Source organism: Lynx canadensis, chromosome D4 (genome assembly GCF_007474595.2).
Source record: "Lynx canadensis isolate LIC74 chromosome D4, mLynCan4.pri.v2, whole genome shotgun sequence".
Lineage (NCBI taxonomy): Eukaryota > Metazoa > Chordata > Mammalia > Carnivora > Felidae > Lynx > Lynx canadensis.
This window is the reverse complement of record NC_044315.2, coordinates 87,029,907-87,165,026: the sequence shown is the minus strand read 5'-3', so window position 1 is coordinate 87,165,026 and position 135,120 is coordinate 87,029,907. Positions and strand designations below refer to the sequence as shown.

General features: G+C 51.4%; 5 protein-coding genes across 28 annotated transcripts; 2 read left to right on the top strand and 3 right to left on the bottom strand.

Annotated features, from left to right (window-relative positions):
- The first annotated feature begins 2,496 nt into the window (after positions 1 to 2,496).
- Positions 2,497 to 5,831, top strand: ZDHHC12 (zinc finger DHHC-type palmitoyltransferase 12). 3 transcript variants are annotated; one of them, XM_030293487.1, is made up of 5 exons: positions 2,497 to 2,635; positions 4,099 to 4,235; positions 4,592 to 4,669; positions 4,831 to 4,997; positions 5,167 to 5,831. In XM_030293487.1, exons 1-5 carry the CDS (start codon positions 2,536 to 2,538, stop codon positions 5,495 to 5,497), a joined length of 813 nt encoding a protein of 270 aa, XP_030149347.1. In that variant the 5' UTR covers positions 2,497 to 2,535; the 3' UTR covers positions 5,498 to 5,831. The 3 variants fall into 3 exon arrangements, with proteins under 3 accessions (XP_030149347.1, XP_030149348.1, XP_030149349.1); XM_030293488.1 differs by having other exon boundaries at positions 5,118 to 5,831; XM_030293489.1 differs by having other exon boundaries at positions 5,189 to 5,482.
- Positions 5,769 to 16,489, bottom strand: PKN3 (protein kinase N3). 8 transcript variants are annotated; one of them, XM_030293482.1, is made up of 22 exons: positions 16,356 to 16,486; positions 13,514 to 13,748; positions 13,162 to 13,307; positions 12,558 to 12,669; positions 12,358 to 12,485; positions 11,964 to 12,147; positions 11,134 to 11,280; positions 10,941 to 11,050; positions 10,691 to 10,834; positions 10,196 to 10,271; positions 9,941 to 10,109; positions 9,655 to 9,805; positions 9,480 to 9,547; positions 9,102 to 9,165; positions 8,860 to 8,951; positions 8,349 to 8,525; positions 7,543 to 7,605; positions 7,360 to 7,436; positions 6,776 to 6,918; positions 6,580 to 6,687; positions 6,348 to 6,428; positions 5,769 to 6,252 (listed from the first exon to the last, which is right to left on the bottom strand). In XM_030293482.1, exons 1-22 carry the CDS (start codon positions 16,377 to 16,379, stop codon positions 6,040 to 6,042), a joined length of 2,712 nt encoding a protein of 903 aa, XP_030149342.1. In that variant the 5' UTR covers positions 16,380 to 16,486; the 3' UTR covers positions 5,769 to 6,039. The 8 variants fall into 8 exon arrangements, with proteins under 8 accessions (XP_030149342.1, XP_030149343.1, XP_030149346.1 ...); XM_030293483.1 differs by having other exon boundaries at positions 9,655 to 9,757; positions 16,356 to 16,485; XM_030293486.1 differs by having other exon boundaries at positions 6,392 to 6,428; positions 9,655 to 9,757; positions 16,356 to 16,479.
- Positions 16,490 to 20,101: 3,612 nt separating this feature from the next.
- SET (SET nuclear proto-oncogene) lies at positions 20,102 to 27,107 on the bottom strand. 2 transcript variants are annotated; one of them, XM_030293304.1, is made up of 8 exons: positions 26,663 to 27,107; positions 25,043 to 25,100; positions 24,229 to 24,371; positions 23,768 to 23,871; positions 23,550 to 23,663; positions 22,756 to 22,926; positions 22,504 to 22,650; positions 20,102 to 21,886 (listed from the first exon to the last, which is right to left on the bottom strand). In XM_030293304.1, the coding sequence occupies exons 1-8, from the start codon at positions 26,733 to 26,735 to the stop codon at positions 21,863 to 21,865; spliced, it is 834 nt and encodes a 277-aa protein (XP_030149164.1). In that variant the 5' UTR covers positions 26,736 to 27,107; the 3' UTR covers positions 20,102 to 21,862. The 2 variants fall into 2 exon arrangements, with proteins under 2 accessions (XP_030149164.1, XP_030149165.1); XM_030293305.1 differs by having other exon boundaries at positions 22,545 to 22,650.
- A 22,941-nt stretch (positions 27,108 to 50,048) lies between these two features.
- DYNC2I2 (dynein 2 intermediate chain 2) lies at positions 50,049 to 70,539 on the top strand. Of its 4 annotated transcripts, none has more exons than XM_030294179.1 (9): positions 50,049 to 50,234; positions 61,625 to 61,873; positions 66,957 to 67,066; positions 67,582 to 67,739; positions 68,327 to 68,436; positions 68,941 to 69,108; positions 69,311 to 69,543; positions 69,826 to 69,983; positions 70,184 to 70,539. In XM_030294179.1, exons 1-9 carry the CDS (start codon positions 50,049 to 50,051, stop codon positions 70,420 to 70,422), a joined length of 1,611 nt encoding a protein of 536 aa, XP_030150039.1. In that variant the 3' UTR covers positions 70,423 to 70,539. The 4 variants fall into 4 exon arrangements, with proteins under 4 accessions (XP_030150039.1, XP_032451538.1, XP_032451539.1 ...); XM_032595647.1 differs by having other exon boundaries at positions 69,884 to 69,983; positions 70,184 to 70,432; XM_032595646.1 differs by lacking the exon at positions 50,049 to 50,234 and adding an exon at positions 53,079 to 53,245.
- Positions 70,524 to 131,928, bottom strand: SPTAN1 (spectrin alpha, non-erythrocytic 1). Of its 11 annotated transcripts, none has more exons than XM_030294168.1 (58): positions 131,810 to 131,928; positions 120,211 to 120,450; positions 118,874 to 118,999; positions 114,997 to 115,137; positions 114,493 to 114,639; positions 112,925 to 113,058; positions 112,625 to 112,769; positions 112,393 to 112,547; positions 111,607 to 111,742; positions 110,687 to 110,788; positions 109,719 to 109,856; positions 109,161 to 109,271; positions 108,390 to 108,467; positions 108,120 to 108,275; positions 107,681 to 107,885; positions 106,803 to 106,984; positions 106,220 to 106,463; positions 105,904 to 106,026; positions 105,132 to 105,349; positions 104,206 to 104,298; positions 103,711 to 103,845; positions 102,500 to 102,648; positions 101,380 to 101,439; positions 100,078 to 100,276; positions 98,040 to 98,144; positions 97,596 to 97,619; positions 97,019 to 97,054; positions 95,056 to 95,103; positions 94,201 to 94,292; positions 93,771 to 93,915; positions 93,482 to 93,663; positions 91,481 to 91,580; positions 91,124 to 91,321; positions 90,880 to 91,026; positions 90,087 to 90,190; positions 89,839 to 90,001; positions 89,417 to 89,431; positions 87,458 to 87,589; positions 87,143 to 87,280; positions 86,022 to 86,126; positions 83,612 to 83,820; positions 82,806 to 82,926; positions 82,466 to 82,587; positions 81,970 to 82,102; positions 80,272 to 80,370; positions 78,173 to 78,332; positions 77,483 to 77,559; positions 76,717 to 76,926; positions 76,121 to 76,417; positions 75,578 to 75,690; positions 75,150 to 75,167; positions 73,868 to 73,930; positions 72,570 to 72,624; positions 71,971 to 72,167; positions 71,753 to 71,806; positions 71,526 to 71,672; positions 71,293 to 71,440; positions 70,524 to 70,986 (listed from the first exon to the last, which is right to left on the bottom strand). In XM_030294168.1, exons 2-58 carry the CDS (start codon positions 120,445 to 120,447, stop codon positions 70,861 to 70,863), a joined length of 7,497 nt encoding a protein of 2,498 aa, XP_030150028.1. In that variant the 5' UTR covers positions 120,448 to 120,450; positions 131,810 to 131,928; the 3' UTR covers positions 70,524 to 70,860. The 11 variants fall into 11 exon arrangements, with proteins under 11 accessions (XP_030150028.1, XP_032451535.1, XP_030150032.2 ...); XM_032595644.1 differs by lacking the exon at positions 131,810 to 131,928 and adding an exon at positions 129,080 to 129,127; XM_030294172.2 differs by lacking the exons at positions 73,868 to 73,930; positions 131,810 to 131,928 and adding an exon at positions 129,080 to 129,127.
- Positions 131,929 to 135,120: the final 3,192 nt, after the last annotated feature.

The following is a 135,120-nucleotide window of genomic DNA, read 5'->3' as shown; positions in this document are numbered from 1 at the left end:
CGACTGACACTGGGGTACAGCTGGCAACAGCCCAACAGGGCCCCTGCCCAGGGTGGTTGCGTCTGATTGTAGAGACAATGTTATGTGTGAGATTATGGCCCGGCTTACGGGGAGCAGGGAGCAGAGAGGGCGCCCCTTGTGGGCTGGTAGGAGTGGAGGGGGGCCCTGGGGAGACTGGAGTTAGCAGGACAACAGTGCTGCAGGGACAGAAGAGCTAACATAGTTTCTGATAGCTCAAGGCCGCAGCCCTAAGATGACCCCGGCCCCCCTTGTTTTAGCCCCCACACCCCCGTCTTAGAGCATTTACTAAAAAGGGCCTATGGTTGCGAATCCTTCTGTTCCTTTGAAATGTATTTGTATCATCTACAACTCAGGAGACCTGAAAGCCATTCCTTCAAAGGAATGTTTGGCCTTCAAAGTGTAATGCTCAGGAAGGATCAGGCCCCCGTTTCCTGGTCCGTGTGGGAGGACAGGCACCGAACTTCAATTATTGCCAGCTAGCACACACAGCTGGCCTAATCAGCATTTACACTGAGCAACCCTTTGTAATTTTTCACTTCCCCCAATCTGTTCAAGCCACTGCTGTTCCCTCTCTCCACTCCCTCGTGCTCCCTTTAAAACACCCAGTCACCTGGGCGTTCAGAGCCGCATTCAGTTCACACAGCAATAACATATTACTGATAAAATCTGTCCTTACCACTTTAGTGTCCGACTTTGTCTCTGACACCAGCACAGGGCCTGACTCCTGGAAGCTTCAGGATTATTTGTTTCCACTCAGCACACTAACTCACCCGTTGCAGTAACCAAGATTGACTTACACGTGAAAGTCACACGACTCAAATACCTACCCAGGCTAGTCAAAGGTGGGAGGGAATTCAGTGACTGATGCAACTGGGGACCTAGAGTTAATCTCAGCTTCAGGAACAGCTGGATCCAGTCAATGTTGCTAAGATGTCTCTCACTCCCTCTTTCGTTACTGCTTATCTCTATGTCTCTACAAGGTGGCTTCATTCTCCTGCCACAGTCTGTCTCCACATAGTGTAAAGACAGCTGCCAGTTGCCCTTATAGCCTATTCTTCAAGCCTGAGATCCAGAAGAATGCCCATTTCTCAGCATTTATACAGTCCTCTCATAGAATGATCCTGATTGGCCCTGCTGAGTCACATGTCTACCACCTAGAACCAATCACTGAGGACATTAAGATAGGGAACCAAGCTGGCCCTCTAGTCACATGCCCACGTCTCCTATCAACCTGTGGAGTGTGGGACACAGTTTCTCCAGAACCACGTGGAATGGGGAAGAGTCGGTGCCCCAACAGAGAAAGGGGTGCTGAGCTGACAAAACAGCAGATGTCAGAAGAGCATACTGTGTAGGATCTGTTGGAGAAAGAAGGTGGATGTTGGTATCCATGAGAGGTGTGGGTGGAAAAGGCAGGGCAGCACGTGGAATGCCCTGGGGACCCAGTTGAAGGCGTGTGAACAGTGAATGCTGATGAGGTTTCCTCTGAGAAGAGCCTGAAGCCTCCTGTTGGGCAAGTCCTTCTGGCAGGGCGAGGTGTTGGCTTATAGCAGGGGAGAGGTCAGTGCTAGACACTTTACTTGCATTATTTAATCCTCCCAACCACCTTAGCAGGGGGGTGCTACTATCAATCCCCACTATATAGACAGAAAACAGGGCTCAGAGTGGCTTGGTAACTTGCCCGAGTTCACACTACCTCTGTGCTGGTATTTCTGACTCCACTTCGCCCCTTCTACCCAGGATCTGCACCACGGATGACCGCTTTGCTCTCGTCCCATTTGCAATATCTTTTTTTTTTTTTTTTTTAAGGTTTATCTATTTATTCTTGAGAGACAGCGAGCACAAGCAGGGCAGGGGCAGAGAGAGAGAGACAGACAGAAGCCAAAGCAGGCTCCAGGCTCTGAGCTGTCAGCACACAGCCCCACGTGGGGCTGGAACCCACAACGTGATACCATGACCTGAGTGGAAGTCAGAGGCTTAACCCACTGAGCCAGCAGGCGCCCCCATTTGCAATATCTAAAAATGAATAGCAAGGAGGTAAGGGTGTCACCAGAGCAACCTAGGGCTAGTCCTGCCCCTCTAGAGAACTCAGTCATGTCTTCGAAACAGGCACAATCCTGCAACCTGGAGTCGCACCGAACACCTTGAGCAGAGCCACCCCGGGGGCTGCACGCATGCGCGAGGCCACGGGTTAGGGGCGGGCGGGGTGAGAGCCCGAGGGGGCGGGGTCAGGGCTCGCGCCTGCTCCTCCGCTTTCGAAAGTTACCTGGCTGGTGGGGGCTGGGGTTGGGGGAGTTACCAGCTGCGCGCGCGCCGGCCCCGCCCTCAACCTCTTCAGGCACCTGTTGGCTCGAGGGCCTCCTCGGCCGCAGCTTCTATCCAATAGGCAGCCTCCCCGACCCAAAAAGGCCCCGCCCACCTCCAGGACTCACCAATCCGCGAGTAGCCGCGGCCTCTCTCCCTCAAAGGGCCCGCCCCTCCCGGCGCTTCTTCCGGGTGGGGCCCCGGGCGGAGGAGATGGCTCCCTGGGCGCTCCTCAGCCCTGGGGTCCTGGTGCGGAGCGGGCATACTGTGCTGACCTGGGGGATCACGCTGGTGCTCTTCCTGCACGATACCGGTGAGCCGGACTCCGCGCGACCCCGACCCACCCTATCCCGCGTGATTCCCCAGACGTTTGGGTCTCACTGGGTTCCCTGCTGAAGCCCCAGAAATCCTGGGATTCACCCGACTTCCGCCAGCTCCTGAGCCTCTTCTCCATCTGTCATTCCAAGAGCCACCTGCTTTCTGCCTAATACCCAGTTGATCCCTAATTAATCCCAGCATCTTCCTGATCCCTGCCAGATGCCCTGTCTATCCCAGGACCCAACCGGTGCCCACCAGATCCCGCGACGGACTTGAGCCCCCATCTCCCCTGATCCCGAGACCCACCCGGTCTTTCCCAGGATAACGTCCCTCCGTAAGATTCCGAGGATCAAGCAGATCAAGAACTGGCATCCTGCCCATCCCCACGGCCACTAGCTGCCCAAGTCCAGGCTCCCCACCTTCCAGGACAAGAGAACACAGAAGGGGGCGGCCTGTCCCGCATTTCCCCACCCTCACTTCTTGCCCTGTAGTCCTCGTCCACCTCACTGACCCACCCCCACTAACATCCTTCCCCTCCTTACCTGGCAGGCTGCCTCCGGCCCAACTTCTCACCCTCACTGCCACTCTGGGAAGCCCCGCTCCTCCCTCCTTGCTCCAGCCTCAACCCCTGGGCTGTGGGTGTTGTCACTTTCCTCCCAAGACCTTCTTAAGTCTCCTCTACCGCTTTCACCCTTCAGCCTAAACACCTGCTCAGTCTCCTCATCAGAAAGGACCCGCCCCACCCCGCCCTGCAACCCTGCTTTCCTTCTCTGCTCCTTTTCACAACCAAGGGACACCAGAGCTGTCCACACTGTTATCTAAATGCCCCTCCCTCTTCACCTCCCCCTGCCTCCCACCCCTGAAATCTTCATTTACTTCCATGAGTTGGACCCTTCCTGGCCCTGCCCTCCTCTGTCTCTATCTCATGGGCATATCAAACCTAGCTGGTCTCTCCCTATCATGGAGCCAAAGTCAGGGATCCCTCTTCCCTCTCCCCTACATCCAGTCAAGTCTGGCCCCTTCACTCCCTTACCCCTTATCTATCCAGCCCTTTGTCTCCACTCCTCCTGCCAGTGCCCTTGTCTGGCTACCCTCCTCTCCCTCCTGGATAGGCTCTGCCCCCAGGCCTCCCCCTGCTCCCCTATCCATCTTTCCTCCAGCAGCAGGAGGGTTTTCAGAAACAGATCTGACCCTATAACCTTCCATGGTTCCCTACTGTCCTACAGATAGAATGCAAATGAACTTTTTTTTTTTGGTGGGGGTGGGGGGGAGGGAGTGCTGGGCCCAAACTTCTCCCTCCTGTACTCTATGCAGTGGCCACACTTGACCACTCATTACACCCCATCTCCAGGCCTTTGCTCAGCCAGGGACATACTCCCCACCTCCAGATACACCCCTACACATGGCCTCCTGTTCAGCTCCGGCCCCGGCCTCACTCTCCTTCTCCGGCCTCTCCAGCACTGCGGCAGTGGGAAGAGCAGGGGGAGCTACTCCTGCCCCTTACCTTCCTGCTCCTCGTGCTGGGTTCCCTGCTGCTCTACCTGGCCGTGTCGCTCATGGACCCGGGCTATGTGAATGTCCAGCCCCAGCCGCAGGTAACCAGGGGGGCCCCTGGGAGCCTGAACCCTTCCTCCCACCAATAGGATACCCAAGGCCCCTGTAACAGTCTCATGCCAGGATCTATGCAGAGGGCTTTCCTGGGGCATCTCCATGAATCCTCTTAGCAGCCCTGCAACCCCCATCCTCCAATGAGGAAACCGCCAAGGCCCAGCGAAACAACTGTGACAGAGGTCACAGCTTCACTCGGGCCAGGGCACTCTGTCCCACCCTACCACCTCCATTACACTGGGGATGGGCCCCGCGTGCATACCCAGGGCTAAGCTAGCCCCCCAGGGAAACGCCCACCAGTGCCCTCTCCCTCCCAACCTAATACCCTGTCCCCCATTTGCAGGAGGAGGTCAAGGAGGAGCAGACAGCCATGGTTCCTCAAGCCATCCCCCTTCGGCGCTGCAGATACTGCCTGGTGCTGGTGGGTGACCAGGGACCTCTACGGGAGGGCGCAGGGGCAAGGTTGAGACTCCTTGACCTCCTGCCTCTCTCCCCCCCACCCCCTCTGTGGCCTCATCACTCCCCTCAGTCGTGGGCCCGGAGGGGAGCTGGCACTGAGCCCGCCTCCCTTTGTGCCCACAGCAGCCCCTGCGGGCCCGGCACTGCCGTGAGTGCCGTCGCTGCGTCCGCCGCTACGACCACCACTGCCCCTGGATGGAGAACTGCGTGGGGGAGCGCAACCACCCGCTCTTCGTGGCCTACCTGTCGCTGCAGCTGGTGGTGCTTCTGTGGGGCCTGTACCTGGCATGGTGGGTTCCACGGCCGGCCTGGGCATGGGGGGAGGGCGGGCAGCATGCCCCTACAAGGTGCCCCTTCAGGGGCCTCGGACCTTCCCCCAAACGGCCTGCCCGGAGGGGCCCCCCGGGGCACCCCCGCCCTCCCCCGGCCTTGGTCTCCATCTCTGTTCCTGCCCTGCAGGTCTGGCCTCCATTTCTTCCAGCCCTGGGGGCTCTGGCTGCGGTCCAGCGGGCTGCTGTTGGCCACCTTCCTGCTGCTCTCCCTCTTCTCTTTGGTGGCGGGCCTGCTCCTCGCCTCGCACCTCTACCTGGTGGCCAGCAACACCACCACCTGGGAGTTCATCTCCTCGCACCGCATCGCCTACCTCCGCCAGCGCCCCGGCAACCCCTTCGACCGCGGCCTGACCCGCAACCTGGCCCACTTCTTCTGCGGATGGCCCTCAGGGTCCTGGGAGACCCTGTGGGCCGAGGGGGAGGAGGAGGGGGAGGAGGGCAGCAGCCAGGCGGTGTAGGGTTGCTGGAGGCAAGGCCACCATCTTGTGCCTGAAAACCAGAGGGGCTGCCCCCAGCTGGGGTCGGCGTTCGGAGGGCCTGGGGTTCTTCACTCCCCCCCGCTCCTCCCAGGCCTCAGAGCAGAGCTGAAATGACAGAGCTTCTGCCACAATAGACAGTCCTGCCCTCTGAAGGAAGGAGAGGAGGCAGAGGACCCGTGGGGGGCTCGGGCACAAGCGGCCTGGGCTTCCGAGACCCCCCACCCCGCCCCCCAAAGCCAGGATGCCTCCATTGCACAGTTTTATAAGTTTAATCATCCGTAAAGCAAATCAAATATTAAAAAACCAAACCAAACTCCTCCTTGCTGTGCCGCCCTTTCTGGTCCAGGCCTCCCAGGAGGCGAGGGCGGGAGGGGAGGGGACCCTGCTCAGTGACTGAGCGAAGCCCCCCACAGCAGCTCTGCAGCTGCCACTTCGAGGCCCAGTGCCCACCGATACCTGGCAAGGCCTGGGCCTCCGGGGCAGACGGCTGGGCAGACGGGGCAGACACACCAGAGAGGCCGTCAGGGCCCCAGGAATCCCTCTGACACAAAGTCGAAGTCCCGGAAGGCAGCCTGCTGGCGGGCCGTCAGGGGGCTACGGGGGTCAGGCGGGGTCAGGGCTGGCGGCAGCCCCGTAAACTCGCCCTCGAAGTAACGCAGGTCCGTAGGGCCACGGAGGGTGGGCAGGAAGGGGGGCTGGACGGTGCGGGCGAGCAGGGCCTGCCAGTCGGTGGTCTGGGGACGAGGGCAGAGCTGCCTGAGACAACGGAACAGCGGCCCGCGTGGCCAGGCGACACCTCCCACTGTGCCAGGCACCCGGGAACACTCACCCTGAAGAAAGGCTGGGTCTTGATCTCCTCAGCATCCCGCTCACCCGCCCCGAGGCGCTGCTCCGGGCACTTCTGGAGGAGCTGGGCAAGAGGACTGGGGTTCACGGAGGGCATCACGCCCAGGCACTGCCCGCCTGCCCAGGCATCCCAAGTGAGCTGGACCACAGAGGCCCCGAGAGAGTGGGTGGTGACGGGGCAGCCGTTCAGCCCAGCCCAGCCCTGCAGTGATTACCTTCTGAATGAGTTCAAGCCCTTGCACCGACAGAAAGCGGGGATACGGGGCGTCCGCATTGACGATGCAGTCAAATACCTCCTCCTCAGTGTCCCCGGGGAATGGACACTATGGGGAAGGGGGCTCAGCAGGCTGCATGAGCCACCTCCACCCTGCCCCAACCTAGAGGCCCCGGCAGCCGGGGTCCGGTGCTCACCTCGCCCACCAGCATCTCATAGAGCAGCACACCCAACCCCCACCAGTCCACAGCCCGTGTGTAGGCCTCCTGGGTCAGCACTTCTGGGGCGAGGAACTCCGGGGTGCCGCAGAAGGTGCTTGTCCGGTCCCCAAAGCCGATCCCTGCAAACCAGCATCCACACTGATGCCAGCCCGACGTGTCTCATCCATATAACTTCAGTTGTAAGAATCAACAGCCAACTCTTATGACCTCAGGCACCAAAGGTCAACCAAGCTCTGCCCCGAGCTCTTGGAGGTGAGGACAGTTTTGTTTTTTTTTTTTTTTTACGCCATCTCACGGGAGGAAGCAGAGCCTTTGCCAAGCTCACAAAGAAGGGAGAACCCGATGCCCTCTCCCATCCTGAGTACACGCTCTCCCCTGGCTAAGGGTGCGCTGGGGCTCTTTAAGAGTCTCTAGGGCTGGGAAGGAAGAACCAGTGTGTCCAGCCGGTCCCTGGAATGCAGGCTGGGGTGAGAGGCGAAGGCCACTTGCTCACTACCCTGCTGGCCTGAGCTGGGCAAGCAAGGCTGGAGGACATGGGATCCTGGACAGGAGGCACCCACCTTCCTTACACAGCCCGAAGTCCGCGATCTTCAGGAAACCCTGGGCGTCCAGCAGAAGGTTGTCCAACTTAAGGTCCCTGAGGGTGAGGGGGACAGATCAAAGGAGCCCGGGAGTATCACAGGAGGAGGGCAGCCTCTGCTCCTTCACCTACCCCCACCCCCAGCACCCCCGGGGCAAGTTACCTGTAAATGATTTTCTTCTCGTGTAAGAACTGTAACCCGAGGACCACACAGGCCAGGTAGAACCTATGGGTGGTGTAGGGGGTAGTTCAGGCCCAGGACGGGGCGGGGGGGGGGGGGGCGGGGAACAGGGCAGGGAGGTACCAGGATGGCCACGGCCTGGGCATCCCTGGATGTCCCAGCTCTAGTCAGCTCGGACTAGAGCCTGATGCCAGGGGTAGCGGGTAGGGAGAATGGGTGTTTCTCTGGACAGTGGCCCCAAGGTTGTTGCCCACTGACAGCCTACCCTTCCTGGGCTCTTCGATGGTGCCAGGAATGATGCCACGTGTTCTGATGCCTTACCCTCCTACATCCTCCCAGCCACCTGCTGTCGATAGTCATCATGTCTCTTTTTCAAATGAGGATCTGAGACTCCAGGTAAGTGATGCACCTGGGGGTCACACAGCTCGTGGCAGACTTAAGACTCCAGAGCCTGCGTTCTGGTGGGCAAGAAAGAACTCCAGCTGCCAGTCACTTACTCTTCACTGGTTGCTGTGCCCGACAATTTAATACACATTATGTCCATCCACTCCACAAGCCTATGGAAGAGTTATTATTAGCCCCATTCACAGCTACATAAACTGAGGCCCAAGGTCACAATGCTATGGGAGCTGATAAGACAGTTGATAACCAAGGATCTGAGCCAAGGCCTCCCTGACTCCACACTCTTCTGCTGATGGGTATCCTGGGGGAAGCAGGATGGAGGGAGAGGGCACAGGGAACCAGGGAAGGCTCAATGGAAGAGGCACACAAGAGGGATGGGAACCCACCGGGCCTGGGGCTCAGGGAAGACGTCCTCATGGATCTGCATCATGAGGTCACCACCGGGCGCAAACTCTGTCACGAAGCAGGCGTGGCTGGAGGTCTGGAAGCAGGCGAGGAGGGACAGCAGGAAGGGGTGCCCCGTGCGGCCCACAGCCTCCAGAATGCGTTTCTCGCAGTACAGGCTGCGGAGGGCCGGGGGTGGGCGTTAGAGGGAAGAGAAACCACTGCTGGCTGCGTCCGGCCACCCACACGACACCCTTGGCTTCTGTGGGTCTTCAGTGAAAATGCCAGGCAGGTAGAATGATGGTTTCTACGTATCGGGCAGAGAGAAGAGCGGACCTGCCCAAGAGCATACAGTTAACAACCGCAGGTGCTAAAAAGAGAACTCAGGACTGGCCCCAGCGGGTCACCTCTTCAAAGCCCCTGGAGCACTCAGCTGCCTTCTGGTGCCACTAGCCCAGGCCAGCCATCCGGGGTCCCCTGCAGGGCTAGGTGCCCACTGTCCCGACTACACACCTCTCCATCTCGTCCCGGCTCAGCACCTCCTGCTTCTTCAGCGCTTTGATGGCGTAGTATTTCCCCGTCCCCTTGAACTGGACCAGGAGGACCTGGGAACCAGAGACAGCTTGGGCTCCAGGTGGACAGCACAGGGGAGCCTTTGCTGCCCCCGCCCACTGCCCCATGGATCACAGCATCCCCCCAGCCAAGGTGCTGGGGCCTGCTCACCCCCTTCCATAGCACCCTCGTCAGCCCACTACCTTCCCGAAGTGTCCCCGGCCCAGCACGGCCAAGCAACGGAAGTCCTGAAGGCGGGGGGGTGTCCTGCAAGAGAGAGGGCACAGGATTCCCCCTGGGATAAGAGCTGGGCCTCCATGAAGAGGTGCTCCTAACCCTCCAGGGCCGGTCCTGGGCTGTCCCCACCAATAAGACTGGAAAGCCTAGGGGCTGGGGTGGGGGTGGGGGGATTCAGGGACAGTGGCTTCCTAGAGTTCCAGAATGCAGCTAGAGCTCAATAACACGGGTTTAGTGAGTATGAACAGAGAGCAAGGAGCATCGGGTGATGTGTGAATGGACACACGAACACCCAAGTGAGCAGACAAACGTCACAAGCCCATAAGTGAGCCTGACGGGGGTACCTGGTGGCTGAGGCTGGAAGCGGTGGCCCGAGTCGAGTCCTGGGCTCCATGTGGGGGCGTTTGGTGCGCTATGAGGGTAGAGGGGCTCAGAGCAGAGCAGGGCTTCCTTCCCTGTTTCCCTCCAGCCCTGCCATCCCCACCCCAGCAGCCCCCAGGACTGCCAGCATCCTCTCACCGGTATCTCCTCGGGGGTTGGCTCCCGGGGCAGGTAGAGACGTGGGGGCTTGGGCGGGGGCCTCACCTCTTCTTCCAAGGGGCTCTTCTTGGGTGGGAAATCACTATGTGGAGAAAGCAGACACCTGGCAGGGCACAGGCAGACGGAAGAGCTGTGGGGACGGACACACAGCAATGCCAAGAGACAGACAGACAGAGGGTCAGAGGGAACAGAAAGACACCAGCTGCACCTGAAGAGAGGCAGACGTGGCAGAGAAGCAGGCAGCCACGGTGACGGGGCTCCTCACCTGGGCGAGGCAGGGTTGGCAGCTCCCCGGGGCGTGGCTGGGGTCTGGGGGCACGCTCTGGGGGGGCTGATCGTGCTTGGGGAGCTGCAGGGGGGCAGCAAGTTCATGACCAAGCGCCCCCAGGCTGCCATGTTGAGATTCATCTGGGAAGCCCTCAAAAAGTCCTGACCTGGGACAAAAGGCGGGGCTCAGTCCCATGGCCCCCCGAGGGCCCCTGCCCTACCCCCTAATTGCACAGCCCTCTCCCGTCCACACCTCTGCGTTTAGAGAAAATGCGTTTCTGCCTCTGCAGCCGGGGCCTCCTCTCAATGACAGGGTCACAGAAGGTCACCTGCGTGGGCAGAGGGCAGGGCTGGAGACCAGTCCCCTCCCACCCCATCTGTCACCAGGGTACCTCCCCGGCCTCCAAGATCCCAGCCTAAGCCCTCAGCGTCAATGATGCAAGAGCCAGAGGGGCCCAGAGGGATGGATTCAATGTCCACATTGGTACCAGTGGGGAAACTGAGGCCCAGAGAAGAGAGACACTTGTCCAGGGCCATGCATGAGGCTAGGCAAGTCAGGACCAGGATGCAGCCTCTAGACTCCCACGCGCTCCTCGGAGAGGGGCTGGGAATCCTTAATTCTTGGAGACCTCCTCCCTCGAGGCCTCAATTTCTACTCCTATGTGTGGATGAATCAAATAGATTTGAAGGCCCTTCTAGCTCAGATGGAACCAGGGCCCGTGTCGTCAGGGGACAGGGTAGGGAGCACCTGGGCAAAGAGCCGCCCCTGGGGCACCAGACTGAGGGAGAGCTGGTGACAAGCGTTGTCCAGGAAGTCCTCCAGCCGCAGGAAGGCCACGCCACACAGCTGCCTCCAGTCCCGCCAGTGCACCCCAATCTCCAGCTCCCGGGCCTGCGTCGGGGAGGCCAGGTTGAGGAGTGGGGCACACGTCCCTACTCGGCCAGCCTTCCGCTCCGTGGCCTAAGGTCACCCCTGCCCGCACCAGGGCCAGCCTCACCCGCTCCAGGGGGACAATAAAGGTCTGGTCCCAGGACTGCTTGGTCACTGGCCCCCAGCCGGTCTGGCCCACGACACGATTGTCCACCTTCAGCACAGCCAGCACCTCACCTGCAGGGCCAGAGAGGGAGCTCAGGGCAGGCGAGGAGTAGAGGTACATCGCTGCCCCCAGCGCCCCGCGGCTCGCTACTCACTGGCCAGCTCTCCTCCGCCACGCTGCTGCTTGGCCCGGGCCCGAAGCCAGCCCTGCGAGGGGCTCCCGGCCAGCACAGCCGCCGGGGAGCGTCCGGGCACGGCTGTCAGCAGCTGCTCACAGCCCAGGAGACGGACCTCCAGCGTCCCTGCGGGGAGCGTGGGGGACACACTGTCAAACCCCTGCTACATCCGGGTCCCCTGGGGCCCCAAGAAAGCTACCTTCTCCCGAAGATGGCTGAACCCAGACCTTGCCCGCATTAGGCCGGGGTGTTTCGCCAGGAGCCTGAACCAGCTGAGCGGGAAGGTGCTGGCCTCTCTAGAAGCCACTGTACTGTGTCCCAGGTGGGAAGTTCAGGGTTTCCAAAGTCAACATGCTTAGATTGTTTGTTGATTACAATTCAGCCACCACTACTGGGAGACAGATCCAGCTCAGGGATACGAAAGAACGTTCTAGGAGTCCAAACTGCCCAGGACCGGGGCTGTGAGCGCCCCTAACCCTGGCCCTTGACACACTGTCACGGCTAGTCCCTTGAATAATGGCTTCGCCAATGGTGTGCCCACTAGGCCGGCCTCGCGCCTAGCGCCTCACGTGCAACAACTCACTGAATTTTCACAGCAACCCCATGAAGGAGGTGCCGTTATCACCCCCATGTTACAGAGGGATACACTAAGGGTCCAGGGAGGGGAAGTCAGCTGCCCAAGCTCACGTAGCTAGGGGGTGGTGGGACCAGGATCGAAACTCTTCTCCAAAGTCCTCCCATCTGTGGTTCAGGGTGCTCTTTGGAAGAAAGGCAGAGCCCTGAAGTGGGAGGGACTGACTCCCAGCTACCTGTCACGGCGGTGGGCTTCACGAGCACCCCTGAAGGCTGGGGTTTCCCAGACACAGCAGTCCGCAGCTCCCGGGCCACTCTGCCACGCAGAGGGTGGGCAGGAGGCAATCCCTCCAGCAGCTGCTCCAAGGCCAGCCGCAGGAGATCCAGTTTCTGGGAGGACTCCTGGAGCTGGGCCTGAGCCTACAGAGGAGATCAGGCAGGGGAGGACAGGCCCGTGACCACTGGCGACCCACACGCCCTCCCCGCAATGAGGTCTAGACAGAATGTGCCTCCTGTTTTCTCACCGCCACCCCGCACAGGCCGTCCGCGGGTGCCTCCCGCCCTGGTGGACCGTGGTGTGGAGACAGACAGTCAGAGAGGGGCAGCGATGGGAGGGGACCACGGCCTGACCTCAGCCAGCGCCTTCCGGTCTTGTGTCCGCCGGGTACCCAGCAGCTTCACCACGTTCTTGGCGCCCTCGGCCACAGCGGCCTCAATGCGTAGTCGATGCCTTAGCTCCTCTGCCAGCAGCTCAGGACCTGGGAGGAGGCGGTCAGCCCCCAGGCCCCGCCCTGCCCGGCCCTGCCCGGCCCCGCTTCTCAAAGCCTCACCTGGTTCAGGGGACCCACTGGCTTCCAGGCTGCTAATCTTCATTCGCAGCAGGGCCACCTTCAGCTGGCTGTCCCGCAGCATCTGCTGGGCAGCTGCCAGGAGCTTCCTCTCCTGTGGGGTCGCGCCACATGCCCATCGGACCGGGGCTAGCCCAGAGCCTCCCTGGTCAGACCAAGGTTGAAGCCAAGCCTCCCTTGGTAGGCCAGATGCTAGAGCCAAGGGCCCCTTGTTAGCTTAGATCTAGGGCAGGGCCTCCCCCTTCACACGAGACAAGGGCTGGGGTCAAGCTTCCCACACCATGTCAGAGCCGAGCTCCCCACATCGTCCTGGGAGCTGGGACTGGGGGGTGGGCCTTCCCTACTAGACTGGGCTAGGACTTCCCATTAGACCGAGTTGTGCCTTGTCTGTTAGATTAGGGGTTCGAGCCGTGCCTGCCCCACCAAGCTGGGATTTGGGGCTGTGCCTCCCCCGTCAGACTAAGGGTTAAGACCGTCTCTGCCTTATGGGGTCACTGGCTTGGTTGCATTCTCCATCAGGATGGGGGCTGGGAGCTGAGAGGGGCTGAGAGCCCAGCCTCTCCCCATCAGACCCCAGGAGCCTCACCTTGGGCGTGCCACTGGCGTATGTGTGCGTCATGTTCTCCGCCCCCTGCTTCACCTTCAACTCTACCTGCAGCTGCCTCTGTAGAGCCTCCAGGTGCCGAGCCCTTGGCTGCTCTGCAGGTGGCTGGGGTCCCGTGGTGGCGGGTTCTGTGCATAGCGTGGGACACACGAACCCCTTACCCAGAGCCGAGAGACCCCTACCCTATGACCTTGCTCCCTCCCCCGACCCCCAGCTCCCTTCTTGTCGCAGGGGACACCTGAGGAGGCTCTGAGAGCGGTCGGGGCCAAGGTGGAGAAGCTGGGTCAGCCCGGCACGTCCTGTCCCCCAGGGTCTGCTCAGACTCGTCACTCACCGGCCAGGCCGGGCCCGGGCAGCAGGATGCGCGCGTGCAGCGCCCTCAGCTCCCCGTGCAGCTGCTCCAGGCGGCGGTTGGAGGCCCGCAGCAGCTGCTGTACGTGGCCCAAGTGGCGGCGGTCCGTGGCCACCCTCCGCAGGTTCTCTACACCCTCCTTGATCTTCAGCTCCTTCTGGATGGCCCGGCGGATCACCTCTTTCTCATCCTCTGGGGGCTGCTGGTCGGCCCCAGACTGTGGAACGGCAGAGGAGTAATGCCCTCAGTCCCCGCCAGCGACCTCGGGTCTCCACAGTCTCGCCGAGAGGAAGGTGTGCTCGGCGCCCAGGGTGGCCCCCCGGGGCACCTCTGACCTTACAGCTAGTACTCCTGGGCCAGATGGAACCCCTAGGGCTACCCAGCCTGTCCCCGCTCCTGTCCCCTCCTATTAGGGAGAAGGGAGAGCGGAAAATTGTTCAATGTTTGCAGTGGACTCTTGAACAACACGGGTTTGAACTGCAAGGGTCCACTTATAAGCAAATCATTTCCTGTCCTTTTTTTTTTTTAAGTTTATTTATTTTGAGAGAGAATAGAGAGCATGAGAGGGGGAGGGGCAGAGAGAGAAGGGGGTGGGGTGGGGTGGGGTGAGAGAGAGAATCCCAAGCAGGCTTCTTGCTGTCAGCACGAAAAGCCCAGCACGGAAAGCCCGGGGCAGGGCTTGAACTCACGGAACCGTGAGATCATGACCTGGGCCAAAATCAAGACTCGGACACTTAACTGACCAGGTGATCCTATAAGCAAATTGTTTTCAACTGTAAAACCAACTTTGTTTACAGGACTATAAATGCACGTATCGTCTCTTCCTTACGATTTTCTTAGTAACGTTTCCTTTCCTCTAGCTTACTTTATCGTAAGAATACCATATAATGATACACATAACGTACAAAATATGCGTTAGTCAACTGCTGACGGTATCCGTAAGGCTATTATTAGTTAGGTTTGGGGGGAGTCAAAAGTTACATGCAAATTTTCAACTGCCTGGGCGGTCGGCACCCCCGACCCCCCCTGTGTTGTTCAAGAGGCGAAGGCACAGGGTGCTACTGGGTGCCAGGGTCTGTTCTCAGAGCTTTGCATACATGAATCCGTCAAATCTCATAACAATCCCACGAGGAAGATGCAGTTACTATCCCCATGTTACCAGCCCCAGATGAGGAAGCTGGGACACAGGTTAAGTAATCTGCCCAAGGTCACAACACCCAGAGGGAGATGCCAGCCTCTCCCCACCAGCCACGCTTAATCAGACTGCTCTGAGGTTGCGATCCCAGCTAAGATTTGGGGCCAGAGAAGAGGCTAGGGAATTACCCAAGGTCACATAGAGAGGGCAGCCAGAGGCCTGAGTAGGGGCCAGGGATGTTCCCTCAGGTAGCAAAGCGGAGGCACAGAGAGAGGCTGAGGAGGTCTCTGGGGGCCACTCCCAGCTCAGCTACTGCCAGGTTGGAGCAAGGAATAGGAAAATCTCCTTCTCAGAGGCCATTTCAAACCAACCAGTGCCAAAGCTGACCTCAGCCCAGGGTAACCCACGATGCCCTCCACCCCCCATGGACCTCCACCTTACCTCTCGGCTCTCCATCTCCTGAGGCCAGTGTGAGGGGTGCCACCCCAGCCTCAGGGAGCCCCCCCACCCCAGGTCTCTGCTGGCCCTCTGGCCTGGCTGTCAGAGGGCAGGGGCGGGGCTCAGGAAATCCTCTGAGGGCCCTAGGCCAGAGGGCCAGAGCCAAAGGCCTGAGCAAACAAAGATCCCATGGAGCGGGGGGCCCGGCCACCGGGGTCCTGAGTCACCCAGCTGCCGTTGCTGGGCGGAGGTTCACAGGAAATCGGAAAATGTGTACAAGTCACTGCTGGAACAGGAGAGGGGGGAACCTCCGGAGGAAGGGGGTGGGAGGGGGCAGACGCAGTGCCTAAGGTTGTTCCCGCCGTTGGGGTGGGGGCACTCCAGGAGTCTTGTGGAGGACATTTTGCCTTTGGGTGTACCCCCTGGTCCTGTCTGCTCTGGGCTGGAATCCTGCCATGTGCACACACGCCTCCCCCTTTCTGCTCTACAGCTGGGACCCTATCTTCTACACAGATGCAATGACCCCACCCCATTTGCTCTGGGTAGACCTGAACCCCTCCCTCCTCAATGACAGACAAGCACACAGCTTTGGCCGCTGTGTCCACCAGCACGTATCTCCAGCGCTGGCAGGAACCCAGCCCCCCTCGCCATTTGGTCTAGAACCCTCTGTGTACCCGGAGGTTCCCGCCCAGGTGCTGGGCCAGGTCCCCCATCTCCATGTGCCCAATCCCCACATGACTTTGTGATCTGGGAAGGACCCCCACAAGTGCGCAGAGATTGGCCCCTTCCCGGGCCTTCCTCTCCCTGCACGCACGTTCCTCCCCCCCCCCCCCCGGACCTGTCCCAAGCTGCCCCCCACGGTCCCCTTTGCTTTCTAGGCAGATTCCCACCGGTCTTAACAGTCCTGCCTGGAAGAACGGATTGGGGGAAACTTTAGGGCCCGTGCCGGTGGCCCTGACTGCGGATTCAGACGTGCTCATGCGCTGGCCTGACTAAAGGCTCTGAGTCACTTGGGGGTAATTTGGGGACGTTTCCAGGGGGCACGAACGACTCCCCCCGCCCCCCCCCCCATGTTCAGGTCTGCCCCGCGAGGTTAGCGAAGCCCGGGGCAGGGGCTGGGAAGGGACCCGGGAGGGGGTGAGGGTCGGATCTAGGGGACGCGACCGGAGCTCGCGGCGCCCGCGGCGTAAATGAGACTCCCCGACCCCCTTGGCCCGCGCCCGCAGCCCGGCCTCTCCGGGCGCCGTTCACCTGCCGCGGCGCCCCCTCCTCCATGGCTCCGCTCGGGCCGCTCCGCCCCTCTTCTCGACCACTGCGGTTCCGGAAGCCCCGGCCCCTCCGCCGGGACTTTCAAACTTGAAACTTCCCGGGAAGCGGAGCCGGAGCCGCGGGATCGGGCGCCCCCTCCCGAGGTCCGCTGGCCCTCGCGGGACCTGGGAGCAGCGCCGCCTCTCGGCCGCGAGGGGCCGGCGCCGGGGACCCCACTCAACCGCAGGCCCCCGCGCCTCGCCGGCTGCGGCGTTCCGCGGGCTCTGGGGCCCCGCGCCCCTTTTCTGAGGCCGCCGACCCCCGTCCCGCGGTAGAAGGGCAGGAGGGACATTTCTCGGGCCGGGGCTCTCTAGCTGCCCTAAGGGCCGGCCGGGGGACGATAGCGCCGCCTGCCGGCCGCGGGACGCCGCCAGGGCGTCCCGCCCGCTCCCGGCTGGGTCAGCCCCCTTCCTCGGAGCCCCGCCACCACCGGGTTCCCGCCCCCAACTTTCTCTTCGTCTTAGATCATTGGTGTAAAATGGGCTAGTCCCCAGCCTGTGGCCCCCACGGAGGCTTGGCCTTATCTAGAGTCACTATAAGAACGTAAAGCCTCATCCAAAGCTTGCCAAATTACAAATGACAGATGAATAAACCAAACATCTCTCAGGCCACCGCTGCTCAGCCAGAGTGGAGTTTTCTGTTTCAGCCAGGGCCACCGTTCTTCCCCTGTCCTACAGAACCCATCTAAACAGGAGACACAATGAAACCCCAGGAAATAGCCCTGACTTCAGGAAAGCCAACCAGTGGGCACTAACTGCCCTGGGAACGGCTTGCCATTCCTGTGTAAGGAACCCTAGTATCCTGTGCTAACTAGCACTGTGCCAAGACTTCACTGAAAGGAGCCCGGCCCAAGGGGCTGCAAGTGAGTAGGGGGCAAATATTGAAGGTGGGTGATTTGCCGACTTGGAATAGGTGCCTTCTAGTGCTTTCACTGAGAGAAACTATGCCCGGTCCACTTTGCTCTGACCACCTCCCTCACGATGGAGTGGAAAAAGTGATAATGGCAGGCTGCGGGCAATCCTGCAATGGGAAACCAAATGACACCAACATAAGCAAAGGCAACTCGGTTCGGTGGGGCACATGCCTACACTTCATAATCAGAGACAAGTCAAGCCACTTTTACACATATGCACATCAGAGTTGCCAAGGGCTTAGACAAGAATGGCACGCAGTAGGCTCTTCTAAATGAGGATTATTATCAAGGTGCGCTGAGCTGAATGTTAACCATAATTTAGAAGTCAGCTTCTGACTGCAGGTCACAGGTTTCGGGGAACGAAAACACAACTGGCAAAGCTTCCCTTTTCAGGAGAGTGTCTATCTCCCATCTTGAGAATCATTTGTCTACTCCTACAGCCCAGAAAGTGGAATTCTGTGGAAGAACTCAGAAATGATTCCCCAAGTTCGCTGTGTGTTTCACTGGCTCACTGGTCAAAAAGGGAAAGGAGTTCAGAGGTAGCAGGATCCAGGAACCCCAGGCTGGGCAAACCCACGAGGAACCTCCAGGCCGACGGAGGAATCTGACCAGAGAGCTGCATCCTGTGCCTGACGGTGATAGTGTAATTTATGAAACGGTAACCCCTTGGAAAACTGAGGTTCCCTTCACATTCAACATCCAGTGGATGGTGAATGGTGCAAACAACTCTCCAGCTAATTGGCTGTTAAAACTGTAAAAACATCAACCCGAAAGGAACGAAAACACTTCCTAGCAGGGCACATTAAATTTTTTTGTCCTTTCTACACATTTCTTTTTTCCTTCCCTGTACTGCAAACATCAATCCATCTACATTTTGGATTCGCCTTTCTTCGGTAGTATGAGTACACAACGTGACCAACTAATCAGCTTGGCACATACCCTCCACTATTCTAATCACAAAGCTGCAACCCTCTTCCCCTCCGACCTGTTAAAAACTCAACTTATAAGTCTTCATGAACACAGTCACACATTCAGGAGGAAATGGTCACTGCAGGGGTGGGGGATGGGGGAGGGAATAGACTTCTCAAAAATGATTAAGATGTCCTCTTTAAAGAATTGGAATGGGGGCGCCTGGGTGGCGCAGTCGGTTAAGCGTCCGACTTCAGCCAGGTCACGATCTCGCGGTGCGTGAGTTCGAGCCCCGCGTCGGGCTCTGGGCTGATGGCTCAGAGCCTGGAGCCTGTTTCCGGTTCTGTGTCTCCCTCTCTCTCTGCCCCTCCCCCATTCATGCTCTGTCTCTCTCTGTCCCAAAAATAAATAAACGTTTAAAAAAAAAAAAAAAAAAAAAGAATTGGAATGGCTATTCATTTGACTCCTGAGAACTTGTCCTGATCTTCAGGAAATCCTGAAAAGTCTTTACCCTTTGCAACAGGATTCCATTCTTGCATGAGCCAGAAAGAGTTCATAGTAAAACCTAACAGAAAAGGCAGAAAAACCAAACCTATGTTTCTGGGGCCAAGTGAAACCATGAAACCAACCATTATGAAACAGTAATGATAATAAAGATTACCAAAAATTAATCTAGAAACACCAGTGACTAAGAATCCTCTGAAGCCCAAAAGGCCCCCCAAATCCATCAAGTCAAAAATCTGCAACTTAAATTTAGCAGCCAGAGAGCTAACACAAGTGAAACAGGCTTTAGCAGATGTCAGCCCAACAAGACAGGCAGGCTTATGGATCATTTAAACCCTACATCCTAGAGCCTGAGCTGGGCGAAAATGTAGGGGCAGGTCACAGAGGTCAGAGAACAGTTAAGTCTTTTAGAAATCAGGACATCGAAGGAGAAACGATCTACCAACTGGAGGGGGGGTCTAAAATAGAAGATTCCGTTCGGTTTGAAATGAAATGTAAACATCTGTTACCAGCTACTGCCCTCCATGCCCCAGTTCATGTAGCTATTCCCTCATAAACAGAGTTTGGCACAGCTTTGAAGTTTGGAAGAGGGAGTCCCCTTCCCAGAGAAACTACCTCAACAGCCACCATTTATTTACCCCTTTCCTTTGAAATGTCCTTGTAGCAAAGGAGCTTTAAGCCATTCATCTGGCACTTTACAACACACACTTGCCTGAGGGCCAGCCCAGAGCTCCTTTTGCAGTCGGGCCCAAAGCACACCTGCTACACTGTAGCCACTTTCCAGGACATTAACGTTGCCACTTTCCTTTCTCCCAGCCTAGCATTCCCCTCACGCCCTTTGCAGGCACAGGGCAATCTAAAAGGTGATGGCAATAGTTGGGAGGACTTTTATCTTTTAAGGGCTGATTTTTTTTTTTAACCACATTCCCCAAAACAAAAGAACATTCTATAGTCCGACTAAAGGGACCTATAACCGGACAGCCCTACTCAACGGCCCGTAAGTCAGTTTTCCTAAAGATGTAACTCTGTGAAACAATAATTACGGGCCTACTGAATGAGCAATTCATTCAAGTGACTATATTTCCCCCTCAGCAAAGAGCCCTTTAAATGTTTTGACTTCAACATGAAAAATACTCAATCCCTTCACGAACTGACTACATCCCAAAGAAGTTATTTTCCCATGACCTTTATACATACCCTTTCGTATAGATGTCGCTTCGGCTATACTGCTGGAGGATATGAAGTTTACCCCCTTCCCCAGTCACTATGAACACAAACCACACAGAAAAACTAGCTTATCATCTGAATCCAAAAGCAAGTTAACATTTCTCTACAAAACAAGGAGAATGACCCCAGTCAAAAAAAATCTTTATGTTCCTTTATTGGAGCAAGATTCCTGACCGGTATACAGTGATGTAATTACTAAACATGACCTGTGCAGAAATTACATACTATCCATCTAGACAGGTTTTCATTACACTTTGCCTATCGATGGAATAGTTCCATTTATAAAGTTTTATACATCAAAAAGCTTTGAATTTGACCAGGCTGTCCATGAATTCATCTCTGAAAAAGTTAAGTGGCATTTAATTTTAGCTACTATAATTTACAGCATTAAAAAGCTTATGCATTAGGTAGCTTCCCAAAATGTTATTCTATGCACAACGGCATTTAGCAGAGCCGAGCCCGTCATTCTCACCCAGATTCACACGGACAGGTCTCGCTTGAGAGCTACGTGCTAAATAGCTAGTACTTTGAGACAAAAGTACTCCTGAGTTTACCACCAGTACGGACTTCTTGTCTGAGAGTCTGTCTTCTCAGCCACGTTTCATGGTGCCAATGAAGGCACGCCAGCAACTGCCCTGTGTGTAATTCGGCATTAGAGCACCAGGTCTGTCTGACAGTGGTAGCAGGCACTAGAATTATATCCAGGTAAATAAAGGCCCATTTTCGAAAATGCCAATTCGAGATACAAATCAAGGGCACAACACAATCATAACGGACTTCTGGGCAATCTGGTACCCCGACTGAGGTGGAGAATTTCAGAAACTGACGGCAAATCGTACCCATGATGGTTCCCGGATTTGGAGACATTAATACATTGATTCAAATCCCTTTCTCAGTCCACACAAGCCCTGAGGTCACCCTGCAAAGTGCGTATCAAAAAATACGGAGTCAGGGTGACAAAGTTTGACAATACGTTACACAAGTCAAACTTGGAAAATCATAATTAAATACACCTGTTCTGAGAGAAAAGCATCAAAATCCTTTGTGTACACATTTATTTTATTGTAACAAAGCAACTTGTACACTTTTAACGTTTAAAACTGAGCATCTTTCCTTTCCAGTGAAACAAAAAGAAAATTTAAAAATAAACAGGAACAAAATTACAAGAGAATGTCAATTCCAGATAAGATCCTACAGGTTCTGCTGATTCTCCCATCGAGTGGCAGGGCTCAAATCATCATTAGGAGAGAATTTTATTTTAAAAGTGTCATCTTCAACTGCCAGGATGTCCGTTAAACATCACAATTAAACATGCCAAAGGAGAAGCCATGTTGTCAAAATGCCCACTTAACCCACCCAAACATCTCAAACCCACCCTTTGCTGACCTTCTATAACCCCATTTTTTTAAGTTTTTTTTTCTTTTTTTTAAACAAGAGAAAGTAGACAGATACATGTTGGTAAATGCTAACTGTCCATATTCACATAGAGACACAGTGTAATCTCTGAGCCCAATATACAGAGAAAGGAGGAAAAAAGCTAGAATTCTATGCACTACTACACAGGGGCCTAGCACCCTCCAGCTTCCAGCAGAGCTAAGGGAGCAGAAGGTTTTTCTTTTTTCCCACAGAGCACGGTGGTGTTGATTCCATAAAGTTTTTGTTGAGACAGGAAGGGATAAAAATGAATTTGGAACAGAAAGGGGTAGAGATTCTTTTCCCACTGTATTCTGCTCAAGGTATTTCCCCCCAAAATAAGTTGAGAACCATGGTATAAAGGGAGAGAAAAGAGACTTCAAAAAACAGGGCGAATGAGCACAAGAGGAGGGGGAAAAAAAAAAAAAGACTGCAAGTTGCTCCCAGGGACTGGAGAAAATTAAAAAAGGAAGGTTGGAATCCATCAGTCGTCTTCTCCTTCATCCTCCTGTAAGAAAGAAAAGTGGGCAGTTAATCTCCAGGGTTAATTCTAAGGTCATTCCCCAACATTCGTACGGACACTCATGGACTTCCATAGGACATACTGATGCACTACGGGGACATGTCATTTTACGAACGAACCCACAAATCGGTCTGTATCAAATCTCAATTGAACCACCCAGTGATGCTGTTTCACATAAATTAGTTAACTTTTCAGCGCTAACCAAAATCTGACCTCTTTCACACCAAGTAAAACAAACCAAGAAACGATCTATTTCTATCTGACTAGAAGGATTTTACTGTTTGTCCAAAACATGCAAATCTGCTATTTAGATTTCTCAGAATCTGACCAGCTGCACTACCCATATCACTTTCATTAAGTACTAGTTAGGGGAAGGGCAGAACAGAGTACGAACCACCAAAGCAGAACTGGTTACAGTTAAAAATCACTGATATAAGGACTTGATTAAAACTTTCTTCCATCTCGAAAAACTAGCTCATCTCACCTACAAATCCTCCCACCGTTGGCCACACCTCTATTACACAATATATACAACCCACAAAATAACAGGGTAAGTTCTTTCAAGATTGGTCTTCTTTGGACTTAACCAAATTCTTTTTTACCTCTCCTTCCTCCCCCTCATCATCATCTTCATCTTCTTCACCTTCATCCTCATCTCCTTCTTCATCAATATCTTCCAATCCTTCTTCTTCTTCATCATCATCATCATCTTCTTCTCCTTCCCCCTCTTCATCATCCATATCAGGAACCTTCAAAAACAAAAACAAAAAACAAAAAACAAACTACCTTAGGAACTCATTTTCCAACAAATGAGACAGATACAACCTTGAATTAAAAAAACATTCTCAACTCACCAAGTAGTACTGTAAAGGATTGGGCCAAATATCGTCTTTGATGACCTCTCCTAACTCATCTGCACCCGCATCAGAATGGTCAGTAAACCAGGTGAAAAAGCTCTCTGGTTCCTCATGCTGTCTCTTCCTGCTGGCTTTATTCTGCGTTTGACTTGAACGTTTCGTCAAATCCTAAGTGAAGACAGAAGAACTTCTGACACAGCTTCTCCACAACACTTAAATTTCCCTATAACTTAAGATTTTAACACAAAAGCGGGGGGGGGGGGTGGGAATCACACTAGTATGTCATCTATACTTGTCATCTAAAAGAAATTATAAAACGTACAGCAGGTAAAAACAAAGTCCTAAAATTCTAGGTGTGCAAAGACGTCAAATTTTTACAAAAAGCTTCTCCTATAAAGGGGCCATCTAAATTTCACTACTTTACATACAAAATTAGTTCCACTTTGACAACCACTACCCATAACACAGTATAATTGAAAATGGGCTCACTGCATAAATGTAGATATAAATGCAATCCGGCAAGTACCAAGCCATTTGAAAAGCTCAGTAACCCATGTAGGAATCAAAGAAATTTAGCCCGTTTCTTGAAAAACTCAACACAATAATTTGACAGCTCCAAGCTATTGTATTTGGCTCTAACACAGTGGAGGGTTTTTTTTGTTTTTCTTTTTCTTTTTCTTACATCTTAAGGGTTTGCACTTAACACATTACCAAAGCACCAAGTATTGGTAAGAGGTTCAACTAAACCAAAATACGCAAAATGATACTTTTGCCCAACATTCCTCAAATACCTTTCCAGATTTCCATTTGATTTCAGTGGACTTTGAAGATGGATCACCACTCTCATTCAGATGAAATTCTTTGGAGAGAACTTTATTTTCGAAGTAAGGGTTTTCATCAAAATACTACAATAAAGAAATGAGAATTGGAAATCAATACAAACAGCTCTTCTAACCAAACCTTAAATTAATTTCCACAGTGGCAAACAAGATCACTTATTGATACTTACAAAATCTATTCTGTAACCTGATTTAATATCTTCAAATTCTGTCACTTCAACTCTTGTCAAATAATGCAGAGCCTCTTCATCCTCCTCCCCAAGCAGTGCAGACACTGGACCAGCAAATTACAGGTCAAATGGATATTAAACAGACAATATTAACAAACAATTCAAGTGATGCCTTTTAAAATTTTCCAAATTTAGTGAGCGTCTTTGATTTCATAAATCCATTAATTGCAAACCAGATGGCTCAGTGTCAGGGCTGTCACTATCTTTTACCAAATAATTAAAGGGAATCTCAAGTTAGAAGACAGTCTCTTCTAAATAGAGAAAGCATTAAATGCAAGCCTCCCGAGTGTTTTAATCTCTGCATGTAACGAACATGTCGGACTAAGTCCTCAAGCAAAGTCCCCCCACTCTTTAACGAATGGACACCCCATACCCTGCAATAGTGCTCTGCCACAACATACCTTGTGGATGGTTGACAAATGTTGTTACCCAAAAATTTGGGATTTTGGCGATCAATTCCGACCTCTTCTGAAAAAATGGTTGGCGGAGTTTGTTATATTTCTGTTCTACTTTCAAAATCTCCTCACTGGCTTGTTCATTAAGTCTGAAGCAAATGAAAAACCACGTTGACAATTACGATATTTGACAAATACAAAAACTGCCGAAACTACAGAATATTTACTTTTTAGCTTTAGAACAGTACAAAGTACTCACTCATAATAACCAGAACACCTAGATTTTTGGAGTGAAAGACGTCAAAACTAAGATGACAAATTGAGCTACTTCACCAACACACACTCAACAGTTGACAGTTCCTAAAGTAGCCCAACTGAGCATTCTGGTAACATTGTATATTTAAGTTGCCAACTCTATCACCACGCTAACTTCAATTGTTTCCCTCAGGCAGATTAAGTTAAAAAAAAAAAAAAAAAAAAAAAAGTTGCTGATCAAGTAACAAAGTTATAACCCAAGCAGGAGCAACACTGATGCCATAATGCCAAACTATCAGAAGCTCAGGCACCGCAATTCAGACAACTTGTAGCCTCTGAAAGCAAACCCAAAGGTCAATGAATATACTTTCTTCAAACTTTTTGATCAACATAGAAAGATTTCACAGAAAAATAACACTGACCTTTCAAAAATATTTCTCACTAAGTTGTAATCATCTCCACTTGGCCAGCGGATACAGATTTATTTGACCATAGTTTCAATGATCACCAGGCCGTAAGCTGCATCTCAAAAAACTTGTCCAAAGTAAACTAAGAAAAACTTTACCTGTCTATTTCATTTTGTACTTCATCAATATGTTCAATTGCTTCTTGCTGTTCTTTTTCTGCAAGAAAAAGGTGCATAGGACTCAATACTAATTAGAACACAAAATTAGTTTTCCTGATGTTAACACGACCGGTGACGTGAGTTATACCAATAAAGCAGTTTTTAAAAAAGAAACTGCCTACTACAAGGCATGCTCTCCACGTGTTCACGCCTCTAGTTAACAAATTATTTTTTAATTAAGACTATTCACAAATCATACAATCTGCTAAGCTACTCAAGTCTGCAGCACTTTTTCGAGAGTTCCCTTACAAAAAGGAGACCAATTATTAAAGTTTCTCTTACGAAAGGTAGTGAATAAGCCTTATTCAGAAATTCTTACTGTTTGCTATTCATCACATTATAGATACCTGCTACACAATAGTGCCAGCTGTTAAGGCCAATACGCAAACCGACCCACGACAATAAGGAAAAGGAGGACACCACCTATCTCAGCGGTAGGATCACTTCTCACACAAAGTTGAAAATACTGCTCAGCATCGATCACAATGAAGACATCAGACGTGCCTGACAGGTAAGGACCTCGGATCTGCCCCACCGTCGTAAACACTCGACTCTCCCTCCTTAGAACAGGAGCCCCAGGACTCGACCCTGACCTCTCTCTCCCCTCCAACCCAATTTCAGGCGGGCTTGGCTCCGAGGCGGCCCCACACGATTTTGGAGCACACTTACAGGAAGCCAGCGCGGAGTCAGGAAACTACGAGCCACACAAGGGAGAGGGGGAAAAGGGGGTGTGCTACGGGAAGGGTGCCCTTTTGTCCGGTGAGGACTGCAGCACCCACAAAGCTAAGTGGGCGTGAAGGGGCCTGATCGCGCGGTTCATTTCCGGTAACCATCCCGGCTCCGGCGGCCCCCCTGCCGAGAAAGCCTTCGCTGCCAGGGCTGGGAGGGTCGCCGCGAGCCATTGTAAAGCCCCTCCGACACGCCGGCCCGCCGGGCCAGGCTTCCCCGCGCCCTGCCGCGACGGGGTGGCCACCCCACGTGGGAAGCGCGCCCGGGGCCGGCCGGAGCATCCTCCCGGGCGGCCGGGGCCCAGTGCGCGGCCGGCCGCGTGCTTTTCCCCGCGCCCCCACCCCGCCCCAGCTCGGGGCGCAGGGCCGCGCCGGGGCCGGCCTCCGGGTGCGGGTGCGGGGGCGCCGCCCGCAGGCCGGGCGCGCAGGGGGGGAGCCGCGCGGAGGCCCGGCCGCGGGGCCGCGTCCGGCCGCACCATGTGGCGGCGGCGGCGGCGGCGGCTGATGGGAGCGAGGCATCATGGCGGAGCACAATAAGAGAGGCTTCTCGGGAGGGAGGGAGGGGGAGGAGAGCGAGGGAGGGGGGAGAGGAAGGGGGGGGGTCTCCTCCGCCCGCGCCGAGCAGGCCGCAGCGCCCCCGCCTCGCAGCGCCGTCCGCCGCCGCGGCGCCACCCCGGCCCCGGCCCCGCGCGCACAAAAAAGGGCGCCGAGGCGCGCGCCGGCCCGTCCGCCCGGCGCCCCCCGCGCGCCCCGGGCCCCGCCGGCGGCCTGCGGGCCGGGCGGGCGGCGAAGATGGCGGCGCGGGCCGGCCCCCGCCTCGCCTGCTCCTCACCTGAGGTCTCGTCGGCCCCGTCGTGGTTGGAGTTGAGCTCCTTTTTACTGACTTTGGCCGCCGGCGCCGACATGGTGCTGCTCCGCGGTCGGGGGGGGAGCGGGGAGGGGGAGAGAAGGGAAGGCGAAGGGGGCGGGCAGCGGCTTCCCCTCACGCCACACGCGCGGGCGCTCGCTCGGTCCGGCCGCCTCCTCCCGGCGCTCGCTAGCTCGCTCGCTCGCTCGCTCTCCCTCCCCCTGGCTCGCGCGCGCTGCCCTCGCGGCCTGACGACGAGGGAGGGGCTGGGGCGGCGTGCCGGGCCCCGGCCCGGGCTCCTGCTTACGGAGGGGAGGCGGCGGCGGGCGGGCGGGCAGGCGGCTCGGCTCCCTCACTCACGCTCCGCGGTCCAGCTCGCTGCTCGCTCTCCCCGAGCCGCCTCCTCCTCCTCCACCACCTCCTCCTCACGGGGGGGGGGGGGGGGGGGCGGCAGGGCGCAGGCGCGCCAGGCCCCGCGCGTACGCCCCGCCCCCGGCCGGAGAGGCTCGCGCCGCGTCGCCATTGGCTAGGGTGCCGGGACGAGGGGGCGGAGCCGCGGCGAGGAGACACAGGGCCTGGCCGAGAGGCGGGAGGAAGGAACGCCGCGACGTACGGGGCCGGCCCCCCGCGCCGCGCTCCCCTCCCCCGCTTTCCCCTTCTCCAGCCCGACCCGGGACATTTGCGCGCTACGGGCGCGCGGCGGCCCAAGGGGCGGGGCCTTGCCGGGCTGCGTGCAGGCCCCCCGGCAGGCGCGTCACGTGGTGGCGGAGCGGCTTCCCTTCTCCGTGGGGTGGCGCGGGGCGCAGGGGAGAGGGGTGTTACAGCCCCCCAGAAGTGCAGGCCTTGTAGTAGCCTAGCTTCACAGCGGGGCCCGAAAATACACCCACCCCGGGTTCGGCGCCCTGGGACGCTGCTGGGGCATCGTCCCTCTTCGTGGGTGAAGAAGGAAGGCGGCATCTCCATCCTATTTTCCAGTTGGGGAAGATGATGCCCTTCGGACTCACTCAGGCTTGTTTGTAAACCCCGGAGCTCTCCACTCCACTTAGAAGGCCTTTCCCTGGCTTCTAGTCCAAGCCTCTGCCAAGAAGGCTGTGTGCACTTGAGCAAGTCACTTTTCCCCCTCTCTGTACCCGTTTCTGTTATGAAGTTACATAATGCAAAAAAAAAAAAAAAAGGCTGAAAGGGGGAACATTGTATCAAGTGGTGACTTTTAGGCAGAGCCGCGCCAAACTGGAAGTCTGAAGGCAAGAAGTTGCCAGGTTCACCCGCGGGTCTTTTTTTTGCCCGAGTCGGTGTTTAAATGCTTGCAAGAAACAGCAGAGTGCTGATCGGCCAGTCCCAGCAACAGGAGTAAATCGCATTGAGGCGCACAACTGCCCGAAGGAAGGCCGTGGGCGTTTAGTTCGTTTCACACCTTCAGAGCTAGGACCTACAGCACCTTGCAGTAGAGTGCAAGCCTTTTGAGCCACTAAGTAAGGCCAAGGCATTTCTGGGTTTTTTTTTTTTTTTAACTTTTTTTAAATTTATTTTTGAGACAGGGAGAGACAGAGCATGAACAGGGAAGGGTCAGAGAGAGGGAGACACAGAATCTGAAACAGGCTCCAGGCTCCGAGCTGTCAGCACAGGGCCCCACGCGGGGCTCGAACTCACGGACCGCGAGATCATGACCTGGCGCCCCAAGGCATTTCTGTTTAAATAATGCTTTCCAGGGGCACCTGGGTGGCTCAGTCGGTTGGGCGTCCGTCTCTTGGTTTTGGCTCAAGTCATGATCTCTCAGTTTCTTGGGTTCAGCCCGCATTGGGCTCTTCCCTGACAGTGTGAAGCCTGCTTAGGCTTCTCTCTCTCTCTCTCTCTCTCTCTCTCTCTCTCTCTCTCTCTCTCTCTCTGCTTTTCCCCCACTTGTGCGGTCTCTGTCTCTCTCAAAATAAATAAACTTAAAAAAAAAAATGCTTTCCAGGTAATGCAAATGCACCTCTGCTTTACTCCCTCGTCCAGAGCCCCAAGGAGGTGGACCACAAAAAGCCTGAAATCTCTCCCTGGGCCTTTGTAAGCAGAACTTGGGGTTGGAGTATTTGCCTTTCAGCACTCACATTTTACTGTCAGCTCTTAAAGCTCAAGTAGTATCTTTAATGTTCAAGACGGTCCATTGGTGGGTGATCGATAATGATAAATGTTAAATAAATGGCATACACTCCATGGGTAGAGAATACAAATGTCTTCTTAGGATTTTCCCCCAAACCCAGAAATTCAACTAATCCTTTCCCTCCAAAACCATCCTTAACTGAGCCCAGCTCAGTCCCATACCTGTCTCAGTTGGACAGGCTTCTTAAAGGAAGAATTATGAGCACCGAAGAGAAGCTGGTAAATGTTTGACAACCAGCTCCCAGAAGAGGAAAAAACACACCAAAATGCCTGATTTGTAGCATTTGCTGTTTTCAGTGGTGTATAAATATTCTCACCATGGCCAATTTCCTGCCACCACTGTGATGTCACTGAACAGCACTGGAATAAAATACCAGGCTCTCGTGCACTGCTGAAACGTGTACCATGGGCCACAGGCTGTGATAAGTGCATGCGCTTTCTCCTTTAATCCTTGCAAAATACAAGGTAGGCATTATCTCACAGCTAAATTCAATTTTTTTTTTTAATGTAAGTGGCAGAACTACAATTCTAAACCATGCTAGTGGATAGCAAGGTCCCTTCCCTAAGACCGGTCTTCCATTCTTTGACATGACATCTGACATCGGGGTTCAGTGTGCACCTAGACACAAAATAATACTTACCCTTCCTAAGTGTGATGTGCCTCTTAATTTTCTACTCTATTTTATTTTCTTTAAATGCAGGTCAAACTCCACTAAATTGATTTTGTGACCCACTAATGGGATGAAACAGTCTGAAAAACACTGTGCTGAGGACTGCTGTTTTCAGACAAAGCCCGCTTACAGCCTTTGAGTACCAGTGACCCAGAGCACCTGTTTCCCACGCATCCGCAGGGACTCCGGGGAGCCTCGTAATGCCTTCTGCTTAGGCAGTGGGCTTCAGGTCTCCTTTCCAAACACCCCTAGCCCTTAGACCCATCCTGCTCCTCTTCCTGACCTCTCCTGCAACACTTCTCAAGACGAATGCAGGGAGCACGCACTAGGAAGTGGAAGAGAAAGAGAAAGCAAAAGGCAAAAGTCTCAGTAAACAAGGGAGTGGCATGGACACACCAAGAGATAATTCACCCATGGTGAATTAGTCACTGTGGTCTCCCCCTCTCCAACATGAAGAGCTCTGCATTTCTCCTTGGCCTCTCACCTCCCTCCAGACACTCCTCCCTCTCCTCTCCTCCCCAGCTTCCTTTGAAGAAGGAGAGCCCTGCAGCTTAAAGATTGGAGGAGAGATGCAGGCATTCTCAACCACACAGCAGTGTCCCGAGATGACTGGGAAATCTTCACTAGGATGATCTCCAAAACCTACCCCCTCCACCTCTCTGAGCCTCCTTTTTTTCTGATCTGTAAAATGGGATTATTCCCAGCTTCAGTTATGAGGGCTGATGGATAGAGAAGTGCTTAGCACCGTGCCTGGCTGGCTGGTGCCCAGTTGAGTGGCATGAGCTGTCATTTGGACTTAGATGAACCACCTTGGAGGAACTATGGTTGTACCTTCCGATCCTTTCTAGTCCTGTTGATTCTCCCAAGAAGCTAAACAGAAGGCGACCAGGAGGACTCATACACATGTTACTGCTCGCAAGTGGGAAGATATTTACTATCCATCAAGAGCACTGATTATGAGCCATCCGATGTGTTGAGTGTTCCCTATCTATTTAAGCTGCACAGCAAACCTAACAGATGGGTTCTGTTGAGCCCGTCTTACAGAAGAAGGAAGCACAGGTTATGTCACTTGCCCTCAAAAATCACACAGCCAGGCGAAGCCAGGTGTCCAACCCTAGCTGTCCAGCTTTACTGTGGGGGGGGTGGGTATCAGCTGGGCAGGTCTTTTGCATCTCATTTGGAAGGGGATGGCTGTGGAGACCCATTCAAAGTCAAACTTGCCGTGTCACCCAGCAGACCCACTGGAGCATCACGACAAGGACTCTGGGTCCAGGGCTCCTTTCCACAAGAGTGGCTGGATCTCAGCCACGTCGGCAAATTAGGGCTCCAAGCCCCTCCCCTCTGCACTTAGGTAGCCTGCTGTCACGTTTTCCTAGCACATGGCTTTCCTGGCTTCTACTTATCCAAACCAACCCCCTCGAGGTCCCCACCGTATCCCCACGCCATCGGAGAGGCCTAATCAGATGAACAAACCACACTGACTGGCTCCAAGCAGTGTGTCTGGAAAACACACCCTCACCTCCAAGTTAACAAACAGTTAATGGGGAGAAAGGGGCAGACGTGAAACCGACAATTACAAAGCAATGAGGAAGGGGCCGGGCTGGGGGTGACTCTGGGCACTACAAAGGCCAGAAGCAGGCTCCTAACACCCAGCAGCTGTGGCTCAAAGGAGAGTGCCTGCAAGAAGTGACTTAATCAGCAGAAAGCTGGAGAATGAGGAGAGGAGCACAGGTGGGGAGAGAGTGATCCAGGCGGAGGAAAAGTGGGCCTGGAGGCGAGAGAGGGGAAGAGAGGTGCCAGAGGGAGCATGAACCTGGAGAGGAGCGCAGGGACCAGGTGGACTGGTCTCTCAGTCTATACACCTAGAGGGCCGAGGGGAGGCAAAGAAGGGTTTTAAACCAGGGAGTCATGTGACTGGCTTTGCTCAGGCAGGATGGGGGGAAGGGGGAGGAGGAAGCTGGAAGCAAGAGGAGTGGCAGTAATCCCGCCAGGGTTGTGGGCAGGCAGGCGGCAGCCGCAGGAAGGAAGTGGATGGATGTGAGAGGTACTGAGAAGGAAGAACCACCAGGACTTGGGGATTTATTTGGATGAGGAGGGGAGAAGGAGAGGAAAGGGGTCGCGCACGATCCAGCCTCAGGCTGGCCGGTGGTGCCACTCACCAAGGCAGGGAACTTGGGAGGAGTGAGTTTGGGGGCGGAGACAGCCTCGCCTAGGTGTTGGGATGGGGGCAGGGATGAGCTGCCACACGCTCCAGGTTTCTGAGTTTCGCCCCTTTTTTTTCTTCACACCAACCTGATCCACTCACCCCGTGCTGCAAACCCTTCGGGGTGTTTGGGGTCTTATCTCAAAAGGCACTGGGGGGAAAAGAATCCCTTAAGTCTCCGATAAAGTGTAGTGTAGGAACGTACCTCCCTTCGGCAAGTGCTGAGAAGTGGACGTCTCCTCTGGCTTGGGGGCAGCAGGCGGTCTCGGCTTCTTCGTTTGGGGTGGGAGTGAAGACTGGCGTTTGGGGGCCATGCCGTGAAGGAAGTCCACAAAACCCGGGCAGACACCGTTCTGGAAGAAGCTCTGACGAACTGAGGCAGCCCCAGGTGGCAAGGGTTTAAATCTACCGGGAGCCGCAGGGAAGGGATATTTACATGACAGTGGGACACACACCCTGTGCCCTCCCCTCCAGCCTCTTCCCTTCCCTCCCACCCTCCCAGAAAGATCAACTTCTTTTAATTGCTGTCTGCACTTGCCTACAGGGCATTCTCGGCTCTGGGGGGGTAAGAGGAGGTATTTCCTGTGGGAGCTGTTCTGTGTTCCCTAGGACCCTCTGGGTCTTGACTGGAAACACCAGCGGCCTTTCCCTAATCCTCTAGATAGGCAGAGTTTCTCCCATTGAGAACTGTCTGCTTCCCCCGCCCCCCCACCCCCACTCCCACCTTTGGCCTCTAGATTTAAACATGCCAGTACCTCACCTCAGCCTGGAACACTCTTCAGGGCCAATACCCTCACCCCCCATCCCCACGTCTGGCTGATTCCCACCCAACCTCCAGGTCTCAGCTTGGAGACATAAGTGGATGTTGAAATACAGAAGTCCCCATCAAGAATTGCAAACAAAGAGGGAAAAGCAAGTACGCTTGAGAAGACTTGGAACCTTTTGGAAAAGGATAGAAGGTTGAGTTTGAAAAAAACTTCAAGAGGCATCCTGTCCGGAGGGACGAGGAGAGGAGGGTCACAAACTTCAGCGTCTCTTGCAGCCCGTCAGGTAATAGCTATGCATAAGCTAGCAACCGGATTCCATAACAGCTGGTGGCAGGTGGGGTGGTACAGCTACTCGGGGAAAACTGGCCACTCCACCACACCTGAACCTGTGCTCAGCACTTCTACTCCCGGTTGTATTCCCGCCAGAAATGCACGCCTGTGTATTCGCGTATGTGCAATGAATGTGTACAAGAATGTTCAGGGGCGCCTGGGTGGCTCAGTCAGTTAAGTGACCAACTCTTGATATCAGCTCAGGTCATGATCTCACAGTTCATGAGTTTGAGCCCTGCATCAGACCCTGTGCTGACAGTGCAGAGCCTGCTTGGGATTCTCTCTCTCTCTCTCTCTCTCTCTCTCTCTCTGCCTGTCCCCTGCTCTTGCTCTCTCTCCCAAAAATAAATGAATACACTTTAAAATAAAGTAAAAAGGCTTTAAAAAAAAAAAAGAATGTTCAGGGTGAGATTCATAACAGTAAAAATCTGGAAACAAAAAAAAATATCAATGGTTGAATGAATACATTTGTGAGATATTCACACAACGGAATATGATAAAGCCGTGAAAATAAAGGAAACACAGCCACCTACCACCATGTGGTTGAAACCTACAAACATAATGTGGAATGAAAGACACTAAACATAGAATTGGCTGTGTAATTTCATTTATGTAAAGTACAGAAACCAGCAAAACTTCTCTATGCTAGTAGAACCCCGGAATGTGGTTAACCTTGCCTTGAGGAGGGACATCATTAAAAGGGGACATGAGGGGGGCGCCTGGGTGGCTCGGTCAGTTAAGCGTCCGACTTCGGCTCAGGTCACGATCTCACGGTCGGTGAGTTCGAGCCCCGCGTCAGGATCTGTGCTGACAGTTCAGAGCCTGGAGCCTGCTTCCGATTCTGTGTCTCCCTCTCTCTCTGCTCCTCCCCTGTTCGTGCTCTGTCTCTCTCTGTCTGAAAAATAAATACACGTTAAAAAAAATAAATAAATAAATAAATAAATAAATAAAAGGGGACATGAGGGGCCTCTAGAATCCTGGTGCCTGGTTTCTGGATCTGGGGCTGGCTACACCACTGTGCTTGGTTTATGACATCTGTGTTGCCACATGTCTGGTTTTCCTAAAGAGAAGCCAGAGGTACACGTTTTTATGTGAACTCTCTGGATTGTTTTGTTTTGAGAGAGAGAGAGAGAGAGAATATCCCAAGTAGGCCCTGCACTGACAGTGCCTGGGTAGCTCCATTGGTTGAGTGTCCAACTTTGGCTCAGGTCATGATTTCATAGTTTGTGAGTTCGAGCCCCACGTCGGGCTCTGTGCTGACAGCTTGGAGCCTGGAGCCTGCTTTGGATTCTGTGTCTCCTTTCTCTCCCTGCCCCTCCCCAGCTCGTGCTCTCTCTCAAAGATAAATGAACTTGTAAAAATAAAAATAAAAAACAAACACTTTTTGGACCAAATAAAACATGTTGTCAGGGCACTTTCATTCTATAAGCCATGAGTTTGTAACCTCTGGGATAGTGCAATGACTTTCCATCTTTAAAAAACTGTTTGGGGGCACCTGGGTGGTGCTCATTTGGTTAAGCTTCTGACATCAGCTCAGGTCACGATCTCACAGTTTGTGGGTTTGAGCCCCGCATCAGGCTCTGTGCTGACAGCTCAGAGCCTGGAGCCTGCTTTGGATTCTGTGTCTCCCTCTCTCTTTGCCCCCCTCACTCGTGCTCTCTCTCTCTCTCTCTCTCTCAAAAATAAATAAACATTTTTTAAAAATTAAAAAAACTTTGTTTTTCCCCACCAATTCCACCCATTTTAAAAAATGTTTATTTATTATTTGAGAGAGAGCACAAGTGGGGGTGGGACAGAGAGAGAAGGGGACAGAGGATCTGAAGCAGGCTCTGCACTGACAGCTTCTGTGCTGACAGCAGGGAGCCCCAAGCAGGGCTCTAACTCATGAACTACAAAAGCAAGATCATGACCTGAGCTGAAGTCGGACACTCAACAGACTGACTCACCCAGGCGCTGTCCCCCATCAATTACCCTCTTAACAAAATAAACCTTAGGCATAAGTCAATGATGTTAATGTTGATAAAAAGTTCAGCTCTTTCTGGTAGAAGACCCCCCCACACACACCTCTTGCTCCCCTCCATCCCTCCATCCTTTGTCAGTTTCTGAGGGACTTTGGGCTCCTTCTAAGACACTTTGAAAGTCACAACTGTGTTGTTTCCGATTCTGTGTCTCCCTCTCTCTCTGCCCCTCCCCCATTCATGCTCTGTCTCTCTCTGTCCCAAAAAATAAATAAACGTTGAAAAAAAAATTAAAAAAAAAAAAAAAGGGGCGCCTGGGTGGCGCAGTCGGTTAAGCGTCCGACTTCAGCCAGGTCACGATCTCGCGGTGCGTGAGTTCGAGCCCCGCGTCAGGCTCTGGGCTGATGGCTCGGAGCCTGGAGCCTGTTTCCGGTTCTGTGTCTCCCTCTCTCTCTGCCCCTCCCCCGTTCATGCTCTGTCTCTCTCTGTCCCAAAAATAAATAAACAACGTTGAAAAAAAAAAAAAAAAAGAAAGTCACAAGTGTGTTGATTTTACAGATGAGCAAGCTAAGACCTCAGAGAAGTGATTTGCCTAAGGTCCCTAAGGTCACGAGGAGAATAACTAGTATCTAGAACCAGGGTCTTGAAGTCACTTGATCCTGGGGATGCACCTTCTAATCAGCCTCAGTCTCACTGTTTATATCTGTAAAATAGGTGATAATAACGCCTGCCTCTTTGTTTTATGATTTTCAATGTGAGGACAAAGGGTCATCTTTTCCCTGTTTTTTTTTGCCGCAGAAATTGCCCCAAAACAATAGGGGAAACAAAAATGAAAACCTTCTTTTGATGAAATTGGGAGTCAGCTTGGCCCCAAACCACAGAATAGGTGGTGGGTTGGCCAAAGCAGTGGAAAAGAAACAGGATGTGTGCAGGAAGAAAGGACAGATGCCTTGGCTACAGATTTCTGGGAGTATCAGCAAGGGACACTTCTAGAAGCTGAAGGGCAAACTCAAACTCAGAATCCCTTGGCTTATAGCAGCCACAAAGGGGTGTCCTGACAGGATGCTGCCCTAGATAGGTTTCCAGAGCAAAGAAGGGGCTAAATGAGGAGTAGCCCAGAGGAGCCGCTTAAGACCAATGCAAATTAGAATTAGCTTGAGATTCCTTGTTTCTTACCCACCAACCTAAGATCCAGAAGGTTAGAAACATCTTACCTTGGAGAGGGTGTGAACAGAGGTGCTCTTTATATTAGTGGCAGCTTAAAAGGATATAGTGCCTTTGGAGGGCCATTTAGCCATCAGAGGATCTATGGAAAGTGCAAAAGTACATTACCCTTGACCCAGGAATTCTCCTTCTAGGAATTTGTCCTACAGATTCATTGTGTTGCGGTGGTCGAGCACTTGTGCAAGGCAACTCATTGCAACATTGTAAAAGGAAAATACTGGAAACAATCTAACAGCTTCTTTAGGCTCCTCCCACCAAGGGAAAGATACAAACCAGGGAACCCTTGCAACATCAAAGCAAATAGGGAACCAGAGCCAGTGGTTAAGTGAAAGCAGCAAAATCTTAAACCAAGTAGTTAGTATGCTACTATTTGTGTTAAAGGGGGGCGGGGGTAGAAAAAGAATACATGTTCACTTACTTGCCTTGATGGCTATAGTACAGCTCTTGAAGGCTCCTATGAAGGCTATGACCCACCATCCTTGGGGAGGGGATTGGGTGGTGACAAATGAGAGGACAGGAATATGAGGGAAATATTTCACTCTTTCTTGTACGTTTTGAATTTTGAAACTTCTCAATATCTTATATATGTCTATAAACATGACAACAACTAAAGGTTACCTGAGCCAGGATACTTAGCATCACTTAGATCACCTAATTGCAGCCCCCACTTGGTACGGGTCAGCTTACATTCAAACATGCAAGACCCCACCTTTCCTTTCCTCTACAGCTTCCAAAATTCTAATTTCCTGGATTCCCAGAGGGGTTACTAGGCAACTGTGCAACTCTGCTTCATTCCAGGACAGCTGCAGGCAAGGTGGGGGCCTCCCTCCAACCCGCCCGAAGGTTGACCGGCTCCTGATGTTCTGTAACCCTGGGGCCAGGCTCATTCTGGGAGCCAGAAGTTTCCAAAATATCCCAAATGCCCTATTGTTTAGTTATCTGCGTGCACCACAAATTAGCTATAAATGGCTATCATTTATTGAGCCTTGGTAGTAGGAGAGGTGTTCAATAAACATACCCTCATCTGTGCCAGGACCAGCATCATGTACTTATTTCGCAGCTGGGTGAATCAACCCAAATGAAGAATCAATAGTCAAGAATCTGATCCCAAAATCAAAGGGAGAGAAGAGGCAGGATTTGAACCTGTGTCTTTCGGACTCCTCTGTACCACTTTCGGCCTTGATATGATACAAACAAGTTGCTACCCGGAACTTGATCGCCGGGTGAGCCCAAAACACACCAAGGCTTGTCTCTGAGACTTGCAGAACCTCAGGAAATCATCTCTGGCCCTCTCCTGGTAGATTTTGCTTCACACTTCTTAGCACAGAAGAAGCACTCAGATTAAGACAATCTTTTTAACTTTTCTTCTTCTTTTTAAATGTTTATTTATTTATTTTCAGAGAGAGAGTGAGCAAGCAGGGGAGGTGCAGAGAGGAGAGAGAAAGAATCCCAAGCAGGCTCCACACTGTCAGCACAGAGCCTGAGGCGGGGCTTGAACCCACAAAACGGGGAGATCATGACCTGAGCTGAAACCAAGGGTCAGACACTTAACCAACTGAGTCACCCAGGTGCCCCAGGACAATCTTTTTTCTTAATTGAGTGCCAGGGCCTGAAGGCACTTGGTTCCTCTTTCATTGCCCCTCATGCTGCTCTGACTCCTTATACCTATTAAATTATCACAGGGGCACCTGGGTGTCTCAGTCGGTTGGGCGTGCGACTTCAGCTCAGGTCATGATCTCATAGTTCTTGAGTTCAAGACCTGCATCCGCCTCTGTGCTGACAGCTCAGAGCCTGGAGCCTGCTTCTGATTCTGTGTCTCCTCTCTCTGCCCCTCCCAGACTTGTGCTCTGTCTCTATCTCTCAAACATAAATAAATGTAAAAAAAAATTTTTTTAAGAAAATTAAAATAAGACAAAAAAATTATACACCAAGACATAGCATATATAACCCACCTACATAATATAACATTCATATCACATAACATATATTCTTGTGCATTTTTTAAAAGTTTATTTATTTTGAGAGAGAGTGAGCATGAGCAGGAAACATCCAGAGGGAGAGGGAGAGACAGAGAGGGAGAGAGAGAGGGAGAGAGAGGGTCCCAAGCAGGTTCTGCACTGCCAGTGCAGAGCCCGACATGGGGCTTGAACTTACGAACCATGAAATCATGACCTGAGCTGAAACCAAGAGTCAGATGCTTAACTGACTGAGCCACCTAGGCATCCCCCTTGTGCATTTTATTGTTTAGGTTTTATTTTTTAGTAATCTCGACATACAACATGGAGCCCAAACTCACAACCCTGAGATCGTGAGTCACGTGTTCTTCCAACTGAGCCAGCCAGGCACCCCATATTCCTGTGCACTTAAAACATGAGAACTGTGAGGCACCTGGGGGCTCAGTCGGTTAAACGTCGGACTCTTGGTCTTGGCTCGGGTCATGATCTCCCAGTTTGTGGGTTCCTGCCCCATGTCAGGCTCTGTGCTGACAGTGCACAGAGTCTGCTTGGAATTCTCTTTCCCTCTCTCTCTGGCCCTACCCTGCTTGTGCTCGCTCTCTCTCTCAAAATAAATAAACTTTATAAAAAATAAAATAAAATAAAATATGGGGACTGTAGCATAAAACTGGGTTTTAGTCTAATTTTTCCCATTAACAATTTTTCTTTACCATTTTTTCTTGCTATTGTATATTCTCCCATGACATTTTTCATTGCTGCATTGTTTTCTGTTGGGTAAATGTGCTCTAATTTTTTTGTTGTTCAAGATTTTTATTTTATTTTATTTTATTTTATTTTATTTTATTTTATTTTATTTTATTTTATTTTATTTTATTTCATAGAGGAGGGAAGGGCAGAGGGAGATAGAGGGAGAAAATCTTAAGCAAATTCCACACTCAACACGGAGCCAGATGCAGGGTTCTGTCCCATGACCCTGGAATCATAACCTGAGCCCAAATCAACAGTTAGATGGTCAACCAACTGAGCCATCCAGGCACCCCTAAAGTATTTTATTTTTATGTGATCAAGGCTCTCAATGTTTCCTTTTCTTCTCATCCCTGTCCTTCTTCTTCTTTTTAAAATGGTTTTTGCCTTTGGAGATGTGCGGAGAGACTCCTCCATCCCAAGGTACTGCAAATAATCACCTGTGTTTTCTTCTTGTGTTGGTATATCTTCCTTTTTAATCCTACAAGTTATAAGCTATATGAATTCATTCTGGAGTCTGATGTGAGGCACAATATAATTAGACTTTTTTTTCCCCCAAACGACTCATCAGTTGATTCAACACACTTTTTTTTTTTTATTCAATACGTATCAATTAAGTCTTTTTAAGTGATGGCAGGGGCACCTGGCTGGCTCAGTCAGTAAAGCATATATGACTCTTGATGTTGGGATTGTGAGTTCAAGCCCCACGTTGGGTGTAGAGGTTACTTTAAAAAAAAAGTTTTTTTTAACTTTTTTTTTTTTAACGTTTATTTATTTTTGAGACAGAGAGAGACAGAGCATGAACGGGGGAGGGGCAGAGAGAGAGGGAGACACAGAATCGGAAACAGGCTCCAGGCTCTGAGCCATCAGCCCAGAGCCCGACGCGGGGCTCGAACTCCCGGACCGCGAGATCGTGACCTGGCTGAAGTCGGACGCTTAACCGACTGCGCCACCCAGGCGCCCCTTAACTTTTTTTTTAATGTGTATTGATTTATGAGACAGAGTGTGTGAGCAGGGGAGGGGCAGAGAGGGAATGGGACAGAGGATCCAAAACAGGTTCTGCACTGAAAGCAGTGAGCCTGATGTGGGGCTTGAACTCATGAACCTTGAGATCATGACCTGAGCCAAAGTCGGTTGCCCAACCGACCGAGCCACCCAGGTGCCCCCCCCTTTTTTTTTTTTTTAACTTTTTAAAAAGTCATGGCAAACATAAGAATGACTATAACCTATACCATCCCTCACTGAATAACTTTGAGATTCATAGAGCTTAATTTTACCCAAATAACCATATGCCACATTTCTTTCTTTCTCTTTTTAATTTTTTTTTCTTTCTTTCTTTTTTTTTTTTTAAAGTTTATTGGGACACTTTGGGTGGTTCAGTCAGTTAAGCGTCTGACTTCAGCTCAGGCGACTTCAGCTTGGGTCATGATCTCAAGGCTGGTGGGTTCATTGGGCTCTGTGCTGACAGCTTCAGAGCCTGGATCCTGCTTTGGATTCTGTCTCCCTCTAGCTCTCTGTCCCTCCCCTGCTCGAGCTCTGTCTCTGTCTCTCAAAAATAATAAAATAAAAAGTTTAAAAATTTTTAAGTTTATTTATTTTGCGAGAGAGAGAGAGAGAGAGAGACAGAGAGAGAGAGGAAGAGTGAGAGCACGGGTGCATGTGCATGGGGGAGGGGCAGAGAGAGAGGGAGAGACAGAATCCCAAGCAGGCTCTGCAGTGTCAGTGCCAAGCCCAACCTGAGGCTCAAACTCTTGAACCATGAGATCACGACCTGAGCTGAAACCAAGAGTCGGCCACTCAAATGACTAACCCACCCAGGCTCCCCCATATTTATTCCAGTAGAACTTGTGCTGAAATCCATAATGTTGACAAAAGAAATATTGGAATTGACATATTTAGAAGAAAATTTGCTTATATAGAACCACACTCATTCATTCAATTGTCAATATTACTGAGTGTCTAATACATGCTAGGTAGCAATGATTATAAGATCTATTATCAAAATACTGATAATGAGGTAAGGCTTTTTTTTTTTTAAAGTGTATTTATTTATTTTGAGAGAGAAGGTGCGAGCATGAGGGAGAGAAAGAGAAGCCCAAGCAGGCTCCACACTGTCTGCACGGAGCCTGATATAGGGCTCAAACACAAAAACCTGTTAGTTTATGACCTGAGCTGAAATCTAGAGTCAGAAGCTTAGCGGACTGAGCCACATGGGTGCCCCAAGTAAGGCTTTCTTAATGACCTAGCATTTGGACAGAGGAAGTACGGAGTGTAGGCACTGTGACCTTTAGGGGAATAACATTCTAGAGACTGAAACAAGAAGGACTAAACCCTAAGGTAGAAGCATGTTCCAGGAGAAGCAAAGAAGTCAGGTTGTTGGAAGGGGGTAAGTAGAGGGAGATGGGCTAGGAGAATGTTGGAGGTTCAGTCTTGCAGGGTTTGTGGTCTTTGTCAGGGTTTCTGGGGTTTTCTACATTGGGCATACGATATTCAAAGCTGATTAAGACATGCCCGTGTCCTGAGTATTCACAGTTTGTGTCCAAAACTGTAATAGATATGAACAGAATTCTATAGGATTAGAGAAAATGGAATAAATAAATCCATTGGCAGAAATCAAAGGTGAAGGTTAAGATGGGTCAGTAAGAATTAATGGGTGGTAAGGGATTTCTTTTTGGGGTGATGAAAATGGCTTAAAATTGATTGTGGTGACTGGTTGCACGTTTCTATGAATATACAAAAGACACAGACACACTTTAAATGGCTGAATTGTACAGCATATGAGGTATATCTCAATAAAACGGTCATAATTTAAAAAAAATGAATTCAGGTCTCAAGTAGAATGGATAGACATTTTAGATAGAAGAAAGTTTTGCTTGGGAAGAGTATTTGTGTACATTTTTCTTTTGAAAGAAAATGAGAATTCTCTTATTCTGAAACTTTGAAAATTGCAAGGAATTGACAAATAATTGACTGGATATGATACGTTTCTAGGCACTGAGCTAGACCTTAGGGTTGCAAAGATCAAAACAATATATCCCCATCATTCAAATCTCTAGACCAATGGAGTATGTGTGCTTGCAGAGTTACAAAGGTAACATTATTTATTGAACAACTAAAGTATTCCACCCTACTCTGAAATGTCACCTTTGACATACATTAAACATATACTTACATGTATCTGTTTCTGGGCTTTCTATTCCATTGAATAGATCTCTATGATTATTCCAGTCTCAAGCCCGTGTTCTTTATATTATTTTTCTTGGACTGTTTCTCTCTCTGTTTCTGCCCCAACAGCTTTAGCTGAGTATAATTAACATGCCACATATTTCACTCATCTTAAGTATACAATTCAATGATTGTTAGTAAGTTTACAAAACCGTGCAACTATCACCACAATCTGAGTATTTTCATTACCTCCTCCCAAAAAACCTCAATGCCCATTCCTACTCCCAGCCCCAGGCAACCACTAATCTACTTTCTGTCTCTATAAATCTGCCTTTCCTGGACACGTCGTATAAATGGAATCATACAACATGTCATCTAGTGTATATGGCTTTATGTTGTCTATTTCTTACTGTGTGGTGGGGCCTGGCTTCTTTCATTAGTCTTCAATTTTAGGAATTTTGGGGGGCATCCTGATGGGTTTATTCTTCCCAACGACCTGGGGAAGAGATCGTGTTCACAGCTCATTCTATAAATCAACGGAGATCGCTCTGCTAGGTCCCAACGTAATCATTTATTTTGTCTGTGGCTAAATCTTGACTCTAAAAATTAAATTCATCTTTGGGGAGCCAGGCTGGCTCAGTTGGTAGAGCCTGTGACTCTTGATTTTGGGGTTCTGTGTTCAAGCCCCACATTGGGTGTAGAGATTACTTAAAACTAAAATCTTAAAAAAAAAAAAAAAATCCAGGGGAGCCTGGGTGGCTCAGTCAGTTAAGCGACTGACTCAGTTCATGGTCTCCCCATTCCTGAGTTTGAGCCCTGCATTGGGCTCTCTGCTGTCAGCACAGAGCCTGCTTTGGATCCTTTGTCTCTCTCTCTCCCTCTCTCTGCCCCTCCCCCGCTCGCGCTCTCTCTCTCTCTCTCTCTCTCTCTCTCTCTCAAAAACAAATAAACGTTAAAATATTATCCATCTTGAAGGGACAGAGGATAGTTTTATTTTTACAGGCTGTCAGACTAAAAAGAAAGTTCCAGAAAGTATCATACCATGTTAAACTGTGGCCCAGAATGACTACATGATAACCTTACAAGGTAACTAATAGAAGGGCATTTCATGTGTAACTTCTGGTTTGTTTCTTGAAAACGAAACAAATCTGTATACTCAGCTGTATGGCAAATCTTTCTTTCAGAACATCAGCTGTTTGTTTATTTGTAATCTTGTGTAATGGGGACTGTACCACCGACATCTTGGAGCCATGAATACCCACCGGCTCCCAAACCCGAAGAGCATGTATGGAACAGCCATTGTAATCACAGCTACTCTCTATTAAGCCCTTTCAGGTGCCCGATGCACTTAACTTTCACAATGACCAGCTACAGCAAGTATCATTACCATGCCCCTTTATGTGTGTTCATTTAAGGCGGGCACATATATATTTTTCTAATTTTTTAAATGTTTATTTATTTTTTTTTAATTTTTTTTCAGCGTTTTTTATTTATTTTTGGGACAGAGAGAGACAGAGCATGAACGGGGGAGGGGCAGAGAGAGAGGGAGACACAGAATCGGAAACAGGCTCCAGGCTCTGAGCCATCAGCCCAGAGCCCGACGCGGGGCTCGAACTCACGGACCGCGAGATCGTGACCTGGCTGAAGTCAGACGCTTAACCGACTGCGCCACCCAGGCGCCCCAAATGTTTATTTATTTTTGAGAGAGAGACAGCGAGTGGGGGAGGGCGGGAGAGAGGGAGACACAGACTATGAAGCAGGCTCCAGGCTCTGAGCTGTCAGCACAGAGCCCGACGCGAGGCTCGAACCCATGAACCATGGAATCATGACCTGAGCCAAAGTCCGACACTCAAACGACTAGGGCACATATTTATTGATGACCTACCGTGGGTGAGCACTGACCCAGCACAGGTGGACCTGAGGCCAAGGGGACAATGGTTGCAGCACATGGGGGAATGGGAAGATGCACGCAGCAAAGCAGGAAACAAACACCGAAGGCGTGAATGCCAAGCTCAGAAGGCCACCAAAAAGGCAGCCAACCAGAGATGAAGTGGAGATAACAAGGTAGGACTTTTCCAATGAAGTCTTCAGGTAAGGCCGTCTAAGAAGCCAATCTCCAATCTCAGACTTAAAAAATAAAAAGGAGGGGCGCCTGGGTGGCTCAGTCCGTTGAGCATCCGCCTTCGGCTCAGGTCATGATCTCAGGGCTCGTGAGTTCGAGCCCCACATCAGGCTCTGTGCTGACAGGTCAGAGCCTGGAGCTTGCTTTGGATTCTGTGTCTCCCTCTCTCTCTGCCCCTAACCCACTCGCATTCTGTCTCTGTCTCTCTCAAAAATAAATAAAAACATTTAAAAACATTAAAAAAAATAAAAATAAAAAGGAGCCAACACCTCGCAAGGCTAGGAGACAAGTATTCCAGGCACAGGAAACGGGCACAGAGAAAGACAGGAAAGGCAAGAGATTACACAGCAGCCACACCGAAGCACCAAGATTTAGAATGCTACCACCAGATGTCAAATTCCACTCCGTGAAGTTCTAATAAGGGGCCATTAGCTGGTCTCACGTGGGGGCTCACCTACAGCAGGTCCTAAGAAAAATATCCCTCTTGCTTGATCCTGGGAGGATGGACTGTCCTGGGCCCCCCTCGGGAGGGGGGTGGGAGTTTTACCCCATTGTCCTTCCCTTCCTTCCTGTTCCCCAACTCCAGCTCTGACAAGGCTGTTTTAATGAGTTTATTAAGGCTCCTTTGTTCAGTAGACCTTTGAGCTGGGGCCTCTCCGGGGGTGGGTGGGCTGGGGCCTGAGCTGGGTGGAGGCAAAGGCCTAGGGGCAGTGAGAGGGCTGGGTGAGCAGGGATTAAATTTACCTCTCAGATGTCACCTCCTCCAGGAGGCTGTCCTTTTCTTCCCTGGATAAAACGGTTGTTCCCAGATGTGCCCCTGCCCTTCTCTTCCCTTCCCTCCGCTTTGCTTTGCACTTAGCTCACAGTAGGCATCCAATTAATATTTGTTGAAAAGTTACGTCTTCTTCCATGAGAGAGGAATGGAGTTTGGCCTTTTATTACCACTTCCTTCCCACCCCACTCCCCATCTCCCCAGCGGTGACCACCTCCTCACCTTAATGACCTTCTGCTTTCAAGCACTTTCCACCCTGTAATCACTTATGAGCGCAGTGTCCATGCACAAAGTGTAAATTCCAAGAAAGTAAGACTGTTTGGTGGTGATGTCTGCTCTCAAGCACAGTGTCTGACACATAGGAAGTGCAGGATAATTATTTGCTAGGTGAGTAAGTGAATGAATGAATGAATGAATGAATGGTAGAGGCTAAGCTGGGAAGCTTGCTTGCAGGACTCTGAGGCAATGTCTACAGCTCAGAACTCCATGGGATTTTTCCTCTTCTGAGCGGCTCTTATGTCCCTGATACACCTTTACTCTAAATGGTTCTGGAATACCTCTTGAACAAATAGGTCTTAAACTTCAGAGCACCGAAGAATGACCAGGGAAATCCCAGAGCCCACCTTAAACATAGTGAATTGGTGGGGCTGCCCTGGGCTAATAGAATCTAGCTGTCACAATCCATTTTTCATTCTGCAGCCAGGTGGCTTCCTAAAGTACATAGATCCAGTGAGGTCATTCTCTTGCTGAAAACCCATCTATGGTTTTTGGTATCCAAACTCCTTTTACCTTTAAAGTTGTTTTTTTTTTTTAATTTTTAAAAATTTATTCATTATTGAGAGACAGAGACAGAACCTGAGCATGGGAGGGGCAGAGAGAGGGGAAGACACAGAATCCGAAGCAGGCTCCAGGCTCCGAGCTGTCAGCACAGAGCCCGATGCGGGGCTCAAACCCCCAGACCGCAAGATCATGACCTGAGCCGAAGTCAGATGCTTCATCAACTGAGCTACCCAGGCACTCCTCCTTATACCTTTAACACGTGCATGATCCAGTCTGGGGTCACTTGCCACTTCAAGGTACCAGGTTCTCTCTTGTCTTGAGGACTTTCTTCAAAGAAACTACCTGTAAAACTCTCTCCCTGTTGTTACTTCCATTTCCACCTTTGAGTTCTTCCTGTGTGGATGACTTCTTTTTCTTCAGACCTCAGCCTAGAAACCCGCTCCTTCCAGAGGACCTTCATGAGCCCCAGTTTCATGAGGGTCCTTTGTTGGCCGCACATCCCTGGCGTCACCAGAGTTGACTCACGGGGTATTGTTCCTGTCTCTCTTGTCAACCTGTTAGCTTGGCGAAGGCAGAACTTTCTCAGTCCCCAGAACCTAGTGTAGCACCTGGCACATAATTGGTGGCAACTTGGGGAAGACAGCATTTATTTGGATGGCTACACCCAAATGTGTATGTGTGCACATACCTAGACTGTGCTCAGTGTTACTCAGGACTCATCTCACCCATCTTTTAAGGCCCAGCCTCCCTTTGGATGGCCTCCCTGACCCCTTATGGCTTGGTGGTAATAATAATGTTAATAATTAAGGAGTAATGGGGCGCCTGGCTGGCTCAGTCAGAGGAGCGTGCGACTCTTGATCTTGTGGTCGTGAGTTCAAGCTCCATGTGGGGTGTAGAGATGACTTAAATAAATAAACTTAAAAAATGATTAAAAAGTATGATGTACTGATGCATACGAGGCACACTGCTTTGTGCTCAAGTGTTAACTCATTCAATCTTATCTCAACCCCGAAGACATAGACACTAGCATCCCAGTTTTACAGACAAGATAGTTGAGGCACAGAGTGATTTAAAGGAAGGAGCATGGGGTGCCTGGGTGGCTCAGTCGGGTTAAGCATCCGACTTTGGCTCATGATCTCACAGTTCCTGAGTTCAAGCCCTGTGTCGGGCTCTGTGCTGACAGCTCAGAACCTGGAGCCCGCTTCCGATTCTGTGTCCCCCTCTCTCTTTGGCCTTCTCTCTCTCTCTCTCTCTCTCTCTCTCTCTCTCTCTCTCTCTCAGAAAATGAATAAACATTGAAAAAAATTTAAAGGAAGGAGCATGGCCTTTTGAATCAGGCCGTTCTGGTGTTAACCCAACCTCCATCTCACCAGCTATGCATGACCTGGGCAGGTCAAGAGGTTCTCTGAGCCTTTGTTCTTTCCTACCTCTGTGATGGGTGGGACATAATATCTGACCTATCAGGATGTTGTGAGAATTCATGCAAAGTGCTTAACACATGGCGAGGACCCCATATGCTAGGAGGTGTTATTATATTTCTTGTTTCATCCTTGGTGCGTGGTATGGACATTCAAAAGTTGAGTTGTTTATTAAATAGAACTGAACATTCCTAAAATAGTTGCCAACAGAGTTTTAAAATGGGGATGCCTTCTTTTTAAAAAAATTTTTAACGTTTATTTATTTTTGAGAGAGACAGAGACAGAGCACGAGTGGGAGAGGGACAGAGAGAGAGGGAGACAGAATCCAAAGCAGGCTCCAGGCTCTGAGCTGTCAGCAGAGTCTGATGTGGGGCTCAAACTCACCAACCGTGAGATCATGACTGAGCCAAAGTCGGACGCTTAACTGACTGAGCCACCCAGGCCCCCATAAAATGGGGATGCCTTCTTTTTTGACTCTTTGCAAGGGCCTCTTTGAAGGCATTTGAATGTTCTCTGAACATACATTTACTGAACTTTTTGTGTAGCAAGGAGTAGAGAGGTAGGAAGCAGGAAGCTTCCTGGAAATGGCCTGATAAGCCATTTGAGATTTAAAAGGGGCTCTGGCCTCCTATTAGGCTGGAAACTGTACTTACCAGCGGCTAGGCATTCAGTTAGTCTTTGCTGTATGCCAGGCACAGTGCTGGGCTTCTGGGGACACCTGTGGTCTCTATGGTGGTGAGGCTTGCCAAGCCCCACTGGGGCAAAGACAGGCATTAGTACCTTGTCACTTACTTACAAGTTTGAGGAGTGCTCCAGAGGAGAGAAATTTAGTCCCCTGGGAGCCAATAACAGGGGTTTGGGATCTGGTCCCTTTAGCAAGTAACACTTCCAGGGAGGACTGAAAGTTAAGAGAGCAGGGAGGGGCGTCCCAGAGGCTGGGCAGAGGAGTTTGAGTTGCTGTCAGGGTAACAGAGGATGGGCTAGAGAGCCTGCTGCTTCAGGGTGAGAGAAATGAGGACTGGACAGACACCACAGGCTCACTTGCTGCCCAACTGCCCTTCTCCTTGTCCCCAAATAGGCCACATAAAACTTGAATGCCCCAAAGAGAAAAAAATGAAATTTAAATTACCCAGAGGCAGCTGCGATCAATATTTAGATCTATATTCCTAGATTTTATTAGAAATAGACATTGTTATAGAAACAGGATACATTATCTGTAAATTGCATTTTATAGAAACTTTAATGTGCTACACATTTTGCCACTTTTAAACGTCTATAATGACACTGCTAATAGCCACCTGAGATTCTATACCGTGTGTCAGAAATACTCCGTTAAAGGCCTACTACACATTCTTTCTCAGATATTTAGTGAACACCTGTTGTATGGCATGACTTTGCTTGGAAATTTAGGTTGACTGCAGGATCCTACTATTATTGTGGTAATATTATTATAAATGATGTGTTGTTGAATATCCTTGGGGCTCAACATCTGTGCAGACCTGTAATTGTTGACCCAGGAAAAATTCCCGCAAGTAAGATTTCTAGATTAAAGAGGAGACTTTAAGGTCAAATTACCCTTCAATTAGATTTTACCAATTTATACTCGTACCCACTTCCTGTGTTTAGCTGGTCAATAATGTCCATTACTTTCTCTACTTCCTTCTTTCATTCTTAAACCCTCTGCAGGCTGACTTTTGTTCCCCGTATTCCACTGAAATTGTTCTCACTAAGGTCATCAGATATCATTCAGAACGCCAGTTTCAGTGGCTGATCTATTTTCTGGCCTTATCCTCACTGACCTGTTTGGGGAATTTAATACTGTGGACCACTCTTCTCTTCCTGAAATATTTTCCTTGGTCAGGTAAAGCAGGTCCAGTCTTACTAGCCTCATTTTACAGCTGGGAAACCGAGGCCCAGAGAATTACCAAGTCTACTAAAGAGGACACGGCACTATTCAAACAGTGTTCAAATCTAGGCCTCTTGACTCCCACAGCCTTGAGCTTCTTTTTGAGCGTGGTTTTTGGAATCTTTGGTGACATGTGTACATTCTTTAGCGTTAAGAGGGCCTCACAAGGAGAATTTTGTCTGGTTCTTTTTGGAAGAAATTTCTATTGCATTCCATCCCCGCCCCCCGCCCCCAGTGCTGTTAATCTAATCAGTCTTTATGGCCTTGGCTGGAACAGGGTCCTAAATGAGGACTCCGTTGTGTGAGGGGGGGGGGGTGCAGAGTTGGTGCATCCCTGAAGAGTTCAGGGATAGAAAGAAGGCAGCGCAGAGGACCTGGCGGGAGGATACCCGCCGAGAAGCCCAGAAGCGGGCTTTGTGGCCAAGCAGCAATCTGCGGGGGCTTGTGCAAAGGTGTTGTGGGCTTTATTGGATGAGCGGCGCAGTTACTTCTCAAACCACTGGCACCCTCATGGGACTTAGAGCAGTTGCTTCTTCATAGAGTTGTTTTGAGCATTTAATAAGTTCAATATACATAAATCTCTGGGCTCTGCCCGACCGACGCACGACACACACCCAATAACTGGTAGTTACTTGGGTCTTTAGTTTCGATGTAACAAGCAGTCTTCTGTATTCGACCTCATTTGGGCCTTCCAATGATCCAACCAAACTCCCGATCCGCATATGGATATTTTAAATCACCATTCTATCGAGGCAGAAACTACGGAGCAGAGAGTGAGCACCAGGCCTCGAAGTGGCCGCAGTCTGGAGCGGGATCTGCTGGGAGGGCCCAACTTTTCCGCTGGGCACTCCCAGGCCCCACAACTCATCAGCGCACTCTGGTCGCAGCCTCCAGTCTTCGCCTCTGCGCCCGGCCGCTCTGCGCCATCTTTGAGCCTGGCACGGTGCCCCACTTCCGCACTTTCCTCCCGGGCCAGGGGTACCCGCACATGCTCAGGCGTGCCCCTCCTGGGGATGGAGTATCCAAAACTGGCCGGGTTTGTCACACACTGGCCAAAAAGAATAATTTATCTCGTTCTCTCAGGTCTCGGAGGTGGCTGTCTGACCCATTAAAAAATGGTGCCGATAGCCTCACCTCCCCAGGCTTCCGCTCTGGAGGCGCAGGGGCGAAGGTCATGTCGCAGTGCGCAGGCGCGACAGGGCGGCACTATCTCCATGGCAACCCGCGCGCAGCCCGGGCCGTTCCGCCGGGCGGGAAGCGCGGGAGCTGAGGCGCTGGCGACAGGCGGGGCTGCGAGCGCCGGGGGGCCGGGGCGGCCGGGGCCGCTGCAGGACGAGACCCTGGGCGTGGCGTCTGTGCCCTCTCAGTGGAGGGGCGTCCAGGGCATCCGCCGGGAGACGGTGAGGGCGCGGGCCCGACTCGCGGCGACGCGGGAGGGAGGGCGAGGGTCCGTCCGCGCGCGGCCTCCGGGCCAGGTTCTGGGGTCCCCCCGTTTTATTTTTGTATTTTAACCCACGGAGGCCCGCCCTTGTGGCATTCCCGTGCCAGTCTCCCCCCAGACCCAACAACAAAAGGGGTTTTCCTTAAAAACATCTGAAGACCCCATGTTTTGAAGGATTTTGTGTGAACCGCAGTTTTCAGGCGTTTCAAACTAACTTTCCTTTAAAAAGAAGAAGGAAGCGCATTTAAGGTCGAGACACGAGTGGTTTAATGAAAAGCACACAAAACGAGGCTTTTTAGAGGAGGCGGGGCTCCCGGGTGCCAGGTCTTCTCCGGAGGGGTCTTTGTGCGGACTTTGAGGGCCTGCTGTGTGCCAAGAGCCGTTGTGGCGCTGGGGACCCGTCAGTGAATGAAGTCCCTCCTGGAGCTGACCTGGGGCCGTTTGCAGGGCAGCGACCATAGGCAACTTACGCAATTAAATTTTGTCGTGTGTCAGAGGGCGAGTAGCGCCATCATGGACAAAAGTAAAAGAAGGGTGCGGGATCAGAAGGACTGGTTTGGAGAGTGAGAGGGTGGGTGGGCCTCACCGAGAAGGCGACAGTTGAGCAAAGACCGGGAGGAGTGAGTGAGCCAAGTGGATACCTGAGGTAGAACCTCCAGACAGCGCAAACTGCAAGTGCAAAGGCCCTGGGGTTGGTGTCGGAGCAGATCTTGTGTTTTGAGGCGGTGGCAGAGCTGGCGAGGAATGAGAGAGGGGGGAGTGGTCCCAGTTGAGGTCAGAGAGGGTCAGGTAGTGCCTTGCAGATCATTGTAGGGATGTTGGCGTCCCCTCGGTGAAAATGGGTATGGGGGGGGCGTTGTAGGGTGCCGCACATTTACCAGAAGAGGCTTAGCTTGCTGCGCGAGTGACCCCATCAGCAGACCTTAGGTCCTCCCGGACACTGGGGAGTTTTCCAATGAAGTCTAACTCTGGAAGACCGGTTTCTTGCCTCAGGCCAGTAGTGTGCCTGCGGGTCTCGAGCCTGGATTTGATCTACCTGGAAAGCACTCCCCACTTAACCAGGCTGCACAGAAATGGTTCTGGTGAAAAGCGAAGTGGGTATTTTAGTTGATCTCCATCCTTATCACACAGCTGTTGCTCGCTGAAGATTCAGGTTTTAGAAGACTTTAGGCTGGGAACCGCTGAATCCGTCTTTTTTTTTTTTTTTTTTTTCCTTACAGAGAATGAAATTGAGGCAGGTTCATTTTGTTGTAACTATAGCTTTAAGCTGTAAGGTTCTAAGAACTAATTCTAACACTGGAGGTGTAAGCTCTCATCTGTGAGGGTGGTTCCCTTGAACTAGCATCCCCTGTCTTGCTGAAGCAGATTTTTTTGTTAAGTTGTAAGAATTTTGCAAGGGACGGAAGAAGGTAAATGGCTTTTTCCAAAATAGTTTTTTCTCTTTATAAAAGTTGTGTGCCCAAAATTTAGAAAAAATCTGGATATGCAAAAAAAAAAAAAGTGGAAATAAAAATCACCCCATTCCCCAGCCATTCGACTTGTACGTGCTTTGTCTGTTTTGCCCCATTTAAAAAAATTTCTTTAAATGTTTATTTATTTTTGAGAGAGACAGAGCGTGAGCAGGGGAGGGGCAGAGAGACAGGGAGACACAGAATCCGAAGCAGGCTCCAGGCTCCGAGCTGTCAGCACAGAGCCGGATGCGGGGCTGGAACCCCTGGACCACGAGGTCATGACCTGATGTCGGATACTGAACAGACTGAGCCACCCAGGCGCCCCTGCCCCATTTTTTAAATAAAAACGGAATCACACTGTGCACAACATTTCATAGACTTAATACATCCTGAACAAATGTCCATGTTAAAAAAATTTTTTTTTTGTAACTTCATTTTATTTAACCAGTCTCTTGTGCTCGCTTCGGCAGCACATATATTTAACCAGTCTCTTTTGATGAGTTGTTAGGCAGTTTACATTTTTTTTCTTATCAATAAGTGCTGTGATGAGTGTTTTAGCTAATTTTTAAATACAGTTTCTTAATTTTTTAAAAAGTTTTTTTGGAAAAGTTGGACAGTGGTTTTTTGCCCATGTAGTGGTGCAATATTGTAATGTACCTCCATGTTCCATTGATGGATTTTTTTTCTTTTTTAATTTTTTTAGTTTTTTATTTTTTTCAGATTTTATTTTTATTTTTTTAACTTTTTTTTTTTTATTTATTTTTGAGACAGAGAGAGACAGAGCATGAACGGGGGAGGGGCAGAGAGAGAGGGAGACACAGAATCAGAAGCAGGCTCCAGGCCCTGAGCCATCATCCCAGAGCCCGACGCGGGGCTCGAACTCACGGACCGCGAGACCGTGACCGGAGCTGAAGTCGGACGCCTAACCACTGAGCTACCCAGGAGCCCCTCAGATTTTATTTTTAAAGTCATCTTTACACCCAACATGGAGCTTGAACTCACGACCCCGAGATCAGGAACCTCATGCTCTACCAACTGAGCCAGCTAGGCGCCCCCTTTTTTTTTTTTTAATATTAATGGTCTTTGGCCTGACCTGGCTTTTCTTGTCATATTCCAATCTGTTTACAGAGGGATAGGGTCCTGGACTTTGGTTCAAGACCGGGGTGCACACCCTCTTTAGGGCTTTGGGCCAGTCGCATGATCTCTTCTTCTGCAAAATGGGTCCTTGGTAGAATACTTCCTGAGGGGATGGATGGATCAACCAACGGAACCTGAGCCACCCAGGCACCCCTTTGTGAGGGGTTAAATGAGATTGTGGATAAGAAAACAGTTTGAAAGCCTAGGGCTGCTCGGATGGCAGAGGAGTGTCAGGGACCAGTCCAGCTGCCTGAGATAGAGGGTGCCTAATCATCCCTCCTTGCTCATCTGCGGTTTCTCAAACCAGATGGTTGACACTGGAATGTCCTGGAGACTCCTGAAAAATATGGATGTCTGGCTCCCAGCGGTTCTGGCTACATTGGTATGTGTTGTGACTTGAGAATCTGGTTTTATTAAAGCTCCCCAGGTCGTTCTGATAGGTAGCAAAATTCGAGACCACCAATTGAATGCATCTTCCTTTCCAGCAGCAGCATTACCTTTCTGAAGCCAGCCCAATGCTGATCCTAGGAAAATGTGGGCTGTGTTTTTTTTTCATTTTTTAAAAATTGTGGTGGAGAGCCTGACTGGCTCAGTGGGTAGAGCATGTGACTTTTGATCTCGGGGTCGTGAGTTTGACCTCCATGTTGGGTGTAGGGATTACTTAAAAAAAAAAAATTGTGGAAAGATACACATAACAGAGGGGCGCCTGGCTGTGTCAATCGGTTGAGCAATCGACTCCGGCTTGGGTCATGATCTCACAGTCTGTGAGTTCGAGCCCCGCGTCGGGCTCTGTGCTGATGGCTCAGAGCCTGGAGCCTGCTTTGGATTCTGCGTCTCCCTCTCTCTCTGACCCTCCCCCGCTCGTGCTCTCTCTCTCTGTCTCAGAAATAAATAAACATAAAAAAAATTTTTTTAAAAAGATACATATGGGGCGCCTGGGTGGCGCAGTCAGTTGAGCGTCCGACTTTGGCTCGGGTCATGATCTCGCGGTTGGTGGGTTTGAGCCCCGCGTCGGACTGTGTGCTGATGGCTCAGAGCCTGGAGCCTGCTTCGGACTCTGTGTCTCCCCATCTCTCTGACCCTCCCCCGCTCACACTCTTTCTCTGTATCAAAAATAAATTTAAAAAAACATTTAAAAAATTAAAAAAGGGGCGCCTGGGTGGCGCAGTCGGTTAAGCGTCCGACTTCAGCCAGGTCACGATCTCGCGGTCCGTGAGTTCGAGCCCCGCGTCGGGCTCTGGGCTGATGGCTCAGAGCCTGGAGCCTGTTTCCGATTCTGTGTCTCCCTCTCTCTCTGCCCCTCCCCCATTCATGCTCTGTTTCTCTCTGTCCCAAAAATAAATAAACGTTGAAAAAAAAAAAAATTTAAAAAAAAAAAAAATTAAAAAAAAAAAGTTTGTTAAAAAAAAACTAAAAAAAGGGGGGGGAGCCTGGGTGGCTCAGTCAGTTGAGCGTCCGACTTCGGCTCAGGTCATGATCTCGTGGTTTGTGGGTTTGAGCCCCGCATTCGGCTCTGTGCCCACGACTCAGGGCCTGGAGTCTGCTTCCGATTCTGTGTCTCCCTCGCTCTCTGCCCCTCCCCCACTCATGCTGTCTCTGTCTCAGAAACACATAAACATAAAAAACTTTTTAAAAAAAGGTACATATAATAGAAATTTCCCTATTTTTTTTTTATTTTTTATTTTTTTAACGTTTATTTATTTTTGAGACAGGGAGAGACAGAGCATGAACAGGGGAGGGTCAGAGAGAGGGAGACACAGAATCTGAAACAGGCTCCAGGCTCTGAGCTGTCAGCACAGAGCCCGACGCAGGGCTCGAACTCACAGACCGCAAGACCATGACCTGAGCCGAAGTCGGACGCCCAACCAACCAAGCCACCCAGGCGCCCCAGAAATTTCCCAATTTTTAAGTGTACAATTGAGTGTGTCAAGTACGTTCACAATGTGGAACCATCACCACTATTTGGTTCTGGAACTTTTCCATCCATGGAATGCATTTTGACATTCAGGTCTGTGTCTCTGGGACTGTGAGCTCCCAGAGGGCAGGGAGTGGGTCTTGTGTACTTTTGCACCTCCCGGAGGCACCCAGGAAATACTGGGTTGAATAATCTTCTTGTGTGCTGACATCCCACATAGGCTGCGACTCTCCTCCCCTGCTTGGAGTTCAACTAGCTGCCTGCCCACCGGCTCTTCCTTCTTCCCAGGCTGCCTCTTCGCCTTGGTGGCTTCTGTAGCCAATGTCACCCCCTGCTGGAGGGCGTTTGTTTTGAACCTGGGTCTGGCCTGTTACAAATTTTCAAGGAGAATTAAATCCTTGGTTCCCTACCTTTGGGTTTGCTACACAGTTTCCATACTAGATTTTTTTTTCAAGGGGCATGAGAGCACACTGAAAGACCAAGACGACACCAAGGTAGTCGGCAGTAATTGCAGCTTCAAGGTTGTGTAGCCTAACGCATCTCCCAACTTCCATGGAAACGTCTGCGATTGTCCTCTTGGTTGGCTCTTGGCTCCACGCTCTTCTCTGAGTAGCTGTTTGTTGCCCCGATATACTAAGAGGCAAGTTCACATGAACCGGAGATTGTTCCGTTACTCTACGTTCTCAGAGGCCTCTGGTGAGACAGTTGTCCCTCCCTGTATCCCACCACGAAACCCACTCAGCTGGAGGCGCCTGGGGGGCTCAATCGGTTAAGCGTCCAACTTCGGCTCAGGTCACGATCCCACGGTTCATGAGTTCGAGCCCCGCATCGGGCTCTGTGCTGACGGCTCAGAGTCTGGAGCCTGCTTCTGATTCTCTGTCTCCCTCTCGCTCTGTCCCTCCCCTACTCACACTGTGTGTCTCTGTCTCTCTCAAAAGTAAATAAATTAAAAAAAAAAAAGGAAACCCACTCAGCTCAACTTCGCATCTAAGACATTCCTGTCTCACCTTGTCTGCTCATTAGCTGTGAATTGTGCCTCACACCTGGGTCAAATTGTGGTGCTCGCTCATGGGGTTTGCAGTGTGGGCCCAGAGATGCTGGCTCAGGCCGGAGTCCTCTCTGCTCCCATCATACCTGTGTTCTCATCAGGTGTGTGTGCAGGACTTGATGGGGAAGGAGGTGGAAGGGGGGGAGGCCTTGGGGGTGACGGCCACCCGAGGACAAGGGAAATTCTGGGGAGGAGGATCTGAAGTGGGCCCGCTGGATGTGGCAAGGTGACAGCGACAGGCCACACGCACCCCACCTGCCCAGCAGCGTCCTTCAGGTGGGCTTAACAGCATCCCTCAGCCTCCGGGATGAACCATATCTCACCCCACCCCAGGTGAAGCTTCAGCTCCCAGAGTGACAGAGGTAGAAGTGGGGGGTGTGTGAGAGCATGGTCTGTGCTGTGGGGGTGGGGTGGGGGCAAGAGGCGATGGACCCTGGGCTGTGGCCCTGGGAAGCATACAGATGGGTGAGACCCACAGGTGGGGTCTGAGTGACAGCCCTCTGTACCTGCAGCCTCAGCATCATCCGGGGGCTTGTTCACAAAGCACACTCTCGGCCCCCCTGCTGGAGGAGGCAGCTTGTGTTTTAGCAAGCTTCTGAGGGATTCTGGGGCCTGCCCGTTGAGAAGTCAGGTCTAGAATGGTCTTTGAGGTCCTTTTGCGCTCGAGTCAGATGTGCTGGCCCAGGCTGGTTGATGAAATGAGATGCTGTGCTGCTCCTGTTTGCTGGTAGTGGTTAGTACCCAAGGGATTAACGGGGGCTTGGCCTCCCTTTGCACATCGTCTCAGACCTTCCAAGACGCATTCTCTCTGGATGGCGATGTTCCTCAGTCATAGGACACATCTTAAAAACCGGTGTGTTTCACAGATGGCCTGTGTATTTAATCTAGTTTTCCCCTGAAGAGCTATTATTAAACAATTGGAATGTTTTATAAACAATACATTGTAGAGTCGAGGAGATCTAGAATGTATAAAATTAAATAATCTCTGTACCCAACATGGGGCTTGAACTCATGACCCCAAGATCAAGAGTCACATGCTCTACTGACTGAGCCAGTTTGGCGCCCCTAGAATGTATTTCTTTTTAAGAGTTTTATTTATTTATTTTGAGAGATGGAAAGAGAGAATCCTAAGCAGGCTCTGCACTGTCAGCCAGGCACCCCTAGAATGTGTGTATGTATGTATGTATATATGTATGTGTGTATTTATTTATTTATTTATTTATTTACTTATTTAAGTTTATTTATTTTGAGAGGTGAAAGAGAGGGAGAGAGAGTCCCAAGCAGGCTCTATACTGTCAGAGTGGAGCCTGATGTGGGGCTTGATCCCACAAACTGTGAGATCATCACCTGACCTGAAATCAAGAGTCAGACACTTAACCGACTGAGCCATCCAGGTGCCCCTAGAATGTATATTTTTAGTAAGAAGGTGACTGTTCTACTCATGACTTTGAAGTACTCATGCCTCATAGTGATCCCCCCTGAATACATTTTTCTGGCTGGCTGGTTTCTGAATGACTGAATCACACATGAGCACAGTTAACCTGACATTGGTCAATCTCAGCCTGAACCTGAATGCAAGGCAGAGCCCAGTATTCTCTCAGCACACCCCTCGGGGCCTGGGGTGGTGGCTGATCACCTGACCCAGTGGGGCCGTTTCCTCTGTCATCACCAGTGTTCCTGAAATTGATCGGCCAGTCCTAGATGCCAGCTAGAGACCCATTATTTCAGAAGTGAGGCGTTGAGGGGTATTGGTCTGGGAGTCAGGGAGTCTTCCTAGGGGTCAGTGTAGGACTCTGATAGCAAGTGACAGAAACCAGCCCAAACCAGCTCCTGTCAAGCACTTCTCTTCAGGATGCCGGACGTCTCCTGGGCCTCTGAAGGTGCAGCTGGTCCTGAGGAATCTAGGAAACTTTGGGGGTCCCCCACCTCTCAACTCTGATGTTACCATGTTTCCCCCGAGGCCTGTCTCTGCTTGTCTCCTGGTTGTGGCCCTGGCTAATTGTTGGGGCCAACGTTTCCAGGTTTCAGTTCTAGGCATGTGCCATCTTGTTAAATCTTTGTTGTGAATTTCCCTGAGAGAGCTGGATTGGCCCAGCCTAGGTTTGCGTCCACTTCTCATCTAGTCAGAAGCTACAGTCCTGGTATCGGGACACATTTGGTGGCTTGGGTAGGAGTCCTGACATTCTGGGTGTCTGCAGGCTCTCCTGGGGGCAGGAGAGCTGGGCTCCCACACTGGGTTCTGGTCCCTGAATCTCACTGCCTTCCTCTCTGCTGGAGGTCACTGGGACTTCAGACTCCAGAGCGTGGTGACTGGTGATCTTGGTTTGGGAATTGTTCTGTTTCCCTTGGCCACACCTCCCAGTGTAATTAAAGTCTGGTCCCAGTCCCTCCTGTAGTGCCTCTGCCTCGGAGGTGTGGGAGCCCAGCATCCTTAACACTCCTCTTCCTGACCTTGCTGAGGCCCAGGAAGCAAGGATCTCATTCTTCCCTGACTTCTTCTCTGATGTCTCAGAGGGCTTGTTATGGGAGCCTCAGTCCAGCCACACACTGCCTGGCACAGAAGGTACCAGTCTACACAGGGTATCCTTGGGCAAGCCCTTCCCTTCTGGAGGCTTTGGGGCTTCATCCCCAGATGGGATGGGATGTATGGGACGGATCAGGGTCGGGCCAGATAATCAGATCTTGAACTGTGGAAACTACTTAGTTGTCCCAGAGTGAAAAGAGAATAATGATAGTAGCTTCCTACCAATTCACAGAAAAAATTGTGGGTGCAGCATGTCATTGGTTTTAAGTTTTTTTTTTCCTCTGTGAATTTTCCCTAGTGTTTTGACATTTGTCTTTTGTCTGAATAAGCAAGCAGCAAAGAAATATTTAAGAAAAAATTTTAATGTTTATTTATTTTTGAGAGAGAGAGACAGAGCATGAGTGGGGGAGGGGCAGAGAGAGAGAGGGAGACACAGAATCAGAAGCAGGCTCCAGGCTCTGAGCTGTCAGCACAGAGCCCGACGCGGGGCTCGAACCCACAAACTGTGAGATCATGACCTGAGCTGAAGTTGGACGCTCAACCGACTGAGCCACCCAGGCGCCCCAGCAAAGAAATATTAATGGAAGTAGATGGAAAGGTAACAGCTTGCTATCTTGTGGACATTTTTGTCTTAGATTAAGTCATTGGGGTAACATTCTTTTAGAAACTTTTTCTGAGTTTATCTGATGTGATGAGTGTCCAGGATGTTAGACTGGGTGAGAACACCATGGCTGAGGGGCAGTTTCGTGTCACAGGTCAGACTGCCTGAATTCAAGCCCTACTGTGATCACCTCTTTGCCGTGTGGTCTTGGGTGAATTACTTCTTTGTGCCTTAGTGTCGATGTTAGTAATGCAAAAATAGGAGTTTCTTCATAGGGTGGTTGTGAGGATGAATAAGATATGGGTAAAACTTTTGGGACAGTGCCTGAGTTAGCACTTAGTAACTAATACTCTCGCCATCATTGTGGCTTCTGGAAGTTTGATTTTCACCCAGTCTCTTAGAATTTTGGCTCAGGCTGTATACTTTCTTTACTTTCTTTTCTTTTTCTTTCTTCTTCTTCTTCTTCTTTTTTTTTACATTTTATTTATTTTTGTGAGACAGAGAGTCAGAGCACGAGCAGAGGAGGGGCAGAGAGCGAGGGAGACACAGAATCCGAAGCAGGCTCCAGGCTCCGGGCTGTCAGCACAGAGCCCGACACGAGGCTCCAACCCATGAACCGTGAGATCATGACCTGAACTGAAGTCAGATGTTTAACCAACTGAGCCACCCAGGCACCCCAAGCCTGTATGCTTTCTGATCCTCATGCCCATCCACGAATTCCTCAGTGTGCACACTCCCTTGGTGGACCCCTCCAGTGCTGTGGTTTCAAGTCATGTCTCTGTCGGATGTTCTCCAGAGCCTCACGCCTTGCAACCGCTCTCGGGAATCCTCAACACCTCCATGTGGATGGGAGGCATCTCGGTCTAAACGAGGCCCAGGAGAACTGCTTCTGTGTTCTCTTTTCCCAGAATTTGCCATCACATTCCACTGGTTGTCAAACCTGTCCTCTGCTCCTCGCTTCTTCCCGAGCAGCCAAAAAGCCATGGCCCTGCTTACAACCCACTCAGGCCACACCTCCCTGGCCTTGCCCTTGTGCTCGGGCCACCCTCCTTACCCACTGTGGCCAGGCACGCCACCTGCTGTCCAGTGTCTGAGCACGGAACGTTTTCTACTGTAAGGTTTTGCTCTGGCCTCCCCCTCCCATCTCTGTCCAGGACCCTCTCCTGCAGCTCTCCCCTTGTCCTTCACACCTCAGCTCAAGTGCCATTTCCCCAGAGACCTCCCTGGCTGTTCCCTTCTCTCCCACACATCTGCTGCACTTGGCACCATAGGTAGTTGGTGGGTATTTTCTTGTTCGTGTACCCCCAACCCCTGTGGAAGCTTCTCGGGCACAGGGATTTTGCACATTTTGTTTTCTGCTGTATCCATAGTACCCAGACAGTGCCTGGCAAGTGGACACTCAGTAAATAATGTGTGTGTGTGTGTGTGTGTGTGTGTGTGTGTGTGTGGTGTAAAGGAAATATATGTAAATAGTATATGTGTAATACATATAGTCTATGTGTGTATACAACATAATACAGTGTAGTGGAGATAGATATATAAAAATATATGTACATATATCTTGTCTAAATGGGCTTGTGCCGTGTGCCAAATACGTGCAAAGTGCTGGGTATAGAGATCAGACAGGGTTCTGATGCTGGAGGAACTCCATTTAATGGGAGGTGGATAAGAAAAGACAATTTAGTGGAATGTGATGGGGAGCGTGGGGACAGGTGTTTCATATACTAGGAAGAGCTGCCCCTGTGTGGGGCCCGCTCCCTTCCTTTAGGCTTACTAGCACTGGCCTAGTGCACAGCTCTGCCCTCCCAAGCCCGGTGGGGGAGGTGCACAGGGGTTCCCGGCCTCGCCGTTGCCCTGCACGTTCAGGTGCCTGGTCGAGGGGCTGTGGGAGCAGAGCCTCTTGCAGATGACGATCTGCTAGGCCCCCTCATTTGATAAATGATGGGTCCTGTTCATAAGAAAGGGAGGCTGGTAGTTCCTTCCCTGATCTGATGTCTATCCCTGTGGCCAGCTAAAGAGGGGACAAGGAATTGGAGACAGAGGTCAGGGTGGAGAAAAGAGGCAGCTGGGGAGAAGCCTGCCTTCTTTCTACCAACTAGCTCATCACAGACTCACCTGCTTCCTTTGATCATGGGGGCACCTTGGAAGGGGCCTGCGAAGGGAGGGAGATGCTGGTGGCCAGGTCTGCGATGCTTCCCTGTGCTGGCTGGGATGACCACTGCTGGCTGTAATATTACAGGATTCTTATTGTTGTCAGGATCTTCAAATGGGCACTCCTGGGAAAAAAAAAGAAAAGTGACACTCCAGCATCCCCTCCAAATGGTGTCCTAGTGTCACCAAAAGTCCTGTGTCAGGCTCTTACTGGATCATGTTGACCACCCCTGAACCACTCACTGTGGCCCAGTGCACATTGGAGGGTTGAGGGATCATCTTCACCCATAGCGCACAGATCGGGCTCCTCCTTTGAAAGATGGGCCAGTTACAAGAGCAAAGGGACAGACTGGGGCAGGCAGGATGACCAGAGGCCCATTGGCCTGAGGGTAAGCAGCAGCGCAGGAGGAGTGCTGTTTAGTAGGGGGAACAGAGTGCCCAGGCAGGCGGTCACTAGTGACCTGGGTTGACTGGTGACCACTGACCGCTGACTGGTGACCACTGGGTTTTGATTTTCTGCAGAAAAGTTGCCAGACGGCGAGCATTGCCACTGCTGAAGCGTCTGTCCAGACCCGGAAGCATGCGGATGCTGAGGTGCAGACCGAGGTCCCTGCACCGGTCAGCGTGCGGACTGTGGCCCAGCACGACAGCCCCAGGCTTGCAGCCTTTCTTCGGAGGGTGGAGGCCATGGTTATTCGAGAGCTGAATAAGAACTGGCAGAGCCACGCTTTTGACGGCTTCGAGGTGAACTGGACAGACCAGCAGCCAACGGTAGGGAACTGCAGCCTGGGACGCCCTCCTCCTCTGCCCCAGCTTGAGCCTCGCCCGCCCCCGTTTGAAGTCCTCTTAGGCCAGATGCTGTTAATAGCAATAATAGTGACTGCGTTCATGGAGGTCTTACTTTTTGCCAGGTGCTGAGCTGAGTTTTATGAGAGTAAGTCATCGAGCCTTCCCTGCTGTCAAGAAGTAGTTTGTGGTTACCTCCATTTACAGCTGGGGATGGGGAGGCTCCTGAGTTGAAACGATTTTTCTGGGATCACATGGAGCTAGTCAGCAGTACAGGCAAGGCTTGAACGTGGGGAGTCTGACTCTGGACCAGACTTTGTCCACTGCTCGGCTGTCTCCCCTGGCACCATGTGGTGAGGGCTCTCTGTGCCGTCTCATTTACTCCTCAGCACAGCGGCATGAGGCGGTACTTGGATGATCTCTGTTTTATAGACAAGGCCCAGAGAGGCTAACTGACTTGTCCACGGTCACCCAGCTGTAACGGGCCAAGCTGGGATTTGAGCCCTGGTCTGTCTGGTTTCACTGCCATGCTCTAGTGACTTCAGTGTCTCCGAGGCTCAGCTCAGAGTGACCCTGTACACTTAGGTGTCCGGCCGCACAGGCAGGCTAGGCTTTGAGATGAATGGGGGGCTCTTGGCTTTTGCTCCGTGCTGGGCCTCAGCCTCCACTGTGGACAGGCTGCTCGCTCACACGGCTGCGGGCCCTCGACTGGGGAGCCTTGGAGTTCTGAGCCAAACTTTTTTTTTTTTTTATACAGTGCTTTCTTCCTGTAGAAGCAGATGAGTAACTATGTATTCAGAGGTCATAGCCCTGTTCTAGCCCCTCCCCCTCCTCTGCCCTCTTCCCACCAAGTCACTGGAAGGCATGGGAAAATCAGTTTGAGGGAAGTCCTCAAAATCATTCTGAAATGCAGTTGCCGAGGCCACACCTCAGTGGGCAGTCACTGACTCCTTATAAGCCGGGCACAAGAAGGGCTCAGGGAAGAGGAAGAGCCCAGCATGTTGTCTCTCCTTGCCATTGCTCGTGCCCCCCCGCCCCCACCGCCCCACCACCCAATTTTACAGAGGTTAAGCTTTTGTTCTTTATTATTAGCACGTTCCCACATTTCTATGGATTAACTTGGTCCAAGTGGGTGTTACTTTCTCCCCCTTTAAAAAATACATTTTTTTCCCTTTAAAAAATTTTTTTTAATGTTTTTTTAAATTTGAGAGAGAGAGCGAGAGAGAGACAGACCATGAGCAGGAGAGGGACAGAGAGAGATGGAGACAGAATCCAAAGCAGGCTCAAGGCCCTGAGCTGTCAGCACAGAGCCCGATGCGGGGCTCGAACTCACAAGCCGTGAGATCGTGACCTTAGCTGAACTCGGACCCTTATTAACGGATTCAGCCACCCAGGTGCCAAAATATCTGGTTTCTGACTACAGAAGCAATGTATGTTCATTATAACAAGTCCAGGCAGTATAGAAATACAGAACATATACCATGTAGACAGTGGGAGGGGACACTTTGTTCCCACGCCCACACGCCTTTAGAGTCTTCTCTGTGTTACACTAACACAAGTATCATCACTAGTGTTGTCACTGAGAACATTTTAAACAAGTGGAAAGCACTGTATGTTTTCCTGATGACCTTTTTCACTTCGAGCTTTCCATGTCAGTTCCTACAAAGGTGCTGTAGGCGTCCCAGCGGCTACACTGGGTCCCACTGCACGGACACGTCGTCCTTTATCTGAGTCCCCTGTGGGTGGACGCCCAGCTTCACTTCTAGAGAGGTATCCTCCAGAAACGGGAAGGTAGGCGGGAGATCAGTCTGCACCCTTTGAGTGGCAGCCTGGTGAGCTGGCCCTGGACAGCCCCGCGTGTTAGTGGTGCGAGAGCATTGGGCAGAGGAGGGCGTTAGCAGTTTGCTGTTATATCACATTGACAGCGGGTCTGTCCTCCCACTTCTTGTTTTGCATCAGTTCTTTGTTGATTCCCTCATGGTGGAGTTACTGTCTTGGGGTTTTTCTCTCTACTTCCGTCAACGTGTTGGCCTTGACATTTCATCATTGTCCTTGGCACTGCTGTAGTAGCTCTGGAAGGGCTGGGATGCTGCTCTTAACGAGAAACCATAATGTCAGAATTCTGAAATCAGTGGGACAACCTTGTGGAAAGCTTAGAAATTGGAGATAAGGAAGAGGCCACCCAGGGTCTCCCATTGGAACCGCCGACCTCCTGGTTCTGTTGTTTCCTGCCTCTTGTTTCACACGTGTGTTGACAGCTGTGAGTCACTGTGGCCAGTCTTGGGGTCTTTTCTGGTCAGGAGCAAAGCCTGTTCTGTGTTGTCAGGTTGCTATGGAGACTTCACACTTGTCCTTTTGAAACACCTAATTGGAGCCTGGGTGGCCCAGTTGGTTGAGCATCTGACTATTGATTTCTGACTATTGATCTCATGGTCATGAGATTGAGCCCCACATTAGGCTCTGCACTGAGCGTGGAGCCTGCTGGAGATTCTCTCTCTCCCTCTCCCTTTGTCCCTATTTTGCTTGCACACGCTCTCTCTCGAAAAAATAAAAATAAATAAAAATAAAACACCACCTAATGTTTCATCCATACACTTTATTTTTTTGAGCCGAATTTATCCAGGTGTGTTCTCTGTGCAGGCAGTTCACCCTTTGTGCCAGTCTGAGTCTTTTTTTTTCTTTTTTCTTTTTTTAATGTTTATTTGAGGAGGGGGGAGGAGAAAACAAGCAGGAAGGGAGGGGTAGAGAGAGAGGGAGGCAGAGGATCTGAAGCAGGCTCCGTGCTGACAGCAGAGATCCTGACGCGAGGCTCGAACTCACGAACTGTGAGGTCGTGACCTGAGCCGAAGTCAGACGCTTAACTGACTGAGCCACCCAGGCATGGCCATGCCGTTCTGAGTCTCGGCCAACACGTGTCCGCCACAGTGAAGGTGTAGAGAAGTCCCTTGTCCCCCTGCTTCTCCCACGTTGTAGGTTTATGTTCAGATTTTAAAGTGCACTGGGTAGGGGCGCCTGGGTGGCGCAGTCGGTTAAGCGTCCGACTTCAGCCAGGTCACGATCTCGCGGTCCGGGAGTTCGAGCCCCGCGTCAGGCTCTGGGCTGATGGCTCAGAGCCTGGAGCCTGTTTCCGATTCTGTGTCTCCCTCTCTCTCTGCCCCTCCCGCCGTTCATGCTCTGTCTCTCTCTGTCCCAAAAATAAATAAACGTTGAAAAAAAAATTAAAAAAAAAAAAATAAAGTGCACTGGGTATAAGCAGTGGGTTGCAGGTATACGTGGTGTTGTGACAAATAACTTAATGTCTGTGGTGCCTTTCTGATGTACACTTTAGTTGAACATGACGTAAAAAAGTGCACAAACCACAAGTGTCCAGGCCTGTGGTTTTCCAAAGTAAAACATTTCTGTGGAGCCAGAACCCAGATCAAGAAACCGAATGTGATCAGACCCCAAAGGTTTGTTTCCTTCCTTCTTTCTTTCCTTCCTTCCTTTTTCTTTCTTTCTTTCTTTTCTTTTCTTTCCTTCTTTCTTCTTCTTTCTTTCTCTTTCTTTCTTTCGTTCCCTTCTTTCTTTTTTATTCTTTCTTTCTTCTTTCTTTCTTTCCCTTTCTTTCTTTCTTTCTTTTCTTTCTTTCTCTTTTTTTCTTCTTTCCCTTGCTTCTTTTATCTTTCTTTTTCTTTCTTTCTTTCTTTCTTTCTTTCTTTCTCTTTCTTTCCTTCCTTCCTTCCTTCCTTCCTTCCTTCCTTCCTTCCTTCCTTCCTTCCTTCCTTCCTTCCTTCTATTTTTCCTAGTGTTTATTTATCCTTGAGAGGGAGAGATACACAGCATGAGTAGGGGAAGGGCAGAGAGAGAGGGAGATGCAGAATCCAAAGCAGGCTCCAGGCTCCAATCTGTCAGCACAGAGCCTGGCGCGGGTCCGAACTCAACAAATTGCAAGATTATCACCTGAGCCGAAGTCAGATGCCCAACTGGCTGAGCCACCCAGGCACCCCCCCCCCCAAAAGGTTTTCTTGAGTTCCCTCCACCTCCTACCACACTTGACAGCTTTTTTTTTAATCTTTAAAAAATTTTTAAGCAATCTCTGTGCCCAGCGTGGAGCTTGAACTCACGACCCTGAGATCCAGAGTCACATGCTCCAGGGACAGAGCCAGCAGGGCGCCCCTGTAAACGTGTGTGCTCAGTTCTCTTGGGCGTGCACCTAGGGGCAGAATTGCTGGGTTGTGTGGTGCCTCTATGTTTTAGCTTTTGAAGACCCACCAGACTGTCTCCCCACCGTGGCCTTGCCGTTCTCCGTCCTTGCTAGCAGTGTGTGAGGGTTCCCACCATACAGCTTTTTACACGTTTTAGATTCTTTCCATCGGGTAGTCTCTTTATATGGAGTCATAAGGTCAAGGAGTACGCAGCTTTTCACAGACGTTTTGATCTGTGTGGCACATCACCTCCCAGAAACCTTGGGCTGATCGCTCACAGTGGCCAGCACTGCCAGCCTTTTCATTTGGTGTGCCAGGCTGCTATGGGCTGAGAGGGAAGCTGCCAGAGGTTTAAAAAAATTTTTTTTCATAAAATTGTAACCATTAAAAAAATTGCTTTAATGTTTATTTGTTTTTGAGAGAGAGACAGAGTGCAAGCCAGGGAGGGGCAGCCCAGAGCCCGACGTGGGGCTCAGACTCACGGACCGCGCGATCATGACCTGAGCTGAAGTCGGACGCTGAACCGACTGAGCCACCCGGGCGCCCCAAACTGTAACCATTTCCAGGTGCATAGTCTACTGGCACATACAGCACCATCCAGTTCCAGAAGCCAGAGCTTTTGAAACTGTGTACAGAACAGGGTCTTACTCTGAGCCAGAACCTGGCATCTGTCTCGGTTCGTAAGATCCTTTCTTCTGGGTTTCTGGAAGTATCCTATTTGGGGTGGTGTTGGGATGAAGGCTCTACATTTCCCTTCAGGACCGGGCAGTGGACCTGGGTGGCTTTGGAGGTCCAAGCTTGTATGTAGTGTTTTTTAGGTGGCTACAAGGCCGCCTGTTGGGTGGCTCTGTGGCTCAGGGCTAGGGATGGTTTGTCTCTTGCAGGTCACGTGTCTGCACACCCTGGGCTACCCCCCAGCCCAGGGGCAGGGTCTGCATGTGACCAGTGTCTCCTGGAACACCACCGGCTCCGTGGTGGCCTGTGCCTATGGCCGGTGAGTGGCAGCAGGGGTGGCTGTGGGGCAATGGGAGGTCCTCAGACTCTGGTTTAAGCCTCTTTCTCCCTGTCTGTGTGGCGAAGGTTGGCCTGGAGCTTGGCCATTCTGGGAGTCTTTTTATTCTCGAGGCCGCCTAGGCACCAGGTTGGCTGGAAAGAGCAGCAGAGGGAGGGGCTTAGAGCCCACAGTCCTGGTGCCCACCTGCCAGCATAGGGCAGTGCGCCCTGGGCCTGCCCCCTCTTCTCCGTGAGCCATTTCCTGATGGGCCACAGTTCCCCAACCCTGCTATCGTGTGGACCCATCTTGGTCCTCGGGAACCCTTTTCTAGAGAAGGTCCTGCCACTGTGCTGTGGAGGAACCTGTGCCACTACAGCACCCAGTACGGTCTGGGTGTGACGGGGACGCAGGCTGATCTGGGGGCGGTGGGTGGGTGGCGGGTCTGGTGCTAGGAGCAGGGCGGGGGCGAGATCCTGGCCTCGGGGCAGAGCCGGCTCAGGCATGTCCCTGTGCAGGTTGGACGACGGGGACTGGAGCACACTGAAGTCCTTCGTGTGTGCCTGGAACCTGGACAGGCGAGGCCTGAACCCCCAGCAGCCGTCAGCAGCGGTGGAGGTGCCCAGCGCCGTCATGTGCCTGGCCTTCCACCCCACGCAGCCGTCCCATGTCGCAGGTGAGCCGTCTTCTGCTCCCCACCCTGTGCAGGGTGCCCACAGGGGAGCTCTCCACTGGGCCCTCGGCCCCCAGGCACAGCTGGGGCAGGTCTGCTTGGGGAGCAGAGCCCTGGGCTCAGGTGAGGATGCCGTGCCAGTTGTGGAGCGTGGAGGAGGAGGATGGGGAGGAAAGGGGGAGGGGGGAGGAAGAAGGGGAGGGGGAGGAGGTGGTGGGGGCGTTGGCGGGTCCTCGCTGAGTCTTGATGGGGTGTGGGCCATGCAAGGGTGCATCCTGCTCAGGAGTCGAGGCAGGGCGACATGGGCACCCTCGGGGAGCCATGGGTGGTGACGGGAGCCACACGTGTTGGGAAAGGGGTTGTGCTGGAGGGCACGGCAGGGTGCCGGGCCTGGAGATCAGCCTGGCAGTGGGTGGGTGGGGGCACAGCAGGCCGGAGTGGGGGGAGGGCAGGACTTTTCCTCCCCCCGGGCGACTCTGGGGAAGCGGCTCCCCGTCCTTGCACCCTGGGCGGGCGGGGCTGGTGCTGGGTTGGGGCGCCGGGTTGTTGCGCGTGAGTCAGCTCTCGTCCGGGCGCGCTTGGTCCCGCAGGCGGCTTGTACAGTGGTGAGGTGCTGGTGTGGGACGTGAGCCATCCCGAGGACCCGCTGCTGTGGCGCACGGGCCTGACGGACGACACGCACACCGACCCTGTGTACCAGGTCAGAGCAGTGGGCCGCGGTGGGGGCGGGGAGGCACCTTCCCCTTCTCCCTGAGCTGAGTGCTGCTGTCACTGGCCCGCTCCTTGAGGTGACACGGAAGAGAGGGGGCCTGCTCGCACAGCCACAGCAGGTCACCAAGGAGTTGGCAGTTAGGGACAGAGGCCTTCAGCATTCTTTGGCATTCTTAGCTCCCGGGGCAGAAGTCACACCCGCCCCCCTGCCACGCCCAGGCCCTGGGCCATTCCCAGCTCCCCCAACTTCCGAGTGGCCATGTGGGGCTCCCAGCTATCCTGGCGTCTCAGGGAGGGAGCTCGGAACCCTCGGGCCTGCCCCCAGGTGTGTGAGGCGGTTCCGGGCCTCCCCCAGAATTCCCCCCTTTGGTTTTCCCGCAAGAGAAGGGGTAGTGGGGGGATGAGGGTGACCGCCGGTCTTGCTGGGAAATGGGGGCAGCCTGGGGAGCAAGCAGCTCTTTCTTGACCTTGGTCCCGTACCCCGTTGTCCCAGGTGGTTTGGCTACCTGAGCCCCGGCACAGCCACCGCTTCCAGGTGCTGAGTGTGGCCACGGACGGGAAAGTGCTGCTCTGGCAGGGGGGCGGGGCGGGCCAGCTGCAGCTCACGGAGGGCTTCGCCCTGGTCGTGCAGCAGCTCCCGAGGAACACCAAGCTAAAGAAGGTACGCGGGGCCCCAGCTGCCGCCCCCGCCCGCCCGCCCACCGTAGGAGCCCCGCAAGTGGGCCTTGGGGGTGGCGGCAGGCGGCACGGGCAGCGGTGCTAGCAACTGAGGTCCCGTGGCTCCCGCTCGCGTGACCGGGCTCTTGTGGGACTCTGACCGGATTCCCTTGGCTCTGTCTGCCCTGCCATTCATTTCTCCACAGCCTCCCCGGGGGGAGACCGAGGTGGGTGCTACGGCGGTGGCTTTCTCCGGCTTTGACCCCAGCCTCTTTGTTCTGGGCACGGAAGGTGGCTTCCCGCTCAAGTGTTCCCTGGCAGCAGAAGAGGCCGCCCTCACGCGGATGCCTAGCTCTGTGCCCTTGCGGGCCCCGGCACGGTTCACCTTCTCTCCCCATGGTGGTCCCATCTACTCTGTGAGCTGTTCCCCCTTCCACAGGTAGAGGAGGCCACGGGGCACCTGGCACAGGGAGGGTGAGGAAGCCCCATAGAGCGGCCTACAGGGCCTGCGGTCTGGCCTGGGCCCAGGTCTTCGCTGTTTGAGCCCTCCTACCCGGCGCTCGGGTGGTTGGCTCCCGGGGATTGGCCCTTCTCTCCCTAAGGGGATTCCCAGTTTGGGGGTCCACGGAGACTTTTCAGGAACGTGACAGCCCAGGGGGAGTTGGGCAGGACACCCGGTGCTCATCCCCTTGCCTGGCTCTCTGCCCTTCATCCTGTCCAGGAATCTCTTCCTGAGTGCGGGGACCGACGGCCACATCCACCTGTACTCCATGTTGCAGGCCCAGCCCCTGGCCTCCCTGCAGCTGTCCCACAAGTACCTGTTTGCCGTGCGCTGGTCCCCAGTGCGCCCCTTGGTGTTTGCGGCTGCTTCCGGGGAAGGTAGGAAATAGGACGATAGGCTCAGATCCATTTAAGTGATACAGGCCCAGCACGTACTTGGAATTCTGAGCTGGGGAGAGGCAGCAGGTGGGGGAAGGAGGGCTAAACCAGGTGGACTTCTCTTGTGCCGTGAGTTTCTCTTCCTGGGTGCACAGGCCACTGTTCTGGGCCTCTTGTCCCATGATTCTCTCTCCCTGCAGGTGACGTGCAGCTGTTTGACCTACAGAAAAGCTCCCAGAAACCCACAGTTTCAATCAAGCAAACCCAGGATGATAGCCCGGTCTACTGTCTTGAGTTTAATCGCCAACAGACTCAGCTCCTGGCTGCCGGTGACGCCAAGGGCACTGTAAAGGTGTGGCAGCTGAGCACCGAGTTCACTGAACAAGGACCCCGGGAGACAGAGGACCTGGAGCAGCTGGCAGCAGAGGTGGCCACCTGAGGACAACTGGGGTGGGGGTGGGGGTTGGGGGCAGGAGCAAGCTGCACCTGAGCTAGGCTCTGGAGTTCCGACAGAGGCCGAATGAAGACAACACGAGCTTCTGGGGGAGTCAAGTCATTTATTTGTCTTTCACGTGAAAACAAAAGGGAGGGGAGAGAACAAGAGGGGATCTGGCCCGCCGCCGAGATTGCCGAGTCGGAATGGGGCAGCGGGCTTCACGAAGGGAATCTGGGTCCCCACGGCAACGGGGCAAGTGCGACTTGACCGGAAGCGGTTTATCGAAGCACCATTTTCTACTAAGTCTTCTCCCAGGCTAAGCGGACTTAAGCTCACATTGGAAAGTAACACTGGAATATCTTAAGAGCACAGAGAGGAGGTGTCATGCAGCAAGGCAACGGCAGGGCGGGCGGCGTGGGCCGGGCGGAGCGAGGAGCGGGATCAGTTCACGAAGAGCGAGCGGGTGAATTCCACGTAGTCGAAGGAGGTGGGGAGTTCGCGGCCCTTGCCATCCACGTAGGGCTTCATGTGGGAGACGCAGTAGTCGGCTTGTTCCCGAGTCAGGTTCTGGAGGGGAAGGGACCACACCTGTCAGTCCAGTCCGCTGACACCCGGGGGAGGTGCGGACATCGGGAATGTCCCTGCCCAGAGACCACAGCCACTTCTAAGAGCCGCTTCAGACAGGTCTGGAGTGAGTTTCACTGGTAAATGGGGATAAAATGCACCCAGAAGAAGAGGGCTCAAAAGGGAGGTTTGTTAACTTAGACTCATTCTGACCCTGACCCTGACCCTGACCCCGGGGCAATCTCAGGCTTTACTTTCCAAAGGAAACCTCAACCCTTGTCCCCAGGGTAGGGAAGCAGAGCCCCAGACCTGGTATAGTTCCTCCTTGGTCACGTAAGGCTTTCCCTCGGAGCTCAGGGCCCGGAAGGCGCTCTCGATCTCCTCGCTGGATTTGACGTTCTCCGTCTCCCGGCTGATCATGAAAGCCATGTATTCTTGCAGGGAGACGTGGCCGTCCCTGGGGAGGAGCGAGTGCAGTGAGCAAGGGGGGCACAGGAGGAGCCGAAGACCGAGCTGCCTCCAGCACCATCCCTATAGCGCACCTGTTCGGATCCACAGTGTCTAGGATTGCCTCGAACTCGGGGTCTGGCTCCCCTTCCTCCACCATGGGCAGGTCATAACCCAGGGAGCGCAGGCAGGACTTGAACTCCTGGTGGTTCAGCCGGCCCGACTTGTCTTTGTCAAAGTGTCTGTAGTACAAATGGAGGACTGCTCAGCACCCAGGCCCCGGTGCTGAGCCCGCCTGCCCGGCAGGGGAGGCCATACTCACTTAAACATCATGCTGAATTCTTTGAGGGCCTCCTCAGTCACTCCTGTTGTGTTCCTGAAAGAACAGAATGGAGTTAAGGACCGGGCCTTCCACCCCGTTTGGTAGGTGGCGCGTTCTGCTCCATCCCCATAAAATGGTGGGCGGGGGGGGGGGGGAACCTGCGGCCAGGCAGCTGAGACCCCCGCCTCCTCCCTTGCTGCCAGGCCTGGCTCAGGTACCTGGCCTGGATCTGCTGCTCCAGGTTGTGCTGCATGCGCATGCCCAGCTGGTCGAGCTGGTCCCACTGCTGGGCCAGGCCCACGGTGCTGTGCTCCGTGTACTTGTTGTCCAGGATCAGGGCCTCCTCCATGGCTGCCCCCAGGTCCTCAATCTTCTTGAGCTGACTTCTCATGGCTCGAATCTCCTGGTGCTTGCGCTAGAGAGGGGGAGGCAAAGGTGCAGGGGACAGGGGCTCTCAGCTTGGCGTCCAGGCCCAGGGCCCTGCTCAGCAGCCCTCCTGGCCTGACGCCCACAGGGCCGTGCAGAATGGCAACGGCAGGATGGCGTGAAGTGAGATCCAACAGCCTCCGTTAAGGGAAGGACGTCAGCGTCGGTCACAAGCCAAGAAAACTATACACTAAGAACCAAAGGACTCTTTCAAGTAAGACACCCAGCGGCAACCCTCAAAGACAAACGACGGGGCTCGGGGCTGCTTTCTGCTAAGAGAAAAAGGGCACCTAACCAGCCTAGCTTCATGCCTGACTTGGAACCACGTGGGCCTACTGGAGAAGGCTGCCTAGAGGGTCCGAGCCTGGCCAGGAGCCGTAGGGGCACTTACTTTGGTAGCTTCCAGCTGGGATTCCAGGGTTCCCGATTCTTCCACCATGCAGGACCTAAACACAGAAGCACAGTGAAGCAGGAGGACCTGAATGGGAGCTTGAATTAACTATCCCCAGTTAACAGTACCTGCTATCTTGATTTTTTTTCTTTTGGAATTTCTTTTAAGAACACGAAACGTGCTACTGGCAATCTTTTTCTAAGTGGCCCTGGGAGCCATGGAGGGCAGTAGTAGTATTTCTTCTGTTTCAGAGACTGCCAGCTGGTGCCCCAAGGTGTTGAGTCACCTGCCCAGGGCCAGCTGGTGGGCCAGGGCTAAGCCCCACCCATCCTGCTCCCAGGCTAGGACCCTTTCTCATGTGGCTCCTCAGGCCCAGCCAGGCTGTGACATGGCACCTGACCCAAGCTAGGCCCTCAAGGGGCACCTTAGGAACTGCGTCGAAATCCCCTCAGGAGATGACAGAGGGGCTGCAGGCCTGACAGCCTCTGCAGTCACTGGGGAGAAAGCCACTCTGTGCGACCCTGCCTCCTGCTACCCAGGAGACCTTCAGGAGGAGGAGGCTGACAAAAGGAGAGCCACCCCCTAGAAATCCCTGGGGCCTCTTGCAGGTTCCTGAGGAGGGGAGCCACATTCTAGGTGTGACAGCAGTGGAGGAGATGCAGAGGACCCCTCAGACACGAAGGCGGGGTGCTAAGAGATCATGACCAGATACGGGTTTTGAAAGGGATTCTAATTCTGCCCAAAGGGGAGAGGTGGCTGTGATCAGGCTCCATGACACAGGGCCAGAGGCTTCCAGGGCCAAGTTCTGAACAGCAGGGAGCAGGGAGCCTCCATCTATCTGACATTACAGTGTGAGGTCACAGAAGGCCATCAGAGAACGAAGACAAGTTAGGGTTACGTGCGGGGACGAATCACACTGTGCGCATGTCCTTGGGGGGATTTTAGCCCAGCCTCCCCGGCACCCACGTGTGCCCCAACCTACCCTTTCAACACCCAGCGAGCCAGGCTTAGCTCTGAAATTTCCCCGAGTTCCTAGTGTTCGAGCAAGGCAAGGCACCAGGCTTCCTCCTACCCCAGCAGGTCAGACTCACAGTCACGCCATGTCCCCCAGAGAAAAGCAACACCCCCAGGACCCAGGGGCAGGAGGCTGGGTGCCGGTGCAGTGGGAGGAGGACAGACCCCTCCTTCCCAAGCGGCCGAGGGCGGTGGGTTAGTCAGAAAGCGGAGCCGCCTGGGGAAGTCAAGAGTGCATTGGTAAAACCACAGTGAGGTAAGAAGAGAAATAAGAGGAGAAAAACCTTCCAGACAGATCATCCCCAACTTCATACTGATAGACACGAATGACCCGACGATACGCTATGCTAGTCAAAGAAAAGAAACCAAATGAATACACCGAAGGCACGGGCAGGCAAGAGCAGACCGAGACAGACACGCGCCACAAGGCCCAAGCTGGCAGTGCACAGGCGGGGCAACCTGGCGCCCAGGCAGGGACCTGGTGGGGCTGCGCCGCCGGGGAGGACGGGCGGCCTCAGGGCAGCTCACACTGCGACCAAGCAAGACGGGACAGGGCTGGGGAGGAGCCACGTGGTAAGAGGAGCAACGGCACCCACGGAGACAAGACCAGATTGGCAGACACAGCCACAGGGCTGGGGAGGGGAGCGGATGTCAGGCGGCTAATCAACTCCAGCTAGAAGCTGCAACCCCTAAATCCTGACCCCCTCTGCCTCCAGCACAGGTAGCTGGGTCAGCTGGTACTGGACCTGTTTCTCCCATTACCATACTTACACACCCCAACTACCCGTCTGTAGAACCCCTGGAATGCTAGACTCAGCCACTGAGGTCCCCTCAACCCTGGCTTTACATGGGCCTGGGGGAGAACGCACAGGTGCTGGACCCAGGCAGAGGCTGAAGCCTCAAGGAGAGGCCCCTCCCAGTGCTGGGCGGGGCCACCCTGCTTCTCCCAGGGCTCCTCCCAAGCCCCGCCTCTCCACCTCCGGGAACCCAGGCACTTCTGCCTCCTCTGAAGGGGCAAATGATGCTATGCCCCTTCCCCTGGGAAAGCTGTGGTATGGGGCACTGGGGGAGGGGCCAGTGCACAGCTGGGAACTCACTGTACCAGCCGAAGCTCCTACTTCGTGACCATGACCCCCTAGGAGCTAAATCTGGTCCCACCGGACACAAGGGGAAAAGAGGCAGAAAAGAAGTCCAGTAAAATCCCAATGGCTGAACAAGCACTGGGATTCTCAGAGGCTTTGGACTCCAGCTCTGGCCCTCTGGCTTGGTCACATTCCCTCCCTGAGAGGGCCCTTGGAATCTGAACAGGAAGGTGGGAGTGGCTCCCCTCCCCAGACCGCAAGCTGTCAAGGACAGTGGGCTGTGAGGCAAGGCACGCACTCCTTGGAGGGGGACGGGGACAGAGGTGGGGCGAGGGCGGGGCAGGGGAAGTGCAGCCCGCCTTGGGCAGCAAGGCCCATCCTGGGATCCTCTGCAAGCCAGGCCACAGGGGGACAGAGGGCAGGGGACAAGCACAGGAGACACAACCACACCACGAGCCCGGAGAAATAAGAAGACAATATTAACCCATCGAGGAGATACGTTCTGTGCAGATGGGATCCAAGCAGCCGCAAGACAAGGTGGTGTCCAGATAGCAGCAATCGGGAGGTGGGGGACAGAGAGAGACACAGGAAAGAAAAGAAAAACAAAAGCAAGAACATCAGTACCTACACTGCACACGACCCTGTACCGTGAGTCCCTGATGTGCTGCTTAGGACCTACTGCCCACCACGCACAGTCCCACCCAACCCAGGACACCCCACCCTAACCCTAACCTTTGGGAACTCCGCCCACCCCTCTGGCTGGAGCCGGCCCAGCGTGTGCCCCTAACCCTCCCTCCCTCCGTCCCTCCCTCCCTTCCTTCCTGCCAGAGCACCTCCTCCGCCTCCGGGGTTGCCCACAGCGCGCCCTCCCCTGGAGCGGGGGATGGGGACGGGGAGCAGGGGCGACGGCACCTGGTCTCCTGGATCCACTGGTGGAATGCGTTGGCGTGCTGGGCGAACTCCTGCCGCAGCTTGTCGTTCTCCTCCTGCCGGCGCTGCTCCTTCTGCAGCTCCAGCTCCCGCTCCTAGGCCCAAGCGGAGGGGACGCCGAGTCACCGGTGCCCTCCTTCCGGGACTAGCTCCGGGGAGGGGTGGGGTGCCCTCGAGACGGACCAAAGGCCTCAGAATTTCAGTTTTCTGAAGCCGAGTATGAGCAGAGACCATTGCGCTGGGAGGCAGGGAGGACTGGATGTTGACCTCAACCCAAAGAGGGAAGCTGGTGGACATCTAGGGAGCTCAGAACCCTCAGTTCCCTGGCTCCTCGGAAACCGCCCCCCCCCCCCCCCCCGCCGCCCCCACGAACTCCAGCAAGAGGTGAGGGGAAGGCACTGATGGTCGGCCTCGCATGGGCTGCTGGCCAGCACCTGCTCCGGCTTCTGGAAGTGAGACCGACCCACCAGCCCCCCCAAGCCCCCGAGCTCGGGCTGACGGCTCTGGGCGGGGCGGCAGCGGCACCTTGATGATCTTCTGCAGGTTCCTCCACGTCTCCTCCAGGGCCTCCATGGTGAACCACGTGTAGGGATTGGAGGCCACGCGGAAGCTCTTGATCTGGCGGTCCAGCTCGGCCAGCTGGCTGAAGTCGGCCTGCGCAGAGCTGAGGGATGAGCGGAAGGCGTCGTGGGCCTCCCGCAAGGCTCTGATCTCCTCCAGGGAGTTGCAGCGCACGGGGTCGGTCAGATCCTCCTCGGCGTTTTCAAACCAGCTGTTGAAGGCAGATGCCTTTTTGGCGAAGGTCAGGAAGAGGTCTTCCACCTGGGAGCAGAGCAGCCCAGCTCAGCACAGCCTCGAGGCTGCGCGCGCCACGCTGGGGCCGGAGGCTGGGAAAGGCAGGTGTGCTTCTGGGCCGTCCGGGTGGAGCCGGTGCCCCCGCTTCTCCAAAGGCCTCCGACTTCCTCCCCTCACCGCACATGAATGAGCAGCAGCCGCGGAGGCAAAGGTCCCCTTCTGCTAGGTTCAAGCCGACCCCAGGCCGCATGCAGAACGTCTGTGCGGCCGGCGGGCTTGCCCTGCGCGCCGGGCCGGCTGGGCTCCACAGGGGCCCCGCCGCTTACCTTGCGGAAGTGACCCTGCGCCTCCAGCAGCTTCTTCTTCCGGGTGGCTGAGTTGGCCAGAAGCTGGCTCCATCTCTTCATGAGGGAGGCGTGCCGGGCCTCGATGGCCTTTGACTGAATGTGCTTGGCGGCCAGCAGCTGATCTTTGAGGGCAGTGATGTTGGCGATGCCCTCCTGCTGGAAGGCCTGCAGGCCGGCGTCAAAGGTTTCCTGGAACGAGGAGCTAACGGTAAGCCAATCTGTAGGGTTGGCAGGGACGCCGGAACCCGCCCTTTCTGGGGGCCTCAGCGCGACGGCACCAGAGCCTGTCTGGCCAGCCGCCCAAGCCAGACCGTCGGCCCAGAGTCCCCACCTTCTCCTGACAGCCTCCTGCCCCACAGGCAGACTGAGGTGTGGGGCTCCCTCTACGTGCCCCGCTCGCCCCACTACCTCCGCCCAGAACGAGCGCCTGCCTCCCCACCTGACTGCCTGCAGTTTACCCTTGGTGACCCAGCTGAGCCGCTCCCCTCTGGGAAGACCTTCCCCATCAGCCCTGGCTTTCTGGCACCCGAGTCAGACACCGCTGGGGTGTTAAGTCCACAGCACACCCTGCCGTCGGGCCGGAGCACGGATGCCTGGTCTGGAAGCTCCCCGAGGATCAGAACCGCACCCTGCTCACTGCTGAGCCCCAGGGGGTCTCTCAGCGAGAGCTGCAGAGCACCAGCCGCCTGCAAGGACGCGCTATCTGCACACATTTCGGTCGGGCAACAAACGGGCCAAGACTGACCTGTTTGGTAAGGAGGGTCTGCACGGAAGACAGGTCGCGGCCATAATCGTCCGTCTTCAGGCTGTTCTCCTTCTCACCTGAGAAACCAAAAACGAGAAATAGGCCAGCCTTCTTGGTACAGTGAGGTGAATTAAGAAAACTGAGGCACGCTGTCACCCTGTGGATGTTTAAATCCCAGTAACACTAACAGCGGTCTCTGACCCCATGTCAGCCGGTTCCCACCTCCCTGCAGCCAGGCCCGTTCTCTAGCCGGGCCGGGACGAGGTCCTTCCAGCTCATCCTGGATTGTGGTTCAATTGTCGCTTAAGTGACAGCAACCACCAGGGTCACACGGGTCCCAGAGTCTGGTGCCCTCTCGCCCAGGAGCCGGACTGCACCCTGGGCCCGGGCAGCTAGGGGACAGCACAGCTGTGTGTCCGCTGCCGTGCCATTTTGTTTGTGCTGTGACGCCTGTCACTCCCTCCTGGGCTAAGGGTTTTTGCTTTGTTAACCCTTGTGCTGACCCACGGCCCCCGCCCTCGGCCTCAGGACACGGTGTCTTCTCAGACACCCCTGCAATAGATCCGTTTCTTCTCTGGAGAAGAAAACCAACTGCTGAGGAAACACATGAGCTACGGCCCTGCAACAATCCTCCTGGCCGGGGAGGACGAGAAACTTGGGGCCAGGCTGGACGGGCCAGCGCTCACTCACCGATCCAGGACTCCACCACGTCAGCCTTCCAGTTGAACTGAAGGAAGGCCGAGTTCTCATCAAGCTTTGCCTTCCTCTGGGCAGCGGCTTTCTCCAAGTCTGACACCTTCCCGTTCAAGCCCTTCATCTTTGAAGAGATGTTCTCCTCATGGTGATTGTTCTAGGCCACGGAGAGAAGGCATAGCCTGGTCGGCCTCACCCCCGGCCGCAGCCACCACACCCGTACCCTCCCTGCCCGCGAAGGCCCTCCAGGCCGGTGAGGCGGGCCGTGCGCCCCGCTGCGCTCCTCCGGGGGGAGGTACGGCAGGGAAGGCTTCTCCACGGGCAACACGGAGTAAAAGCCTTGAAAGGGGAATGCTGGCAATTCCACTCACAGGAAGGAGTTCTGAAGAAACACTGAGGAACGTGCCGAAATGTCACAATGATGTATTTGTTAGTTTTTTTTTTTTTTTTTAAGTAAGGCTTCACACCCAGTGCAAAGCCTGAACTCGTGACCTTGAGATCAAGACCTAAGCTGAGACCAAGGGTTGAATGCTCAACCGACTGAGCCACCCCCTAACGAGGGAACCCCTCGTTAGCATTCTTCATAGCAAAAATGGAGAAAAAGCACAGATACTTCCAACTTACTACACATCCAAAAAAACGGCTACTACACACATGCAACAAAAACAACGTTCAGAGGGGCGCCCGGGGGGCCCCGTCGGTTCAGCATCGGACTCCAGCTCGGGTCATGATCTCACAGTTCATGAGATCGAGTCCCGCGTCGGGCTCTGTGCTGATGGCTCGGAGCCTGGAGCCTGCTTCGGGTTCTGTGTCTTCCTCTCTCTCTGCCCCTCCCCTGCCTGCACACACTCTCTCTCTTTCTCTCTTAAAAATTAATATTAAAAAACAAAAAAAAACCCAACAGTTCAGAAAAAGCGGACACTGACAATTCTTGGGCCCCAAACACTCAGATTCAGTCTTGGATAAACTGCATTTGAAACCATACACAAGTCAGCATAAAACGTAGAGAGAAACTCAGGGAGGAAACAAAGACTGTTGCTGACAGCAAAGCACCGGGCTCCGCTGGAAGGCTGCAGAATATTCGCAGTCACGGCCCAGGCCACAAGAACAGAGAACACGCAGCAGGGCTGCGTGCGCGTGGAGATCGTCTGCAGGTCTCATCTCTGTTCATACGTGGTATGTTTCTGAAATCAGCTTTCCTGTTAGTTTATTGGCTCATAAGCGCAAGGGAGAAAAGCTCTGCAGTGAGCACGGACTTGAACATACTGCTACCTCCTACGGACCGGATCCCTAGTCTCAACCCCAGGCTTGGAGCAAATCCCGTGACGAGAAATCTTATCTACTTGTTGCGTTTGCAACAGGAAGCTACAGCTGTTAAAAGGTACTTGTCTCGTGGCACTGAACATCTGTCACCGCACCTAAGTGATCGTGTCACTAAGTCGCGACCAATGGCAGCACCGCGCCTAGTCTGGAGCGCCAACACGCAAGTGACCTGACTTCACTGCTGGTGAGAAAGCCCAAGACCCCTCCCATCTGCCCTCCCTCAAGGGCTGCCGGACCGAAATAAACCTCGTGATTTTAACACATTTGTTTCCAAAACATCCTGGACGCAGCCAGGCTTCGCAGTGCGACGTACATCGACGGAACTGGACCTATCCTATCCAGGGGAGGCTGTACGTGTGGAGGAGTCAGGGAGGTGAGGCATGCAGACCTCGCTGGTGATCGATCCTTCTGGTGGCTTTATTTTTCTTGCATTTTCTAGTACTTCTGTAAAGAGCTTGTACCTCCCAAGAAAAACTAAGAGAGCCGCTATGTGGGAATGCCAATGTCGCAGAAACACCATCAGGGATGCTTCTCTGCTTAACAAAGGCAGGGAATGTAAGTGCTGTAGAGTAACTTTACCAACTGGCTTCGGAAAGGGGGAGAACACCCGACCAATCATATAACCCTTCTCTTCTTTATGGAATACGGGAATGGAATTGCTACCAGTCTCTATGCAAAAACCTTTCTTGGGGGAATATTCCAGCAGATGGACTTTGTGCGGGCATGCATCCCTCGTGTGGAAAATGAACACTTTACAGGCAGGCCAGGCTCACCTTCTTAACGAGGTCTTGTCCGTTACTGCAGACGTCATTCACACGGTCCTTGTGCACAGTGAAGTCTGTCTCAAAAGCTTCGTGTTTCTTTAGTAAGCCCTGGAGTGGAAGCAGAAAGGCCAGCTGCTGAGGGCCTGGCATGTGCCAGTACCGGGCAGGGGGCACAGAGCACAGAGCTGTAAGCCACCTGACCTCACACGCGTCCCAGTCTAGCTGGAGGCTGAGGACACAGGGACCGATGTTAACAGGTAATTATGAAGGTGGTAAAACCATGATGTAGCAAGTAACTGGCAACGCAGGCTGAGCTTGAGAAGGGACGTCAGGGAAGGCCTTACTGAAGGGGTTAACTCCTGCTAATCAACTACTACAGCGTCCCTCTTCCCCTTACAAGACCACACAGAAAGCACGAAACCCAACACAAGCTTAAGACACACCCAACCAAATGGGGACTCTCAGGCTGTTTCCCCTGGGTTCAGCTCCTAAGCGACCTTCCAAGTCTCCCTCCCTCGGTACAAGTGAAGGGGCGGAGACAGGGCCTCTGCACGGGCCGGGACCGTGCAGAAGACAGACAAACCCTTTCCTCTGTCTAAACCACCCGAATAGGACGCCCCCTCTGAGAACGTGGCTCGGGGGCTACCCAGACTCTTGGGAACGCAAACTCTGTCTCCACGGCTGGTGGCCCAGATCCGGGAACTTCTGACCAGAACGTGTGGCTCCTCCCAGCAAGAGGGGAGGCGTTTATCCAGCCCGTGGCCCTGGCCTGCTTGCCACCATGTGGCGTGGATGGTGTCATGTGATGCCTGGGGCTAAGCCTCGAAGCTTCCACCTCTGCCACTTTGAATGCTGCCTATGGCAGCTGGGCAAGGCAGCTGGAGGGAGGCGAAAGGAAGGGAACAGAGATGTGCCAGCCGCCAGGGACACTGTCGTGGTTCCTTGGCCCACAGCCCCCGCCTTGGGGCTGTGTGAGGGGCCCCACTCGAAAGTGGTACAACCACGGATAACAAGCCGCTGCTGCCTGTATGACTGTGACACGGCCACAGCCACCCGTGTGCTCAGGGTGTGGGCTCGTGTGTCCCCTGAAAACAAGGGCGTCCTAATCCCTGGCACCTATGAACGTGGAACTGAGGTCTCTGCAGATGCAGGTATAACCAAGTTCACATGAGGTCACTGGGGCGGGACCTAATCTAGCAGGATTTGTGTCATTTAAGAGGGAAATCTGGGCACAGACACAGCCGGAGAGAAAGCCATGGGAAGACAGACACAGAAGGAAGAGCCACGTAGAACAAGCAGATTGCAATTCTACTGCCACGAGCCAGCCAGGAATGCCAGGGAGAAGCTAGAAGAGGCAGGAATGGGCCTCCCCTAAAAGTTTCAGAGAATGAGGTTCTGATGCACCTTGATTTCAGCCTTCCAGCCTCCAGAACCACAGGCCCATAGATTCCTGCTGCTGTACGCCCCAAGCTGAGGGCCCCAGGGGACCAATGGGCACCAATAACCCGTGGAAACGGGGCCCCGTAACCGACCATGGGGCTCTGGTCACCAGGGCTGGCGGCCAGGGCAAATTTGTCCAGAGGGGCAGGGTCTCTCGCATGAGGTGGGAGGACTGAAACCAACCAGCGAGACCGTGACTGCTGGCCGAGAGCTCTCCCGGCGTGAACACAGCCACTGAACAAAGCAGCAGGCGCCAGCTTCTCTGACCTGGATCGCAGCAAGAGTGTCTCCGTAATCCTCACTGGCTACCAGGGTCATTTTCTCATTGATCCAGGCTTCTTCCTCCTCCACGTTGGCTACAAACTGCTGATACTCCAAGGACTCCTCCAGCCGCTGGCCTCTAATTACAGGAAACGGAAAACAATCAGCCATTGCCACTAACTTCAATTCTGAGAGCTAACATCTGCTTACAAATATTCACACGTGCGGGACATAAATGGTTCCGTCAGGCCCTCCGCGTAACATGCAGCAGAGATAGTGTTGTTCAAACGTGAAATTTGGGAACCACGTGCTGGGTTCAGATCCACATCATGGGACGAGCTGAGCACGGGCCTGTCGGAAGGGGCTCTGAATGAGCCAGCTGTGGTACTTGCACACCCAAGAAAAAGGTCCAGGCGGTGGCAGGAGGGCCCAGAAGCTCTGAGCCCGGCCTTGCACGCTGCACCCACATGCGGGACACGCGCGCCTTCCTCTGGCCGCTGACCTGGCTGCCGCCAGCTGCTTCAGCTCCTTCCAGTGCTCCACGAACTGGGCCAGACGCTGCTGAATCTCCTCCTTCCCAATGGTGTTGTCATCAGACAGCTTCTTCCCAGTGTCCAGGACACCCTGCAGGGCGAGAAGGATTAGATCAACAGCTATCATCTGCTTCTAGACGCATCCAGGAAAAACCTCAGCATCACACCCACAACTTTCTTCCAGGTTTGGAACGAGGGGTCATAAACACCGTAGGCCTCAGTGAAATGAATGAGAGCAAAAGATTTCTCTGCACGTCCCCAGGGCCCACGGGGTCCCCGCCACCGTCTCGGCCGGAAGAGGTCCCCCACCTGAATCGCAGGCTCGTGTGCAGCCAGTTCTGCCTCCAGCCGCTTGTGCTTCTTCCTCAGGTTCTGGACGCCTGTTAGGTCCCGGCCGTAGTCCTCGGAGCTCACCAGCAGCTTCTTCTCCCTGGACACAAACAGGCACTCTGCACCTCCCTGTCTTCAGCTGGACAGGTCGGTCGCGAGCTGTGAACCTACATACGCTACGATGTCCTCTGCCTACATTTACCCCTCTCTCCACAGAAATCCTTGCCAGCGTCCTGGGAGACGAAAGCCTCTATTTCCCAAACGAAGAGTGTCCACGTATGTATCTAGGAGCACCTACCCGGTGCCGCCCTATCAATCCTACTTCACCAAGTGTGCACACATCACACGTAGAAATACATAAAGATACGGATGGAATTTTTTAAGGAAGCGAGGAACAGGAGACAGGATTTTGTCCTTAAATAACGGTGTGTTTACATAAATAACTTTGTGACAGGGTAGGAATGACAAACAAAATCCTTCCTTCAAGGACTGATCCTGCTGGGCGATCAGGCTGTCGTCTCCGGAGGGGCAGTGGCCAAGTTCCCCAGGGATCCCAGCGCAGCTGTGAGGTGCTGCCACCACCCAGAGGCCATGGATGACCCTGTCACAGCACACCTGGGTGCCAGGAGAGGCCCGGCACGTTCTGCCCCACTTCCCCGGAGAGGGTGAGACCTCGTGGCCAGGCGGTCCGGACACCCGCCCCGCCTGTGGCTCCCAGTGCCCGCCACCCGAGGCTCAGCGGGCATCCCGGAGGACTCAGGATGGGAAGCCCCAGGGACACGTACTTGATCCAGGACTCCTCATCATCCATGTCCCGGAAGAACTGGTGCAGGCGATGGGATTCATTCAGCTTCGCTCGCCGGGAGGCCGCCATGCTCTTGATCTTCTGGAAACGACCGTTGATGGTGTCCCGCTTGTCCTTCACTTGGGACGTGTCGAAGGCGCTGCTGGTCATCAGGCTGTCTGCTTGGCTGTTCAGGTCCTTCAGGCGATCCTGGGGCAGGGGACACAGCAGGAGGGGTGAGAAACCTGGGTTTCCCGTGACCATCTTCACAGGTTGTGCAGTACCGACGATGCCAAAGTGCAACACGTGGGGCCCTGGGGCTCTAAGGGATCAAAACTACTTTTTTAATGACACAAAAACATTTATGCGCCCCTTTCGCTGCGTGGATGTTTGCACCACGATACAACGGTGGCGGGGGGGGGGGGGGCGCGGTGCAGACGCCTCGGCTCAAGGCCGTACCAGCAGGAATCCCATCCTTCCTGGGCACACGCTTTCCCTTAGGGGCATCCTTGTAAAAGCAGAAGTTGTTAGTGTCATTAAATATCCATCTTGGAGTACAGGCCACTTTTAACGTCCTGTGTGACCAAATACTTCTGCCACGTACTCCGGCTCGAGGACCGTCCTGCAAAGGAGCACGTGTCGTGAGCCCAACTAGCTGCTATTTCACAGGCCGTCATTTTCATGCAAAAGAACGATGACCAGCAAACCACAATCATCCAGACGTCGGTATCTGACAAATACTTGTCGAGAACAAAGCAAACACTGTCACTTTCGGGAAGACAGAGTTTGCTGTGACTGATAAACCCAAACTTTCATGTGAAAATGAGGATTCCAGTAGCTGCACGTTCACCTCCACAAGCTCGACAGCTGCTCGATCTGTGAAGATTTTCCCGTTGAGACTGGCTTTGATGTTAGCAGACGGCACATGTGATATCACATAAAAAAATGTGCCAGCGTTTAGAAGTCCTGCATAACTCAGAATGTTTTCCAAACGATTTTGTAACATCACGCATGGGTAAAAAACAACAACAACAAAACCAAAAACCAAAAAAAAAAACCTTTCTAAGTCCAAGATGGACCCATGGATTTTAATATTAAATGGTATGAAACACTGATCGATAGAGTTTCAGAGTCCACTTTGCAACTCACCTTTACACAACTAGCATGTACTGAGTTTGGTGTTAGAGTATCTGTCATCACCTGGATTAAAACACCGTTCCCTTCCCTAACTCCCTGTGGGACGCTGTGTTTGCCCCGTATCTGACACACTCCCATAAACTGAATTCAGAAGCAGCTACAAGAATCCAGCTGTACTCCATTAAGCCGGACATTAAAGAGATTTGCAAAAATAAGGCCAGTGCCTCTCTTCTGTTTTTTTGGTTTTGAAAAATATAATTATCATCCATAAAGCATGTTACTCATGTTAGGGGCGCCTGGGTGGCTCAGTCAGTTAAGCATCTGACTTCAGCTCAGGTCATGATCTCACAGTCCGTGAGTTCGAGCCCCACGTCAGGCTCTGTGTTGACAGCTTGGAGCCTGGAGCCTGCTTCAGATTCTGTGTGTGTGTCTCTCTCTCTCTGACCCTCCCCTGTTCATGCCCTTTCTCTGTCTCAAAAATAGGTAAATATTAAAAAAAAATTTTTTTAAGAATGTTATTTGTGTTAATTTTTCATGAGCTCGTTATTACTTTAGGTAAATAAACTCGTTCTCAGTTTTATTCTTTTTCATTTTGAAATAATTACAGACACACAAGAAGCTGTAAAAGCAGTACAACTTCTCCACCTGATCTCAGCCAAAGGGCCGAGAAGTGATAAAGCAGTACAACTTCTGTCTGTCCCTCATCCAGCTTCTCCCCACGGTAGCAGCGACCACGGCGTGCTAGCAGAGCTGGGACGTGACCCTGGCGCCATCCACGGGCCTTCGTCAGAGTTCACCAACTTCATAAGCGTCCACGTGTGTCTCTGGGAGTGCAAGTACCTACCACGTAATTGGACCCTACGTGCAGATTCACGTAACCCAAAGCAAGAGACATTGTTCCGTGAGCACAAAGGAACTTCTCTGTCCCTTCCTCGTTTGCTGCACCCCACCCCTGTGCCTAACTCCTGGAGACTGCTGCTCTGTTCTCCATTTCTGATTTTGTCATTTTGAGGATGGCAAAAAGCCCTTGAGACTGTTTTTTTTTTTTTTTTAATGTAACTTTTAAAACGTGATTAATAACAACAAATATGGACAGACAAAACCCACATAAACTTCCCAGGGCACCTTCAATCATAGTGCTGGACATAAAATGGCCCTGAGGCCACACGCTGGAGATCGAGGCTTCAGCTGCCAGACATCACACTCCTTCCCCCAATGTGCCAGTTCCAGCACAGCTGTGTCCCCGATAGGGTGCCACCGCCCCCTCTAGTCACCTCATGGGCAGATATGTCAGCCTCCAGCAGCTGGTGCTTCTTCAGCAAGTTGTTCACAGAGGCCAGGTCTTTGCCGTAATCCTCAGATGCCAGAAGGGCCTCCACCTGGGGGTGAAACACAAAAGTGGGGGCTACCGTGTGGTGCCCAGCACTATATGATGCGTTGAGTGTTCCGGAAAACCCAGGACGCCCGGTTGTTTGTTCGGCCACGTCTCTGGACAGCTGCAAACGTGTCAATGACAGGTTACTGCTGTTACAGCGACTCTGCTTGTACCGGCCCGTGCGGCCTGACTCCTTCTCTCTCCCTGTCAATCAAATGCAGATTCAAGAGCCTGGGACTTGAAATACTACAGCTATAGGGTCATGGAGCCTTCACCGAGGCACAGGGGCCAAGTGAACAGCAATCCCACCTCGAGGAACCTCCCCCGAGGGAAGAACCGGCAGGAGGGACAAAGATTAATGTACAAAGGCGTTCAGTGCAGATGTCCCACCACAAAGCCGGGAACACCTGAGTGTCCAACAGCGTGGGAATGATAAAACCACGGCACAGCTGTGATGGACTCATGCAGTTATTCCAACGTTTAAGAAGACTTTGCAGTGACTTAGAATAGCACGCCCAACACGCACTAACGAGAAATGACATCGTGAGCTCAACTATATATAAAAATACAGCTATGCTAATGTTCACGGAAATACATACAGATGAGAGACAGATGTTACTAGTGGTCTCTAAAAATTTTGATTTCTTTACGCTTCCCTTACTTCCCGAATTTTCTACCAACTCTGGCCTCCTGACCTAACTGCTACTTTGGTTTCTATCTGGGCACAGACTCATCAGGGCTGCCAGCCACACAGACCCCATCATCACTGTCTATCTGCCTTCCCTACAGAGAGGAGTGAGCTACAGCCCAGTTCCCACCACACACAAGCTCTTCTTGTCGCCTTCATTCTCTCTGCTAATAAATCCCCTAAAACACACACCTCTTATCTGATAATGAAGATTTCTGTGAAAAGGGGCACCAGGGGAGCCCTGCCCTTTCACGGTCCGGGGCTTACTGACTGGCCCGTCGTCCCAAACGACCAGAAATCCTCCAATGGTGGGAAGGAAAACCTGCCATTACCTCGGACAGCCAGAAGTCAAAGTCCTTGATTCCAGTGTTGAAGTTCTGCTGCTTGTTGGCCTCTTTCAGTTTCTGGCTCTTTTCAGCTGACTTCTGCACCAGGAACTGCCACTGGTCTGCTAAGGCCGCCAGACGGGCCTGGGGAAGAGAAAGGAGCCATGGGAGATGCTAAGCCACGGAGAGCAGCACCCTCTCCTGAAGCCGAGTGACTGGCGGAGAGGGCGCCATTCTCCCAACGTTCCCCACCTGTAACGTGCACAACTCGGTTTACGCTCTTAGGACTGTGTTTCAAAGTCATCGTCACACCCACCATACCTTGACAGCGTCCTCGCTGCCAGCACAGGCCCCACGCTCGATGAGGGAGTTGCCCGTGTCGATGACACCCCGGATCCGGTCGGCGTTGGCGTGTAGCTCCGCCTCGAAGGCCTGGTGCTTCTGGTGCTTGCTCTGAAACACCAGAAAGACCGCCTTTCAAAACCAGGTCCTGCTCGGTCGCTTCTTTTTCAGGGATGAGGGGTTGTCAGGAAGAAGGGAAAGTGGTAGAAAGCTGAAAGAACTGGGGGCAAGTGACGTTTTTTAGTGACGGCAGACACCAAATTTTGGACGTATTTTAGGGCTCAGTGTTGGGAGTTTGGCAGAAGGTCTGCACCAGGAGAAGAAATGAACCCGCTCAGGAGTAGGTGAATTGAGTCAGTTCTTAAACCAGCTGGACTGGCTATCTGGGAGCGAAGTCCTAGAATTATATACTTTTGAACATTCTGTATAAATCAGCAACAGGCAATTGCAACGTTTCATTTACTCGGACATCAATTTCTCTCCACGGCTTACTCCTTAGCACACAGAGCATCTAACAGATAACACACATCTGGCCCGCTCCTCCTGCAAGACCGAGATCACTCTAGACGGTCAGGCTGACCCTCCACTGACAGAGAAGAATCCATAGCTGCTGTAGGCTGTGGCTTTGCTGCCTTCTCATGAGGTAGCTGACATTAATCAAAACTTGTGAATACAGTCAACATCCAAGCTTGACAGTAGCTAGCAATTTATTTTTGCCAGGAAAAGAGAGGGCCGGGAGAATGATGGGCTCCTGATGCTGGGGCTGGAAGGGATTATTAAGAATGCACAGAGAGGGGCACCTGGGTGGCTCAGTTGGTTAAGCGTCTGACTCTAGATCTCGGCTCAGGTCATGATCTCACGGTCTGTGAGACGGAGCCCTAGGTCAGGATTCTGTCTCTCTTCTCTCTCTGCCACTCCCCACCCTCTCAAAATAAATAAACAAACTTAAAAAAAAAAATCCACAAAGAAACAGAAGGTCTAGGAAACACCACAAGGAACAGTGCAAGGACACAGCTGTGGCACAATTCTGGGTGAGAAAGGGAGGGTCCAGGGGAAGGTATTATTTGGGGGAAAAAACTAAAACACAAAAAACAGCACGGTCGGGGAAGGATTCTGCATCAAATGTTTCATTTCAGGGGCAGGAACTGTCAAAGGGTAGAGCCGCTGGGCTGGCGCAACGCGGCGCTGATGTCGAGGTGGCTCCTTCACAGACTCCGGTGCCTGAGCCCCGGCTGAGACCGAGAAGGGTCCAATCCCTCCTGACCTCGGTCCAATTCCCCTCTTCTGTTTCTCGCTCCCATCACTCCTCAAACCGCACCTATCCTGTTTCTTCATTGCTTCCATCTGTTCACAGAGACATCTGAGCTACATTTGGACTGAAAAATCCCCTTCACTAACCCCCTGAGTAATCATGTCCCCCTTCTTCCTTAACCTCTCACCCCTGGTCCCTGTTAGATTTGGAAGCAGATCATCTGCTTCTATGTGGCTCTTTAACTGTCCCTCTCCAGGGACCAGCACCTGTGGATGGCAGCCTGGGTGCGTCAGAAAACACACTGCGCTACAGACTCCATGCTCTCGGCCTCCAAGAACCGTGAGCACGAGTCTACACAGACAAAGCTGATTATTATTATTATTTTTTTTAAAGAAGTGCCTCTGGAAAGACAGCCGTTAACTACTGCCCCCAAATCAAACATTGCACAGAATGTGCCTAAGTGACACATGGGGAGAGGGAAGGGGGAGCAGGGCTGCAGGCTCATTAGGACAGAGAAAGCCACATCCCACAGGGACACCTGATGGAGTGTGATGGATCATTAGAAATGAGAAGCATGGGTGAGGAGACACGAGTGACTGCGTGTGGCCACAACAAGGATCTACGCAGAAGGACACAAACACTGGAGCGCATTTAACTAAAACTCTTTTAAAAAATTAAAAACTTACCAGCAGCTTGGAAAGCTACAAAAATAGATTAAAACAACAAGAGTTCAGTATACTGAGGTGAACGCACATCTCAGCCCTTAAACAGCAGCTCATTTTGCTGTCACACTTCCCCTGGGAAAGCTCAGCCTTTGGGGCAAACAAGAGGGGACCCAGCAGACTTTTCAGAGCTGACACGGGGCTTCAGAGCCTTCAGAGCTGATAGGCTTCCATGGGGAAACATGAGGAAAGCCCTTTCTCACGTCTGAGAGTCTGGTGACCCTCTTCCACTGGTTCAGCTTCTTAGAATAATTTTCATCGGCTCCAGCACATAGAACTGGTTTTCTAGGCACAGCCTCCTCTTCAAGACGCCTTCTCTAACAAAACCTACCCCACTCACTGACACGGGCCATCGCAGAGACGAGAGGCCGTTCGGACCTACTCACCTGGATGTTGGTGGGGTCCTTGTATGACTCATCACTCGCGGTCTGTAATTTCTCGCTGATCCAAGCCTCGATCTCATCCACGTCCCGGCTGAACTGCTGGAGTGTCTGCGATTCTCCCAGCTTTGATCTCTTCTCAATCATCTGGGCTTTTAGGCGTCGCCACCTGACCAAGTGAAACCGAGCCCAAAGGTGAACCTCCCTCAGAATGGGACAGTCCGGGAGGCCGGTCAGCACCACGCGACACCCACCTGTCCAAAACCTCGTTGCGCCGACTGGAGATGTCGCCCTTGGCATAGTGGCCGGCGGCAATGAGCTGGTCAGCAAAGGACTGGAGGGCGGCGATCTTCTCTTCCTGGCGGCAAACAAAGGCGGGAGGTCAAGGTGGGTGGGACGGCCCAGCCTGGACCGCAGGTCTTGCAAAGAGAATGGTTACTCTTGGGTGACTGGGAACTCGCTGTGGCAGGATCAGAATACACTGACACTTTAGAAGGCGAGTAAAAGGCCAGAAGAAAGCTTGATTTCGACCATTACGAGAGTAGAGTTTAACTCAAGAAGACGCCAGGTCACACTGGGGACAGGAGCTACAACACCAGAGAATGTCACACACAGAATCAAACTGGTGGGAAAAAGGAGTCAGATTTCAACAAGATGAGTTATAAATCAAGGTTCCTGTCGTCCTGAGTTGTTTCTGTTCACGCACTCTCTTTCCTTACTACACGTTATAAATTTCCTCTCTGTGGCATCCCCATTAAAACCTCAGAAATACCAGAATTTATATACCTAAGTTTTAAAAACCATTTTTCTGTGTGTCCTTTTCCCTGGACCATACAGGTATCTGTTGGGGGTGTAGAGAGGACGGTTCTTCCTTTGTATATTCGATATCAAGTATTCCAATTTAAGGCAGGGGCCAAAACTGTGACTCACCCAAGTCAGTGACTAGTTTTTATTCTAGTCGTTATTACAGAAAGGAAAATAAGCCAACAAAGAGAGACGACCATCTGGAAAAATCTACATTTAGACCTGAAGGTACAAAGGCCTCACCTGCACGTTAATTGCTTTGTCGAAGTCCTCGTGTTTTTTGATCAGAGCCTCCACGCTGTCCAGTGAGTCTCCCTTGTCCTCAGTATTCAAGAAGGCCTCCCGGGCGGCCATCCAGTTCTCAGCTTGCTCGCAGTCCCGATGAAACAGCTACAGAAGGGGAGGCAGGTGGGAAGATGGGGCCTCTGGCAGTGAAACCCCGGCCAGAAAGCCCGTGGCAAAAGGGCGTGATGGCCCTCACACGTACCTGCAGTTCAAGGCACTGATCCAACATCATCCTGCGCTGAGCCCAGGCCTTCTCCAGACCTGCACGCTCCCGATCGAGAATATCCAGTTTCTCCTTGACCTCTGGGCTGGCATAGTGCCCATGAGCCAACAGCTGCTGCCCAAACTGCTCAAATGCCTGGAAAGTGCCAGCCCTGGCATCAATTTCCGTTCGGTGCTCCTGCCAAGAGGAGGGAAGGGGTTAGATAACCCGCTCTAGACGCCCACCGTCGTGTCAACCACCGACTCACAGTGAAGGGTGGTGCTGGCGGCAGAGGCAAGGTCTTCCGGCCCCGCAGTGCTACCTCCTTTCTGCTGCTCGGCCGGCAGGTCCACCTACCTGGTGTCGCTCCAGCAAGGCTTCAGCTCCGGTGACATCCTTGGCGAGCTCGTCTGAGGACACCAACCCTCGTATTCCATTGATCCAAGACATGAGGTCCCTGGCAAGCAGACCCACAGAGAAATGGCTATTATATTACCTGGCAAGTAGGCTTTCTGCCCAGGAAAAAAGAGCCACGCCACTCTGGTCTCAGAACATTATTCAGGGTGAACTAGTTAACCCACTGAATGATTATTCAGGGCTAACTAGTTATCTACGAACTAGCCAATCTACTGAATGGCTAACTAGTTCATCTACATCTCTGGGCATATTTCAAATCCTCTTGTTCGTCTTACTGAGACATTAAGAAAAACTGAAAGACAAAAAAAAAAAAAAAAAATCAAGTGTTCCTCAGAAGACAATGAACGAAGTCTGTAACTCAGATCTTCTGTTTCTGCAGAGGAACAGGTTCTAACAGAGACAACAGCTATGGTTAAGTTTTCCAGATGAAATCACTCTTCTTTGAGCCCACAGCTGTCCCAGGCCTCTGCACACGCTGAACCCAGGTTCTTACTGATGTCCGCACACGAGGGTGCAAAAATCAATGTGTAAAGGCACAGGTCCTAGGCTTCCTTCGATAAAATACACCCACAAGAGGCAAATCCACAGAGATGGAAAGCAGATTCAAGGAGAGGGGAATGGGCAGTGATTCCTCATGGGGTTTGGGGTATTCGTCTGGGGTAGTGCAAACTGTCAAAACTACAGAGAGCTGGTAGTGGTATAATGCTGCAAACACACTCATTATCAATGAACTATATACGCTTTAGAATACGTAACCGTATGGGGGCATGTGGGTGGCTCAGGTCATGACCTCATGGTTAATGGGTTCAAGCCCTGCATTGGGCTCACTGCTGTCAGCTCAGAGCCTTGAACCTGCTTTGGATCCTCTGTACCCCTGCTTTGGCTCTCTGCCCCGGCCCCACCAGTGCATGCTCTCTCTCTCCCTCCCTCTTTCAAAAATAAACTTAAAAAAATTGTAACTCTATGTTATGTGACCTTAACCTCAAAAAAAGAAAAAAATAAAAAAAAAAAAAAACCAACTCCTGCCAGAGAACTGCCTGCCCTCTCCTATCTGTACAGAGGAAATGCCTAGATAAAATACACATGTACACGCACGCAGGTATGTGTGCAAGACCCTCGTTAGCACAAAAGCATGCCACGTAAAAAACACCTGTCCTGAATGGGTGCCAGGGACCAAGTCATAGATCACCCACCAGTGGAGCGCTACGTAGTCTTAAGACAGGTCCCAGGTCACGGGAGATTCTGCTAGACAAGTGGTCTGGACTTTTCAAAACCATCAGGGTCATCAAAGTGCAGAGGGATACTGTTCTAGGTTAAGGAGACCATTCTATCACTGCAACAGTAATTCTCAACTGGATCCTGGACCAAAAAATAAACCCTGGCTACTGAGTACACATTTGAGACAACGTGGAGAAACCGGACGCAGACTGGATTCAATACTGCTGGACTGGACTGGGTTAGACCGTGGGGTGGAGGACAGATGTGCGGTGAACAGGAAACCCTTGTTTGCAGGAGACACAGGCCCAGGCACTTAAAGGTAAAGGAAGGGCCACGGATCTGCAACCGACTTTCAGGTGGGCCAGCAAGACAGAGTAATGTGTTTGGAGGTTAAGCCGAAGTCGTAAGGACTTCACTGGTGACTACAGATGAAGGATGTCATCCGTGTTCACCGCTTCAGGCTATTTTTCTACAGCCTTGAAATTTCTCTAAATAAAACGACTGGAAGACACTAAGGTACATCTCTACTCTGAAAGATTCGTCTGAGGAAGAAACAGAAGAGGGTCTGGCGGGAAATGGGGGAGAGATGGCGTGCATGTGCACATCCTAGACCGGGAAGCGGACACTTATTTTTTGACTTGCTGTCATCTGCTAGTTTGAGGGCTGCACATCAGCCACAGAGCGCTTTCCCAACGAGCACACAAACGCTTCTCCGCTCCATACCGGAAGTCACTGAGGAAGCGTTGTAGGTCATGGGAGTCGCCCAGCTTGGCCTTACGCTGGTCCGCGCGCTTTCCCAGGCTGCTCCATGCCTGGTCCAGCTCGGTGCACTTTTCCTGCAGGTCCTCGGCTGACTCGGGGTGGGACTGGATCAGGCGCTCGGCTGTCTCCCCCAGGGAGTTGACCTATGGGAACAGGGTGGCGGGATGGCAAGTGAGGGAGCCGTGCTCTGCCTGGCGGCAGCTGTGCTCCACCCGGGGCCAAGACAACAGAGGGCACTGCCACCTCTCACCTTGTCGCCAAGAGCCGCCAGATCTCTCTCGAAGCCCTCGTGCTTGCGCTGTAGGGCCTGGACGCTGGCCAGATCGTGGCCGTAATTGTCTGTATTGAGAGCCTGATTCTTCTCTTCAATCCACTCTTTGGTTTCGTCGGCATCTCTGAGGGGAGACACACAGGCAGTTAACGACCGCTGAGCACGGCTGCCCCGAGTACAGGACGAGACAGGAAACGGATTTAGCTGTGGTGCCTGGACACCACTGGCTGCCATGAAAAACTCTAAAAGAGCAGAAGAACACACGGTCATTCGCTCACTCACTATTTACCAAGCAGTCTACCCCGTGACACGTGTCCCAGATGCCAGAGCCCAGATGTCGATCAGATCCAAGTCAGCCAGCTTAGGGACTGCCAAGGTCAACGCTCCCCCAGCCCTGCGCCGCCCTTACCTGTGGAACCTCTGCACCTCGTGGGCACTGCCCAACAGCTGGCTGCGCTCCTCGGCCAGCTGTTGCAGGGACCGCCACCGTTCGTTCAGCTCCTGCGGGAGGACACGGTCAGCTCAGCCATCCTCTCCGCCACGGGCCCAAGCCAGGCTCACATGGGGGGCAGACAACCAAAGCGCCGGGGCCTGGCTTGCGAGGAAAGGGTGGAGCCCAGATGGTCTCCCACTTCCGACCTTCCTGGCTAAGTAGGTTAGCAGACACTAGAGCGCAAGTCCAGAAGGGAAGGACCTCGCCAATGTCAGCCACGTGTGATGGCAAGAACGCTCTGTGAATATCTGACCTAGGATCACCCCTGAAGCTGCAGAGACACGCAGCCGGCTCATTTTCCCTCGCATCTCCCGGACTGGTGCCTGCCACGGAGCGACTGCTTTGTGAGCACAGCCGTGTGGATAGATCCCAGAGCCTACTTCCCCCGGGCACCGAGGGCAGGCCGCGGCAGCCCAAGAGGGGCAGGAGCGCGCAGGGCCCGGTGCTGGAGGAGACCAAACACCGTGGGGACCAGAATGAGGCCAAATGTCTCCTGTAAGGAGGCAAGGGAGACATTCCCCGCCTTCCAGACACTACACTTCGTGCAGCTCCCAGCCCCGCTACAACCGAAGGGAAGGCCGACTTTCCCGTTAAAACCTGGCGAGTTCTTGACCAGGAAAGCCGACCACACCGCCCTGCTGTGTGAGGAGAGTGGACATTTGCCCAGGACACACTCGGCCCCAGGAGAGTAACAAGTGCTACAGATGTAGTCAGAAGAAGGAAAACAGTGAAGGGAAGCGGGAGCCGAGGGGGCTGGCCGTGGTCTCTTACCTTGATGGAATTAAAGGTGGCCACGGTGTGAACCATCAGGCGAGCAGACTATGGAGGGGAGGGAAGCAGAAGAGCAACACTAATCAAGTGTCCGCCAATTAAGAGACAATTTTGAGAAGTGCCATTAGGTCCCGATTATCAACCAAAATTATCTTTAAGGGACACTGTCAAAATTCTGAGCAGCCAGTGGAAAGGCATAAAGCACGACGTGATTAAGTTCACTTGCTGAAGAGTTAAGACAGTGAGTGGTGACAACCACCATTAAAACAGCGGGCTGGCGTTGGGGGTGGGGGTGGGGGGAGGGGGCGCCTGGCAGGCTCCATCAGTGGAGCTTGGAACTCAGGACTACGAGTTCGAGCCCCATGTTGGGAGTAGAGATTACTTAAAAATAAAACCTTAAAAAGAAATAAAACACCAGCTGGCTGGACAGAAAAAAGAGCTCAAAGACTAAGTATTCGTGTCTTCTTCCTGTTCATGCTACAGAAGAGTCCAGAAAACACCCAATTTAACAAATGCTGGCAAATGAGACTGAATAAATACACCAAGAACTTCATATCTCTTCTTGGCTACTGGGCTGCTGTTCTTTTTAACAGTGTCCCCTCTGAACAAAGGGCAACAGCCTTACCAGATTTTTAAACAGAACAAAACAGTGAATTAACTATCTTCTCATCAATGTAGAAATCAGATGCCCCTTGGGATCTCAGAGCCCACTTACTTTTGTCTGAAAGAAACCCCCCATTACAACGCCTGTAACCTTCAAGTATGTTGGGAAGAGGACAGGCCAGACTGGGATGCAGGTTAGTCAGGCTCCTTGGGTGTTCCTGGGACACACCCACATGACACTTCCAACCAATGTGGGCGTGTACAGGGTTCAGAAGACGCCTTTGTGTCTCCAATCATTTTCAGAAATGGAAGGATTTTCTGGTTAATTTTAAATTTTTGAGGTGGCATTGACGTTTATAAAGCCATCTGAAATACACTTCTGCAAAAAATACCTGTTACCAGGAAACTCTGCCAAGGGTTAGACAGGTAAGGGTGTTGCCCTGTCACATCACCACTGATCATATATTGTACAGAAGAACAATTAAGGTTGAGAAAAGGGGAGAAAGCTGAATCAAGGGGAAAAGGTATTCTCCCCGGAATATGGAGCCTCTTCAATGAGCAGAATGATCAGGGCCAGGGGGCCAGAAGCAAGAGACCCTAGTCAAGCACCCTCCCTGCATCTGTTGGGAATGATGTCTACTGTGGTTGGTATGTCTTTTTGTTCCTCCTTTTACATCTGTCTGCAGCACCTGGTATCTTCCAAGAAGCATTTTGTAGACCACCAGGGAAAGTGGCTAGGCAGAGGTAATGTCCTTGTTCCTGTTCTGGCCTTGGGGACTGCAATCCTGTGGGCGGGGCCACACCTAACTACACGGGGTCACCTCTGCAAAGTTTTTTCTGGCAGCAACATGGGTCATAAATGCCATTGTACTGAGCTTTTCCATGGAACACTTTGCTCCTCTAGGTTAAGGATCACATTAAAAAAAATATTTTTTTAATGTTATTTTTGAGAGAGAGAGTGAGAGAGAGTGAGAGAGAGCGAGAGAGTGCGTGTGAGCACGTGCGCATGAGCCGGGAAGGGGCAGAGGGAGAGGGAGACAGAGTCTGAAGCAGGCCCCAGGCATTGCACTGTCAGCCCAGAGCCTGATGTGGGGCTTGAAATCATGAGCCACAAGATCATGACCTGAGCCAAAGTTAAACACTTAACCAACCAAGACACCCAGGAGCCCCAAAGATCACATTTTAAGACCTGACAGAGTCAAAGAGTATAAGGAGAGGATCAAAAAGAAACCACCCCAAACAAGTCCAGAAATGACCAAAGACTCCCTAAATACTCAGAAACAGACCCCCCGGAAAAACACAGAAAGTAGCTCTGTTCCTGAAAACCTTAGGAAATGATCATTTGCAAAGGGGTTCTCACCTTCCATGGGGAGGCTGTCTTTGAATCCGTTTCATCCTATTCAGTGGAGGAAGCAGAGTTAGGCAGCTGTACAGGGCAGCAGGAAACGACACACCCCGCCCTGTGCTGCCTGAGGCGGGGGTCCCCAGAGTGATTAGCCAGGGTGGGATTCCCTCTGGGATCCCTGACTTATTGCTGGCTCATAGCACTCCACAAGGCCGCTTAAGGGAAACGAAGTCAACAAAGAGAAGAGGAAAATTCTAGTCGTTTATGGAGTGAACAGAAATGAAGAGAATGAGGAAATTTAATAAGAAATCCACCAACTTTTCTGTGTCCTGGTCATAGGATTCCCTTTGAAAAAAGGCTAATAAACCAACCTGAACAACTGTCGTGAAAAAGTTTTAGAAAACTAAACAGAAAAATCCTTTTTATCTCTTGGAGAACGGAAACAGAAACCGATTTCTGCTATTCCCTTCCCACAGAGTTTTATAAACAAAAGGCATCTCTGAGGTTCAGGGACAGAAATCCTTAAGCGGCTCAGGATTATATTCTTCCCGGGACCTCATCCCCATCACGATCACGTTCCACACAGACTCACCCTGGGCATCGCGCCATACACCTCCTACAAGGGGAGAAGGAAATAACTTTCACTGTCACGGTGCACACACACCTGTCAGACCCGGACGCGAGGAGAAAATTATAAAAAGACACACAAAGGCCACAGACACTTCTTAAGAGTCTAACAGACCAAGTGTCTGTATATAAAAACTTTTCCTCTGGAAGGGGTGACTTTACTGTTAAGGGCTACATAAACAGTAAGCAACCTTCACGACATTAAGTGGGCACGTGGAGAAGACAGGAGCTATTTTCCCCACTATGCGAAGGGAAACAAACTGGTTTAGGATGGCAGAGGGGACCCAACCCCACCCTGGCTCCACCTCTGTGCTGTGGGACATTCCGGATCGAGGGTCGTGCTAGGAAGGGACCAGAAGCAAACTGCTTCTGCCAGGAGCACGGCCTCCGCGCCAGCCCGGACACTTGCCTGTTGCTGTGCCGCCTGCACCTCCTCTGCCATCAGACCTTCCGACTCCAGGTCTTCAGCCACCTTGTTAATGTCCTTCAGCCGGGACTCATTGGCCTTCAGATCCTTTAAAGCCAAAACCACGATAACTAAGACTCCACGAGTAATTCAAAAGAGAAGGCGGGCAAAATATGTTCATAAGCTATGGTTCGAACCTACAAATTTCTGGTTAACGGGTATCCTATGAGCTAGTTTTTCTATTACTTGGGCAGTCACCCAAATCAGAAATCCTGACGGTCACTATCAAGGGAGCCAGAAAATAATAGGGCGTTGGGAACGGTTGGTCTCAAATTTGCTACATTAATTGCAGTTCATAAACCGTTATTCTGTCTGAATGGAACTCTGCTTTTACTTTTTTTTTTTTAAGTTTATTTATTTATTTTGAGGGACAGAGACAATGCCAGTGGGGGAGGGACGGAGGGAGAGAGAGAGAGAGAGACAGAATCCCAAGCGGGGTCCGTGCTGACGATCCCTTATGCAGGGTTCGAACCCATGAAATCATGAGATCGTGGCCTGAGCCGAAACAAACAGTCGGATACTTAACTGACTGAGCCACCCAGGAGTCCCCATCTTTTATCCTCCTTTGGAGGAGAGGAATGTGTTTTAGTTTTGTTTTTTTTTTTTAGGAATTATTTATTTGGGAGACGGCACGTGTGCATGCGTGCAAGCAGGCAACCGGCTGAGGGAGAGGGAGAAAGAGAATCCCAAGCAGTCTCCGCGCTGTCAGTGCAGAGCCTGACTCACGGCTCAATTTCATGAAGCCTGAGATCATGACCTGAGCTGAAAGCAACAGTCGGACACTTAGCCGACTGAGCCACCCAGGCGCCCCGAGGGGATGTGTTTTTAAAATGTGATGAGGGGCGCCTGGGTGGCTCAGTAGGTTGAGCATCTGACTTCAGCTCAGGTCACAATCTCCTGTCTATGGGTTTGAGCCCCACATTAGGCTCTGTGCTGACAGCTCAGGGCCCAGAGCCTGCTTCGGATTCTAGGTCTTCCTCTCTCTCTGACCCTCCCCTGCTCACGCTATGTCTCTCAAGAAAATTTAAAAATGTTAAAAAAAAAAAAAAAAGTTAAATATGATGAAATTCTGATGTCAGCTCCTGTGGGAGAAAAAGCCCCTCAACCCACATGATCTGGTTCTACAACTCTTACACTGAGGAGTGGACACACAAAATGTAGTTTACGCACAACGATGGAATTCTATTCGGCCCTAGAAAGTCCTAGAATGTTGATACAAAAATGAATCTGGAAAAACATTACGCTCAGTGAAAGCAGTTAGTTGCAAAAAGTCATATAACGTAGGATTCCACTTATATGAAACGTCCAGAGCATGTAAATCCAGGGACAAAAAGCAGACTGCTTGCTGCTACGGGCTGGGGGTGACGGGGAAGGACGCTCCGATGGATAGACAGTGTCCTTCTGAAGTAGAGAAGGTAACAGTCATCTAGCACCATGACGTGCTATATGCTTCGGAACTGCACGCTTCAAAACGGTCAACTGTATGCTGTCTGAATTTTATGCCAATTAAAAAAATATTTCTAGAGGGCACCTGGGTGGCTCAGTCGGTTGAGTGTCCGGCTTCGGCTCAGGTCATGATCTCACAGTTTGTGGGTTCGAGCCCCGTGTCGGGCTCTGTGCTGACAGCTCAGAGCCTGGAGCCTGCTTCAGATTCTGTGTCTCCCCCTCTCTCTGCCCCTCCCCTGCTCATGCTCTGTGTCTCTCTGTCTCTCAATAATAAATAAATGTTAAAAAAAGAAATTAAAAAAAAAAAACACTTCTACACGTTTTGGTATTTTACGTCCCAAAACATTCTTAGAAAAAGTAGAGAAAACCGCATGTGTTCCCTTGAAACTAGACTGAAACAGTTTCAAGTTTTTACAGAGGGCTACACACAGCTGGCAGGGCACAACCTGTGCCACGCCGGTTCCAGGAAACTACAGTCACAGACGCAGAGAACCGAGTCTCCAATTTTTCAGCTCAGCTGCAAGACCTCCCGTACCTTCTGGAAGTCGTCAAACTTCTTCTGCAGCACCTCGACCTGCTCCAAGTCGGCGCCCACCTCCTCGCTGGTCAGAGCCGCCTCCTTCTCGTTGATCCACTGCTGCAGCTCGTTCGCCTCGCGGAACAGCATGAACCGCTTACAGCTCTTCTCCAGCATGCCCTTGCGCTTCTCACCCAGCTCCAGCAGAGAGCGGTACCTGGGTCATCGGACAGGGTGACAAGAGGGGGCAAGGCAGGCAGTCAGCTTCCCGTGGAGACTAACCTGAGGGCAAGTCACCGGGTGTCTCCGAGATGAGGGTCCGAGGCCATGAGTTGGTAATGACGGTGCCCAGGGGACAAGGCAGCAGAACGCGGATGAGGATGAAGCCCCCGGGGCCCCACACGACAGCCTCAGGGATGAGCGCCACGCTGTTCACACCTGGGTGGCTCAGACAGCCCGGCACACTCATCCCGGGGCCAACGTCACGACCACAAATGACTGGGACCCAGTGTCTAGCACGGTAACACAGGGGTCATGCGAGCAGAGCTGAGAGACGAGATGAGTGTGCTGAGCACAGCGTATGCAGGGCTCCCGCTCCGCTCTGACTCTCTGAGCAGCCCCTGGCGGCGGGCGAAGGCACACCGAACTTTAAAACAGCCTCACGCGGGACGTCAGCCTCTCCGAACAGCAGGCAATTTCTAAAGCGGTATCTCTATTTCTTGGAAAGTTTTGCCAACTTCAGAAGGAAAATTAGGTTGAGTACAGAGTATCTGTACCACGTCGACAGGTGGAAGACTTCTTAAGAATCAAAGAAGGCTCGAACTCTTGCGAGCTAAAACACAAAGGGCTGAACTGCTCACTACCTTCGGAGACGTGCAAATGACAAACTTAGTAAGACTAAGGTAAAGCTTAAAGAAAAGCTACCATCACCATCAAGTCTAAGCTTCTCAAAGTGAAAGAAAAAAGCAACGAGCTACCGAGAATCAGAGCACTTTAAAGGGAGGCATTTCGTTCCTAGTAGGGAACACTCCGGCACCGGCCTTTGGGCTCGCTGCCGATAGTGGCCGCTCCACCACCCAAGCCATCAGGGGGGGAGAACCGACACCACTCTGAGCACACAGCTGCACACAGAAGGGACCCGGGGAGGCAAGCGGCCACCGACGGGGCACAGCGGCACCAAAACCTCTTTCCTAGGAGCGCAGCTGCTGCAAGGCCTCACAGTCCCCCCCACCTCGTCTTTCTGGATGAACGAGTGCCTTGGAAAGAAGCGGCAGAGGGAGAACGGGCACGGGCGCTCGGCAAGGCCGCCCGCCTACTCACAGTTCCTGCACCTGCTTCATACGCAGAGACACACTGCCGGCCTCCTTAGTTATGCGCGTCCTGCACGGGGGCACAGCAAAAGCATGCACGAGTTAGTGGGATTAATCCACGGGAAAGGACAGCGGCAGCTCCGACTCGTGCCAGGATGCTTCAAGTAGGGGCAACTGAGGCGTCCGTCAAAAGCTCTCAGAAGCAAGCCAGGCCACGAAGGACATCAGTAAAGAAAAAGCCGGCAAAGTAAATTAGAGGAGTTAGTTCACCTTCATTTTCCTGAAAAATCTGCTGTGTTTAAGGCAGACAACTTTCCTGTCCTGGCAACACCAGTCATGTCACAGAGCAAGGCCAGGGGGACACAGGACTAGCATGAGAAAGACCTGGACTGAGAGCTTCATAGGCTCCTCCAGTCACGTATGGGGCCTGCTGCTTTGCTCCCACAGTTATGATCCAGGCCCAAACTGCTCTCTTGTCTCCATAGTAACAAAAAAGGTCTGGAAGTAGACAAATAACTGATCTTTTCAGGGATCGCCAGGGTCCCCAAAATTCTGTTGTCCTAAACTCTAGCGAGACATAGCTTCTGGATATTTTTCAAGTGTCCGAAACCTTAAGGTCATCAGCTGAGCAAGACATGCCATACGGGAGGGACACAGGTCAGTATGGGGGCTTAGCTAGAAGACAGGACGGGACATTTTATAAAAGATAACCTCCACCTCCAAGCACAAAGCACGAGAGAGAGCCGCTCTCTCAACAGCCTTTTAAAAGGCGCAGAGTTGTAGGGGTGCGGAACCTCTAAAAACCAATCCAGAGCATATCCCCAACTGGAGGACAAAGGTTAAGAGAGTAACGTTTAGAAAATGCTGTTTAGGAAAAGACTCTTACAAAAGCCAGGAAAGAAACAAAACAAAGGAAAATAAAGGTATCGGTCAATGGTTTGAGGTCCCAATAGGACACTGGAGGTTAAAAGTGACTTGGGGACAGTGGGCAGAAGGCGTCCCGGGTACATGCGGGCACCAGAATGGCCGCTCCAGAGCCTCCAGACGCCACCTAAAGCTCGGCCTGTGTGGGGTGTGAACTAAGCCCCAAGTGACCCCGGGACCTCTGTGGTCGCCAGCGTGGCCCTTACTGGTGGTCAATCTGCTCCTGGCGCACGGCTATGCTGCCCTGCTCTTCCAGCAGGTTCTCGCGGGAGGCCGACTGCGCGGGGTCCAGCTTCTTCACGTACGCAGCCGGCACGAAGCCCTGGCGGTCGTTCACCTCCACCTTCCACCAGTCCTAAGGAAACAGACGGAGAACTGAGAGCAAACTCCTGAGAAAGGGAGGAGCCGAGGAAGCCTGTGTGCGCGCACGTGAACACGACGGCTCTAAGCATGTGAAGAGGATCCTGTGACCGCAGCAAAGTCACTCCGCACAAGGACGGACCTGCCGGTCCTTTGTGACCTGCCGAGCATGGAGTGGGTCCCCAGGGAAGCCGCAGTGACACCCAACAGAAAGGACACCCTCCTGTTAGACACGCCAGAACGGCACTGACGCTGCAGCCACTAGCCACACGTGACTACATCCGTTTAAATAAGTTAGAGTAATAACCACTTGCACCAACAGCTACCGCAGAGCCAGCACACACACAAAATGTCCACCGTCATAGCAAGTTCCCCTGGATGATGCTGTTGGGTAAAGCAGAGTCAGACCAGAAGGTCGGTTTAGAGTCTGCAGAAAAATACAAATCACCGGGTTTTTTTTGGTTTTTCTCAAACTCTCACGATTAGGGTAAACTGGGGGTGCAGGAGTAAGGGTCCTTAACGATGGCTGTGGACATTTCTCTAGCCTTAACGAAGACCTTGTGGGAATTATCAGATGATCCATGGAGCACCAGGCACTGCACTTCAAAGCCACTGTCAAACCAGCACAGGTCAAGGGAAGAAGGCTGATGAACCAGGAAACATCGAAACATTTGAGCAGACAGAGCCTATGGGGTAATGCCACAGTGCTCTTCAACTATCTGCTGTAGCCACAGAGTCTAGATTAAGAACCGACAGTTCTTAAAAGGTCCTGAAAAGATGTGGCTCTAAAGAGAGGGAATTTCACCTCAAGGTGTTCAATCTTGAAGCCAAGCCATTCTCGAGACAGCTGCTTTCGGGCATTCAGGAAGATGGACAGATTAACCCTCGGGATCACACACGGGGTGAAGCGGTATCAAGGGGGAGACCGACTGGGAGGCTCTGGTCTCCTCGAATTCTAACCCAGCCGTATTTTAGACACGATGACTCACAGACACGCAGCTGAGCAAAACCGGTAGTGCTCGTGGAAGGAAACGCACAACCACTTTCGATGCCTTGCCTTGTTGGTGCTGTTGAGTAAGGTGAGAATATCCCCTTTCTTCATGGTGACCTCCCGAGGGCTCTTCTCCTGATAGTCGTAGAGAGCCAAGACCAGCTCCTTCCCGGTCTCATCATCCATGGGGGCCACTTGTTGCTAAAAATCCAAAGGAAGGGCACACACGGTTAAAGGCTGTCTGTGGCGTGTCACCTGAGTCCACAACAGACTCCAACTTCAATGGCCGTACCAAATTTACCACATGCATATTTGAGAGCTCTTCTCTGAAGCTATCAGTAAAATCTGACCGGCCCCAGAACTTAAGCTGTTGGAAATCTTTACTCATTTTAAACTGTTTACGCATCTTTGTGTCACGGGACTTAGCAGTGAGGTCACAAGAATGTGACCTACGACTGACACATCTGCCGGAAGTGCCCAGGCCCTTCAATTTCCTGCGTGCCCCCCCACTCCCCACCACCCCAGGCAACCGCTAACTGCTGACACGAAAGCCCGGCTCACCCGGCATGACTGAGCCTGGTCCCGCAGAGCCTGAATGCTGCTGCCGTAGGCACTGAGATCCGACATCAGAGCTTCGTGTTTCTTCAGTAGAGCCTGAAACCAAAATCACACACTGTGACCACGCACAAGGAACCAGGGCGCCCCGTCCTTGCTGCCTCACCGACCTACCATCCTCCCCGGATAGCTGGTTCATTTACACGGGGATTTGATCACCTCCTGCTCCACACTTTCCCTCCCCATTTCTAATAAACATCATATTTGGAGAAAATATAAATTGGGACTTGTAGTATTATCTTTTCTCCCTGCCCCTGCATGACCATGCGGTCCTGGAAAAATACAAGGTCGATAAAGCACGGTATGGTGCACTTGGTGGCTCCCCCACCCACCTTAAGAAACAAACACTACCAACAAACCGAAGCCTGCCTTCCTTGAGGACGCTCCCCTCCCTCGCTACACGTAGTGCTTTAGCATCATCCACCACCACCACCCCTTCCAAAACTCTTCAGCTGTCCCCACCCCCATCTTCTGGGGGAATCCTGTATAGCACATGTCACCATTCGACTCTTCTGGGTTTTGTGAAGACTGGCAAGAAAAGAGGTAGGTGCAGGGGCCGCACCTAGACCTCTATGGATAAAATCTAAGAGTTTCGCTCAAAAACACCCACTGCTGGCAAAAAGATAAGCCTGTGTATGTACGTGTGTACATGCGTGTGGAGAGCCAGACAAACAAGAATGGCAAAACGCTTGCGGTGGAAGGTAGGGACGGGAGACCTCCTCTCTCCTTTGGCAAGTTTCCATAGTGGAAACTACAAAATACTTTAAAACACACTAAAGAGCCAACGATGCAGACGCTGCACCTTCCACACACTGGTCACCTTCCCCACGGGCCCCAGCCTGAGCCCCGGCAGACTCCCCACACGCGGTCACCTCGGCTGAGTCCTCATCCTTCCCGTAGTCGGTGCTGCCCACGATGGGCTCCTTCTCCCGCATCCAGGACTCGGCCTCGTTGGCATCGGCAAAGTACTGCTGGGCCTGCAGAGAGTCTTCCAGGTCCTGCCGCCGCTGGGAGGCCTTGGACTTGAGTGACTCCCACTTCTGATTCAGTTCGCTGAGCTTGGCTTTCACATCTTCCGCCGCAAAATGGCCTGGAAGGCAGGCAGGGGAAAGGAAGACCATGCAAAGGAGGCCGACATGACGCCGGAGAAAAAGGTCCTCCGGGTGTCCACGGCACCTCCGCTACATCACTGTGGCAAGCCAGGCCCCTTCATAACCCCCAGTTTTAGGAGAGGCTTGGGTCCCGGACTTCTAAGTAATTTGTCCAACTTTTGCATCCTCAAGCCTCCAGCCATCCAGATCTCTATCTGGACCCTACGAAGCAGGTATCCCAAGCTGGCACCAGTGATATGACTGTAAAGACCTAACTAACAACAGTAGCCCCCCCAGTCCTCAGTCACTGAGACACGTGCCAGGCTGTTCCACACTCCGTCCCACATGATCTCACTCGCTCCTTGCAACTATTACCCGCATCTCACAGGTAAGACATTCGGATCGAGAGGGCAGGGTCTAGTCAAGGTCATATAGTGAGAGACCGGGGATGGTCCTCAACCCCACAAGCCCAGTCTGACTCAAGTCCATGCACTTAACCGAGGAGCAAACAAAGACCAAAAGCAAAGCCACTCCCTGGGTGATAACCGCTTACCTTCTTCCACCATGGCGTTCCCCTTCTGGGTCACTGCCTTGATGCGGGGTTCATGCCCAGCAATTTCTGCTTGGAGGGCTTGGTGTTTCTTCAGCAGATTTTGGACTCCAATCAAATCTTTGCCTGAAAGCAGAGACCGCTCCCTGGTCATCCAAGCCATCGAGAGAAAAGTCAGCCCTGTCGCTCTTTAAGATTCCACTGGGGTTCCAAGTTTACCTTAAACTTGACCCTCCTTGCTCTGATATGCACCTCCTTTACGCTATGAGGGTAGGGCCCTTTCTCAAACTTGAATCTTACCTCAGGGAGACAGACTGACCTCTGTTGGTGGACGCGGCAATGGGTTCTTTCTCCCGAATCCACGTCTCCTCATCCTCAACGTCACGGAACAGTTGCTGCAAACGCAGAGAATCCGCCAGCTTCTGCTTTCGGGCAATCATGGGTTCTTTGAGTGCCTCATAGCGAGCCACGAGGGCTTCCTGCTTCTTTTTGATGTTTTCAGCATCAAAATGGCCAGCATCCTGGAACTGGCGGGCCTGAATGGTGATGCCATCGATTCGATCCTGGAAACAGGAAGGGACAGAGTCGTGAAAGCTTGCACCAGCATGCTCTGGTCTGACTCTTAACTTCAACTGTGACTCGGTCACATATGAAGAAAAACCAACACAGGTGTCTTCCCAGCCTAGAGAGTAATCTTTCTGCCTTCTCTTTCCCTCATCTTGGGCTCCCAGGAAACTCTGAGGGAGGAGTTTGATTTGAGAACAAGAGGGAATACACAGGGTCACCTAAGAAAATCAACACCTTTTATCCCTCAGAAAAACAGCAGGGCCTAGAAATCGCCTGCCGTTTCTCCAGCTTCACCACCACCAGCGGCCCAGGCAGCAGCCCCCGGGTCCCACTACCTGGTGAGCAGCCACGTCAGCCTCCAGCAGGGCATGCTTCTTCTGGAGGTTCTGGACGTTGGTAAGGTCTTTGCCATAATCATCCGAAGCCAGATGACCTTCCACCTCATACAGCCACAGCTCAATATCTTCGACGTTGCGGTTGAACTGTTGCTGCTGGTTGGCCTCGCGAAGCTTTATCCCTAGTCAAAGGAGCAGGCATGATTGTCCACCTGTTAATACTGTCCCCCGCCAGTGCTGCTCATTGACAACGGTACTTAGTGAGGAGCTAAGGGTCAGGGTTCCAGTCACTGCTTCACCCCCACCACAAAGGTAAAAACAAAACGCAGACTTGGAAGTCCTTTATTTTATTTGTATATTTTAAATATTTATTATGAGAGAGAGAGAAGAATTCACTTGGCTTGGGCGTACACTGGAGAAGTGCACAGAGAGAGGGGAGGGGGAGGGAGAATCTCGAGATCCATGAGATCACGACCTAAGCCGAAACACGTAACTGACTGAGCCACCCAGGTACCCCCAGAAGTCCTTTAAAAAGCATCCTAACCCCCATGAGAGAAGAGCGTTCAAGAATTATTAAAAGCCCTTGGCTCTCAGCCGAACTCTGATGTTCGGCGACAAGGACCAGTTAAGGGCAGGTGACCACAATCACTCCCTCTCACTCAGGCTCCCCCACTACCCAGCACGTCAACCACATTTATCACATTAGCAAAGCATCAGGATCGCAAGCAAGGAACTGCTACACGGGAGAGGAGCGCGCAGGCCCGAGGCTGACCAGCTCACCCGACCTATGTGGTTTGTGTCCCTACAACACTTCACCAGGAAGGGACACCTAACTCCCCAGCGGCCCTCACACTATCCGGGGAGGCTCCTTCTCTTACCTTTCAGTTCAGTGGCTTCCAGCAATTTCTTCCACAAACTGATGACCTCATTCATACGAGCTGCTACTTCATCCTTGGCATAGTGGTTGACATCAATCAGCTTTTGCCCCGCTTTCTCCAGGGCGTCAATGCGGCTCTGGTTGGCAGAGAGCTCAGCCTCAAAAGCCTGGTGCTTCTGTACTTTTCCTTGTAGGTTGGATGGGTCCTGCCAAAAAAGGAAGAAGGGGGTTCTACCTGGAACCCGAGTATGTCAAACTACTCTGTATTACCTTCCTGCTTCTCTTTCCTGGCAGGGGGCAGGGTGCAGAGAACGATAAGCTTATGTTAAATAGTGTGATTTTCAGAGCTCCTGATTTCTTTCTTTAGCTTCAATTTATCTTTGAGAGCTACATTTAGCTTCCTAGCCAAATGCTACAGCGCAATGCTGGCAGAACATTACTTTATAAGCTTCATCTGTGGCGGTTTTCATCTTCTCGTTGACCCAGCTCTTGAGCTCATCGGAGTCGCGGAAAAACTGCTGCAAGTGGAAGGAGTCTGCCAGCTGGGCCCGGCGACACATGGCTCTCTCGTGCAGGGCATTGCGGCGGCTCAGCAGCTGGAAGACAAGGGGCCTCATGACTCTCCCGTTCCTGCTCTCCAGAGACTTCTTCCAGCTCCAGAGGTTACACGGACAGGAGAGTGGGGACGGCGCGGGGAGAACGGAACGTACCGCATCTCGGCGGGTGGCCACGTCCTCCATTGCGTAGTGATTGTTCTGAATCAGCTTGGTTGCAAATTCATCCAGTGCCTGGAAGGGAAGAGTAAAGGGCTCTTCACCAGCAAAAGCACGCGAGCACACAGCTCGGCCGCAGGAGCAAAGTAACTACCGTACAGGTCACAAAATGCTCTAAACCGAAACACAGGTCTAAGGTTTGCTGTGACAACATTTACCCCTCAACTTCTGAGTTTCTGGTTGACGTTATTAGTCAGATACGACAATGTTATGCTAGCTCCTTTCAGGACGTTCACTGCAGCTGATGTCATGACACATCTGATGTGACTGGACGGGGGGTCAGAACGGGTTAGCAGCCTGTTTGCAAGGGGAAAAATACCTCTTACGTGAGCTCCAACCACTTTTATTTATTTTTCTCAAGCTTTTATTTTTAAGTAGTCTCGACACCCAACATGGGGCTCAAGTTCACAACCCTGAGATCAAGAGTCACACGCGCCCCGACTGAGCCAGCCAGGCGCCCTGAGCTCCAAGTACTTTTAGTGAAAGGTAAATCTCAATGTGGAGGTTTACGCATCAGGGAAAGATCCCATCCCATGAGCGGAGGCGGGCCTCCCACCGGACCGTGAGCCGCCACCGTGAGATCTGAAGCCCCTACAGGAGCACCTCTCACACAGATCCTCCGCTGCATCTGCGCAGAAACCCTTGAGGAGAACGGATGCCGGGCTGACTCTGAGGACCACCAGAAGGAACGAGAAGAGAGAGTCTTACTGTAATCTTTTCCTCCTGGGCGCTGAGGGACTTCTCGAAGTCCTCGTGCTTCTTGAGGAGCGCTTCCACACTATCCAAGGAGTCTCCCAGGTCTTCGTTCAACAGGAAGGCCTTGCGAAAGAGAACAAAAGCACTCAGGGTGACACCCTAGCCCTTTCATCAACTAAGGCTAGAAAGCAAAGGATATGCTGGCCAAAATACGAAAAGGAAGGAAGGAGATGCTATAGCCATAAAACTTCTCAGCTCTCTTCCAGAAAGTCTGACATCCTTTTAGATTCACTTAACATAAATTCACCAATAGCGTGAGTGCTGATAAGTCCCAGACCCAAAAAAAAAAAAAACAAAAGTCCTCTTCGGCAAAAGACAATTCCACAGCAGCAGACTCCTGTCCAAACCTGGGGCCGGTCCCGAGGGTCAGCCAACCCCAGCAGCGGGAGCAAGGCTGGCACAGCCGCTGGGCGCTCTTCGTCACGGCCTCGTCACCCGACTCACAACGGCAACATGGGCACAAGTCAGCCCCACCCCCAGGCAGTGCGGCGGACGGAGACGACGCGGTACCTCCTGCTTGCTCATCCAGTTGTCCACCTGCTCCGTGTCGCGGTAGAAGAGCTGCAGGTCCATGCACTGCTCGTACTGCTGCCGGCGCAGCTCCCACAGCTCCAGCAGGGCAGCCCGCTCCTCCGCCAGGACGCCCAGCTGCAGGGAGGAGGGGACACAGAAGCCGTGAGGGAGGGTGGGTCCTGCCGTGGCCCCCTCCCCCACCAGGCCAACAGAAAGGCTGCCCTGGAATTTCTAAGCCTCGTGCTAATCTTCCGGCCTCTCCTCTGGTTTGCAAAAGGGGACGAATTGCATTCACTTGTGGCAGCCGGCTCACAGGAAACCACACAAATCCTGAGCAGTTTAGGCTACATAGAAGGCAAGCGAGTTGATCTAGAATTAATTTACTGCCACGTTATCACAGGTGACTTAAGATCAAAATGGTAGGTAAATGTTAGGTAGAAAAGAAAGGGCATCTATCCAAAGGCAGGCAGTAAAAATGGAGGAAGGACTCTCAGCCGAGAAATGCCAACTCGGTGCGTCTTCCCATAAAACTGGTAAATTCAGGAATGCCCTAGAGCTAATTTTTAAGCTCCAAAGTTGACAATAAAGTGTCTTTGATTTCAAAGACTCTTTTTAGTCTACGCAGTATTAAAACAGCATCATCATCTTAATGTTCCTCAGGTATCTTTACACTCAGATGTTGTGAAACTTTGAAATTCATCTCTTTCTTATTGGCTCAACTCCCTGCCAGGTCCCCTTCAGGTAGAAAATGTACCATAAGCATCCCAAATAAATGGAACTTTCTTTCTCTAATCAATCACGATACTACAAATAGGTCTTCTTCTTCGGTCTCTTAAGAAACTGCCCTTGAACTTCCTGGCACAAGTTCTATGTCGGCTTTCTCGCACACCATGGTGAATGCAGCCTGGATGCTCATGGATGGATACCAGCTTTCAGAGACTCTCAAAGAACCTCTCCTCTCTTACCTTCTCCCGCACTTCATCCGAGGCGTAATGCCCAGCAGTGAGCAGGGCCTGTCCAGACTCATCTGCGGATTTAAAGCTGTCCTCGTGAGCATCGATTTCACCCTAAAGGGAAAAAAGGCATAATTTATGCCTGGCAACTGATAAAAGAAAACAGAGTGGTCGAATTTTAAACAATCGTTACAAATCAGAACATCCCATCTCCAACAAGGAGCAGGGTCAATGATGAGGCCAGGTTCCCTGACACCGGTCGGGGTTACCAACCACAAGGGCACCGTTTACTGAGAAGCCTCTTTGCCACTGGCTTTTCAGGCCACCTCTGTCCAAGCCTGCCATGTTCCCACACGATTAAGGGTCCGAGCCCTGTCTTCTGTTCCACCGTCTCTCTGCCCTCACGGTGCCGGGTGGGCGGATTTCTCAAAACCCTCAGTCTCACAAACCTCAAGACCATGACCTGAGCCGAAACCAAGAGTCAGACACTTAACCGACTGAGCCTCTCAGGCGCTCCAGAAACCTTTCTTTTTAAGGTAAAGCCTATCAAAATCTCATAAAACTAGTTTTCTGTGGAATATACTTTGGGGAAAAAAACCAGAGTAAGAAACTTACACCAAATATGAAATTCAGCATTTAAATGAAGACAGTGTTTAAGATGGTTATGACTATTGTGCAAACTACAGCACTCTATCTTGCCAGGGCACAGCCCTTCATTTTCACAGACCACAGTTAATTTCCCAACATTTAACCCTCTTCACCATGTATGAGAAGCCGGCAGAGCCAGGCTCCAAAGGCAAAATCAATAATAATCCTATGGAGGGAGCCAGCTGTGAACAAAGTTTCAGCCACTCTGACTGCAAATGAGAGTGATCAACCGATGCATTACAAGCTAAAATGTCTTTCCTTCTGAAAGATGTCGGAGATGCTACCTTGTGCTCCTGATGCCTGTCGAGCAGGGCTTCAGCCCCGGCCACATCATTGGCGAGCTCATCTGCATTGATGAGGGCTTTCATTTCAGTCACCCAGCTGGTGAGGTCGCGGAAGTCAGCAAGGAAGCGTTGAAGCCTAGGGAAATCCAAGAAGAGCCATGAGATGTGCCACGTTCCCAGTGGAGAGCCCAGGATGGAAAATGCCTTCCTAAAGCTTCGAAGTCTACGTCCTCAGAGGCCTAACAAACCATGAAAACCCTAATCCTGGGATACAGAAGATTCTTCCATCTAGACTATAAAGGAAAGCGAGAGAAGGCTGAAAGCAATCCTTTGAAATTTGGGTTCTGTCCATCATTGTAATTCCCCAATCTGGTCCCTTATTTCCAACCTCCTTGGCATTCCCAAGTTTGAGCTCTGGTTAGTAATTAGCATTCTTTCACTCCCCAATGCTTGATTTACTCAATTTTAGTGGTATATTTCCCTGGTGCTCCAATCACTAAGGAGAGATTCCCACTTCTATTGGTCATAACACAGCGATAGAAGCCGGAAGGATATTCATAGAGTCATAAACACTAAGTGTGCGTGCGTGCGCGCACACACTACAGAGTTGCCAGTCTCCAAATGTAACACAGGTAGGAAAGTCACTGGCACTTTCTTTGCACAGGAACTGGCAGGTGTACAGCAGCCCTCTCTCAGTGGGTAGAAGTGACCCCTAACCCCGCCTGCCCTCTTCTCTAAGAGGGGTCCAAAGGCGTGGGTCGCTGAGCCCCAGGGAGTTCTTCCTACCTGTAGGAGTCATTGAGGCGGGCGTGTCTCTCGGCTGCCAGGGTCCGGATCTGCTCCCAGTTGGCAATGAGCTCCTCTCGCTTCACTTGAATCTGCGCGGCGCTCAGAGGGTGGGACTGCTGCAGGCGGTCGGCCTCGGCACACAGGGCTTTGACCTGGAAACACCCTCCATCAGACAGCGCTCGTGCCCCTTGCTAACTTCTCTGTGGGACCGGCTACTTTCAAAACCTACCTTGTCCTCCAAAGCAGCAAGGTCTCTCTCCAAACCCTCGTGCTTCCGCAGCAGAGCCTGAACGCTTGCCAGGTCTCGGCCAAAATCGTCAGAGGCCATTAACTGCTCCTTCTCCTTAATCCAGCTGATGGTCTCGTCCACATCCCTATGGAATGGAGGCACCGGCGCAGCCGCTTACGGCGACTGTCTAGGGCTGGGAGTGCCGCCCAGGCAGCTCCAGCATCTATGTGGCACATGCCACATATCCACCAGGCCCCCCAGGTATACACCCATGCCCAGCAGCCCTCTATGGCTCGGTACCTGTTAAAGCGCTGGACCTCAGCCGCCCCAAAGAGCTTCCCCTGTCGCTGAAGGGCCAGTCCCTTCAGCCGCTGCCAGGCCGCGTTTACTTCATCCTGCTTGGTCTTGATGGTCTCCTCCTCAGGGTGCTGCTCCTACACGAGGGAGAACACAGACCGGCCTGGGTCCTGAGCCCCGGGCTCCTGACAAGTGTCTGCTTCAGCAAACCTTCATCTTTCTGAAGAAACACTGGCTTTGTGTGTGAAATGGAGTGAAATTTGTTCAAAATGAGCTTCCGTTTCTTCTTGTATAAAAAGGGGGGAGCCATTCTCTGTCCCTCCGAGTAGTGCGGACAGTCCATAAAGCGGTTGCGGGCATCAGCACCAAAAACCTTCATGTTAACACATACCTTAACTGCAACTTTATGGTAGCTTCATCGATGCACCTACGTCCAATGCACCTGGTGCTGGAAAATCTGTCACCTCGGACACTCGGGAGCCTACCAAGCATTCCTGTCCGTACACACGGTCTTCAGGGTGTGTTCCTGACTTCAGACTGGAGCTATTTCTTTAAAAGTACCCTTCCCCATGAACTACATTTTGGTTTTTGTCTTGACAAAAATGTGAAGTAATAAATGAAGCATTTCGGGGTTCTGAGATCCATCTGTGAGATCTTAGGCTTGGCCTGACTGCTCTTGTCAGCACGACCCTGGGAGGCCCCAAGATTCTGGGGCAGGGGGTAGGGCAGAGTACATCTCTCGCTGTGGAAGGATGAGGTGTTTCTGAGGAGTGCTGGCTCTTCTTTTGTCACTGGCCAGAAAGGCAACAAGTACCAGCCCTGAAGCAGATCCATAAATTTAAGATTTATACCCTGCAAATCAAATCTCCCTGAAAGCACAAAATCCAGTTCCTACTACTTGAAGCCCCTGGAGAGATTGCTAAGGAGAGATTTCCGCTTCTATTGGTCATAATGCAGCAACGTAAGACAGAAGGATATATATACATAAAGTCATAAATACTATGTGTGCACTCTGGCGCCTGTAGCAGAAGCCGGGGATAAAGAAGCAGCTCACGGGAATGCACACGTAGGCAATGGGGAAAGGCTGCACTGTCCCCTCTCGATGGCTCAGAGCCACCAGTGGAGAGCCTATTCATTACAACAAGGTTCCCCAGGCTCCCAAGAGAGCCCTGGGACTTCACATCAAAATCAAAAGGAAAGGAAGAGAGCAGTCAGGCGTCAGTGGACGCCTGCCAACTCTGAGAAGCATTCACCGCCACACCCTCACCTGACAGCCCTGGACGCCCAGCTTCAGCAGCCCCGTAAAAGCATCGCTGAGCCCTACCCGAAAGTGGGTGGAGGACACAGATCAAACGAACTTGGCCCTTCCTGCCCATGGGCACAAGTTAGAAAGCAGCTCCTAACTCAGGAGTAAGCAGAATTGCTGCCTTATCTAAACAAAACTCTGAGAGACGCTTTCCACACCGTGCTCACACAGGACTCAGGGAACTGATCACTGAAATTTTCTTCTGGGAACACCGGACAATTAGTATCATGATGGGGGAAGAAGCACGTGGTGCTCTGCCACCTACCTGAATGAGTTTGGCAGCAAACTGGTTCACTTCATTAACTCTTTCTTCATGGGCAGCCATATCTGTTTGAAACTCTTCAAATTTCTTCTGTAAAACCTCCACGTGCTCCAGGTCCTGGCCCAGCTCCTCAGAAGTCACGATTGCTTCCTGCCCGGGAACCAACAGAGCCAGAGTCACCAACTGACACTCGGTAACCATGGCTCCCACTTATCACGAGCGAGGCCCACCGGGCTGGGCCGCGTTAGCTTTCGTGGATGCAGTTTTCCGTGTCCTTTGTGATCTGAGCTCCTCTCCCAGTTAAAAGGTTGAGCTCAGGGCACGTCAGGCTGAGCCTCCGGGTTCAGAGTTACAGAAGGGCGCGCGCTGCGGAGAGCAGCCGGGGCTGCGGCAACCCCACCACCAAGCGTCTTCCGCTGCTCACTCCGGCCCTCAGCTGGGCACACAGACACTCCTCCCGTGCTCTTGCTAAGGCTGACTCAGCAAACCTTCCTCCTGGAAACGTACCTTGTCATTGATCCAGTCCATCACGTCCTCACACTCCCGCAAATACTGCACCAGCTTCTGCGCCTGCAGCAGTTTCACCCCCTTCTCCCGCATCTTCTCCAAGAGAAGTTCCCACTGGCGGTGCAGCTCCATCAAACGGGTCTGTGGGTGAGAAAAATCAGCCCCGGAGATCACAACCATCCCTATGGGATCTGGCTCCTCCACAGACTTCCCGCAGGTCAGAAACCTCACAAGTCAGAGGCTGGAATACATCTTTTAAAAGATAATCCCCCCCCACCCCAAAGATCATCTCCGAAGGAAGAGGAAATCTAAGTTTGAGAACGGGAAACAGCATCCACTTCACAGTGGTTCGGTAGGTCTTAACAAAACAGCTGACCTTTCACAGGTGGATTTATTCTAGTTTACTTCAGGGGAATTATTAATCATCATCAACTATTATATAAATAATATATGTAAACAATACAGAAATGCATAAATGATAATTATGTTATTTATAATTGTTATTAGTAATCAAATCATTAAGTGAGATTCCTGGGTCGGAAAACTAGTGGGGGAGGAGAGATGAGGAATTAACACAGAAACAGCAGAAATCACTGAAGAGTTACTATGAATTTGCAGAGGTAGAGGGAAAAAATAAAACGAGAGGTCTTATGGGCATCATGAATGCAAAGAAACAATGATGAGGCACAAATAAATAGGAACACCTTTTCATATAAATTAGAAAAGATGGGGAGGGGGTGCCTGGGTGGTTCAGTCGGTTAAGCATCGGAGTCTTGATCTTGGCTCAGGTCATGATCTCATGGTTCGTGGGTTTGAGCCCCGTGTCGGGCTCTGTGCTGACAGAGCAGAGCCTGCTTGGGATTCTTTCTCTGCCCTGCCCCCGCTCATGCACACACATGCGCTTGCTATCTCTCTCAAAATAAATAAACTTAAAACACACACACAAAAAGAGGTCCTGAAACATAATCAGCAATGAAAAGGATTCTTGGCAGAAAAGGTTTTGGCACTTCTGTGAAAAGACTGTTTGTGGTACATCTCAGGTAAGGTTCATTTCAAACCTCACCCAAGTGGTAGCCACAGGCCCAAACATATTCACTTCCCAGCATCTTTGGGTTCTCACTGCAAGTCCTAGTAAGGACGTGTCAAGAACTGGGAGGGAATTGATCATGCGTTCAAGCTGAGGGGACGCTTTCTGGTATCTAATCCAATCTTAATGTATTGACTAAGCCTCCCCCAAGATACTGGGAATTTCCGTGTTAACACTGGCAGACACAAGGAAAACAAACCACAAGGGGGGTGGACACTCACAGGAGAGAAGTCTGGGATCCACCCATTGTTGAGATGCCCCTCCCAGGCAGCTAAAAACTTGAAGGCCAAGGGGCAGCCAACACGGGTGGATTCTCTTAGAAACAAGGGTGTGGGTTTCATGTGAAAGGAGAAAACAGCAGGGGAAATAAACACACAATTCACTTCCACCACCGATGGTTACAAAGAAGCCCCGCCAAGGAGAAGGAAGTGAAAGGCATTCCAAGGCAGAGGGGAAGGAACAGGCAAGCAGCAGCAACTCAACACTCCACCTACTCGGATGTGGGACCCAATGTGGGTGGCGGTGACTATGGGGCGCCACGCCGTCCGGTACGGTGTGAAAGTCTAAACCGGCGACAGACAGGTTATCCAGGACATAGAAGCAATCCTCACAATCCACCCCCGCCCCCACGTTAGCCTGCCTGCCAAATGAGGTTACTGAGTTATGGGGCCAGATGAAGCACCAAGCCAGGATCACCATGGGAACTGGGAACAAGACAGCAAAGATTAAATGAAAGCCCTTTGCTCAAATTAAAAACAAGACCACCGAAGGCTCACCAAAAAACCTCACCCCCTAAGTCAATGGTCAGTCTCTCACATGCTTCATGTTCACGCTCTCAGGTAAAGAACTAGGACAGGCCCTGCTCCAGGGCTGGAACAGCCCTCCTGTTCCTGGTGCATCTGACCTCGTAAACACTGCAGGCTAAAGAGCCCAGATTCTCAAGCGCACCGCAGTTTGGGAACAGGAGGGAGCAGGCAGGCAGGGGCACTTGGGAAACACTGAAAGCTGACAGGGTGGAGAGGAAATCCTGGTTCTGACTCGGGTGGCTTTCTCAATAGGGGCATGAGAAAACAGCAAGAGGCTGAGGCAGCTGGCAGAGAAATTAAGGAAAGCGAACAGAAATATAGCTTCGGAAAATAAAGCAAATAGTTGTCAGCAAAGAAAGGTGTAGACTGGAATTCCAATTCTGTCGCCTACTAGCTGTGGGATTTGGAGAAGTTACTCAAACTTCTCTGAGCTTCGGTTCCTTCCCTTCCATATTGCGGGGATAAGGGCTACCTAGGGAGCTTCTAGTCAAGATCAGAGATTACATATGTCAAGTCCCATGGCAAAGTGTTTGCACATAAATGGCTACTCAACAAACAGTAGCTAGTAGTACTTTTAAATGTTGCTTTAATAAGATCTCCAAACAGGGAGGAGGGTATTTACTAACAGAGCAGAATGAAGTGAGCTTTGGGTCCCTCCCTCTTCAGATTAGCTACTATAAAGTCAAACACTTGATCTATTTCTCCTGTTCCCTATCTGTAGCCTGGTTATACTGCTGCAGAGCAATGCCATGCACTCTGAGAAAACAACTTTTATCCAGGAAATAATAAGGCATGCCACTTTCGTTTACCATAAGACTGTATACAAAACAGCGGGAAAATGAGCAGGAAGACATTTGTACTTAACGGCAGAAACACAGACGACATTACCCAAATGAGTCGAATATAATTAAACAGTTGGTCATATGGCATTTAGAATTTACTCTTATTTCCTATTTACAATCATTACTAGTAATGATTAACCATTAATAATAAGCTAACTGCAAGTCTTCAATATGAGACTGCAGAGTATATCAGTGCAAAAGAGACACTAAGTATTTACTGTTACAAAACCACTAGGCCAGACCCCAGGGGAATGGAGGCTCTACAGGGGGTCAGGAAACAAGCAGCAGAGGATGTGACACTTCTAGCCGGGCTTTTGGATGTAGCTTTCATCTAAATCTTCAAGACAGCCTCGACTGGTAAGGACTGAAAAGGCCAGTCCCTCCATGGAACATGACTTTGGATAACAAAGAACAACACACACAGACAGGTATGACATTAAGTCAGAAACAGTTAAGAACATCTGGTTATGAGGAACTAAGCGTGCGTACTCCACCCTCAAGAGGTTTGCTTTCCCTTTAATACCCTGGTATTGGAAACGGCAGAGCAGGGAAGGATCAATTGTTGCCCCAGCTCCAGCGAACTGGTACCAAACAAGTCAAATCAAAGAACGTGAGGACACCTGCTTCAAAGTTGGCTCTATCACCATGGTCACCAACAGGTGCCACAAGTCTCTGCTTACAGCTGGACCATAAACTCAAAACTTGCTCACTAGATCTCAGCAAACCAAGATCCAGACATCGAGTTTTGCCAATGGAGAACTTTATAGCATCTGTGAGTAATCCTACTGATCTTTCTGTCTTGATCTCCAAATTCACCAACTTCCCATCTAATTACCATCTGTAAATTTAAGTCTAATTTATGTAATCGTCTTTAAAGTATAATCGCATTCTAATTTGTTCTACAAAAAGAATTATTTCCCCACTGAGCATACACATACTTGTTTGTATTCACACTGAATCATCGTATTACAAAGGCAAGATTCGGGTAACTCCTTTCAGAGACTTCACAAATTCTTTTAAAAAGCTAGAAAAGTCTTTTTTAGAAACCCTAACTGGCATTTAATCCACACTCTTCCGCCAACCAGACAGCCACCCTTACCAGTACCAGATGGCCACCCGTACCAGGCACTACTCCTACTCACCCTTATGGTTTCAGACGCAAAATGCCCTTCTGAGATCATCAGGTTTCCAGTCTCATCCAGTTTAACAATGGCTCCCGAGTTGGCCTGCACTTCAGCTTCGAAGGCCTGATGCTTCTGAAGCTTGCCCTGTTGGTGGACCATGAAGTGAGCCACAGCTGCAACCACACAACATTCACCATTCTGCCCCCCCCCCCACCCAGGCCCCCTTATTCCTCCCCTCCTGAATCCAACTTCCTCTAATTATGGACACTCATCATTCCCCTCATCCCCTCACCTGCTCAATTACTCAAATACTCTCACCTCATCTATACTGGCTTCCTGGAAGCTTGGCCACCAAGGACCACCAACTTTGCATTGCCTACTTCTACGGTCTACCAGGAAATTAGTCCTTGTGTGAACATCCAATCCCCTCTAGAAATACAGAGCCAGGGGTGCCTGGGTGGCTCTGTACCCAACTGAGCGTCCAACTTCGGCTTAGGTCATGATCTCACAGTCTGTGGGTTCGAGGCCTGCATCAGGTTCTGTGCTGACAGCTGGGAGCCTGGAGCCTGCTTTGGATTCTGTGTCTCCCTCTCTCTCTGCCCCTCCCCCCACTCATGCTCTGTCTCTGTCTCTCTCAAAAATAAACATGAAAAAAAATTAAATATAGAAATATAGAGCCACATCAACAACTTTCTCAGCACATACGATTTGCCCTTGAATAATAATCCTTCTGCATTCACTCATGACATGACACTTTCTCTTCTTAGACTAGTCTGGTAAAGTAAGAGAACCGTGCTCTCCACTTGATTAAAAAAAAAAAAAAAGTCTTTCACCAAAACCAATAAGGCTTTGTCCTTTTTTAAAAAACAACTTCACTGAGGCATGACTTATGCCACAAAATTAAGCAACCATTCAATGATTTTTAAAGACTTGTTTTTGATAAGACTTACCAGTGAGTTGCTTAAAGAGATACCTAACTATAAATTTCCACCAGCAACACCGTTAGTATGCCTTTCTTAAAAACACATATTCTAAGAGATCAACCCAGACCCTCCCTGAAAAATGGTGAAGGATCACCAAAGGTTGCAAGGCAGTGGTTTGAGAACCATCAGCTTGAAGCATCCAGAAAAGATAACTACCTACCAGATTCCACAAATGCCTTTAGTGTATACAGTATAATACCTACTACACCAAGGGTTTTTCAGAACAGTGAGTCAGTCCTGACTTATGTCTGATCTACATTCTTCTTGCTGTCCAACCTCTCAAGGTCATAATTAAATGACCTTGGGTGATTTGGGGGCAAAAACATATGAACTCTTGAATTCTGGCAAGAGTCTCAGGGAGATGAGACGCACCTGCAAGTTGGTTGGGTCCTTATAATTCTCATCAGATGCAATCTGAAGTTTCTCCTGAATCCATTTCTCCAGCTCCTCAGCATCTCTCTGGAAAAACTGGAATCGGTAAGAATCTTCAAGCTTCTGGCGCCTAAGGGTTGAGAGCTCCTTGAAGCGGTGGTATCTGTCGAGGACCTGCTGCCGCCTCTCCTGGATGTCCTCTGCCGTTTCCAGCACTTTGACCCCACTTGGGTCCATTTTCTGAAAAGACAGAATGCCCTGAAATAAGCACTACGAGACCAGAGTGGATTTAATGGAATCAGCCTCTCGGAAGGCAAAAATTCTCAGACAGCCCATGCAGATGAAAAAAAGTAATCCGTCCTCAGGATAGAACAGTGAGCCCAGATTCTATTCCTTTGTAAAAATTGGTCATCTACTGGCCTGCGACACCTGCCTACATGGCTCCCTCGGAGGATGTCTAACCAATACCACAGTGAAACCCAGCAAAAAATACAACCGGGAGAACTAGAGCTTACCAGCAATTCTACAAGGGCTTTGAGAATTTAAAGGAAATGCCAAATTGGTACTCAAAGGATATACTGAGGGGTGCCTGGGTGGCTCAGTCGGTTGAGCATCCGACTCTTCATTTCAGCTCAGGTCATGATCTCACGGTTCGTGAGTTCAAGCCCTGTACTGGGCTCTGCGCTGACAGTGCAGGGCTTCCTTGGGACTCTCTCTCTCTCTCAAAATAATTAAATAAACCTTAAAAAAAAAAAAGGAATTATTGGGACACCTGAGTGGTCCGACTCTCGGCTCACGTCACTGGCCTCACTGTGGATTCAAGCCCCTTGTTGGGCTCTAATGGCACAGAGCCTATTTGGGATTCTCTCTCTCTCTCTCTCTCTCTCTCTCTCTCTGTCTCTCTCTCTCTGCGCCTCCCCTGCTCATTCTCTCCCTCTCTTTCTCTCGAAATAAACGAACGTTAAAAAAGAAAGAATTACTGAAAAAGCCATTCAAAAGTCCTTTCATCTGGTCTCTGCATTCTATCCTGTGGAGATGAGAAAGAATTTACTCTTACTTAAATCAGTTTTTCTCTCTCCAGTCTCAGCCTGTTACTCAATGAAGAAAAGGGGGTTACAAAGTAACCGAGTCCTTAACATCAATAACCAGTAGAATTTACCTAGTCAGAGTCCCTGATTTCTCAGTTACTACGTCTTCCTCAGGCTGCCAGAGCACCTGAGCAGAGAACAGGTTGCGTTTCCTGTGAACGTGCACAAAAGAAACTCATAGTGCATCTTAAAAATAAGAGGGGTAGTGAGAAACTAACGTAAATGGTATGTTAACCACACTACAGTTTAAAAAAAAATGTAGGCTTAAGTCACAATGCTTGTGTTCAGTATATTTTACAGCAATGGGTGCTTGATCTATGTAAAAAGATTAGTAGCAATTATTAAACAGGTAGTCGTACATCTCGATCTGAATCTGATGGAATACTAAAAAACAGAGAAATCTAAAACACAAGAACGAGAAGGTGTGGTCAAAGGTGCACCCTGCTCTACTCCCGCCTACTACTGTGGACAGGACACTGCAAGTTCAGCATGTTTCAAGTTCACCACAACCGAAGACTGATGGAGGCAGCACTCCCCATAGCTCTCAATCGGCTCCAACTTCAAATCCCCAGATTTCTGGACACTGTCACCAAATCTTTATGTCAAAAAGAAAATCTGGCCTATTTATGGGCAAAACCCAGAATATGCTATCCATGCTCATCAGGAGTAAGCCTCTAACCGACAGACCACAGAGGGAAAGAGGTACGGACCCAGAGCTTCTAAATGTGTCCGTACCACGTGACCTTGCACAAGTCACTTTCCTATGCCTCAGTTTCCTACAATGACCAAAATGAGGCATTCTCAGGATGTTTCCAAATGTAAAATTACATTCTACCAGAAAGTTCAGTTTGGTAAAAAAAAAAAAAAAAAAAGCAGACCAGATAAACCTTTTAGCCTCTCTGGCTACTGTTTCATAATTTATACATGGGATAAAAACGGTTGTTGGTTACCCAGGAGACATTGAGAGCCCTCCCTGTTCACCTGGCCTGGCTAACAGGAAAGGATAAGCAGCCTGAGGGTTAGGCATGGAAGTCAGTGACAGTGCCCCCACCATCCAGATGGGAGGTACACAGCACCAGCGAGATGCAGGTGAGGTCAAAGTTTCCAACTCCTTAGGAATTAAAGCAGCCTCAAGAGGTGGCGAGAAAGCACTGTCTGCACCTGATCACCTCTGAGAACTACCTGTCTATTAAGACACCATCTTCCTAACAGGGAGAACAGGAGGGGAGTCTAGCCGTGTCACCATCCCTTCCAAATTAGTCTCCATGTAGTGACCAGTTGTTTTTGTTGTATTATGGTTTCCCCCCAAAGTCTGATTTATTTATTTTACTATAAAGAGAAGTTTATTCTTTGCCAGTCACTCCCATGCTCTAAAACCTTTTATGGCTCCCTTCTGAGGGAAGAAAAAAGCCACTGCTTTAGCAGGATGCTCTAATCTGGCCCCCAAAACGTCTCTCACCCATGTCCCCTACCCTCTGGGCATACTGAAGTATTCTTTCTCCTCCAAATACAGGATCCTCTCCAAAGATTCCCAGCTATCTTTCCAGGCTTCTTTTGTGTAGAATGTTCTGTGTCTCCTCTGCCCAGATAACTCCTATTTATATCTCAACACCCAGCCGAAATGAGCAAGCTGTACAATCTTGCCTCCTCACCAAGCCGTACTCAATGCTCCCTCCTTCCCTCTTCTCAGATTTAATCACACTTTCTGCGGATTTACAAAGCACTTGTATATACTTCCCGCAGTATAAGCAGACCGACAATCTAATCTTTGTATCCCCGATTGCTGGCACACACAGCCCATTAAGAAATGGTTGCTGACAGATGACCAAGTAGATGCTGAGTGCTGTAGCTGCTACACAGATCTGGATTCATCTGTGAAGGGTGGGGTGGAGCTCTGTGATCTACCCAAGTTACCTGTCCCATACTGTGAAACGGGAATCCCACCCAGATAAAAGCAAGATCTGTGACAAGAACTGCAAAGGATGAAGCCCCACAAGTAGGTGTCAACCTACTAAACAAATGGGAGTTTCTAATCTTGGACTGAGCACGTGGCAGGGCATTGTGAGAAATGAGCTGGTCTCTTCACTCTGGCAGGGTGAGCCCTTGGTGAAACAGCTCAAGAAAGCAGTTCTGTTCCCTCCCTCTCTGTCCCCCTAGCCCCACTCGCCCTCTTTCTCTCAAAATAAATAAACAAACATTAAAAAAAAAAAAAGGAGGAGGGGCCTGGGTGTCTCAGTCGAGTGTCCAACTCTTGATTTCAGCTCAGGTGATGATTTCACGGTTCGTGAGATCGAGCCCTGCATCAGGCTCTGCACTGACAATGTGGAGCCCACTTGGGATTCTCTCCCTCGCTAAATAAATATTTTTTTTTAAAAAAAGGAGGTAGTTCTGTTATCATCAAGAGATAGCTGTGTCTGAAAAAAATATTTTTGATCCTTAAAACCAAAACCTGAGGGTGACAGTAAAAAATTAAATGTCTGCTCGTAGTGGAATTTCTGTGACAATACTTCATTACAACAAGGCAGTTCTGGTTCACACTGCTGCCTTAAGAATCTTAGCCTCTTCAGGGGCGCGTGGGTGGCTAGTTAGTTGGTTAAATGTCCAACTTCAGCTCAGGTCATGATCTCACAGCTCGTGAGTTTGAGCCCCACATCGGGCTCTCTGCTGTCAGCCTGTCACCGCAGAGCCTGCTTCAGATCCTCTGTTCCCCTCTCTCTACCCCTCCCCCACTTGTGTTCTCCCCCAAAATCAATAAAATATTTAAAAAAAAAAATCTCTTTGGGAGAAAGCGGACTTCTGGCAGGGATCTTGACAAGGGTCACTACCATCACCAGCTACATTTACTAGAATGTAAACGTGACTTCACCCACTCCCCTGCATTGTCTGCTCCAGCCAGATCTCATATCAAACTGCCTGACCAACCCCAAGTGACAGGCCCTGCCAGGGCCCACGTCCCAGCTCAGAAGGTCTCCTTAGGCAGGAATGTCCTCTCCTACTCCCAGCTGCAGCATTTAACACCATACAAAGCTCTCCAAGTCTAAAGCAACGACCTTGTCTTCTCTGAAGTCCTAAATCAGAAGTCCTCACTGCCTCCATGCTCCTCTTAAGAGCACCCTCAACATTCTGCATCGTACTTAGTGTTTTCTCTCTGCCATTTTTCTAAGTTCTTTAGGAAATTTAGCTTTCCTAAGGAACTAGAGAAAAAAGACCTTATTGGGTGGTTCAGTTGGTTAAGCAACCAACTCTTGATCTCGGCTCAGGTTATGCTCTCACAGTTCTCGAGATGGAGCCCCATGTCAGGCCCTGCACTGTCAGCACAGCCTGCTTGGGATTCTCTCTCCCCACCCACCCCTACCCCACCATGTGCACCTGCACTCACTCTCTCTCTCTCAAATACACTTAGAAAAATAAAAAAATAAAAAGACCTTATATTCCTCTTACTTTGACCACAAAACTGGGCACACATTAGAGCCAATAACATTCTGAACTTGCAAACAGAGAAACTGTGGTCACTTCATTATTAAATAGGCGGGAAGACACAGGTCATCTAATAACCAAGTCACGGAGCCCATTTAGGCTGAGCTGGGGTCCTCTGGTTCCCAGACTAGCATGCCAGAACAAGAGATTCTGCACATGATTGGAGCCAGCATAAACTTTACTGGTGGCTGTTTGGTTATTAATTCCTTTCACTATCTCTCATCTTTTCCATCACCACTTTGGAGGGAAGAAAGGAAGAGAATATATTAATTATTCAAAAAATAAAAATTGGGTGTCTGGCTCAGTCGGAGGGACATGGGGCTCCTGATCTCGGGGTCATGAGTTTGAGAACCACATTGGCTGTAGAGATTACTTACATAAAAACGTGGGGCACCTGGGTGGCTCAGTCGGTTGAGTGACTGATTTCAGCTCAGGTCATGATCTCATGGTTGGTGGGTTCAAGCCCCGCAATCAGGCTCCCTGATGTCAGGGCAGAGCCCATCTGGGATCTTGTCTTCCTCTCTCTCTGCCCCTCCCCCACTCATGCTCGCTCGCTCTCTCTCTCTCTCTCTCTCTCTCCCTCTCAAAAATAAACATTTAAAAAATAAAAACCTCAATTCCTTATTTTAAAAAAAAATTGATTTTGCTTATGTGAGACTGAGTCTTCTTAGTAGACAATTAAATTAGTGTTAAGAATTTATATACTTCCTTTGTTCTTACCCTTTGGGAAACAGTTTAAGATGGATAAACAGCAGGAATTTGTGTCTAATTTGCTTGCTCACAGAATTTTTTTGCAAAGAAACTTGCCAAAGAAGGTGTAGTTTTGTATAAAACCACCATGTTGCACGAGTTCCTGCAAGATATCTAAGTCTTCAGATTAATGTCTATGGTGTGTATCCTGCCTCTTCACACACAGCCTTCACTGCATCTCTAAAATCCTTTAGCTGCTATGGAAATTTCTAAGAAATCACATTGGGGAGGAACCCTTCGTGATGAAGAAAAGAATCCCCAGCACAATGCTGCCAGGGTTCCGCCGAGGCAAGTTGCCCTGCTTGGGTCCAGCCCGCTGATTTGACCCTACCAATCCAGGGAGACAGTCCAGCGAGGCCCTGCTGAAATTAACCAACCTAAAAGGCCCTCTTTGTCACCGCAGTGAAGTAGAACAAGTCAATTCTATACCAAGTGCTTTGGTCAGGCAATAATGGACTTTTCTTTCCCGCAGATCAGCTGACGTCAGTAGGTGGGAGCTCTGCCAAGCCACCACTGGCTCTCCCTGGGGAGCTGGGCATCTGAAAGTCATCAAGGCTCTCCCACTGCTGTGGGAGGTCAGGATTCTCATTTGCATGGTTACAGGAGCCTAAGATACTGAGTTATTAAGAGCTTCCCCACCCCCTAGCCTGATAGGGAGCTGTCTCTAGTTTATCTACAGAAGGTCCAGTTTCTTTGCTCCTAAAAGGGTCATCTCCATTGATTATATTAAACACGGGGAAAATGTTCACATCACCAAGAACTACTGCCACGGAAAGATGCGACAACCTCTCACCCAAAACTATGTGAGGGAGTTAATGGAATTCCTTGGGACCCTGCCGATGCACATGACATTCCCTCCAGGACTGAGGCTGCACTGCAGGAACCCCACCCCTGCCCTGAAATATGCAGTTGACTGATAAGGCAGACTCCACAGAGAACGTTCCAGGCCTGTTCTCAGCCGTAATGGGATTAACGCCTTTCAAGAGCTAGAAAGGAAGACTTTGGGAAACGTGCCATTAAAAAACAATCTAACCACACTAGCCTATCTATCTATTCCACTAACTGCCTAAAAACCCACAAAAAAACCAACTCCCTAAGACTGCAGTGGACTGTTTATCTCAAACCAGCCTACCAACTCTGATTTTGCCAATCAGGTCTCTGTCCACAGAGAATAAAGGAGGGGAAATGAAGTGCTAAATGCATTCTCGGTATGCTCAAGGACAGCTTCCCATTGAAGACAACCGAAGAAAAAGGTCGTATTTTCGCAAATATTCTGAGAAGACTGAAGGAGTGGACTATTTATAAATGCTGCAATGCAGCAGTCAGAATGTTAGCTGCATCATTCAGCAAGAAACGTGAATTGATCTCAGGGGATAAAACAGGAATTACAACTATGTCCTCTATTGTAATAAATAAAAAGAACTTGTCAGCATTCTTATAATACTGCCAGATCTCTGGGAAGAAAATGGGGGGGGGAGGGCTAAAGATATGAATCTTGGGTAGAAAGTTCTAGTTTAATCCAAAGATAGAACACGCCTGAGAGTGACGCCTCCTATCTGACACAAATTTACATGTATCATCAACTGAAAATGGATTTCTACAAAAGAGCTGAGACACTAATTAACAACCCCGTCTTCTTGCAAATGCCAAGAGACAGCTGTCTGAGGCAGTTCTTGGTATTTAGGGAATTTTTAAATGCCTTGACCTCATCTACAGAAGCTGCGAGGCGATCTGTCTCTGGGGAATGTGAGAGGCAGGAGGGGAGAATGACTGCAGACAGAAAGGTTCTCAGGCCAAAGGGCAAAGGCTTCTGGCTCTGAGAACCCGGCACCTGCAGTGAGTAGTTTAGAGACGCCCTCACAAGGCTCTTGGAGAGTGAAGGAATTCAGCACGATCTCTCTGTGGATCCCCCCACAAGAGAATAAACCCATCGTGAAGATGAGAGGAGTCACTAAGACAAAGCACTGGGGCCTGCCACTCAATGTGCTGGATGTAAGAGGCATTTGGAAAACTCCATAATAAACTCCAATTTCACCAGATACACTGTTCTGCAAGGAAAGGCATTTGGGGGATGAAGAGGATGAACAGATCATTTGGCTCTGTGGGGAAATTCATAAACACCGCCTAAAGCGAAAGGTCAGAAAAACCATTCATCAGATTTACTTTTGTTGCTTAGTCAGAGCTCAAAGGTGCAGAACCGACAACACAGGTTTTTTCCATGGCTTGGAAAGCCAACCTATTACCCAATGTTACATGTGCAAGGCAGGTCAGCCACATCCACAGATGTGGAAATTCTCCAGAGAGCAACCCACCAAAGAACTGTTTAGCACCTATTAATGTTTTATATCCAGTGATTTTCAGATCAAGCAAATGAACTCAAAACCAGTTGAGCTGCAGATTTTAGCAGCAGGTCTGATGGTAAGCAGAGAGAGAAATAATACACAAATGAAGAGTTTTAACCATGAATAAAAACAACAAATATTTCTGCTTAAGCCACATTCCAGTCAGGATTGTGGATTGGCACATCAGCCTTCAGATTGATTAATTCATTTCAACTCATTAGCGCATTTCTGCAGAGGTGAGCAGGGACTTCGCTTTCAGAAAGCAAAAAATTCATACTGCATTGCATCAAAATCCAGAAATGCAGAGCAAAGTTAAGAAAACTTACTTCTGAATGCTTCCCCAATACTATCTCGTTGCTACTTACCTCTTAACCTGTAAAATTCAGATGAGAGGTATTTAAATGCAAAATATTATTACCAACAGTCAAAACAGGAAAAGGTTGTAACATGGCCCATTTTTATAAACCTCGTTTCAGCAATTCACCGGTGTGATTTATAAAAGGGCTTGCCTTGGATTTATCACCCATAATCACTAGAAATGTGCAAAGTTTTTATTTCTCCTTAGGGGTTATCAAGACTGGAGTTTTAAGCATTTTTCTTTTTGAAAAAGGTCCAATTTAGCAAACACTCAAAAACTGTACACAAATAAGACATATATAGTGAGTTTTTTAGATGGCTTTTTTTTTTCTGCCAAGAAAATGCAAGCTCCATTTCATTACAAGGATTGTGACAGAAAAAAATAAGTCAATGGGAACAGGAAACAAACCCAAGTTTACGATATTTGTCCAATTTAAAGATGCTACTTTCACTACACGTTTTCAGATCATCCCCCCTGTCCCCAATATCTAGGATAATCTGTTTAGTGCCTTGGTTCTTAAGAACCAAGTAACCATCAATTAAAAAATCAGCAAACGCTACATGCAAACACCAGTAGGGTGAGAAGAAATTAATATATTCATGCCTGAAAGAGAGGAAGGTAAAAAAACAGGAGGCTTTGGAAATTTCAGAATCAATTGACTAAGACTTCCGAAAAAAAAAAAATAGAAAAAAAAAACCCAAACCCTAACCAATTTACTTAACAGAAAGGTCATGCAGGCAGGGTTTTTTCTCCCTCTCTTTGGATCATTCAACTTTTCTGGACACAGATGTGTCTTCACTGCAAGCCAGGCAAAACCGAAAAGGCAACACGTTTGCTGCATGCTGGTCAAATACCTGGACTCTGCGCTTACGAAACGATGACAACATGATGGAGGAATGTGGAGTCTAAAGGGAGGGGGGAGAGCAAGATAACAAGCTTCTAAGGGCAAACGGAACAACGTAATTTCAAAATGGAGAAAACAGACCATTAGGAACATATGAAGACAAGGAAACCCCAAATTCCCACTGTCTTCCCAGCACCTTGCTCATTGTGGAGATTCTGCATCCCACCGGGGATCTAAAATGGGGTCTTAGCAGTTCCTATTTGTGGAAATATGCTGCCTTGGCCAAGTCACACCCCCGCTCTGGGCCTCAGTTTCTCCACTTTCCAAATAAAGTAGTAATACTGACTATGCTTTCTAACACTAAACTCGCCCTCCCCAGATCCCACAGTCCAATAAATTGAGACTCCTAGGACTGGCAGATTCCTAAATCCCTTTTCATTCAGCATAAGAAAACAGCATGATTTCAGGACATCAGAGACAAGAAAGAACTCGAGCTATAGAAATCTGACTTGGGCCTGGTTTACTGGTGTACTCCCAAGACACTTATTTCCTGTTCGAAACCTATGAGAGGAATATGCAAAAAAGGAGGTAAGCAGCACAGCTGCTCCAGGCCGGTGGCCTTGGGCCGGCGGGCCGGCGGGCCGGCCCCGGCCGCCGCCCGCCCGCCCGAAGTGATCATGGGCTCTGGGCTCCTCCTCTGCATTCCCGGAGTCAGCACTTGCCATCAGGGCCGTGCATTCTTCTACCTACTCTGACCACAGCTGCAGCAGCCCAGACCGCATAGCTAGCAGAGTCCTTGCATAGCCCACGGAGGATTGATTACGAGGCCGGCCTCGTGCCTACTACCCTTCGTGCAGGTTCGGCAATGCCAGGACTGTGGACTGCTCCTGACATCCACCGCACGGGTTCGGGTCGGTAGGCAGCCCCTCCCCTTGGGATGAAGGCAGGTAAGGCAAAGTAGAGCAAATTCTAACCCAGGGAACCAAAAGATAATACTTAAACACCAGCTCTCCCCACCTAAACCTGTTCATCAGATTATTTGACAAGCTCCTATCAGAGCCTGTGACAGATCAGATTTCTCCAATTGTTAGATCAGTACAAAACACACTGCCAAGACCAAAAGCATATTCGAGAATGTTACTTAGCTGGTGGATTACTCTAAGAACCGCCTCACACCTGTCCAGCACAGGGCAAATCTTCCCTCCAAGGCTTGTCCCTCCATGGAGGTCCCTAGGTAACAGCTAACACACTTTGAGGGTCCCTTTGAGTAATTATTGGCCCAGTTACTAAAAAAGGCTTATTGTTAATTTCCTGCAGAGGTCCTTTACTGCAGCATTTTTCCCTTACAGCACATTTTTAAACTTTGACTTCAATTTGACCTTTGAAAATCTAAGACGTTAGTGGCAACAAAAGGGAAAATGACTAGTTTAAGGAGTTGGAACTTTGGCTCAATAGCTTCATACAGCTGAGTGTTCCCACTGCTATTCCTAAGATTTTGTTTCCTGGCTGCAAGACACCCCCCCCACCCTTCCATCTTTGATACATTCTATTTTACTTAGGTCCAATTGCTATGACTCCGCAATTTCTCAACACATTATTAAAATACTTCAGATAGTCTCTCTTCCCTACCAGCCATGATGGTTAAGTTTTTCTAAAATACCATGATGAAGACAGAACAAAGAGCCTACGTATTTTAGAATCTATTATATAAAAGAGGTCTGACAAGGTGTTGTGGCAATTCGATCATCTCGATCCAGCTTTCTGGGCTCTTGAGGTTTTTAATTTAAAACATATGCAACCCTTAACCTCAACAAGCCCCTTATTTAAAATATTTTAACCCAATACATCAAAGAGACTCTGAAAGGCAATTTTCTTTAGGAACCACCTTACCCAATTCGCAGGGCTAGCTTCCAAACAAAAGGCTGCTCTATCATTCAATACTGGCGTGGCTGCAGAATTTTTGACAAATAATATAAGGTGCTCAAATCGAAAGACCCGGTGTCGGGTGCGGCAGGGGCAAAGAACTCGTAAGCTGTTAAGTTACTGGATTTGAGTCTCACACAAAGAAAGCGCCGAATCTACCTGTTATTTACAAGCAAATCACAACTGGGTAGGGAAGAAACGTTTATTACAAGGAAGGAATAGGAGATGGCCAGTGTCAGACCTTTCTGCGTCTAGAGAGAAGGCCAAGAATCGCCATATAGGATGAAATTAAGGTCAAACAGCCCTTTCCTCTATGCTCTTGGCTCTTCCTCCATCAAGGGTTGGGCCAGCACCGCCGTGGGGACTCAGGAAAAGGAGCTGAAGTCGCTCCCCACCCAGGAAAGGGACTGGGGACGCTGGGGGAAGCGCTCTGCAGGGAGGGGGATGGTGACGATCCGGCCAGGAGCCCCCGCCCCACCTGCGGCAGCCGGATGGGGCAGGGCGGGGCCGCAACCAGGCTTGGGGGTGGGGGAGCGGGACGGACCCGATGGCCTCGTCCCCCCTCCGCCCAGTCAATGACATTCCAGCGGCCGGCGCCCAGGCTCGGCCGGGCGGCTCCTCCGCAGCCCACGCGCCACGGGCGGGTCGCGGCCCGCCAGCCTGGTCCCCGCCCGTCGGAGGGAGCTGCGAGGCCGGCCGGGCTCACCTGTCCGCGCGCTGGCCCCGCCCCACCCCACGGGCTGCCCCGCTCCCCACCCAGGGGTCTGCGGCCCTCAGGCCCCGCTCCCTCCCCGAGCTCCCCAGCTCCCCCTCTCACCGGCTCCGGGGGGGGTGAGGGCAGTAGGTGCGCCGGTCTGGGGGAGTAGGGGGGGGGGGTGCTGAGGGACCGACGCGCCTCCGCGGCCTCCCGCCTCGCCGTTCGCTCCGCAGCGGGTAGTGGCGGCGACGCGCGCGCCTCGCTTCTTTTATAGGCGGCCACGCGCGTTCCGGCGGCGGGCGGGCGCGAGCGCAGGGGAAGCGCCGGGGCGCGGCGCGAGGGGCGGGGGCGAGCGCCATCCGAGCTATGGGGGCGGAGCTCCCGCCAGCTCGCTTCCCGATCACGCGGCGGAAAGGGCCGAGCGCTCCCGGAAAGAGCCGAAGCACCGCTGCGGGGGAAGAGCCGAGTCGGGGGATCGCGGCGGGAGGATGGGAAGGGAGGGCGCGCGCCAGGGGTGGGGGCCAGTGGTGCAGTGGAGTCACTGCCACCGCCCGGGCGGGCCGAGATGCGGCAGCCGCCCCGCCCTCTCCGCACCTCGGATCCTCCAATCCAGCCCCTCCCCGCCCTGCAGAGAATCTTCGGCACCCCACCCCGCCCCTCCGCCCCTGGGAGCCCTTCCAGGACTGCAACGAAGGGCGGGGCAGGAGCCGTCGCTGCAGTCTGGCAGGGGATGCTGCGCGCCCCGGTCCGAAAAACGCCCAGTCCCAAAGGGCGAGGTCACCCACAGGATTTTCATTCTCTTGCCCCCTTTCCCTAGAAGAAGACTGAGGCCGAGACCCACCCAAGTCAGCCGACTCTGGTGGGGGCTGGGGTGCAGAAACCGAGGATAATTGGGAGCTCCAGGTTTGAGGCGGTGGTAAGAAAACGCCAAATCAGATCCTAAAACATAAAGATTAATTTGGAGATTAAGTGTGTCATCTGGGATTTGGAGAGATAATAATTTCTTATATTCTTACCGCAAAAGCTTTCTGACAGGTCACGGGTGGAATAGGATGCATTAGTCGTATTTTATTTTTATTAATATTTTTTATTTTAAGAGAGAATGGGGGGGAAGGGGCAGAGAAAGGAAAAGGGGGGGGGGAGAGAAAGAGAGAGAGAGAGAGGGAAGGAGAGAGAGAGAGAATCCCAAGCAGGCTCCAGGCTCAGCAAAGAGCCCTATTCGAGGCATCACAGGACCCTGGGATCATGACCTGAACTGAAATCAAGAGTCCCTCGCCTGACTGAGCCACCCAGGAGCCCCGTTAGTCCTATTTTATAAATAAGACATTAAAGTTCTTCTGGCCACAATTAATTGAACTTTCCTTATGTACCAGGTGCTATGTTAAGCATTTCATGTTACCTTTTTTTCTTTAATCTGCAATAATTTTATGAGGTAGGTATTCTTTCCCCATTTTATAAGTGAGCACTGTGGCATGGAAACTAGGTCTCTTGCCCTAGGTTAGGCAGTTAGTAAGAAAAATTAGGATTTGGATCCAAGCAGTCAGAATCTTCTTTTTAAATTTATTTTTTTTTAAATATTTATTCACTTTTGAAAGAGAGAGAGCACTAGTGGGGGTGGGACAGAGAGAGAAGAAGACACAGAATCCAAAGCAGGCTCCAGGCTCTGAGCTGTCAGCATGGAGCCTCATGCGGGGCTCGAACTCACCAACTGCGAGATCCTGACCTGAGCCGAAGTCAGACACTTAACTGACTGAGCCACCCAGGCGCCCCAGAACCTTCTCTTAAACCGTATGCTCTGTTGCCTTCCCCTAGGAAAGGGGGGCACTGCGATGATGGATGCCGAGCTGCTAAAAAAAAAATAAACCAAGAGGATTTCTGGAGTTTCTGTTCCTTACAGCCTTAGCTGTTCAAGGGCCTGGCTCTAAACTGTTGTGTAGCCCAAAGTCCTCTGCTGGGAAGCCCTTTCCCCACCCCCACTCCGGTGACAGCTGGGCTGGAGCCATTGGGAGTAACACCCAGATCATTCCTGTGCAGTCAGGCAGACCAGGAACCCTGCAGTCCGGAAGGCCTCAGCCTCCTGGTTACCAAGCAGCCCTCCTCTTTAAGGAAATACAAAGGCACTGGGCATTGCACCAGAACTTGGGCCCAGGCCCAGCCCTCAGCTTCCTGGTCCTCTGCAGTTTGGTCCTTCTTCCACTGTGCCTGGGATCCACAGTCTGGTTTCTAAGCTGCCCTGCTGTAGCGATAGGAAAAATTCTCCTGTCCCCTCATCCCATCAGAGTAGAGAGAAAAAAAAGGAGTGGCCACACCCCAGAAGCAGCTTTGCAGAATCTAGAGGAAAAACGTAGGAGCTAAGAGGCATTTCCTGCAATCTTCTATATAGAGAAAACAGGACTGGGTAACTCCTCCCTGGGGTGTGCGTTTCTGGAACACTTGATGGCGTCGACAGCCTCTTCTCCAGCGGGTAGCAGCAAAATGTTTAATCACATATTCAGCTCTGGGTACAAAATGGCTTACACAATCATAGCTCTCCAAAATTTCTAAGACCTGCTCCAGCAAGGAATGGATCTCAAGGCCGTGGGCAGGGGCTATAAAAAGGGAGGATTTTTCTTTTAAATCACTCCAGCCTCCTGGTGAAATGGGGGTTTTGTTGCTTTTACCAGATGCAAAACAGATTTGAGAGCTTTGGTATTAGTACAGAAACTAAAATCTTATTCGTTGATCCTTTGTCTGATCTGAGACATGGCCAAAACCCATTATCTCTGGCCCTCTACACGTCCCACTCACTTACCCACCCCATTCTGCACTTGGCACTGGAAATGAGATATTGCAAAAGCCATTCTTTATGTGTCCTATTGTCTGCCTACCTCACCTCCCACCAGTTTCACCAGATGCCTAACACTCTGTTAGGTGTAGGGAGAGGGAGGTGACAAAGCAGATAATGGCCCTCTTTGTTTTTGGAGAGAAATTCATTCAGGGAAAAAAAACAACAGAAAACAAAAACAAAAACAACAACAAAAAAAAACACTGGATGGTTTAGCAATCAACTCCAGGTTCTCAGTGACCTCCTGAACAGCAGGGGGTAGGGACTGAATTCCAAGCTCCCTTTTCTATTCCCCCAGTTCTCTAAAGGTTTGATATGCACCCTACACCTGGATGCCAGGTAGTCCCAATACCTTTTCAATTCAAGAGGTCAACTGATTGGAAATACACAAAATGTAACGATGTTTTCACTCGTTCCAGCCATGGAAAATTACTCGCCCAGTCTCCCTGGAGAATCTCCCTCTGCCTCCCTCTCCCGGTCTCCATCTCTCCCTCCCAATCTGCCTCCCCCTCCACTCGCAAGGCAGTCACCAAGCACCAAGCACTTCCACTATTTTTCCTCCCCGTAAAGGTATTGACTGAGAAGTTATGCGGGCAAGTGAACTGCA

Bases quoted from the DNA above. Each gene is read 5' to 3' on its own strand.
- PKN3 (XM_030293478.1), bottom strand. From the start codon at position 16,379: ATGGAGGAGGGGGCGCCGCGGCAG. The intron at 10,110-10,195 runs GTGTGGACGGGA...CTTTTGTCCCAG, and splicing joins CATTTTCTCTAAACGCAGAG to GTCAGGACTTTTTGAGGGCT. The intron at 6,429-6,579 runs GTAATCACTGCA...CCTCTTGCCCAG, and splicing joins GGCTTGAACTCATTCAGAAG to CTCCTCCAGAAGTGCCCGGA.
- SPTAN1 (XM_032595644.1), bottom strand. From the start codon at position 129,112: ATGTTGTCATCGTTTCGTAAGCGCAGAGTCCAG. The intron at 102,649-103,710 runs GCAAGGCATCGA...CTGTTTCCTTAG, and splicing joins TACTCAACAGCACCAACAAG to GACTGGTGGAAGGTGGAGGT. The intron at 97,620-98,039 runs GCAAGTGTCCGG...CTCCCCTTGTAG, and splicing joins TGCAGGCGGCACAGCAACAG to GAGGTGTATGGCGCGATGCC.
- DYNC2I2 (XM_030294179.1), top strand. From the start codon at position 50,049: ATGGCAACCCGCGCGCAGCCCGGGCCGTTCCGCCGGGCGGGAAGCGCG. The intron at 68,437-68,940 runs GTCAGAGCAGTG...CCGTTGTCCCAG, and splicing joins ACACCGACCCTGTGTACCAG to GTGGTTTGGCTACCTGAGCC. The intron at 69,544-69,825 runs GTAGAGGAGGCC...CATCCTGTCCAG, and splicing joins AGCTGTTCCCCCTTCCACAG to GAATCTCTTCCTGAGTGCGG.
- ZDHHC12 (XM_030293488.1), top strand. From the start codon at position 2,536: ATGGCTCCCTGGGCGCTCCTCAGCCCTGGGGTCCTGGTGCGGAGCGGG. The intron at 2,636-4,098 runs GTGAGCCGGACT...CGGCCTCTCCAG, and splicing joins GCTCTTCCTGCACGATACCG to CACTGCGGCAGTGGGAAGAG. The intron at 4,236-4,591 runs GTAACCAGGGGG...CCCCATTTGCAG, and splicing joins ATGTCCAGCCCCAGCCGCAG to GAGGAGGTCAAGGAGGAGCA.
- SET (XM_030293304.1), bottom strand. From the start codon at position 26,735: ATGTCGGCGCCGGCGGCCAAAGTCAGTAAAAAGGAGCTCAACTCCAAC. The intron at 23,872-24,228 runs GTATGTTGTGGC...TTGCTGGTCCAG, and splicing joins ATTTGTCAACCATCCACAAG to TGTCTGCACTGCTTGGGGAG. The intron at 22,927-23,549 runs GTATTTGAGGAA...GTCTTCACTTAG, and splicing joins TCAAATGGAAATCTGGAAAG to GATTTGACGAAACGTTCAAG.